Here is a 144179-nt window from a genome sequence, read left to right as displayed (position 1 = left end):
GAGCCTCGAACCCTCTCCAGCCTGACGCAGGGGCTATCGCGGGCACTCGGCGCGCCCACGGTGGCGTTGATCTCCGCCGAATCCTCGCCCCGCTGTGCCCCTCCCCGCTGGGGCCTGCGCGCGGCTCCGGCTCGGAGGCGGCACAGTTTCCATTCGGCCAAGGATCCCCTCCTGCCTCCCCTGCTTTCTGCCCGTTATCCCGCCTGCCCTTTTTCACTCTAAGCGATTTTCCTGGAAGCCAGGATAGGCCCCACCGTATTCACTGTGCAAAACCCCGCTTTTAAAGCCCAGCTGGGGGCCTTGGTCCCTCGTAGAAGACAGAGAAAGAGCGAGATTGAGAGCCCAGTGGGTGGCCCTCTTGCAAAGAGAAGGCTCCCCTTCGTTTGCATCTCTGCTCAAGTTTTTAAAAGTTATACTTAGGACCTGCTGTCTATTCCTTTACTGTGGGTCTGGAAAATATATATATTGGAGAAGCTGATCTGAAGGTAGTGGCTGCCCTGTCGACATGGGGCCACTCCCTCCTTAAACCTCCAGAGTGGGACGTTCTGCCCTGGCAACTTGGGTGTCTGCTAAGGCTCTAAATGTGAGGTCTGAGGGGCAGTCTACTTTTCCCCGCCTTCCTTCTGTAATCACTAAATCCGGGGCTCCAGAAGCCAAGTTCTCCCCCTCGGCCTGGCATAGGAGAGAAAGCTTCCACAGCTGAGGCCTGTCCCACCGGCCCAGCGGCCTCCCGGGTCCTGCCGCCAGTCCCCAACTCCAAGGCACTGGCAGCGGCTGCTCCAATTGACAGAAACTAGAGGAATCAAGGATTTGAACTTGTAAAACCAGTTAGAGCAACTCTTACAGTTTTCCCTGTCTGCCCACCTGTTAAAGAACACACATTCTTAAGTGGTTTGACTCCATAATTCAGGGATAAGGAGACATTCTTTATTCCGGTCTCTTCCTCCACTGTGGGATCACTGCTCTTAATACATGCCCTTCAGAGAAGTTCTCAGCAATCTAATTTCTGCTCATCCTGGTCTCAGACTTAATGAAACCCAACTATAATTTAGATTATTTCCCCAAAGTACATTGTCGTTTGTCTAACACAGCTAGGTAAAAATTAAAATTGGCAAATTGATGATTAATTAGTCCTTGTTTTTTTTCTCTTCCTAAAGTCTGCCCAACTAATAGAAATTGATTTTAGATGGCTCCAACTTTAGCATAATTGGCATTATTTATGCTTGTTCGCAAAGTCTTCTACAGCCCTGTCAAACCAGCTTCTTTGCATCTACTCAGCCTGGTCCCATTTCAGAGTTCCTTAGAACTGTTCTCATAGAACCCACCCTCCCCAGTTCCTTTATTTTCTCCCCCTGCCCACCATGGATCAATCACAGAGACAATTGATTTTCCTGTGTCCTGTTTGAATCAGAAAGTGCTGACATCTTGAGGGGTGGACGAAATATGAGTGAGCACGAAATCCCACAAAATATGAAGCAGCTAGGCCAGTCTCCAGGTTTAACAATTACAGTTGTGTGTGCATATACATATGTATGTGTAAGTATATACTTTTGTTTATCCACCCGAACTTGCATAAGATTGACAGTGGTAAGAAATTTTAATGTAATGTAGGAACACAAGCTGAATGAGAAATCATCTTAATACTCTGGATAAATGAAGAGGAGACCCCAGACCTAAATGTCTAGGAGTAAATAACTAATCATGAAATCCAAAACTCTTCTGAGCTAGAGTCCTTTGCCTGCCAGAAAATAATCATTTTTCTCTCTTATTGGAAATAAGATCCTAAATTCCTTTGACTGAAAGGAAGTTACGAGACAAGATGCAATTTTCTCTTTCTTTTCTGACAACTCTGTCATCCAAAGGATCACAGCCATGTCAGGGTGTCTGTCTTGGAAAGAAAAAAAAAAAAAAAAAAAGGAGAGAGAGAGTGAGCTAGTGAGCGAAATGCTGCAGCCCGTGGCCATCTTTGCATCAAAATTTTCCAGACCTCTATTTTTGATTGTGATCCCACTGATCTGAGTTTGAAATGCAAGCACAGTGAAGCCCCTAAGCCTTCAATCGTGTGAAATTTTCAAAAGATCTCTAGAAGCAATCTCAGGCTGCCTGACCCCTGACAGGCGCCGATCTCTTTATTCCTCTCTCTGCCAGCACTTCATTTGTTGGAATATCTTTCAGATTTGCACCTCCAGATGACAAACCTGAGTGTTTATTATGTGTACATGAATCGGAAATCTTCAAGCCCGCACAAAAGCACCATCTTAAACATAACATTTAATTTCCCAGCCTAAGTGCCTGCTTCTTTATTTGCTTTTCAATAGCTTAAATATTTTTTCCAGGTCTCCCCATATGTCACTTTGATATTTAGATGATTCTCCCTTTTAATCATCATTTCCCCCTTGAAAAAATCCCCTGTTGCCTGCCTCTGCCGGGCTCACACTGCAACGTCACTGCGCGGCGGGCAGCGAGGCCGCCGAGCTGGACGCAGAGCCGATCCGGGTGCGGGGGGTTCCTCTCCAGGCAGGGTGGGGGCCCGTGGTATTACAGAGAAACGCTTGCTTTTTAGCCAGCGGCTAGGGCTGGGTCGGGACCGGTGACCACCCTCCCATCTCATTCCACCTCTCCTCCTTCAAGCCCTTTTTAATTCCTTCTATTATGAAAGAAAGAAAGAAAGAAAAGAAAGAGAGAAAGAGAGAAAGAGAGAAAGAAAGAAAGAAAGAAAGAAAGAAAGAAAGAGAGAGAGAGAGAAAGAAAGAAAGAAAGAAAGAAAAAGAAAGAAAGAAAGAAAGAAAGAAAGAAAGAAAGAAAGAAAGAAAGAAAGAAAGAAAGAAAGAAAGAAAGAAAGAAAGAAAGAAAGAAAGAAAGAAAAGAAAAACCCTCAGGTGGCTTGGAAAGGTGCTGCTTTAGCTGCTGGAAGTCGGCCCCCGAGCTGACGACCCTGAGCTTGGACGCTGCGTTTAGACATCTTACCCAAATCAGCCGGGCACCCCTTCCTGCCCCGGCATCCCCTGCCACCAGCCTTTCTGTGGGCCCCTAAATCCTGGGGGCTTGAGGGCACTAGAGGCAAAGGGAATGTGGGGGAGGGCTTCTTGGGAGAGAACTGGTTTATTAAAATGCCTTCTGTCAAATAATTCTGCGGAAAAGATTTGGGGGTGGGGACTTAGCCCACCCCTCCCCCAATTTCAGCCCCAGACTGAGCTTTAGATCCTAGCCAGTCGCCCAGGTGGACTCAGCTGAGACAGAGACGCACACCACCCTGCATGAGCAGGAGGTGAATCGCCACCCACAAACCCAGTCCCAGGTCGGGGAGGTGGTGGGCTGAAGCCTGAACGACCCTCCCGCTGTGTTTGGATGGGCCGTGTTGCTATGATTAACTTATTAAATCCCCTCGTAATTATTTTAATTTGACTCGAAAAAATACTTTGGGCGGCGTTGCGATGTGTTTGTATTTATCCATCCCCCCCATAAAACCTGTGTTAAAACAAATGTTACTTTTCTCTCTCTGTACATAGACCCTCCCTTTTTGAAATAGACCGCAGGGACTGCCATTAGATCGAATGGCAAGCCTTTATGGTAAGTGTTTTGCATAATTACATACCAAAGCCAGAACAGTCACCTCCACATTTTATGGGTCACAAACCATCAACAATTGCCACATTATTGTCCACGAAACCTTAGTCCCTTCATTGATGGAGGGACTCCACTGCTAATCTAGAACGGGAAAGGATGGAAATTTCTTCTAATAAGAACCTGAGATTATGTCCCCACTGACAACGTGTTTACATATAGTTATAAAGTTCAGAGGACCGACGGGGAGAGGAGAAGAAATCGGACTAGGCCTGATTAAGAGCGGCACATTGGTCTAATATAGATAGAGCATCAAAAGGAGTGGCTGAATGCCTCTCCCCTTTTCAGATCCGACCCCTTCCTACCTTTGTCATGCAGTAATTAAGATATTCTTATTTAGACAGACAGCTTCTCTAGTAACTGAATAATATTAGCTCTTTTGATGTCAAACTTTTGACAGTTATCACACCAGCACTGGGCAATTTAGCACAAATGCCCTCCTTTAAAAAAAAAAAAGAAAACCCCCATCGGCTTTGAAGAAATCTAATAAGTGTGATCCTTATCACCAAATGATCTAAATCGCCGCCGACTGGCTGCCCAGCTATAAATTACATTTGGTGTTACATAATGAAGCCGAATTTGGGTTTTAGCTCATTGAAGCAGTATTGGTGGGAACTGGGGGGGGGGGGGCAAAATTCCTGCGTCCCCATTCCCGACCCCCAGAGCCTCTGTCCACTGAGGAAGGAAAACTTCACAAAATCTGTGGGGTCCGGGCAGGGATAGAGGATCCAGCCGAGGTACGGGCAGGTGCAGGCGCAGACCTCAGAGCCCTCGTCCCAGCTCCGGAGAGCCGGGCAGCACTAGGCATCTACTCCCAGGATGACACTTCGCCGTGGCTTTCAGAGCTTGGTCGCCAAATTTGGGATTTGCCAGATGGCAGGATTATCTTCGCGCCTGTTATATTATGTGTGTGTGTGTCGGGGTGGGGGAGAGGATGGAGAGCGAAGGCAGGGAAGTCCAGAGACCGCTCTGGTTCCTTTAAAATACACACACGTTCCCTCTTTGCCCACTCGGGCTATCGCCGCCTGGCCCCTTACTGATGGTCTTGGCATCTCCCAGCCGCCCGGCGGCAGGCAGCAGGCAGAGACCCCGCCACCCCTGCCCGCATCTCCAGACCCGGGCCCCGTTGCCCAGATGCGAGGAGCTGGAGCGGGGGGGGGGGATGAGAGGGCTTCTCTCTGAGGAGAAATAGAGGGGCAGCAGAGTTGGAAGTGAAGGGGGTAGAAAGGGCAGGTTGAGAGGGCTGAGACTGTGATGGTGACACCTGGAAAGCATTGTCCTTGCGAGCGACACCTGTCAATCTCCGCTCTGGGGTCCCGGGGCCGGGGGCGGGGAGGCCGCGCGTCTCCGCGGTGATGTCATCGCAGAGTCCCTTCCCGGCGGAGGGCGGGGAGGACTGGTGGTGGGGGGTAGCGGGGGGACCAGAGCCAGGCGGACCGGGAGAAGGGTAGTGGAGGAAAAGAGAGAAAATAAACAGTAATTGCTCTCACTCGCTGCGTCCTCTGCTCTGGATTTACATGGAAATCAATAATCCAACTTTACTGTTATTTCTAATCTTGAATGACCCGTCTAGCCTTTTCATTGGGCGAGGAAGAACAGGTTTACAACATCCTATCCCACACCATCCTCCATCCCTGGGAGAACCCCGTTATTCCAAAAGCCTTGAGGTGACTGACCCTCCTTGAGGAAACATTCGGGGATGAGTTGTGAAAGTCCTGCGATATTGCAGGGGGTGAGGGGAGAGTTAATTAACGCGGGGCTGGCTCAGCGAGGGGTAGAGGGGGAGTCGGCGTGGGTGGGCGGGCCGGGTCGAACATCGAGGTGCGCTCAGTGCTGGGGGCTGGTGATCTGGAGGCCCAGCTTGGAGGCCTTGGCTGGGGGTGGGGGGCGGAGGGAGTGACCTGCGGTGGCCTCCGCGGGGGCTGCTGACGTGTCCCAAGGACTCTCCTGTTGGTCCCCGGGAAATTCTGATCTCCCACCTACTGAGCTCCCACCCCACCCCACCGAGCGCTACTGGACTCTCCCTCTTCCTATTCTTTTCGGCCTGAGCTAATTAGCAGCCTGCCAGCAGCCTGATTTATGGAAACGCTCGGGCGGGCGGAGAAGCGCTGCTCGCCGCGTCCGGCTGCCTCGGGGCGGAGTGGAGGAGGAGTCTCTACCTGCCCCCTCCGACGAGTTTCCCTCCGCCCGGCCGGAAACTGGAAGTCGCCGTCCCCGCTCTCCACCCTCCACCCCGGCGGGTCCGGACGTGCCCTGTGCCCCTCATGCCCCAGCCTGGGACACTGGGAACCCTGGCGCCAGCGGGGCGGGCGGAGGGTGGTGGCCGCGCAGCCGACGGCGGGGTCCCAGCCGCCGGGTTCGAGCCCGGCTGACCCGGAGGGCGGGCTGGGCGCGGGAAGTGCGGGAGCCCTGTGCGCCCGGGTGGGGCGCCTCCTTCCCCGAGTCGCGGTCTGTAGAGAAGGGAAATCGACCTGAAGGGGGAGAGGACGCTGCACGAGGTCGGCAGCAGGCCCCCAGGCCGCGAGGTGGCGTCGCAGGCCACGATGGGCCGAGTGGAGCCACCAGCCCAACTTGCCCCCACGTCGCTAGTGACTGTCCCTGGGGAGGGTGTGGTCCTCTTCGCTCTCTCTCCCAATCACTTTCTCCTGGGTCTCATCCTCAGTCCTCTGAGTCACAGCCTCCAGCCTAGAGTCAGAATTCAGAGCAGGGCTAAGGCGGGGGCAACAGAACGTCTCTAAGAGCCAAGTGGCCTGGCACTTGCCCCCAAACTCGGGCGCCGTCTCCTCACTTTCCTTGGGTTGCGCTCGGTGGTCCCAGGACAGAGCAAAAGAGAGGTACTCCCTCTCTTCTCAGTTGACCCAGAAGTGAGGATGGAGAGGGAAAGAGGTGGAGGACTCAGGGGATAAAGTGCATAGGACCTGTTGCTGGTGCTCCAGCAGAGCGGCGCCTCTTCCGGGAGGATATCGGATGCCCGACTTCTCCAAGAAGCAACGTCGGAGAGGGGCAAAGGAAAAGGGGGGAACCTCTATGCCCTCCTCATCTGGCAGAAGTGTTGGAGGAAAGAGACCCTAGCTAACCCAGAGGGCCAGAAGCTCCGGGCATGCTCCTTCAGACTTGGGGTGGGATGGGGACCTGGGGGTGAAGTCACTGGGAAGGGGACTGTCCCCCCAAGCCTGGCTTTGACTAAAATTGCAGTTGTGGGAAACTTAAGATCTCCAAGAAATTGTGTCCAGTTTATTTCAAAACACCCCACCAGTTCACCTTCCTTAGAAGCCATATCTGAACCCCTTGACTGGGGCAGGTGGAGAACTAAGATCGTTCTCCCCATCACAAGACCTCCGGATGCCTGTCTCGGTCCCTTTCTTTTCCGGGTTCCCTTGTAGATAAGGCCATTTGATGTCACTGAGAACCCGAAGCACCTCCCTCCCCTCCCCTCCCCACCCCACCCCCAGGATCCCTGGGCCCCTGGGAAATTTAGTTTCCTGCTCTTCTTCCTCACCTTCCTCCCTGCCTCTGCCGCCATTTCCAAAGGGTTAGTTAAGGCAGGCCAGGGGTTGGGGGTCAGGCAGGCCCCGGTCTTTCTCCGCTCGGCTGGAGGAAGTTGGCACCCTCAGCTGGGCGGGGAGCTGGGCTAAGCGCCCATCTATATCATGGCATTTACTGTGGGTGGCGGCCCCTCTGAACTTCCAGCTGTGCTGAGGGCTGGGGTCACCTGCCCAAGACACACTGCGGTGGCCCAAATCTGCCCAAGTCCGAGGGGAAGTGGACACCCACCTCTGCCAAAATGTCACGTTCAGGCAGCGCAAGTCCCAGGACCGCTCAGTCACCCAAGGGCCAAGCTCCAATCTCAGAGCCTTGCGGGGCCGCTGCTCCCAGGGCAATAGCAAGCAGATTCCAGGGTCTGCAGCCCGCACAGCGAATGCTGGCGGTTAGGCGCCCAAGTAATATTCTTAATTTGTCTTTTTCAAAGTTGATTTATAGCAATCGACAGGTTAAATCCTCATCTGACTTCATTACTTTTAAAAGCTGTCTATTTCACAACTGTCACTTTTCATCGCTTAACTCAAATAAATACTTGAAGAAATGAATTGGAAGAGACTTTTAGATTATGTTTATAATCCTTGGTCGCCACGTTAACATTCCTCATGACCTGACCCTCTGAGTTTCTGCAGACTCCTAATGCCGAAATTTCCTGCGTTTATACCAGGAAACTTCAAGGAAGGTGAGGTGGCCAAAAGTACGGACTAAAAGAAGAAGTGCAGCTGGTGACAAGTCAGCGACCGGGTGCAGCCTCAGGAAAGCTTCCCGGTGGCAGCCAGGGCCCAGGCCGGGCACCCAAAGCCACCGGGTAAGGGGGCAGCTCTCGGGGCAGGGCCCTCCAGTGGATCAAACTGTTGAAAAGAGGGCCCAGCCTAAATGGCTGCGCGTGTCGCCCAGGTCCCAGAGATCCAGGCACAGAGCTACGTAGGAGAAAGTTCATGCAGGATGGAAATGCTGTTCATGGTGACTATTTATTAGTATTATTATTTCTAGTATTTTTTCCAAACTGGTCGTAATGGGCCCAACAACCACAAGTTGAGAGTGACAGGGTGAAAAGCATTTCCTCCCAGTCGTCTTTGACTTAGAGCTTGTGAGATACCCACGGAAGGCAATTGTGTGAAAATGAAATCGCATGTATGGAAGTAGTTCAATAAATCAAAATAGTTTCTTCTTCAATTTCGCTGCCATTTGCCCAATTCTGGGTATTCCAGGGCTGGTGTTAATCTCTCTCTCTCTCTCTTCCTCTCTCTCACCCACCCACCCACAAGGTACCAGCTCTCAGAAGTAGGTTTTAAAAAGAATAAAGAAAGAAAAGAAAGAAAAACGGGGGGGGGGGGGACGAAAGGGAAAAATGTAAAGAACGAGAAGGAAAGGAAAGGAAAAAGAAAAACCTATCAAACTGGAAAACTACCTAGTTTGGGGACAAACCAATAACGAATGCATTAGATTTTCTTTCCTTTATTTTATATTAATTTTAAAAAAAGCGGGGGGAGAAAAAAAAGAAGCGAAGTCTCCCGAGCCCGGGGAGAAGGAGCTGGGCGACTCCTTCGGTGTGTTTGGGTTCGGCCTTCCACGACTGGACCAAGGCTGACCCCGCGCGCGGTCCCCGGGCTTTGCGGGCCCCGCACCCTTGCACCGGCCCCGCCCGGGTCCCACCGCGAATACGGACTTCAGAGATTCCCCGGAGCCAAGGCGCCCGGAATGTGCCCCGGCCTGGGTCCCGCCGCGTTCCCTGCCGCCGCCAGCTTCCCCGTCGTGGCCTCGGGCCTTCGCCCACCCCGAGGACAGGTCGGCCTAGCGGATCTGAGCGCTCCCCGACTTTTGACGCCGAGGCGAAAGGAAGCCGGCGTGAACGATGCTCGGTGGCCGCCGCCTCACTGCGGGAACGCGGCCACGCCGCTCGGCGCCGGACAGCCCGGCGCGCTGCCGTACCCTGGAGCGCCACCTCGCTGCGGAAACTGGAATTACGCGGACATGCCGCCCAGCCTCCTGCCTAACTTGACCGTCATCGGAGTTTTTCCTTCATCTAAACCTTAAGAGAAGCCGAAACGCGCAGGCCTTCTTCCCACCAATTAAAACCCGTGATCTGTGACCGACATATCCCGTAATGTCTGCACTGGGATAAAGGGCAAATAACAGGAGAAAGAGGAACAAATATATAGGTACAATATCTCCAAGTCTAAATTGTGATGCTGCTTTCATAGAAAAGATAAAATAAATGAGCGATGTCCTCTCGGAGGCCACGGGTTGCCACGGGTTGGGGCCGCCGTGTGTTTCGGGCCACTCAGCTGTGGCCAATGCAGATATCTCCCATGAGGCGGGTGCTTATGAAGTCATCCCTTCCCAATTACGAGTTCCACCGAAATCCACTCATTCTGATCAGACGGACATCAGGGGGGCTGCGCCATGCCAGTCGCCAGCCTACTGGGACTTGTTCCCTGCAGCCCTTGGCTCTGCTGACAAAATAACCACAAAATGCAGCCCCTAACTTGTACACCTGTGGGCCAGTGAAAACAGGAACGGCAAGAGTTACAAATCACACAGCATTTCTCTCTAAGGTGCAAGTTTGACCCTATTTTATCCAGTTGGTAACTTAGGAGTTTTGCCCTACTCTTAAGCCCACAAGACTAAAAATATACAGAAAATTTAACGCATATGTGAATTTGTTCAATTTGTTTTCAAAGTGCACTGTCCCAGAGATAGGGTTATAGTAAAATATTTTCACACACAAAAAAGATTTTTCCTGTTAAAAAGAGTGTATACCTTATGTTGATAAAATTTGTGTGTTTTCTTTGTTTTCAGGCAGGTACAGAAACTTTTTCTAATTTAGTTTTGACGCAAGTTTGTTTTTGTTTAAAGGAACTCGGTGGATCCCATATGGAATGATTGCTGAACTGGGAACTATGGTGTGGGGGGGTGGGGGAGTGTGCACGTGGTGGTGTGTAAGCCCCTGCATTTCCCTGCCTAAGCAAATCCAACATAGAGACCATTTCTCTGAAACTCTGCCCTCCCTAAGTTGGCAGGGTGAGTTCCCAAAGGGCCAGCAGGCAAAGGAGGCAGTACTCCTCACTGAAGATTAGGAGGCTCTCAGAGAGCCCTTGCTCAGAAATTATAGGGCTGCGTCAGGAAAATAGACAGGTTGGCTTGCTGGGTGGTTTGTCCCTTCTTCATCAGGCAAGGAAACATTCCTGAGATACAATACAGGAAAGAGGCCCCAATTTCTTAGCAGGATTTGAATAAGGATTCCTCACCCCAGACAGTTGAGAAGGGGTGGCCCAGACCCTGGGAGTCCTGGGGCTTTCTCGCCCAAAGGGATGCTGTGCTGGGGGAGAAGGGAGTTGCTTAGATATCCTGGGAACTAAGAGGCAATTCCTGAGAGGGTCCAGGGGTCCACTGAGGGACAGCCATGGGGACCAGGGACAAAACCAGAGAAGAGGAAAGCAGAGAAAATAATATGCTTGAATCGATGTGTCTCTAGTTTCGAGCAGTCTAAATTGGAAAGGTTTTTCTTCTCTCTCTCTTTCTCCCTCCCTCCTTCTCTTCCCTCCTTTCATTTCTCTCTCCTCCACCCCCTCCACTTCTCGCATTAAGATTTTCTGGGGTTTTTTCCACTGAATAATGCCTAGAGATGAAAAATGATTTTTATTGCTATTACACTTCCTACCGCAAGATGCAGTGCAAGGCGACAGAGTTTGTATTACAACTATGTCACAATGTTTCACTGATGCAAAACATGTAGCCAGAGGGTGTTGCTAATGACTCCTGGATTAGAGCAAGATTGAGACTGGGAGAAGGAGAAAGAGAGAGAGAGAACAAGAGAGAGAGGAAAGGAGAAGAGAGAGGAATTTCATTAGAAGAAGGGGGGGTCACCGTATAATCAAGTCTAATAATCTAATCAGAATATTTTCAGATTTCAAGGTTCTTTCCATGCTTGAGAGTATGAGCTAGGGAGAGAGCAGTAACCTTTTAAACACCACAAAGGTTGCTTTTTTTTTTTTTTTTTTTGCATGTTAATAACTATTCATTATGTTTACAGTCAGTTAAGTGAAGAACTCTCCTTTCGGAAAGAATCTAACTTCGGAAAACGCTTCATATCAGATTAAAGGCTTTTCCAGGAGCCGCCCCGTTTGGAGGGAGGTGGGGACCCGGTAATCACCCCGGGGTGTGCGGAGCGCCACGCGGCCTGCAGAGGGTCACCGCCCCCGCCCGCGGTCGTGCACACACTTGCACACCTGCCTGGGAACGCCTGCTGGGGCTCAGGGTACCCGCCGGGGCCGCCCAGGCCCAGCTTGGGCCCGGGGGTCGGCCTCCGCTTGGTCTTGGCGAAAAGGTCCCTCCGGGCTCCGAACTCCCCGGCGCCCTCCCGCGGGACCAGCTCTATTTAGGGAAGCGGGAGGTTTCGCGGTTCCTACCGTGGCCCGGGCCGGTCCCACCGCCCTGCAGTCTGCTTCTGCCCCCCGGGGCACAGCGAGAAGGGCATCCCCTCAGGGCCGCGGCCCTTTGAACCCGGGAGCCCTGGGCTCCCGGCCCGCCGCGCGGAGCTCGCTCGGGGCCCGGCTGCGGCGCGGAGTGTGGGTGGCGGGTGGGGTGGAAGGGGAGTGGGGGAGGCGGAGGGGGGAGGGGGAGGGGGCGGAGGCGGGAGCCGGGCGTTAAGCCTGGAAGCTTGGCTGTTTACCCAAACGATTTTCCTTTCAGGCCCGAGACACCAATGAGATAAGATCAAGCTCCCCTCTTCGCTGTGTGCGTGTGCGTGTGCGTGCGTGCGTGCGTGTGTGTGTGTGTGTGTGTGTCTCGTCTCCTCCAAGCGGGGCTTTGTGAATGGGGGCTCCGGGACGCCGGCTGGGAGGGATCAGAGGCCGACCCGGGCGCCAGCGCCTCCTCTCGGGGGCTGGGAGAAGCCAGGTGGAGGGCGCGGGGTCTGAGCGCACGGAAGGGCGCCCCAGACGCACAGTGGTCCCGATCGAGGGAAGCGAGCGACAGGGACACGGGCCGCGGAGAGCTAAGGGCTGCATCCCCAAAAGCCGAGCCGGGAGACGCCTGGTCCTGTGTGGGAGGGGGAGGGGGGAGAGAATAATATGAATCACATCCTCCTTCCAGTCCCTTAATTTCCGATCCTTCCAAAGCTTAAATCAGCTCCTTGGGCCACTGATTTCTTCCCGACTCCCTAGCTCGAGATCTATTAGCTGTAAATTAGGCCAAGGTTTTGGTGATTACAGTACAACGCAGGCCGCGTAACACGCGCCGCTGGGCCTGCGCCTGGGTCCCTCCTCGCTCCGACACACAATTAGAAAGCAAGAGGGGATGGATGGTCTGTATTGACAAGACATTTGTCCTTTTCAAAGGGGTCCACATCCAAGAATATCTATCAGCCTAAGGGGAGTGGGGAGGAGGGCAGGGACGATGATGGGGGCAAAGTCCCAGCCCCAGCGCTGCAGGTGATCGCCGTCCTGGGCGTGGCTCCTGCTGAGGATTCAGGGGCTGTCCGGGACCGAAACGTCGTTTGCAAAACAATAACGACAATATTCGGAGTATTACTGATAATAAGAAGAATCTAGAAGGCGGGGTGATATTTATTTGAGGTCTTAAGATAAATTCCGGCCTCAAGGTGTCCTATGTATATTTAGTGGCCTGTCTCTGACAACTTATTCCCCTCGGCCTAGGCCGATTAAAGGCTTACCCAAGAACTTGTTTCTGGAAGAAAAAGGTGTCATCCCGATGCTTCTGACCCAGCTACTATTGCTCCCCCTGTCTCGGCCTGCCCTTGCTCCTCCCAAACCCCACACTGAAGTGTCTTTTCTTTTTTCTTGTTTGCTTTTAAAAAACAAACCACCACCCCCTTTCCCAGGAAGTTCTTATTTAACAGACATTCCCTTCCCTTGGCGCTGACCGGGGCAGGGCGCATTAGAAACCTGCTAACACTTGCTTCAGGCCTCCGTGTCTTCCATTCACAGTGGTCCAGGCCTGAACAAACACGCTGGGGGAGGAAGGGCAGGGGCCTCGGGTTTTCTCCCCGTATGTTAGGGGTGGAGGGCTGTGCCTTTGGGGCTTAGAGGGGGCAGAAGCAGCTGGTGGACACCTAGGCACGTGTTGGGGGCTTGGGGACCGCAGCTATGCGGTGGTTGATCTGGGATCAACGTGTAGGAGAGAGGAGATGCTCACGGAGGAAACCGGACGAGCCTCATAATAATGAGAACCACAGCTAACATTTATTGAGTGCTTACTATGTACCAGACATCGTGTCCATCCCCCCAGGGAGGCCTACCCTTGGCCGAGGATACACCATCGTGGCCAAGGGTAGGCCTCAGAGCAGGGAAGCCGGGAGGGAGCAGGCAGGTAGCCAGTTAGGTGGGATCCCATGGCTGAGGATAGAGGTTTCTGCCCCGCAATCCGTTTTCTGCCCGGTGAGAAGGGGGCACTGCGGGCTGCCAGGAGCCGGGTCATGGCATCCTCCCTCCCTGTCTGTGGTCCTCTTCCCATATCCGGCCTGCCCCGCGTGGCCACGCACGGTGTGGGCCCCAAATCTCTGGCCGGGGAAAAGGAATACCAACAGTTTCAGTAATGTGCTCATTTGTTCCCGCTGGAACTCTGGAGGCAAGTCGACTGGGCCGTGAGGACGGCGAAGGCCAGGCGAGGGTGAGGGCGAGTGCTGGGCGCGCCGAGACCAGGCCCACAGCCAAGCCCGAGGCCCCGTGTTCCGCGCTTCCTCCTCCCGCCCAGGCCCAGGGCGCGGCGGCGCTGCTCCAGGCGAGGTGCGCCTCCCTCGCGGGGCCGGGGACACTGCACCGGCTCCGGGGCCTCCGCAGCCCTCGCGGCCCGGTGCGGGCCCCAGGGCAGGAACGGGGCGCAGGCCGTGCCTCCCCCTGGCCGCGCTCGGGCTGCTCTCCACGCCCCACGCCGCACTGGTGCTCCAGCCTCCGCTCCGAGGCCTCTCCGGGAACCGGACTTTGGCGCCATGCATGGCCTCTCCCTCCCATCCCCCTAAAACAGGGGCTGAGACTCGCCGATGACCCCGTGCCGTGCCCCGCGAGGGTGGAAAAAAGCAGGCGCTGCTCTCTGTCTGGAGACAAAAGGCCTCTGCGCTCAGGCTCCTCCGGGCTCAGCCGCTGCGCGTTTCGCACCCGCCTCCACCTATGCAGAGCATCCGGGAGCAGGTGGAAGTGTCGTGGTAGGGGAGGCTCGTAGTAGAGAGCCTTGATTGATCCCAGAAATTGAACACCTCCGAGTCCAAGGGCATAGCCACGACCCGGGTATCTGCCCTAGCCCGCTCCACCAGCCCCCATCCAGCCATTCTCCTATAAAGGGGCTCCCTCGTCGCTGTTTTTTTGCTTCTGGTCTCATTGCAAATCACCTGGCAGCTCGGAAATGCTCGCTCCTGATATCGACCTGCAGAGGTTCTTTCTTTCCCTAAAAACGACTCTGGCTTTCCTTCTTCTACTACGCGCCCGAAGGAGAATTCACTGGTTTTCACATTAAGAAAAAAAAAAAAAAAAAACACTTAAAACTCTCCCTGGGTGAGAGAAGTGGTGGGCCGCGCGGAGTTTCCTGTCTCCGCACGCTCACTCCCCGCCGCACCTGGAAAGCTAGTCCTGCGAAGAAGAAATAGCCTTATCCTGCAGTCTATCATTTCGGTATTACAAATAACAACCGTGGAGCGAGAAATACCCCCGGCCTAAGAATATTGACAGATGATGGTAGCGATATTCACAATCGATTCTTTAATAGGCAGACGTCATAAATCATGTTCAATTCCTTGACAGCACAGTACTTCACTTAATAATATAATTAAGATTAAAACTCCAGAGGTATTGGAGGCAGCAGGTATTGATAGCTTCAAAAATCGCATTCTGGATATGATGGTTCAAGGGAAAAAGACCTTTGGAAAATATAACCCCCCTTTCCCAAAGGTGGGGTTTTCAGAGTGCTCCTGTCCCGGGAGCCCTTTTGACCTTTTCTGCCCCCCACTCCCAACATACACCTTTTTTCCCCATCAGTAATTCCCATCTCTGATTAGGTGAGCTAGGAGTAGACCAGCTCTTTCTTAGAAATGGTATGGAGGAGAATAAGGAGAAATAGGTCTTAGCTTGGGTGAATGTCCCGGGTTTAGGCATCCTTTAAACATCCATTCCTTCAGCCTTGAATCTGGGGGGAAAAAAATGTTTAGGAGACCTAGGAAATGAAGTTTTTTGGTTCTTTCAATACAATTAATTTCCCCAACAATGTTTTCAAAATTACATATAATCATTGAACATACGCAGGTACCCCATCCACTCAATTTCTGCAGTTTAACTACCCATGAGCCTTTCCAGCACTGCTTTGCAGGCAGAATCATGGACCTCAGGATGAAAACCAACACTTCACTTGAAAAGTAAAACCAGAGGGACAGGGTCCTGTGCAGGGGTGATGATCTGCTCAGTGCTTCATGAGTAGAGCTGATTGTAAGTGTGGCTAAAATTATTTCAAAGAACGGAATATTAATCAAATCAATCAGAGCTGACAAATGAGAAATATTTGAAAGTCAGGGATAATTTACAACTTTGTTATTAGTTAAGAATCGCCTGCCTTGTAACAGTAATTAATAACACTTAGAGAGGAACGATTTGGAAATCCCCCTCCCATGATTTTTATTTTCCTCTGTCTCTTGAGGAAGGAAAGAAAGGAAGCAAATGAGTGATCAGTAGAAACAGGAAAAACACTGAGTCGTTTGTGGGGAGAACAAAACTGGAAAATATAAAAGAAAGGAAAAAAATTAGCCTCATGGGAGGCCATCAGGAAATAAAGAAAATATAGGAGGAGGGGTAGTAAATCAGAAAATGAATTCTGTAACCATACCCCATGAGCAGGCTGGCTAAAGGTTGAATTTCAAATGGCCCAGAAACCCCATCAAAATGAACAGTGCTGCTAAAAAATCTTGAAAGTAGCTCAGCTCTGAATCAAGGCAGAGCTCAGGGCATTGTCTGTTTTGTTGTTGTTAACAATGTATTTCTTTATAGCCCAGGAGCAGACGTGTGCAGGCTCTTTCCCAAATTCCATCCCTGGAGACCGGACTGGCTTTCATGTTTCTGGTGTTAACTCTCCTCTTGGTCACAGACAATCCCCTCCCCCCAGCCTTACATTGATTATTAGATTGTCTCAGCCCCACCTAAACAACACACCAAAATAATGACGTTGAAAAACTATAAATCATTTCAGCGTCTGAGCTTGGAAAACCACTTCAGTCAACAGGCTTGCTGTGAAAAGGTAAAGAAATCCCCAACCTTCTGCTCACTGAGGAAAAGCTGCTACTTCCTCGAACTTCTATTTGTTAGATGGGGGAATTTTTTAGATTAGTTAAAAAAGGATGGAGGGGAAAAAATAACTTTGGCAAACTTTATCTGGTCTTTATTATAAGCCCCAGTCTTGTATCATTGAGCTCAGGCTGGGTCTACACAACGTAGCTAGAGATTGAGATGTATTGGTCTCTAAATGAGAAGATTCATTTGATATAAGAGGTTAACTCAAAGTTCCTATACTGTGACTAGCTTCGGCAAACGCCTCTGTCAAGTCAGCACAAAAGCAGTTTAAAAAAATCTTAAAAACACACACAGATATAGACACACAAACACACTCGCCCCCACTTAAGCTGCAAATGCAATTCTCTTTTCTTTGTTGTTTCTTCTGTCATTAGAAACCTCCAGCTTCACTTTAGGTGGCTGGGATGGTTGGCTCCCCCCACGCACATGCAGCTGAACTTGGCCATTTTGTATCTTTTGCTTTTACTAGCAGTGAATGAAAGGATAAGGGGTGGGGGGGGGAGAGAAAGTAAAAGAGGAGAAGTGAACTAATTCAAATAAAGCAGAATACTTTGTAAATGAAGTGCATGGAGGAGAGAGAGAGAGAGAGAGAGAGAGGTGGATGGAGGAAAGAGGCTCTAGAATAAAAATAGACAAACTGAAAATTGATGAAATGGGTTTTCAGTGATTAGAGTCTATGAACCCAGTAGGAACCTGGCAGAATGTAAGGTTGTGAAGAAGGGTCCAGGAGAGAGACAGAATATACCAGGGACTTTGAGAGGGGAGCAGGGAGGTGACACAGCAAGGACCTGAGATCCTGGGCTAGAAGCAAACTATGGACATGCTAATGAGGGAAAATTAACCTTCGGGTTGGGTCTGTGACATGGGCCCTCCGCTGAATGCCTGACCCAGGGGCTGCAAGCCGCTTCACTCTGCACCAGCGAAATGAGATAATCGCCCTGAAACTCACCAGCCTTGGTGCACACAGGCTCTGAAACACTGTTGTGGAAAGTGCAGAGTAGCTAGCAGCTCTTCCAAAGAAAAGGAAAACAGATGAGAAGCAACCAGAACCACAACCAGGCACAGAGAGCAAACCCATAGACCCTGGTGCGTTTGCTTAACTCCCAAGCCCCTCCAGGCTGGCACATTAAAGAAAGGAGCAGGGCCTGCAAAATAAAAAATATCTTCATCTCTCTTGCTCCAGTCTGTCACCAAATGCCCCGGATAACTGGGCGTTGGTGAAGCAACACAAGGGATAAATGGATTTTATCTCCAGGAACGTGGTCACTGGGCCAGGGGATTATTGCTTAGGCAAAGAAAATATATGGGCGTGGGGGGATAAAGAACAGAGAGAGGTTGAAGAGGACAGACACAAAAACAAACAAGCAAAAAAGAAATTTGAAGGGAAATTTTTAAAGTGGAGTGGCTATGGTTACACATCACAGACACTGAGACATTAAAACACACACACACACACACACACACACACACACACACAGATTTTATTAAACAAACAAGCCAACAACCAAACGCACATCAAAAACACATTGGCCCCTGCTGTCATAGGGAAAGGGGATTTGAAATGATTGTGGGGTTCTGGTAGGGACCCTTCTGGCCTTTGTTGCAGTTCTCTCCCGTGCTCGCTCTCTCTCTCTCTCTCTCTCTCTCTCTCTCTCTCAGGGTTTTCCAGAAACCCTGAAGTCCCGGATGGAGAAGGGGCCTCCCAGAAGCTGCACAGGGAGGACTCCCTGTTGGAGGCGAAGGGGTCATGTTTCCAAGTAGAGACATCAACAAACCACAATCTTAGTGACAGTGACAGCGCAAAATTATGTTTAATGTTGCAAGGGGGAAAGGGGAAATATAAAATTAGCAGAGAAAATGTTTCCCAGACCTTCCTTACAATTAGGGCCACAGCATAGGGATGGGCACAAGACGGGGTGGAAACTCGAGGCCCAGACCCTGCAAGGCCACAGCACTGGTGGAGGCAAAGTTCCTCCCCACCCGGGAGTCCTCATTCCCTGGGAGGAAAAGGAAGGCTTCTGGAGAGAGGCTAATGACATTCCACCCAATCACTTCACTCGGTTCAGAACCTTTCTTTTGGAGAAGAGAGGAGGTTCTGGATGTTCTAACCTGGTGGAGATGACAGTTCAATGACTGGCCTGTTCAGTCCCAAAGCCACAGGGTATTAAAATCAGTGATGAAGCTGGTGAAAGGGCAACCCAGCCTGGAAAATGGAGAAGAAAATGGGGGGACAGATATGAGACCTCAGACCCCTCCCCCTCATTTTGAAAACCTGGGTGTCTATAGGGAGAAGATGCTGAGGGGAAGTAAGAATTATCTAATCAATTAGCAAGCCCCTGTTTGGAACTTGCTAGCAGCCCTGCCTCAGCGGCCCGGTACAGGCAAGCTGGACCCCACCGCTTTCTTGTGATGCTCTGTCTCCATAGGCGCCCCCACCCCCATCAGCCCCTGCTCGGGCCAAGGACAGGCAGACTGCCACCAGGCAGTCAAGGGGATTGGCCCAGAGAGAGTCAGGGAGGTGGGAACGGTGACATTTTCAAGGAGGAAGCAGTTTCTGTTCAATGCAGATTATTTCCTAAACTGCTTATTGAAAGAGACAGAGATGAGAGAAAGCGGGGGTGGGGGGGTGGGGGTGGAGAATGAATCCCCGATTCTCGTCCTGTTGTGGTTATAAAGAATTTAATTTTGCCTTTGTCTGGAAACCACTGTATTATTGTGGTTATTAAACAAACTGGCTTCCCTTCTTACTGTCAGGCAAGGAGAGGAGGGATGAGAGAGAGGGTGAATGGAAAATTCACTTTCAAATAATACAAATTAAAAGTAAATGTATTTTTAAAAACTAAATCGGGCTGATAAAGTCAGGAGATGAGAGAAATGGGGGAAAAACATAGAAAATAGTCTGATTTTTTAAAAGAATAATCTGTGCAGAATTATCAGGAAAAACAACCCGGGGTGGAAAAAAGCCACTGCCATTTCTTATGTGGTAGCTCCACGACCTTAGGAAAAATGGGGAAGCAGCTCTACATTGGGGTTGTAGTTTCACACTTTGATTTTAGCAACAAGTATCAAAAGATCTAAACTAATTGACTGTCGAGTTCCTTGGCCCTTCTCCAAAGAGCAATATAGATTTAATTGTATGTTGTTTAAAACTCCATTTCTCGAACAGTGTGAAACATGTAATAAAAGTCATAAACCGTATCGGAGATTTCCCCACCCCCTCCCACACACAAGCATAAATACCCAAATGACACTTGAAGATCTTAGCTAATACTTTTAATGGGTTTTTTAAAAAAAGAAAGGCATCTGAGAGGGGTAGCCACATAATAAAATCGGAACTGTTAATCCATTCTAACTCATTCAAAAAGAACCTGCGGTTGCGGGTGGGATGTTTTGCAGAGAAGGGGTCGGGGCGAGGAGACCCCACGTCAGACCTCTGATTCGTTCAAACTTGGTCCAACTAAACTACACTCCCCTAAAGCAAAGCAAGTTGTGGCCTTCCAGAAGACGGAGCTGAAAGTTGCAACCGAACTGCCTGGCCCGAGCCCTCCTCTCGCTCACCCAGGCTGGGAAGCCAGTTGGCGGCTGTGACTCTCCGCAGGCCTCGGCCCGGCTTCCCCGAGGGAGACAGCAGGGCTGGAGGCGGGTAGGAGCGCTCCAAAGCGGCGTGGCCAAGTCCCCCCCTCGGCCCCTCCCTGGTAGCCTCCCCCCACATTGTCCACTGTTATCCCCGACCCCCAGCGGCTGTTCGGGTCTAAAAGCAGCCCCGGCGCTCCCCTTCGCGGCCCGGGGCATCTCTGAGAAGGGAAGAGTCCCAGCCACGCCTGTGATGTGGTGCCGGATCAGCCGCAGCCGCCAAGTTCGCGGCCGCCATCAAGCCGGCGGCTGCGCGCGTTGCTGGTCGTGCCCTGCCGTGGCCACGCGGGCCGACTGCAGGCGGAGATCTGTAAAAAATCCACGTGAGCCACCCCTCCTCCTGCCGCCCGCGGCCCCTGACACCGCTGCATTGAAGCCGGCCCGGAGGTCCCCGAGGTCTCCGAGTGTGACAGTACTCAGCATAGCGGGTAGATGGCACAATTTTCTAACATTTAGAGAGAGGAACCCACGCTGGGAGCAATAAGTCCATTTAAAAGCCCTTTATTTAAAAGGAACAAAGATAACTGACAAGCGAAGTACAGAGACATCTCAATGAAATTTCCAAAGAAGAAAGAAATCAGAGGCCAAAGCAAATGCGAACTGGGCTTGACGGAACAGGCCAGCACTTTCCTCCCCCTCGCAAAGAAAGATAAAAGACAAAAAGAAAGAAGTGGTGGTCACCGGGGTTTGTGCGCGTTAATAATCACAGTCCAAACCAAATTCTATAAAATCCACAGCCACAGAAACTTTAAAATGGCCGGTGGGCCCTGCCAGGGCAGGTGGGAGAGAGGCCAGATCTGTTTAGGGGAAGAGACTTGGAAGTTTTGTCCTCTGCCTTGGGGGCTACACCCTAACCTTGGAAAATAGCCGCCTCTAGTTTGGTTTGGCCGGGTCCGGGGAGCCTGGAGAATGTGGGCACTAGAGGCACCCACTCTGGACACACTTAGGGCCCTCGGAGGGCCTGGGGGCCGAGGCCTCTGTCCTCGAGCCATCTCGCCTAGAATGCTGCCCAGGGATGGGCTGGGGGCCCAGCGAGGATCTCACAACCTAAGATTTGGTCAAAGCCTGAGTGCTCAAGAGCCCACTCTCAGGAACAACTGCTACCCCCTAAAAACCAACAGGAGCGCGAAGGCGCCCACTGATGTGAGTCGGCAACACCAAGACAGCCCACGCTTCGTCATGTGCTCTAATATTGCTATCACCCACTGCCCACATCTAAACCTTCAAGCCAGGTCCCCCACTCGCCAAAAGATGAGACCCGCAGGCCGAGAGGAGGCAGAGGAGGGGGCGAGAGGCCAGGAGAGGGGCGGTGCCCCTCTGGTCCTCGGGCCGTCGCTGGCCCCGGGGCAACCCTGGCCCACCAGGCAGGGGCCGGAAGGGGTGAGGTGGGTAACGCCTGCAGGGGGTCAAATGGTTGTATTTGGGTGGGTGCTCAACGACATATTTGCTGAGTAAACCTCCCTTGCTGGGCTGAAGGCGAATCCCCGTTGATAAATCCATCATTACCGTTCGGATTCAGGGAGGCAGCCGCGCCACTAAATTCATCTTACATTTGTAGCGCTTTAATAGACATTTATTAAATGCTTTTAGAGAGAGGCATGGGGCGCGTGATTACATCCTAGTTATAGACAGAACATAAAGACCTACGTTAACACCCATTTGCAGGAAGGAAGGAAGAGGTGGGGAGGGGGCTAGTAAGGCAGAGGGATGGAGCTAGGAGAGATGGGGCGGGCGGGGACACAGAGCCTGGGCGTTATTAGCCAGGGCTGCCTGGTGGGGAGCAAGGCGGCAGCCGCGGGAAGTCTCCGACTGCTGCGGAGCGGAGAAGTCCTGGCTCGCCTCGCAGTTCCCTGGGCTTCCCCTTTCCCTGCACCCCACCCCCCTTCCGCGTGGGGGGCTCGTATTCTCTGCCACAGCACAAGGGATATTCGTGCTGCCTCCGCTGACCCTGTTCGGTCCCCACCCCCCAGCTCCTCCTTTACTTTATTTCAGGCCTCTCCAACTGAGACTCTTTGGAGCAAACTAGGGAGAGAGGGAAGGGAAGCCCCCGCACTTCAGGACCCCGCGAGCTCCTTTAAAGCATCCTCTCCCCCACCCACCCCCCAAACCAGTTAACCAGAGAGCTGAGCCAGGGCTCCCTCAACACAAAGCAGACAGACGCTTTGGCCTCAGGGTGGGATAGTCCCGCTCGCTCCAAGGGTTCTTTGGCCCGACACGCTCTGCTTGTGGATCCCTCCTCCGCCCGGCGCCAGGAGGGAGCCAAGCCACCTTTGCACCTCCGACCATCATCCTGCCTGGGGACCTGCCCTAGGCTAGCCCCGCGCCCCTCGACCTCAACCTCAGGGAGCTGGGCCTGCGGGAATGTCTGGGCCTACAAAGGGCCTAACCCCTTCCTGAGCGCCCCAGGGCCTCACCTAAAGGCCCAGTCTCCGGGCTCCGTCAGTTCTGCGCAGGCCCTCGCTCCCCGGGGACGCAGCCACCAACCCCGGCCGGGGACAGCCTGAGTCAGGACTCCGAGCCCTCTCTGGCTCCTGGTAAGGAACACTTCCGCTATCTCAAAGTTGCCATAAGAAAATAAATACAAGTGACACTGTGCTGGGCCAAAGCTCATTAGTTCGTTGTCCAGGCCTAATAAAGAAACAGGCGCAAATTATAGAGTTCAGCTTCAACACACGCTCTGTCACCCGATATCAGCGGACGGCGAACCTGATTCCAATTGCTCCGAACTTGCTGCGTAGTTCGCCCCCCACCCCCTCCTCGCGAGCAGGAGGTTGGGTGGAAAAATATAGTTCCAAAGGGGGTAATGATCAAGCTTTTCCTCTCGGAAGCCTGTGCCACCTCATTTCCCATCAGTAATCCCAATAAAATTAACGTCGTGGCTGCAATTGAAAAGAGGAGGGCCCGCGACACTCCTGAAATAACACCCTCTCCCCCAGCAAAAGGTAAAAAGCAAAACGGCCCTTTGTTCAGCTAATTAACGAAGGCCCAACTCCGAAAGCAGATGTGTTTGCTTAGCTAATCACAAGCATGTTTCTTTCAAGGAACGTCATTTAGAGGGGGCTGCTCCGGGGGATGGGAAAGGGGGACACAGCACCCCCCCTCACCAGGCCCTCTCTGCCTCAGGGGTCTCTCACCCCAGACTAAGATCCACAGGCTAAATCCGGGTAGCCCATCTCTTACACCTCTCTCTCCCTTGGTCCTACCCCAGAGGCCCACATGGCACCTAGGCGCTTGCTCGAATGCCAAGCCTGCAAGACGCAAGGGGGGGGGGATGAAAAGTTTTAATGACACAGATGCCATATTAAATGAGGCAGTTTTACAATTCACTTTGAATAAGACGCTTATTACAAGTGTGTTATCAGAAGGACGATAAGATTTATAACTCCAAGAGTCAGCTTTTCTCCTTAATGACAATGGATGTTAAGGAGAGGAAATCTGTTCTCTATTAGAAGAGATGAGAGTCGCTTCCCTGTTTTCGGGCATTTACAGATGCGTCCAAGAGGGCAGATACCAAGTCCCTTTGTGTCTCCTTATGAAAAATTCTCTTTCCCCTTTGGCTATGAAACCGGGTCCCCTGGCTGGGTTACCACCTCGCTCAGTTTTTGAGCGTGAGTTTGAGAGAGGAAAAAAAGAGAGAGAGAGAGGGGAAGGGAGATAGAAGTGGGGATGGAAATGGACGGGGTGGGGGCCGTTCTCAGCCCTCCAGTTCACGCAGTAAAACTATTTCCACGTCTTTCTTTGCCTTACAAAAGATAGCTTTCCCCTAAACCAACAGAGTAAGCAAACTTTAAAAAACTGGGGTCCTATTACAAACCAACGCCCAGCACTAACTGCTTTAAAATTACTGCATAATTAGATTTAGTTGAATTTCACCATTAATTAGGCAGCCGCACTGCAGGGAGCCTTTGAAATCTGAGAAAATGGGAAAAATCATCTGAAGCACGTTTTTTAAACCTAACTTCAATAAATCTTGACGCGGCCCAGAATTCAGAGTACCTCACTCCCCTCCCAGGCGGCTGAGGGTAAGGGTCTCCAGGCCTGGGCTGGAGTTGCAGTTGGACGTAAGGGGCGATTCCCCCGTCGACTGAAGGCTCATCACGGGCCAAGACACTGTCTCTCCAGAGGCTCTCAGAAGACCCTCTCTGGGCGGCCAGGTCTGTCCCACGGCCGACCTCGCCTCCTCTCAAACCTATTAGATAAAGGGGATCCCCCGCTGTGAAGTGCTCCTGTCAGGGGCGCCGTCCACGCCGGCTCACACATTTCTAGCGCCTGCGACCGCCCGCCCGGAACCCGCCCTCGGCCCCTGCGCACCCCCAAGTCAGCCCTCCGCCCAGAAAGCCAGCTTTCCTCTAAGTTTGCCATGCAAGCAGCAAGTTGTGCCCACGTCCGGCGGGGATCGCAGCCCGGTCCCCACCCCCCAGCTCGGAGGAGGCCCCGGCACAACCCCCCGGCGCAGCCCCTGCATTAATGAGCGCGAGAACTGACCGAGGTCTGTTAATACTGGCCTCTCCCCCTCCCCCTATACCATTCAAACATTTAAGATCACGGTTGAGGATACAGACTTTTTCTCATTTGGTTCTTGTTGGGAGGGGAGGCCTGAAATAAACTCTCCGGATTATAAGGGGGAGGGGGCGAACAGAGAAGGGGATACTGTGTCACCAATATGTTCCCTAGTAATTCTGCTGCTTTAATTACAGAATAATCGAGGACTGCACTCACTCGCCAGAGAGTTTAAAAGAGGGTTTTCTGCCTGCAGATGGAATGGCCTTTAGCCGCCCCCCCCCTTTTTTTTCTTTTTGGTAACCAATGTGTTTTCTATTACCCGGCCCTGCCGTGCCTGGCAGCCCGGCGCTCGCGGTGCAATGGGAGACGCCATGTTGGCTCAGCTCATAGGACCAAGTCAAAAGCGAGCTTCGAGGCAGAGTTTCACACGCTCGAGCTCCCCCTGACCGCCCCCCGCCCGTCGCCGCTTAATGCACATCCCAGGAGTGCAGCTCCGCGCGCCCGGCACCCCGGACTTTCCGGGGGCGCGGGCGGAATTCCGCCGCACGTAAGTGGGGGGCGGGGGCTGGGGGGGCAGGCACTTCTCAGCAGCTGCTGCCAACTCCAGGCTCCCGTCCCCGCAGCCGGCCGGATGCTAACCCAGCGGTCTCCGCGGAACCAGCCCCGGACGTCGCCCGCTAACTTTGAGCCCCAGTCCCTGGCGGCCCAGAGAGAACTCTTGGTGAAAGGCCGAGGCAGGACGACCGCGAGCCGAGCGAACAGGCTAGAATTCACCGTCCCCCACCCCAGCTTAGTCTTCCCCCCAGGTTTGTTTGAAAGTGTCGAGAAGCAGCGACCGACCCTCTCCCTCTCTCTCTCTCTCTCTCTCCCCCTCTCCCTCCTCAGACTATTGTTGCATCTCGCCTCTAACTGGGTTCTCTCACTCCCCCGAGCACCAACAGGAGGAGGGGGAGCGGGGTTGGGAAAAGAAATAAAGCGAGCTCAGATCAGATGGAGGAAAAAAAAAAAAAACCAGCAAGGAAAAAGAGACACTTAAAGGGAAAGAGTCGCCATGTTTAGCAGCTTTTTAAAAGATCTCGTCAATTTCACACAGAACGCACTCGCTGGGTCCCAGCCCTCGTCTTTTGTCCAATTCAGTCGCAGCAAAGATCTTTTGTTCTAACTCAGCGTGAAAAGAAAAACTTTCTTTAAATGCAATAAACTTAAACCAAACTCAAGACTCTAAACAGATCCTCCTCCGGCCACTCTAAACATATACAAGGGGTTTTGTTTTAACCGTTTGAAAAATTTTGGGTCCTGTTTTTCTGCCTCGCAGACCCCAAGCTCACTGCTGAAACTTAGAGAGAGTGAGAGAGAGATTTCCAACGTCTAGAACACATGCTTAAAGCATAATAAAACAGGGACTGTCTTTTGCTTTGAAAATCATAAATTATAATTTAATGCCAATAATAATTTACAACAAATGGCTGTTTACAATAAACTAACACAAAACAAACAAGGAAAAGGGCCTGTGTTTTACTTATTAGAGAAACTTCACACACTCACATGGATAGCACTTGCAAGAGGAGAAAAAAAACAACAACCTACAAAACCTCGATCTAGAGGTCAGCGATGTTCTGCCATAAGAACATACTTATATTTATGTATGTATATATCTACAGAAAGAAGCTGAGGGTCAGATGGAGAACTCCGCTCAAATGCACAAATCAGACAGATTTTTCTGGTCTACATGTATTGACTGGAACTGAGTATCAAAGTTTAATACACTTTACAAAATGATCCCTTTTCTTTCACATCCCCTTACCCACCACCCCCTTTTAAAATCAAACCACGGCACGGGATAGTGGTGGGGCTGCTGCAAAGCCTCAATAGGAACAAAAATTGCAAAAGCTCCCACACACCGAGCTTCCTCCGAACCAGGAAAAGAGAAAGAGGAAAAGACTCCAAAACAAGATACTTCCAAATCCGCACACCCTGTAAAGTTTCCTTCTTTCTTTCTCTTCCTTTTCTTAATTTGGCTTTTAAGGACAAAGGATCCCAAGAGCAGTACAGGCTGCATCTACACAATCTGAAATGTCAAAATGTCGACGTGTTTTTATGTACAGAACTCCAATGGAAAAGATTCCCTTGACCTGTGGTCATGCTCTCACAGAATGAACGTACGGGGGGAGGGGGGAGGAAGGCCAACTGCAAGTTATCATATATACATTAAAAATAAACCCTTCAGCCGCTCTAAGCTATACCACTGAATTTGAAATCCTCTCAACAACCACACTAGATGAGAACCACAGAATATTTTTAAAAATCACACCTACTTAAGGAAAAACTCATTGCAAACAACTGCCTTCTATTTACAAGGCTGTGATAGCCTGCTTGAACGGTCTTCTGCGTAACTGTCAGAAATGTACAAAACAGTATTTTTTTCCTGATCATAAAATAGATACTGATCTCAAGATTTCTAATACTTTTCACAATACCTTCCCTAAGCAGGCACTTAAGTGTGACAAATATAAGGGCCTTTTTTTTTCCTGGAAAATCCATTTTTAATTAAAAGAAGGATTAGGTGAATAGGGGTGGTTTACTATATCAGTATGGCACTTCCTAAACCATAGATAAACCATTAACTTCAGCTCCCCCCACACACACACCCAAATTAAACAGGCAAATACACTAGTCTACCTTTGAACAAACTGGCTGAGGGGAGTAAACAAATAGAGCCCCCGGCCCAGCTCAGTGAGAGCTCACAGGGGCTTCTCGAAGGAAAGACAGTGAGTGGGGACAGCCAAACAGGTTTCAGATATCAAATAATATTTTAATTTCTGAATACTTTCAATTTTCCTTGGAATATAACACACAAAGACTCGACCAAACAGTTCAGTTATTATAACTTTTACAGTATACAGAAATGTTGCACTTAAAAAAAAACCTTCAGTTTTTTTAAAACACAAACTGTAAACTCTAAGATACTGAATCAATCACGTTACCTATAAGTGCCAACAGTGTTATTTTGTCATGCTGATTTCAATGGTATTTTTTAAAAAGGGAAAATATCAACAATTATAATACAAAGGGTTTGCAAATATACAAACAGATATAGGATTTTCATAACAATTCAAGAAGTAAGCGGGACCCAATTCAAATTACAAAAGTTCACTTTTTATTCAAAACCTCAGCATGTGTCTTGGACACATTCCTTGGCTGCCAATAAATTCCACAGTTCATTCTCTTTCTTAAAATATTTTTTAAAAGCTAGGTTTGTCATGGTATCTTTTTTTGGGGGGGTGGGGAGGGTAGGGGAAGTTAAGTGTTGTATGTGGTTCCTCCAGTTCTCAAATTAGAGTGCTCAACTTCACCTAAAATTTTTGGTCACCACTTGTAAGTGCGTTTCCATCATCTTTGAGTTGCCTTTTAAAGTTTTATGTCTTCCTATGATATTTTCATGGACTGAGTTTTAATTCTTGCAGAACATATATTTTAAGGATACACAGTTTTTAAGAAGCCAAGATTATATCAAAACTTATTATAGAACCACAGAATAAACTGGTTTGGAACCAGAAAAGTACAAAAAAGAACAGCTAGAGGTACATAGACACAGGACAATTAATAATTTGGAAAAAAAAAGACTTACTTTCTCCATTCTGCTAATTTTTCTCCCAATCTCCTTAAATGCACTTTTAGCAATATTTTTCCAAAATTTACCAAAAAAAGAAAAAGACTAATTTCCTTTTTATACAAAAATGATAAGTAGCAAGTTGTTCTGAACGACACAGGAGTTTGTTTTTTTTAATGCATTCTGTAAAAGTTCATTTGACAGTCTTTTTTTTTTTGGAAATTCACAGTCCATTAAATTCTTCCCCTCTCTTCTTTTAGCAAACTTGTAACATCCTTTTATATCCTTTCTTAATAGAAGGAATTTAAGCAAACAAACCAGTCTTTTGCCTTTTCTTTCTCTCTGTTTCACTCCCCCTTCTTATCTTGATTTATTTATTTATTGAATTGCCATATACGGCCAGTTAAAACTGCTGCCGGACAGTAACATATCCCGGATGAGGGTTTCGATGGGGGTTTTACCTACCAAACGGACGAAAAACAATTGCTCTATGACTGAGGAGGAGACCGTGCGGAGGGAAGGGAGACGAAGCAAAAGCTTTCCGAATCGCGTTGGTTGGTTGGGGTACTGGCTCCTAACGTATTCTTCCAAAGCACACTGGGACTTTTCCTGCAAGCTTTCCACATGGGCTACATCAGAGAGACCACAGGCATCTGAAAGAAAGTTTAAAAAAAGAAGAAGAAGACGACGAAGAATTCAGTCATCAGATTAAGAGGTCTGAAATGGGTCACATGAGGTGTGTGTACAGTGCTCTGTCAAACTGCCCCAACCGGAGTTGGAGCAAATGCCTACATACTGAAAACTGGGATGGAGGGGGTTGGGGGGGTGGGGACCGCAAGAGATGGTCCTGGGGTATTTGCTTTAAAATAAAAACACAGCTCAATGCGTTGCAGGCTTTCCCTGTCCGAGTCCTCAGGCTTGGTCACTGGGAGGCCCAAGCGAAGTGCATTGGGTAAATCTGGCCCAGGTCAGTAAACAGACAGACAAACAGATGAAACCAAAACTGCCAGTGCTCTGCCCCCTCCTCCTCTGTAAATAATAGTTTGGCTTATAATTATACAGTGTGTGGGGGGGCAACAACCTGGCCCAGCCCTGGGTAATGGCGCCCACGACCCAGCCTCAGATTCTCCCCAAAGAGGGCGACTCATTTTTCTCCAGTCTTTGAAACTGATTTAAGTGGCCCTTTAAAACTGATCTTGTCAGTTTAGCCTATTGAAGGGCAGCCATGCAAACTGTGATCTCTCTGTTCATTTGAGCTGTTTCTTTTCCCTCCTTTTCTTCTCTCTCCCTTTTTCTCCTACTACCAGCCCCCCCTTATTTATTTATTTTTTTTTACACCCAGGTCCCTGCAAGAAGAGACCCCTCCCCGTTATCTTCAGGAAAACACTTTTCTTTTTCGGATACGTGAAAATACAATAAGTGCCTTTGAAATGAGAGGCTTCTCAGTGAAGGCAGTGCAGGTTGTGACCTGACCTTTGGGGGCTCCCCAGGCAAGACGAGGGCTAACACATGCATACTGTGAATTCTTAAAGCAGATATTCAAAAAGAGCTGCCACCACGTCCACCCCAAGAAACAGAACACACATACAATCTCCTCATGTGTGGATCTAGGACTTTGCATGTATACAGAATGCATTGGTGTCTGTGATCAGGAATTAAAAGATCTGTTTGCATAGGACTCCTTCTTACAGCGGACTGTCTCAGAATCAGATAACAGGAACCTTTATCTCTTTGTGAGGTGGTTTGCATTCTCCACACAGGCCTCTACATTTTGCAAATAGTAATAAATTAAACTGTTACGACAGTATCAGACATTTCTTTCCTTGGAAGACCAAGGGTAAGTCTAAGAGCTAACAAGGATATCAAGAAATGAACTACCACCCAGATGGTCTGGGAACTTGGGCTGGGTTAGGGTTTTGGGAAGGGGTGAAGGTGGCTATAGGCTAGGGGAAGATCCTGCCTGTACCTCTGCATCAGGCAAATGTTCTAGTTATGACAGGTCCCCCGAGAAAAATAATCCAGATCCAAGCCTCTGCATACAGCTCTTCCTTGCCCAGACACTGTCCTTTAATCGATTACCTAAGGACTTTCAAAGGCAGAATTTGGGGTGGCAGTGGAGGCGGTGGATTTTATGTGAAGAGCAGCAATATGTAAAAGACAGTGGGTTAAGGACTCAGAACCTGCAATAGATTCAGCTAATGACTTGGGCCCCCAGAATTCCTTGGAACAGTAAGGAAGAGACTGTGGATCTTTTTGTCTGCCACAGGAATTCCACAGCTCTCCTCGTGTCCTGATTACAAGCTGCAAAACCTGCAGTGGGTGACTAGGTTCCAAGCCCTACCCAGGTCCAGATGTTTGTTATCCTGAACTGGGAACCCCTTCCCCTCTCAGCCGTGACAAAGGGATCAGCTGACAACTTAGAACAGGAATGTGGAAGGGGTGATTTCCACCCACCTGGGCTCTGCTGAACTCAGCCTGGAGGCAGCCAAAAGGCTCAGGTGTGGCCCAAAGTGGTAAGCCAGACACCTTCAACAATCGTTTGGCCTCAAGAGTTAATTAATATTAGGTCTATTACTCACACAGGTTAAACTACCTGCAAACTAATTAGATTTCATAATGCAGTCAATGATGGTTTTATATCTCAAGCAATACTCATACCCAGCCCAAGTTGGCATACACTTTGGGTTATTTGAAAATTGCCTTAACTGTTTGCCTGGGCAGGGGAAGCGAGAGGCCAGAGTCTTCAACCCCCTACAGGCATTCTGAAGAGTTATGATGGCCCCTTTCTTCCTCTTGCCCCTTTCTGACAGCTCTTTCCCCTCTCCTGGCAGTCTGCATTGTTTTAATAAAAATATGATTTTGAAAATTGCTGCCCTCAGGTTGGATGTGCCTGGAGCTCCAACTCCTACTGAATTAGCAGGCAAACTTTTCCCCTGCAGGGGCAAACTTTCCCCTGCAGGGATGATACCAAGACTGCTCCAGTGCCTAGGGGCATCTTCTAGAGGTTCAGCCAGGGTGACAGAGACAGCCATGGGGTAGAGGAGATTCCACAGGCTCAGCTGGCCCAGAGGGCCTGAGCTAAGGGAAGGAGCAGAAGCATGCATCCTAGTCTGGTGGGAGGGGAACAGGCCTGAGAGGCTTCCCCATGGCCTATTTTGAGAGTCTGTGTCTGAAGCATCCTTCTTGCAACCCAGCCTTCCTCTCCTCTCCCCTCTCCCCAGGACAGGCCTGGTGGGGCCCCAACAGCTATGCAAAGTTCCCATTCCAAGTTGCACAGACAGTTTGGCTTTTTAAGGGGGAGGCTGGGCTAGTTCTGGGGGCTCCGAAGAGTTTAGGCCCTAACTCTGAGCTAGGAGCGCATGGGCATGAGAGGGCAGGGCTCCTTCCTACCTGAGGTGAACAGGACTATGGCCTTGAGGCAGCTGTACTCGGCGGAGTCGACGTGCAGCGCTTTGAGCTTCTCCACTTGCTCTTGGAAGATCCGTATGTGGTCCATAAAGGCGACCACCCGGTCGGCGGACATGGGCGAGGCGTGTAGGCCGGCGGCGGCCAGTAGCGGGGCGACGTGGAGGGGCATGGAGCACTGTGCCGCGTTCAGCACGAACAGCTCGCTCCAGGTGAGGCGAAGCAGGGCCACCTGGTCGGTGATCTGCAGGTCAGGGAAGAAGGGGATGTTCCGGGCCCACTCGACGGCGCTGAAGAGCATCCGCGCGGCCAGTTCGCAAATGTTCTCGATGCCCATGATGTTGTTGGGCTGCATGCACTGGCTGCCGAAGCGCGACGTGGGATAGGGTTCGGCGCGCAGCAGCAGAGAAATATATCCGGACAGGTACGAGTGGCAGTTGAGGGGGTCCCCGTTGGTCAGCGCAAACTGCCCGTGGGTCGGCTGGGTGGGCGGCATCCTGCCCCTCTGCACCGCTGCAGGGAGGAAAGGAGACACTCCGCAGTTAATGACCAGCTTCGTTCCCCTGCTCCCCCGTCAGGGTTTGCCCCAGCCCGACCCCCACCTGACCCAGACCCCGCGGGGCGCAGGAACAGGCAGGCCTGCCCCTCTCACCAGCGCGCTAGGGCCACAGACCTGGGAGTCGCCGGGAGCCCGGCTGCACTCCTCTCAAATCACCACCCAGGCAAGCTCTGGCGGCCAGGGCGGCACACTGGCCTCGGAGGCCCACTCCGGGCTGGGCGGCCGAGGACCCAGAATTGGCCGCTTTGCCTCGCGGTCCCCGGCACGATGGGAGGGATGGAGCATTCTGGGGGCATCTTTCTTCCTTACTGCTAAACGGCTGATATTTTTTATTGATTGGAGGAGAGGGAGCGGGAGGGGCGAGGCTGGGGGGAGGGTGAGACGCTTTTGCAAAAGACATCAAGCTGCACCCCGGACGGCCTGTGGCCACCCCGGAACCGCTTTCCCCCAACCCCGCAACCCCAGCCCCGCGGGCCACCCCCGGTGAGAGACAAGCTGAGAACCGAGGTCTGGCGGCATCCTAATCGGTGTGCTCGGAGGAAGAGAGACGGAGGGAGAGGGCGGAGAGACAGGCCGGCCGAGGCGAGAGGAAGCCGGGGAGAGGCGGGGAGCGGGCGGCCGGCGCAGCCCGGGGAGAGCCGGGGAGGGCCGGGGAAAGCCGGCCAGGCTCGGGCACGAGCTGTTATCTGACGCCGGACGGGGAGAGTCGCTCTCGCAGAAACACAAAGAAACCGCGGCGTTCGCTCGCCCCAACCCGGAGCCCGCGCCCGGCGCAGAGCGCGCCATTGGCCGAGCACGGCTTGCGGCGCTCGGCGAATTTCATATCACAAAGACCCAACTCGCTCAGAGCGAAAGCAGCCGCCCAGGGCCCCTCGCCCACCCTTCCCCTAACTCCCTATCGCGCTCTCCTCCTTTCAAAAGTGAAAGGAAAAAAGAAAACAGAGTTTTTTTTTTTTTTTCAGCCGAATGTTAATCCACTGAGGGTCACATGAGTGCTGCCCGGGCGGCAGCGTTAATACGGCGAAGTGCGTAAAATTGCCATTTGTAATTTGAACCTCCTGTACAAAAGTACAATCTCAGGTTGTTGGGGTTTTTTTTTGGTTTTTTTTTTTTGAGCGGGTGGGGGCTGGGGAGAGGGGTGGGGAGGAGGGACATGTGTTGAACATGCAGGAAAAACAAGGAGAGAGAAAAAAACTAAGAGGAAAGAGAAGTAAACCAGGCTTTAAAACAACAACAACAAACAACACCCCATCACTTGCAGAAAGGCGAACTCGAATGAACTGGCAGTCAATGCAAAGAAAATTAAAAGAGCCCGAAGAGAGAGTAGAAGAGGAAATCAGTCGGCCAAAGCATGCGGATTTGGGGATCTGGGTTCCAATGCAGAACTTGCTTCTAGTATAAAACCCCTTTCAGCTGCAATACGAAGAGAAGAGCTTGGGGCTTCCGTGTCCTTACCCAGAGCAGGCTAGCCAAACGCACCCAGGGCCCCGGGACCCCAGGCGAGGGGGGTAGAAATGAGAGGCCAATACCTTCCCGTCTCATGCCCACTTTGAGGCACTTTTTGAGGCGGCAGTACTGGCACTGGTTGCGGTGGTGCTGGTCGATGGGACAGTTCCGGTTGGCGCGGCACGTGTAGCTCAGGTTCCTCCGCACGCTGCGCTTGAAGAAGCTCTTGCAGCCCTCGCACGTGAACTGGCCGTAGTGCTTGCCGCTCGACTTGTCCCCGCACACCACGCACTCGATGTGCTGCTGCTGCTGCTGCTTGTCACCTCCCGGACCGCCAGGGCCGCCCTGGCCGCCGGCCGCCGTCTGGGCCGGCGTGCTGGCCGGGCCCCCTTGGCCGGGCGTCTGTGGCGTGTGCGGGGCGCCGGGCGGCGGGCCGGGCACAGGCGGCGCCTGCGAGGCCTGGCTGCCCTGAGAGCCGGGCACCTCGTCCTGGGGGTCGCGCCACGTGCTGACTACCATTGCCATATCTATGGGGGCCGCGTCCGGACTTCCTGCTCCCCTGGCTGCTGGCGGCGGCGGCTCCCGGGTCTCGGGCTCCGGCGCGCCGCCTTTTGTGTGTGCAAGGGTGCGAGAGGGCGCCCCGGGTGGCTCGGGGTCTGGTTGGTTGAGGTTGGTTAGTTTTTCCTTTTTTGTTTCTGCTTTGCAAAGTTTTGTCGATTGCTTGTCTGGCCCGGTGTGTTTGTTTTGTTTGTTTCTCTCGGCTCAGCTTTGTTGCTTTCGGGGGCTTTCCGCCAGGAGGGGAGGGGATGGGGCCGGGGGAGAGCAAGTGGGAGCAGAACGTGGAGAGAGAGGGAGGGGAGGGAGAGCTGCAAGTCGATTGTCTGGCTTCAAGACAGAAGTAAGAGGCAAAAAAAAAAAAAAAAAAAAAAATCTCTCCAAAGATCTCCCTCGCTCTCACTCTCTCCCTCCCTCTCTCGTTCACTCTCTCGCTCTCAGAGCTGGTGTGCAGCCGAGGAGTTGGAGGAGGAGGAGGAAGAGGAGGAGGAGGAGGAGGTGGAGGAGGAGAGGCGACTGTCCGGGGGCCAAGTCCAGGGCAGCCCACAGTCAGCCATTCAGGAAAGCCATCGAAATCAGGAGGACTAGGAGAGCAGAGGCGCCGGTCTCGGGCGCACCCAGAGAGCCAGGCAGGCCGGGGCGGAGGCCGGCGGCCCACGGAGTGGCCGGAGCGCTGCCCGGGTCCGGGGGAATCAGCATGAAAGTGGTCCGCGTCGGGCGCTGCGCGGCGTCGTCCTGGCGCTGGGCCGCCGCCGCCGCCTGCCACAGGCGCCCGGCGCGCGCCTCGCTTGCTCCGGCCGCCGCCGCCCGCTTTCGCCGGATAGAGGCCGCTCGCCGCTCCCTGCGGGCCGCCTGGGCCGCCGCCGCCGCTGGAGCCGCCGCCGCCGCCGCCGAAGCCGCCGGGTCGGGCCCGGAGCCGCCGAGTCTAGCGCCGCCGCCGCCGCTGAAGCCGCTGCTGCCGCCGCCGGAGCCGCTGCTGCTGCTGCTGCCGCCGCCGCCGCCTCACACACATAGGGAAAGAGTCAACTCGCCGGCGGCGGGGGAGAAATGATAAAAGAGAGAGAGGAGGGCAGATCACCACCTAGAAGCACATCCTTCGTGCGCAGAGGGGGGAGGAAAAGACGGAGAGAAAGAATGAAAGAGGGGAAAAAAGGCAGCACGGCACCCGGAGAAAGAAGACAACTCGGGGAGAGGAGGAGGAGGAGAAGAAAACACACGCGCGCGCACGCACACACACACCGCGGAGAGAAAAGAACAGAGAATCAAAGTGATCAAATATGCTAAAAAGGGGGGCGCGGGAGGGAATGCGATTTATAGGCGCCGGGGCTGGCAGAAGTGGCTTCTCCGCGATCAGCTCACTGAGCTCTCTATATAGTGAACTTTGACACGACTGCTGCAACTTAGCGCACGTTGCCATGGCGACGGCGCGCCTTATAAGGCAGCAGCCGGGGTTGGCCTGGCCAGGCGCGCGCGCACCGCCCCCTCGCAGTCATTGGCCGGAGCGCGGCGGCCCCGCCATGGCGGCCGCGGGCTCAGCCCGGTCCTAGCGCGAGCAGTGTCGCGGCCCTGGCGCGGGGGGCGAAGGGGGGCGGGGAGGGGGCGGCTGTGCCGCCGCCACTGCCAAGCGGGGGATGGGCCCACACTGGCCCTGGGCGCGCGGCCACGGCTCTGTCCGCACCCCGCACCCGAGGTTTCCGCTCCAGAGGGGAGAGGACCGCGGCGCGCACACACAACGCCTCTTAAAGGCTCCGCGAGAGGCTTTGGGTGGAATCGAGGACTTCGACTCTCGCAACTTGGCGATGCCACCAAATCCGTTGTTCGCGCACCACCCGGGACTCCCAGCGCATCTTTATGACCACAGTACCAGAGAAAGAGAAAAGTTCCCCGGTTTCTTTGCAGAGGGGTAGTGGGTGAGGATGGGAAGGTGCCTCGAGCCGAGCTTGCAGGCATTTTCCAAACGAAACATTTGGTCAAATCCGGGTGATGGTAGACCCTTCCCTTAGTCTACTCTGATCACTTGCTTGGTTTGGTGGCTATTTTTTTTCTTCCATCCTTCCTTCCTTCCTTTCTTCCTTTCTTTCTTTCTTTTTCTTTCTTTCTTTCTTTTTCTTTCTTTTCTTCCTTCCTTCCTTTCTTTCTTTTCTTCCTTCCTTCCTTCCTTTCTTTCTTTCTCTCTCTCTCTTTCGTTTTTTTAGAGAAAAGGAGCCGTCAGTGGCTGTGTTTTCCTTGTAGGGTTAACATTTCACAGGAATGTGGCCTGACATTTTAATTGCTCAAATAAAGCATCTCGGATGCTGAGAAGCAGAAATAGACTTCATCTCATTGTCATGATGCAATTAAAATCAATTTTCTTCAACTTTATCCTCTCTCGTTAGTTTCAGCTAACTCCCAAGCCCACGTCCTGCCACACACCCAGTCGTGGTGAGAGGTGAAAAGACCTTTCTGCCCGCTGATGGACAAGCGGAGGCAGCCTCCCAGCGTCCCCTGTGCATACCCTCTGTACACATATGTAAGCGCACATATATCAGATGCGCATTTGTCAATGTACACAGACAAAGGCTTCAGCGACTATGCTTCTAGGTAATAGAACAGTTGAGTACGACTTCATTGTTCCTCAAGTTCCTTTTAAGCATTCATACAGTCATTAAAACACACCCAGAGATTCTGCCCCAAATTGGGAATAATAACAAGTACAACTCACAGGAATCACGCACAAGCCATATTCTTCCTCAGGAGATTCACTGCAATGAGAACAACTTCATCTCCTGTGCCATTCTGCTCAATGTGCTAAAATCATCAAGCCAGTTATGTCTCTGGATTCCAGGGCTTTTGGTTTTAAACATCAAACATCTAGAATTGTCCCTCAGAACACACTGTATTCCAAATCAGTAACCTGTCTGTTGGATTTTGACCAGTTAGTGGATTATGATTATTCAAAATTTATAGAACAAAACTGTGACTCCATCATACACTCTTTGCACCAAGAAAAAACTGTAGACTGGTAATGCAACCAGGTTTATGAACAAGATATTTTACACAAAACATGTTGAGCTTCAGGAAACATGAACACAAAGAGTAAATTAATGACCATAGGAAAGCATCCTTGATAGTTTAAAAAATCGGAGTGATGAAGGATTAAAAAATAATAAACCATACATATAACTGACATGTATAGATTGCACTTTGCACTCAATACCCTTTACACACATGGGGAGAATACGAGGTAGGAACTAAATGAAGATGTAGGCAGATAGGCACTAGTTTATAGGGAAGGAAAGATTCTCCTTATGCTTCATTCTTGAAACCTCCTTAGCCCTCACCCTTCCTCCGCTGAAATCACATATTTCACTAAGGCTGCAGGTGCTGGGATTATTTGGAAGTTGTTAAAAAAAAAAAAAAAAGAACTATAGTGGACACTGAGCTATCATAAACCTGGTGTGTAATGAGATTGCCATAGAGCAAAGCCAGGCAGAAAATTTCAGGTTGATTAGAGACACAATATAACTTTCTCCTAAAGAGGACGAGAAGGATGGAAAAGAAATCATTTCGGAGAAGGCTGTGCTTTTTTTTTTTTTTTTACTCTTTTTCTTTTCAACCTCTATGATTTGAGGAATTTCCTAATGCTACAAATGTCAGTAGATTAGGGGCAAACTCAGCAGAGATGTGGTAGGGCTGGGGTTGAGATAGAAAATCTAATGGGCATCCCCATCTCAATTTAATAGAAGATATAACTGATTATAAGGAAATCCTAAACTCGCCTCTTGGGTGCAGACACTTCCATGGCAAGATCACCTTTTACAAACATGCAGTCGGAAATTTTTGAGGAAGAAGAGCTTCTCCAGGACACTTTGAGATTTTTGGTATTTGAAGTACGCTCTGATGGCTTCAGATTTAAAATGAAGGATTTCCCAACCATCTCCTACAGCTCTGGATCCTGATAGGCATACAACCACAGGGCTGCCAATAAGTCAGAGGTGTTTTACTCTGTATTTTAGGACTCATTCAGTTATGGGGGTGCTATTAAAAAGCCAAAAAACAAAAACAACAAAAAAATGACCATTTCAATTGTAGTTAATTTATTGTATAGAAGAAGAGAGAAGACTGCAGACTGAGAAGAAAAACAGGGAGAAAATATTTTAAAATGTCTTCTTCTGAGATGCTCATATTCCTTGATTAAAACAGCTCTAAGGCTAAAAGATAAATATCAATATGTTGTTACTGTTTTTTTTTTTTTTAAGAAAATCCAGCCCAGTCTTTTATTGTAGATGTAAATTTATTTTAATGAGAAGAATGGCAAGCTTTAATTTGGCCGGAGAAAGTTGAAAAAACATTTGTTTTACTGTAGGGGGAAAAAAAGCCACCCAGGAATATGATTTTCTTCCAGAAAGTGGCTGTAATTCTCCACAAATTAAATCATAATATGAATACAGACCTCAGCAAATGTCGAGATTAACTCTGAACTCAGTAGAAACCAGTTCTGTCCACCAGGATTCATTGAATTCCTCCTTCCCCTCAATCTAGTCCGTGTGTGTTTTTCTCTTCCACCACACTGGAGCTCCATGAATAGAGAAAGGGGCTTCCATTGTGTCTCTCTGAACTTCCAAGTCAATGCAATTTTTAACCACTGGCTTGTGGTACTTTGAAAATCACCAGGGGCTGTCAGAGTTGGGTCCTCTGAAAAATTTACAGTGCTAAATCAGAGCATATGCTGGGAGGGAAAAAATTGCTTAAGATTGGAGCAAGTACAGTATCTGTCTGCCCCCTAGTGTAAGAGTCCTCGCTGCCTAAAACGCAACTTTAAAAGAAAAGAGCTCTTAAAGGGAAACGACTTTGAGCTCACGTAGGCATAGCAGAATGAAACTTCTGTACATTTTAATCTGAATAATTCTTCAGGGTTTAAAATTAATTGGCTCTGGCTTGGTTGGACCGGACTCCGATCTCGCCACCTCTGCGTTTCCTGAGTCACTGCCGGAGAGGTGATGATTTTTTTTTTTTTTTTTTTTCTGAACTGGGTTTATGCGCGTCCCCCTCACCCCCTCCTCTCTTTTTTCTTTCTCTGTCTCTGTCGTCTCTCTCGCTGGCTTTTTAAAAATGAGGAACCGTTCCTTGAACGTTCTGGACAGAGCACAGAATTGCTTAAGTCAGCCCGACACGGTTGTAATAGACAGCAAAAAGGTAAACGTTTGCCTGAAATCCGCACGCCAGCTCCACTACCCCGCCCGATGGTGAGTACCCTTCTCGTTGCGATTCTCCTAGCTTAACCGAGCGCTCTGCTCCCCGAGCCGCGGGCGAGGGCGCCGGGCAGAGCTTTTCTCCCTCCCTGCCTGGCTGGATGTCAGTTGCACAAGGTTGCAAAATACAGCGCAGAGGCAGATCGAACAGTAAATTCTGACGCTTAGTGCGAGCCTAGCAGCTCCTTTGCTAGAAAACCGAGTCGTCTATTGCTTGGAAAAACACGCTTATAGGACTGGTTTTTAGTTTGCTCTAGCGAAGGAAATGAGTTTGAGGAGATGGGAGGCACCGCAGTCTTTACGCTTCGGTTTAATCATATTTTGGCAGCTTCGCAATTGTATTTTCCCCTTCTCCCCGCCCCCCACCACCTCTCCTACCGCACACATGTAATAAAATATGGCAAGGCATTGAATTGACTGTCCCCCCTTCCCCGAACACCTTAAACCACAGTCCTAGGCATTTCATACACGTTAGCAATCCGATTTTTTGAAAATCCCCAAGTCATCCCCAACCCCACACAGCACAAGGAGGAAAGTGAGAAAGGAGAGAGAGAGAGAAAAAAAAATACTGTAAGTAAACATACCAAAACCATATTTGCCTTGTTCAAGGTCCCAAACCGCTTGCATCTTCCTTCTAAACTGGAATAACTCTCCTTTAGTTTGGCGGGTGAAATAAATGCTTTGTTGGCCCCCTGAAAAGATGTGTCTTTGATAATTAAAGAGAATCTCCTCCTCGGTGTTTATCTAAGCGATTGTGCAAACTGATAAAAAGTAGGCACTAGCCTGCAGGGAAAAAGAGGAAAGGTGAAGGGAGAGATCTTCCACCTCAGGGAAGTGCTTCCCCATGTATTAGGCGCTCTCAGCCTTGGAAAGCCCTGCACAGTAACTTTAGAGAGACGAGGTTTCAGGGAGCTTTGTACATAGCTGCTGAGGAATGCAAGCCTCGCCTTTAAGAAAAAAAACCCCAAACCGTAGGTAGGAGATGTCTGGAGTGATCCTTGTCTCTCATCTCATTCCTTAGAAGGAAGAGTGCGTTGTTACACCTTGTTTGGGGCTGGAAAGACGAGACTTTAAAAACACCCGTCCAATTGAAAAAAATCTCCCAACTTAATGAGTTTAGTCGGAGGCTGGAGCTAACGGCTCAGCCTCAGCAGAAAACCGCCAACAACTATAGGCGATATTGCAGAGCAAAGACGACCCAAGGCACAGCCAAATTCCACTGTTTGGGGTCGAGAGGGATGGAGGCTAATCCTAAAGCAAGTTGGAAAAAAACAGAGGTGGGAGAGGAGGGGAAAAAAGCAGCAGCCTCGCAGACTGGCAGACAGGCTCCCCTCACCCTAGATCAAAGATAGAACTTGAAACAGGAGGGCAACATCTTTCCTAGGAATCCGTTGAAATCCTCATTTTCTACTTTTAACTCACCCCCCCCCCAAGTGATTTTTCCTTCTCCCCTGCAGATTCATGTCCCCCCTTCCCAGTTCCCCTTCTAGAACTTTCCTGAAGAGGAAACCTATTTCTTTGGGGGGAGGGGTTTCCCCACTTTCTGTCTTCAGATAATGCATGCTTAATTCACCCCCTCTCTACATCCACCTCCCAAAATGAATAAAGGAAGCAGGAATACAGTAACTAGCAAAATTTGAGAATAAACTATGCTTCCCCTCGCAGTTTAATACCGTTTTAACTAATGGAATTTTTTTGTTTTGTTTTAAGAGAAGAATAATGGGGAAACACGGATCTTTTATTTTAGGAAACTGTTATGGTAAGATGTATGTCAGACTTGACAAATGGAACTAACCCTCTTCGGCTGCTTCTTGTCCTTGTCTTAAACAGGAATTAAGTTAAACACAGTGCTGAATGTTAATTACATGTTTACTGGCTAATGAAAATTACAAATAGTTTTGCCACCTCAAACAATGATGAAAACTCTGAAGACACTGTAATTATATACTTTGAGGGAAATAACTCAGAATATTGATCATAAGAAGTGTAAATCTTTTTTTAACTATTCATTAATACCATAAATATGGGCTACAGAAGTTTTTCCTTGTGGTTTGTCTCATCAGTTATACGAGTGGATGGATGGTGAGGCTTCTCTGGGGAGGTGATGAACTCATTCTCTTATAGAAGGAGGCCACTTGTGTAACTGGGGATGCCCCCCTCCCTTTCACCCCCGCCCCCTTTAACCCCAGCAGAAGGTCGAGGGATAGTTGAACAGGGGGGCCGGGCTCAGGGCAGGTGAAGGTGATCACAGCCCAGCCTGTTTCCTCCCCTCCCCTCGTCCTCCTCTCTCCTCCTCTCCCTCCTCCCTTTCCTGCCAGGTCTGATCGATGACTGCCTTCCCCAGCCAGGGCGCCTGTCGGATAACCTGGTGTTTGGGTTCCTAATGGAGGACAACTCACCGCTACCTAGCGATGCAGCCCTGACAACCCAAGTTCCCTGCTTTAGAGGTGGCTAGGGCAGTTCATTGCAAAAGAAGAAGAAAAAAAAAGTTGAGTGAGGTATTACTGGGTAAGGTGGCTCAGGCGGCTGAACCAGAACTGGTTTCCCTGGGTTTGGGAGTAGAGAAATATTTTGCTGTTTCGTTTTAACTCTGGCCTGGGTTGTAGCTTTGCACTCTGCAGTGTGGCAGCCACTTCGATCTTGGGGGTCAAAGGTGAGGGCTGCACTAACCCTAAAAGCCTGGTCCGGCCTGGCCAGAAGGCCGAGCCCGCAGAGGAGTGGGGGCTTGTCAGCCACGCCGCCTGACGCTTTGGAGAGGGTGCCAGTGAAACCCGCATGGGGGGGGGCACAGAACCGAGAGCGGGTTTTAAGTGCAATATTGAAGGTTTTTAAAAAGTGCCCTAGGCTTGTGGGACTGGAGTCCTCTTTTTCCCTGAGAATTCCCAAGGCTCTGGTCTTTGTCTTAGAAGGAATGGAGTTTCTGAATGGTGTGAAAGGGACAGAGAGGGTCGCTTCAAATCGATTTTACTTGTCCTTTCTGTCTTTTCGGATCAACGCCCTTCAATGGGCACAGAGGTGCTCTTTCAACCAAAAACTTGTGCTACATTTTCTGCCTGTATTGGTGCTAAATACAATAAGCACTGGGCAGATTTTTTTCTTTGCTTTCCAAAGCAAGAAAGCACCCTAATTAAATTGTTTTATATGGACAGTCAAGACGGACCAATTAAGTATGCATTAGTATAAAGATATAGTCTGCAGATAAAGTGGTTTAGAAAATCACGTGTGCGACAAAGGAGAGGGTGCTAGCGCTGGGGAGGGGTGCGTGAACCAGCGATGTGGCTCACCTCCCTCCCTGGACCCGGGGGGAATTGCAGAAGCCTCGGCCTCAGGTGAGAGGGGATCAGGGCCGCTAACAGGTGGGCAACAGTGTTGGAGTTTTTCAGGCCCGTGCCCCCGACTGCAGAGCGGTGGAGCCCAGGGGGTTAGTATCTTTCACATCTTCCTCCTCTGACAAGGCAGCGGCCCGAGGTGGTGGGTCTGTAGGAGGGGGCGAGAGCGTGTCATGCCTTACTCCAGGTCGGCCCATTGCCTGGTGTCTAGATTCAGGGCGCGGCCCTGAAATAAGGAAGGAGTGTGCGCCTCGGGGAGGCCAGTGGGGATGAGGACACTCTCACTGCCGCGGCCGCAACCCTCTGGCAGCCAAGATCAGGGTAGGAGGCCCCCTTCCAACTCCTCCAAGCTAAGCGCTTTTTCCGCTTCTAAGGAAACGGGAGCGTCTCTGCGAGGAAAGTAAAGTTCCCGCCCGACGCCATCCGGCCCGAGGGGCGTCGAGGACCAGCCACAGAAGTGGGGAAAAGACTGAGGGTCGGAGAAAAGGTAGCGAGGACAGTGGCTCCCCGTCCGGGCCACCGCAGCTCTCGGCTTCTCCACAACCCCTCCACCCTCTGAGATGTGGGCGGGCAGAGTGCATTTCGCCCCGAAGGCGACGACTCCCAGGGCAGGGGACTGGGCCTCCCCGCGTCAAGGCGTAGGCTTGTGCTAGGTGGTCCCCGGGCCTCGGGGGCGCGAGCGCAGCGCGCTGCCGCAGGAAGGGCGCGCAGGGCGCACTGGGCGCCCTTGGTTGGGGTGAGGAGGGGGGAGTAGGGCGAGAATTAGAGCCTGGGGAGGCAGCTGAATGTCAAAAGTGAAAAGGTTGAAAAGCCAATTTTCCCGGCGCGCTTTCGCCCCCCTTTGCTGGTTGCAGAGGCCGTAAATCAGCGGCCAGCGGCGAGGGCGGGAGGAGCCCCCTCGGCGGGCTCGGCGCGGCCCCGCCCTGACCGTGCGCACCTCCCGGTGGGCCCCGAATCGATCAGAAGCCTAGCTGAGGATGTCACCGCACTAAATATTTACTGATCACACACAAATAGCCGGGGCTCGAACGATTTTCCTCAGTGAGGAGAGCGCAGAGAGAAGGGTAAATCATTTTATTAGTGTGGATAAAGCCCAGAGCACACTCCGGGCTGGAGTGTTTTAAGATGTGTCTTCAACTGGATGAAAAGAGTTAGGGAAATCGATACGGAGTGATTAGAAGCCCCCGGGGTGACGAAGGGGGCCGGGGCTTTCAGGGATTTGGCGAGGCTGAGAGGGGGGAGCGAGCCTCGAGGGGGGCGACCCGACCACCGCCAGAGAGCATCCGGGGGCAAGCCTGTGTCCCTCCCTCCTCGACGGGAGACGCGAGGGCGCAGCCAGCGGCAGGGAGTCCGCCGCATCCCGGCGCGGCTGGGCTGGCGCTGGGTGAGAGCTGCGCGGGCCGCCGCGGGGCAGAGCGCTTGGGCGCCACGGGGCTCTACGTCGCGAGTGCCAGTGGTCAGGTGGCCACGGAAGGGGATCGCAGGCCCGGCGTGGAGATGCTGGCAGGTTCCCGCACAGCGCGGGCTCTCCAGGCAGCTTCCCGGAGTAACGACGTGGCCCAAACGGGTTGCATTTTCCCCCGGCGCGCCACGCAGCATCCCCGAACTTTCTCCCGGATGCACCTCTGCCCCCTCGTCTCCCCTAGTGTTCCAGAGAGGACGCAGCGGCCCAGCCCAGCCCAGCGGGCTGCCTCTCCATCCCACCCACCCAGTGTCAAGGGCGGCCGCCGGGTGGCGGAACCCGCTGCGGACCGCAGGGCAAGTGGATTCCAGGTTCGGGGCTCCTAGGCAGGTGGGAGGAAGTCTGAGGGGGAGCAGGAAGGCAGAGGCAGGGTGACACACACCAACGACGCCCCCTGGATGTCCCCGTCCTCTCCAGGGCGGGAAATCAGCTTTTGGGGGTCTCAAGCGACAGTCCAGCGAGGGAAATGGTTCTGTGGCCCCAAGGCTGGGTGCAGAAGCCTAAAGTGCGAGGGCGCAAAGGCTTGCGGGGCTCGCTGAAGTTAGCAAGGCTTTGGGTGGAGTTTGCTAGGAATGAGAAGAAAACCTTCTCCCCAAACTCAAGCAGCAAAGTCCTGACGCGAAAATGGCTTTTCACTTCTGGAAGCGGGAGGCATCGGTCGCTGCTGTGAACAAACCTTGAGGTTCGAAACAGCTGCAAATAATCAAGAAGGCACTAATTTCGGGGGGAAAAGGGGAGACCGAAGGTGAGGAAAGGGAAGAATTTTTTTCGTTTCTTCTTCCCTTTCTCGCTCTTAACCTTTTCCTAAAAATCTGCCCTTGCTGAAGAAACCGATAGCTTGCTGGCTTTATTATTTATTTATTTATTTATTTATTTATTTATTTATTTATTTATTTTCCCTCTCCCCAAATTGCTCGATTTCCTTGGCAGATTGAGGAATTCAGTTCAGGCTGCCCTACTTGGCTCCTCGGTGCAACAGGAAATATAACTGCAGATCTAATTAACCGTTTTTCAGAAGGGAGAATTTTTTTTTTTTTTTTAAGTATGAATCCCAGTGGCTTGGAGTGATGTGTTCAGGTGTGAGGCGATTGGTGCCTCGAATTCATTCCTCGGTAATCCTCTAATTCCTGCGATGGAAGCTCGAGAGCATCGCTGACCTGGAGGCTGTCAGAAGCCGGGTCTCCATTAACCCTTCTTGGTCTCGGCCAGAGCGAAGGTTAACTACACTAATGTACCAAAGGGGCTGTAGCAAAAAAGGAAGGAAGGGTGAAAGGGAAGAAGGGGGAGAGAGGGGAGGTAAATTCACTCTAGTTGCAAGGATTTTAGAGCTCTGTCTTTCACTGGTCCTCCCACACCCCCACCCTTCCTACGAAAGCGGGTTTCCATTCTGAGAGACAACAGTTTCATCCATCAAGGCAGCTCACTCCACGGAGATGGACTTTAGGGAATAAGAAAACACAATGTAGTGAAATATTTTCTTCTATTTAACTGACCACCCAGTTCACTTGAAAAATAATTCTAACATATATGCAACAATTAATTATTGTGGGAGAGGTTTTTAAAAAAATACAAATCCTAATATACGTTTTACCTTCTTTCATTTAAGTAAAAGCTAATTTAGAATCTTGTCAGTAGCCAAATTATAGCCATGAAATCTAGATGAGATTAGGAAAATCCATTCTGCTGTTTTCACACCTGGTGGCATTTTTAATGAGTAGTTATATAATAGTTATGTGAATGAAGGTATATGCACATGGGTGTGTATATATTCTTATGGTGGTAGAAGTTCCATGATAGATTAAAGGTTTATATACTCAAGCACTAGACAGAGGCTGTCACTCATGTGTACATGCTGAGGGTCTGGCAGAAAACAGTGCAAAAAAGAGTTTTGAATGAGTTCCTTGGAATCTCTATTGTTGAAATACAAGCTGAAGCAACTTAGTAATGGTAAAGCTGTTGTGCCTTGCAGAATCATGGAAAGATACTTCAAGGTAAAAACGTCAGTTTTCAGTTTGGTAGCTTTGGCAGGGCATTTAAACAAGAGGTGAACATCTTTTGCCTAATACATTTATTTTAAAATTCAACAATATGCTACTCTGTTTATTTTACTTTTCAATGAATTGAAGAATTAAAAGAGAATAGGCTCTAGCTATAGATGCTAGCATAAGGGATTTGTTGCCCATTTAACTAAGTCTGATGTGGGCTGTATATGCTTTTAATATTATATTGCAAGGCAACTCCAGCTGAGAAAGTTTTAAAGATATCTAAAGCCATGTGGACATCAGTTCTTATTTAGAAGTGGACAGGGTGAGGAAAGGTTGTCTGATTCTGTATTTTTTTCTCTTAGGAGACTGGTAATGAAACCTTTAAAATGACAGTTCATTTTTGGTATGTCAAAAAAGGCATTAATCAAATGGTATCAAGTGCCAGTCATTTAAATGTGTAGGTGTTAGTAAGGCAAATATCCAGGTAAATTTATGTTGTTAATTAGCTGCATCAGTGTACTTAAAGAAAATACAAACAGAACAACAAAGGAAATTTATCTTGCTTAATTTTCTTTAGCCACAAACTCAAGGTGAATTTCAGAAGGAGAAAACAAGGGCTAATTTCCATTCTGTTGGTTTTTAGAAAAACCCCAGTTTCAATATAAAGCATATAATTAGAGAAGTAAGTAAATGGACAAAGACAGATATACTGCCATAATAGAAAAACATAATGTATGAATTTAGAAAACATAATTAATTAACTATCAACTGCACTTCTCTTCTTAAATGGATGGTTTCTTGAAATGTTGAACATACACATTAAAAATAAAGGACTTCTGTGCAAAAGTGAGAGGAGGCTAACATAATATTCAGTTTTTTTGACCATAGGAAGTATCAACTTGAGGCTTTACAAAGTGTAATGTTTAAATAAAATTTACACTGATCTTTTTTATTTTGAATACAGGACACAGAAAGGTACCTTTCCTATCCCTACATTACAATTTATAATAAATTAATCAACCTTATCAAAGGGAGTACAATGTGCTTGACTGAGGTAAATTGACTGAGATGATATCACTTAAAATAGTTTAAAACAAAAGTGAAAATGTAGAAGGAAGAAAATATTGACTTTAGTGATAAATGTCACATTGGGTATATATTGACAGGACCACATTACATCGCATGTCAGGGAGAAGTTAAAAATTTAGGCAACCCTATTTCTTGCAGAATGCATGTTAATAATGGATTTACTGACTCCAAAAGTTATGGTGGAATTTTTTATTTTGCATATACTTTGTTGCCATATTGCCATCCAAATAGAAAGAAGTGAAATTTAAGCGAGGGGGGATGGGGTTTAAAAAATATTAAACAATGTTTTTCTTTATAGTCTTCAATAATTATGCTTAGTTACTCATTGACTTTTTTCATATGATTTTGATTAATTTAATAGCTTTTAAAATCATATACTATTGTGCTGAAGTCATTGTTTATACATTGAAAACAAATTCAAAGGCATCAGATCTTTCTCAGAAAGTGCAATTGAATGTTCAGTTAATGAAGAGCTACTATTTAAATTTCCCAGGTTCCATTAAAAACAAACACACTTACAAACACCTGAATCTATTCTTTCCGAACAACTCTTAAAATTGCAACTGGCATGGCTGTGGATGAATATTTTATATACGAGCCTTTTGTTCTCTTCTTGTTTAGCAGGGAAATGCCTCTAATTTGTCTTTTATGCTTAAATACTTTTAAAAAAAGTGTTAGTCCATATGCAAGAATTACTCATCCCCTTTAAAAAAAAAGTGAATAAAATTCTAATTATAGAGAAAAGGTGTGATGTTTACTCTGAAGTTTCAGGAACATGTAAAGTTTTAATAAACTAGAAGAAACTCTATCCTAGATAAATTTAAATAGGGCAGCTATTGGGTATGGTTTATATTCGTGTGCTTCTGCCTTCTTGCCTTTGGCACTAAGGTATCTGGGTTTTTGTCTTCACGTACTGTCTATTGTTAGCAGATTTTGAGATTAAAAAATATTTTCAAATTGTCTTGCCTTTATAGCTCAATGCATTATTAAATTGGAAAATAATATTCACTTCTGTGTTCAAATTTCTATGTTCAGACAATAGTAAAGAGGTGAGTTTCTGCACTACCCCCCAAAAAAACCCTAATAACAAAAAATAAAACATCACTACATATACAAGCTAAAGAGGAAAACAAAATCAAAAACAAAAACCTTAGGCTTCAGTGTGTTGGAAATACAGAATCATTGTTTTTACAATGGAGCTCTTTACAAGGCTTTTTTCATCTTATCTACCAAGATGGGACACTTCAGTTTTGTATGATTTTTGAATTTTGAGCAAGTTTTAACAACATATCACAGGCTTTTTGAAGTGAAGAAAATTTGAAAAATAAGCCTCCAGAATTAAAAAGAACACAGATAAGTGACAGGGCATGATGGCTTGCCTCCGTTTTTAGGGATGTTACAGAAGTTTTACTTTAAAAATTACAATAACATGCTTTTTCATTGGGTGCAAAACAAGATAATTATAGGAGAAAAAAGAAGAAAAGACTCCCTCCCACTCTCCGCCACCAAAAAACAAAACAACAACAAAACCCCAAAGAAACCCCAATCCTAACCCCCACCCTTACCACTTATAAGGAAAGTTTCTGTGTAACTGTGGGTCCTGCAGTGGTTAGACTCTAGTCCATAGCCTGGCAGCCTCAAGAAGGAGGCAGATTCTCTGAGCTCAACTGCAGATGACCTACCACTTTGAGGTAAAGTTTGGAAAGCAACTGTTGAAAGTTAACCTCTCCTTTCCAAAGAAGGTTTTCAGAGGCACGACAGTGAAAGCTGATATAACCAATTTTATTATTTTCTAAGGCATCGCTAACTTTTATGATCCCCCACCCTTTCCTTTACTATCCATCTTTGTGCCTCCAGGGCTAGTGAAAGAGCAGGGCAGATTCTAGATTGCTTTCAGAGTTTGCCTTCTCTGATGATGGATTACCACGTCAATTTAAACGGCATAGGATTAATTTGTTTCAATGATTTCTCTTTAGGCTGAATGCCAGCCGTTTTTCTATCTCTTCCCTTGCTCTTCAGAACAACAACCAAAAAAAACCCAAAAAAACAAAACAAAAAAACCCTTCTTTCCATATTCTAAGTTAGGAGACAATAATAGAAATAGACAAGTTAGGTGTAATGTTGCAACACAGTTATGGGTCTGAGTGTTTTTATCTCTAAGAGGCTGAAACATACAGTCAGTCACATTAAAATGAAATTGGATTCAACATTTATTCAATAAATACTTGTCTTGTAGATAATACAGTGCCAAGTGCTTTTGACATATAAGGACTTAATTTGTCTTGGGTAACAAGTTATTAATATGGCACATTTAAACTTGCCACCTACAATAAGGTTTTTGAGATCTGTAAAAAACTCAGATGATTATTGTGAAAAATAGTTTGTGTGAAGGCGGGAGATCTTTCTGAGAATGAATATCTTTATTACATATATATATATACACATATACACACACATACATATGCATATATACATACACACATACTAGTAACACACATACATGTCAGATCACGTGCAAACAAAAAAGTTCAGTAAAGTTAAAAATATCCATTCATGATGCAGGTAGATCTAACCTTTCTAAACTAAGAATGCGTAAGCCAGTTTTCTCTTTTGAATGATTTCTAAAGTGAACAAGAAAAATGCTGTTCAAATCCACCTTGCAAGACCAAATCCATTATGAGGATGAAATGGCACAAAAAAAGCACTTAGGTGCAATCCAAAATCAAACACCCCCTCCAGATTTTTCACCTAGACTAACCTTGCAGCCAGATAGAGCATGTTGCTCGTAGATAAAGGCAATTTAAGTGAAATAAGCTATCCCTAAAGTGCTTATTGTATTTCTTTCTTAACTGGAGGTCCTCCAGCAGATGCAAAGAACAGGAGAGGGATTTTATCCTATAGACTGACTATGTTGAGTACATGTGGCTGTTTTGAACACTTGGCTGCTGTTTCATTTTTTTTTTCGGTTTTCCTAATTGCTTCTCCTTTTCCCGGCATTCCCCTGCACTGAAATTAAGCATCATAGTTCAATATAACAAATTGCATTCCGAATATGAACACAATGGAATTTCTAGCCTTCCTCTTTTCCTCAGGCCTCTCAATGCTGTATTTGAGCAGGTTCTACTTTCTAAGGACATATGCAATCTGAGGCCAGTGACTGCCAGAACAGGAATCTATGCAATTTTAATTTGTAAAAAAGTTGTTAGTTGTTAACCTTGGGGGAGATTGTGCATCTCTGAGAAACCAAATCTTTGAGAGCTCTCCCTGGGAAATGATGTTACACATGAGCAGAAAATCTAGGCAAGAAAGGCTAATTGAATGAGGAGAGAGAATTAGGTTAAAAAATAGAGTACAATCTAGTATCACATTTTCACGAGTGTAACTTGAAATGAAGGTGTCTTCAAGTCGCCAGTGATGCCAGAATGTTTAGATGCTGGCCACAGATGGGAACACCTATTGAAATGTGTCTGAAGAAGATTAATAGGGCTTGTCACTGTTGGGAAAGCACTGCTTTGCTGTAAATTTCTACCAGCACAAGATGAATTACCGATGAATGCTCACTTATCAACCCCATCACTATCGTTCGACACTAAATCAAATTGAGAAGTTATCTGCAATCAGAAAATTTCTTTTTAAAATAGACATACACCTTTAGGCCCCAACTCTTTACTAATCCTACTCAGAAAACAATTCCCGTCCCATGATGCTTCTTTAGCTTAAAAAAAGTTGTATCTCAATAATGTATATATTTTTAAGTTCACGTGCAATGGACAGCTGGTCAATGGCAAAGTCTGACAGTATTTTAACAAGGTATGAAGACTTCTTGGAAGCTGTCATTGAATATTTCATAAAGTGTGTTTTCTTTACTTTGAGATATTTCTTTCTCTAATTACTTGGAAGGCAAAGAAGAGAGTGCTGTTTTCCTGTTCTAAACCCTGCTCCTGCAACCTAATCATCTTCTAATTCCCTGGTAAGATAAAATTATGAGAGAATTGCAAGTTTAGGTAGAGAGCAGTAGAATAGGATTAAATGGATAACAGTGATAACTGAGGAAACGCATTTATTCTTTTATGATTACATGGTGTTGCATGTATCTCATTTCTAAGGAGATTTATTTGAGAAACAAATCAGTGGCGTTATCTCTTTTATCATCTGTTAACCAGCTCTAAGCATCCAGAGGCTTTCTGACCTAGGAATAATAATGTTTTAATAAAACCATCAACCCTTGTATTTTTATAGGACTCTACCTATTTATGAAAGTTATTTGCACATGCATAACTCATTTGGTTTTTACTAAAATCCTGCAAGGTTGATATTTTAAATTCCCATTTTGCTGACGAGTAAACTGAGGCTCAAAGACTTATCTGAGGCCATGGAACTAATAGGAGCACAGTCAGAATTCATACCTAGGTTTCCTAGGATCCTTTCAGGGTTTTTCTCTATGTAAATGAAGAAGAAAAGGGTGGTGATACTAACAGCAGCCAACATTGACTATATACCAGAACTATGGTAAACATACACATGTATTTTATTTAATCTCTTACACAACTCTGAGGTAGATGTTGGTGTTATTTTCCATTATCCAAGAGAAAAATAAAAAGCAAACCAAGGCTTATGGAGGTTAGGGACTTGCCTGAAACTCACATTGCTAGTAAGTTGGTGACATGTTATTCAAATCCAGGAAGTCTACATTCAAAGCCACTTCCCTATCCTATGTTCCCGTTTCCAATTGCAAGGAGTCTTCAACTGCACTGAGTGGTCACAAGAAACCCACTTATTTGTGGAATATAAAAATCCCTCAGACTCTGAGGCAGTGTGTCATAGCAGAATAGATCCTGGTTTGGAAATAGACCTGGATTTAAATTCTAGCTTTACCAGTTACTAAGTATGTGACCTTCACTTCTTTGGCCTTTATTTTCTTCATCTCTAAAATGGGTGGTTGGGTCAAATGAAACTATGGGCATTGCTTTTGGGTGCTTCCTTTTGTCATGGTCTCTAAGAGAGAAGAAGTAAGGAACAGAAAAGTGACAGCCATGTCTGAGGAGGCAAGCAGGGACAAGTGACAAATGAGGTACTTTGAGAAGTTGTGACTGCCATCTCTCAGAGACTGGCATTGGGGACACAGCATTGGACAAAGTCTCTTTTCTTCCTCTCTGCTTTCAGAGAACACGGAATGCTTAAGGACAAGGATAATGCTTTACAAAACCATAGAATTTAAAACTTACAAGGAGAACTTTACCTCCCTTATTTCCCAGATAAAAGCAAGAAGAAAAACCTGAGGTCTGGAGAGGTTGGGTGACTTCTGTAAGTTCTCCCAGCTGATTGGTGACAGGGTTGAAATTAGACCCCTTTTCTCTTGGGCCCCAAACCAGGAATCCACCCTCCCTCCCCCAATATCTTCCAAACTATGCTCCTTATTCATCAAAAAAAAAAAAAAAAAAAAATTTTAGATGATCTCGTCGTGTCCCTATTATAACTATTTTGCTGCTCTAATTATTTTGATATGATAATTTGTGTGGGTTATTATTGGTTGTAATATGAAATCTTCCTAAATCTCTCCCACAATAATTTTTCATAAAATCTGTTAAGCTAACCAGCCGAAGAGTTTAAGCTGCAATGAAGAATCACACAATAATAAAAATATTCTGTAATCTCCATTAGGTCACTGTAATATTCCAATCTGTATTTATTACAACCCTCCTCTTATGCTTACATAACCAAAATTGCTAGATTTATATTCTCTAATGGTTCCCCAATGGGAAAAACCTGTGTTTTTTATCTTCCTTTTCCTGTCCCAAATCACCCTTCCACATACATTGGCTGCTTTGGGAAACCCCGTCTGGGTTTAATCAGAAGTTGCAAGACAAAATGTGCATTATTAAGAAATATAAATATTTTCAGAAGCAATCAAAGGGATGAAAGATTGATTCAGCATGTAGATTGGACCTAATTCGAAGCAGCTTTTTTCTAGTGAAGGCTACCGAGATACAGAGGCAGGAGTTATTGTGGCCACCAGTAGGAAATGCCCACTCATTAGAATGTCAGGATTTCTCTTGCTAGGTATGTTGAAATACTTTTTTCAAGGTGTATTCTCTACTCTCTGGGCTGAAACACCTTTCTTGCCACCCTTAGGGACTTGGAGTAGTTACCTTTGAGAAATTTAGACTAATTCCTTCTTCTCTTTAGAGTTTAGATCAGCGAGTATCTCCATTTTCACAACTCGGAAGTTGGCTCAGCATTAACTTCATAAGAACATTTTGGCCTGGAGGCATCAGTATTACAATTTCTTTCTTGGCTTTATAAAAGGTATCACATTATCTACCTGGTCAATCTCTATTGGCTTTCAAAAGAGAGACATGGAAAAACCTAATAAGCTTCATTAAGATACCTGCTTTAAAAACAACAGGCTGCCTCATTTAGCATGTTGCTTTGAAATGTCTCAGCAGAGCTGGGTGGTCATTGCTTGAATACAGGTATTGCTAATTTGGGATCTTTGTCAGTCTGGTAGCTCTAGAAAAAAAAAAAAAACGTCTAATGTGTAGGTGGAATTTTAATACATAAGGGATCAAACCCTGATTGTTGTATTTTGTTTCTGTTTTCTTTCTTTCTTTCCTTTAATCCCACTTTTTGTCCACATGGCTATGTGTGAGAGATGGCTTGATTTTCTTGATATGGTTCACCCATCCACAGATGGAATTCGAAAGAGGACTGAAAATGTCTTTAAAATCAACACAACTCAGGGAGTTTGAGTGAACCAGTTTTTCTTTGTTGTAGGGTATAGTGTTATTGGCTGTAGGTTTTTTGATATACATTCTAAATTAGGCCTGCAAAGGCATGCTTCATCTTTAATTCATCACTCTCAGCTGAAAGAGATTAGCAATGTCTAGCACGCACCCCTCGTATGGTGCTGACCTCATCAAGTATGGCCTGAAATTAATTAGCCTCATTCATTCCAAATGGAAAAGGATAATGGAGCAGCATCTTAGAGATGACCATCACAAATTGTATGCAGCATATTTAAAAGGCTCCTATTTTAAAACCATGTAGATTAAAATTCTTTCCTGGGTTTACAATATGCCAGAGTTTTCAAGGACCCAGAGGGAAGCCTGGGCAGGTTTCGGACGTATATGTTTGTGTGTGCGCATGCGTATGCCAGTGTACGTGCATGCCCAGTTGTTTGTTGTATGAGTGTTAGAACCTGTGTATGGATGTGTCCATATTTAGCTGACTTGCTGTCTAGGGTGATACCTGGAATACGTGACCGACAAAAATATGTTTCATGCTGATTTAAATGATCCGGTAATAGAATACGTTAAGAGTATTTTTCTTCTTTTTTGGTTGCCATGAATACCATGAAGCGGGCACGCTAGCACAAACTTGCTGCTATTTTCCAGTTAGACGCTATTCATCCTCTAATTTAGAAGCCGAAAGCCTCTTAAAGAAATGCTCGGTGTTTCTATTTGGAGTTACTTTTGAAACTTTCTATATCTTTTCTCGGTCCTTACTGTTTCATCATATTTCAAAACATGATTGAGGACTAACTTGGATTACAGAATCACTTAAATTTACCACCTTTCTAAGATTAGCTGATTTTTTCCCTTTTGGGAATTGACTAAGGAAGGCCAAAAAAAAATTTTTTTAACATCTTTATTGGAGTATAATTGGTTTACAGTGTTGTGTTAGTTTTTGTGTTATAACAAAGTGAATCAGTTATACATATACATACATCCCCGTATCTCTTCCCTCTTGCATCTCCCTCCCTCCACCCTCCCTATCCCACCCCTCTAGGTGGTCACAAAGCACCGAGCTGATTTCCCTGTGCTATGTGGCTGCTTCCCACTAGCTATCTATTTTACATTTGGTAGCGTATATATGTCCGAAGGCCAAATTTTTGAATATAAAAATTGCTTTCTTTTCTAGCCAAAATAATCTTGACTGGGGTTCTTTGGTATTCTCAAAGATGTTGTAAAGTTTATTTTTATTACCAGTCATTTGGGGACTACAGATTAGAAGAAAAAACGTGTGACATTTTTTGTGTGTGTTTTCAGGTTTTAATTTTTTAAATAATATAAAGTGTGGTTAATTTATGAAAAAGTATCAGTAGTATTTGGGAGAAATTTTATCTAATGCACATTTCTTAAGAGAATTTTGTTTTTTTTAAATCCCAGAGTAACTTTGTCTAGTTCCATTAAAAAAAGTAGGTATTCAAAGTAATGTAACTGCAAAGCTTCTAGTTAACTATTGGAGTGAAAAATGCACTTCTAGGCAAATAATCTTTTTAATCTCATTGATATATTAGTCTCAATATATAAGTTATTTAAGATTATTTTGCCTTATAATAAAACAGAAACTGTAAGCATGTTGCCCATATCTCTGCAAATGTAGGACTTGGAAATTTCCCTAAACTCACTTTTGCTTAATCTTCTCATCCCAAAGGCCTCTTTATTTAATGGGCATATATCATTTATATGTCCAAGATCATCAGTCACAAACTGTGAACCTACCATTTTGACATAAAAGATCTATCCTTAAATCTCCTCAAACCTCTAGCATATAATTTGAGGAAATTAGCTAAAGTCTGGGCTTCTGACTTCTGGGGGGAAGAAATGTAAAAATGGAGAAAGCTTATATTATACAAATTTGATTTTAAAGTCATGGTTTACCTGAGCCAGGGATTAAAAATTGATGCAGCTGCAGATCTTTAAATGTTGACAGAAATAGATAATCTTGTTAATTAATGTCTGGTCAACTTGGAATTTTGTGGCTAATAAACACAGTATGAAGTAAAGGAGAATATTTGCAAAAATAACATGACTCATTAAAGCATATATTACCAAAACTGTATTTTCCTCATAGTTGTATATTATTGAGACAAAGAAATGTATATGCTCTAAAATATTGCAATTTGCTGAAATATTGAACAGTATGTCTCAATTTTTATTTAAAAATGTTTTTTATCAACTGAGGTGAAAATGGCAGGAAAACCATAAATATAAGGATTAAGGCTGCATGAAATTTGAGTTCATTCAAATGACAAACCCAAAGTAAAACTCAGATGAACTTACCAAATTTCATTTGGTATCCACCTGAAACTGTAAATCCTCTTTTCGGCATTTGAGAGTAAAAAGGAGGTTCACCTAAAATTCAAACCAGATTTTCCTAAAGCTAACCCAGATTCACTCACTTTGGGGTAAACTACAGTTGTGTTTTGGGTTCATAATAAAACTTTCATCCCACTTTAGCTAATGATGAAGAGATGATGGGCTGGGGAAGAGAGCTAGATGTTTTGGGAATTGCTGTTTTGTCCTATTTTATTTCGTATTTCCTGTAACATTCTGAAGTCGGGAAGAACAGTATATGAAGCCCATTTTCAATGATATATGTGGAAATGTGACCACATATGAGAGACCAGAGGGGAAACTGACAGTTAAATACACATACAATTTTTGAAAAAAGGAGAATCTAAATGAAATGTCCGTAACCAACATTTCTTGAGTGCTTACTGTAACCAGGCACAATTTTAAGTACTCTGCATGTATTAACTCAACTTAGTTGACCATAACAGTACCAAACAAACACAATTATCTCCATTTTGCAGATAAGAAAGACTAGGCACAGGGAAATTACATAACTTGCCCAAGGTTACACTGCTCCTAAAAGGGATTTGAACGCCAGGATGCCTGGTTCTGGAATCTCTGTACTTAAGCACAATGCTATACTGCCTCCCTAGAGAAAATATAATTGCAATGTTGTTTGGAAAACAAACTGCTACAGACTATACATAGGAGAAGTATTTTCCCATTTTTAACTGCTGAGAACAGAAGTAAATATAATGGCAGAAACCAAGGTCGAGAAAGCTCATTCTTGTCTAATCTTCTTAACCCAGAAGTAGGAAGGGAGTCGAAGTCCCAAATCTCCCTGAAGTCTTTGCTGAGTGTCTACTTGGAATGCTACATATGTAGAATACCTTAATGCCAAAGAGATAGAGATAAATGGACTGGAATTCAAAGAAAAAAAGTACAAAAATGACAGGGTGAGAGATTGACTTGGGAGGAAAGATCAGAAGAACTAAATAAGGGAAACTTGGAGAAGCAATAGTTAATATAGAACTCAATAGCACTCTAGAAATATTTAGAAGGAAAATGAAGGCCTACAAATGTCACCAGGGAGATTGGAAATAGGTAAAGAGGAAGGTCTAAGAGAAAAACAAATTAAGGGAACTCAGATTTTGTCATTTTCTTGTAAGACCAGTAATGAAAGCTATATTTTCTTGGAATACTGAAGCCTAAATCAGAGATTTCACAGGAAAACAAAAATGTGTTCCCTGCCTTGTGTAGGTTGAAGCAGAAAGATAGGCATATATATATTATATATATATATAAATATATATATAATATATACTATTACATATATTACTATATGATAGTAATATATATACTATACAATTATTAATATATATATACTATTATGATGTAAAGTATTTTTTAAGCCATATGGCTTTAAAATTACTTTACCTCATAATAGTATGTGGAATGCCCCCATAACCTTTATATTCACTTTCTCATTTAATTCTCATGATGAGTTTGTGAAGTTTATATTATTAGCTCCATTTTGTAGATATGAAAACCGAGGCTCAGGGAGGTTGTGTTACCTGCCCAGGGTCATGCAGCCTGTGGTCCCCCTGCATCGTCCCAAGCCTCGTCTCCTCCCAGAACACCATACACTGTCTTCTCTCCCACAGCATCCCCAGGACTTCTCCCAGAAGATGATGTCACAGAACAACTGGTTTTAGGCCAAATTTACTGCGGTGCATCACACTTAAGGCATGTACTGATAAGAACACGTTCTGCTGGAATGGGACATAACCTGGCTTCTGATAACTGGGGGCACCCTCTAGGAGGTGGCCTGTCTGCTCAACTTTTGCAGAAGCTATGTATATTAAGTAAACACTCTGAAGTTGGCTTGGATGGGGGAGCAAACGATAGATGGATGAACATTCAAACATGGACTGGAACTCTCCAAGCGGGCCCCCAGTCTCCTGTGTTTACAGGCCCCCAAATGAAATCACATGGCTGTTTATAGGAGTCTTAGTGCTGATGAAAAGACTGAGTTAATGCACCAAACTTTTCTCTGCCAAAGGAGAAAAGTTCCAGGTTCTTTAAAAAGTATGTAAAGCATCTGATCTGAAAAGTGGCAACAGCATTTGGGACCAATTACCCAGATTAAGAGGCAACAATGCTCTGTTTACACTTTGTAGCCAAGAGCCCTTTGGCTCTGGCCCACAAACTGGAGATTGTAAATTACAGAAATTTCAGCCTAACATTGCCTTCTCTTTTGACCTGTGTGTCTGAGGGTAGAGAAAAGCAGCTAGAAAAACCCTGTTGTTACTTGCCTTAAAATGTCAATGAATGGGGAACTGAATGTTGTCTTCCAGGTAAGATGTTTAACACAGATCCTCTGCAAGGAAAGCATGCATTTTCTCACTCAGGGAAGGGGCTAATTGACTGTGGATGCTGTGTCAGGATGTGGTTTTTCAGTTTGCCACTCCTCAAAAATGATTTTTGCAAAAGAAGTTAAAAGTAAAGGCTCTCTGACATCTTTTGCTTAATTACCATTGCATTCCACTTTAACTCCATTTTCCAATATGCTGTGGATTAATCAGTAACAAATGGGAGTTAGTGGCATCATTACCATGAGGACTGTACTGCTGAGAATGGAGAGACACAGATTATGGTAAATACAGCCATGTGGGCAAAAAAGAGGCATCATTTGGCCAAAACTTGGAGGCCAATACAGGTCAGAATCATTTGGGAATGAGATTTCGTTTTCTCCCTTTACTAAGGAGGCCAGCCCCCACTTTATATAATCCTGATAATTCCAGAAGTTTGGGGAAAATATTCGTCTTTCTTTCAACATAATCCTGATGTTAAGGGCTTGACCTTGCCGGGGGAAAAGGAACCACAGAGGTCAGAAGGCAAGAAGAATGGGAGGCATATCTATTCCTGAAGCACAGACCTGCCAAACCCAGTGGTGTGGAAAAGACGAGTCATTATTTTACCAATGGCCGTAATGCACGTGTTCAGAGGTTTAGAATTTAACCACTTTCAATACCACATTTAGACCATCAAACTGGATGTATCCAGAGGCAGGGACTGAGCTCTTTTTAAAGTTCTATAGGTTGGATAGTCATTTAGATGAAAACGTGATTGGCATTGTGATTGTGGAGTATTATGGAAATCTTAGGATCGGAAAACATTTTCTTTTGTTTTGGAAAACATTTTTTACCCCGTAATCCAGGGTCCACTTCATGGAGGGCTGTCTTCTGAGGCAACTCATATCTGAGGGCATTCCGGTCCCCTTGGATGTCAACATATTTTTTTGATAAAAACTGATCAACAACCAAATTTATTCAATTTTGGATTCTTCTGACCCTGGTCTATCTCAATAATTTACCATTTTTGGCAGTGTCAGAGCTTCCTGACATTTACAATTAACTCACAAATTAACTTAGAAATGATAGTAAGCTCTCAGCTAAATGATATAGTGGCCACTGGGGACCAGACCAATTTTCTAGAATAAGGTTAGGGCTAAGTTGCTCTGTAACAACGCTAAGGTTGGTTGTGTAGAAGTAGCTATTCAAGTGTGAGCAGGAATCTATGTGTGAGGGGGAGATGTTATCTGCCTCTCACTCTGCTGGTTACTAAGCCCTCTGATATTTCTTCATCTATATAACAGGGATAACCGGTTTCTAAAACATTGTGGAATTCAAGGCTCCATAATGGAATCAAGAAGTCATGAACGGCTCCCTTGGAAGGAAGCTTGGAGGACACTGGTCCAACTTCCCACTGAAGCCAGAGGTCTGGAAATGGGCAGATGGTCAGGCAGACACCGATTCAGCATTTTCAAGAGTTGTAAATTGAAGGCAGGTAATGTAAATATGTGAAGGTCTGGGTGAAGGTTGCCAGTTAGCCCTGGCCAGCCACCTAAGACAGATGGGAGGGATAGGGTTCCCTTTCCCCCAGGCTACCACTATTGGGAGCTTTTTTTTAGAAAGTTTTGTTCCTTCTGTGGGAACCAGAACGGTGTCCCTGGAGCATCTTTCTACAGAGGTGGAGTCTGTCCTCAGAAGCAACAGAGTTGAAACACCTCATCCCTACATCATATGGCAGACTTTCAAAACCTTGAAGGTAACTTTCATTCTCCCCCACCCCTTCAAGCCACTGCTTTTGTTTTATTGGCTAAGTTCCCCAGTGCCCCATATGACACGGACGCAGAAGTTTTGTCTTCCTGAGTTGGCCTTAGTTTGCCAGAGTCTCTTAAGAAGAATCCAGAAAAAAAATAAAATATTCAGAAGTCTCGTGACCAGTGCTATCTATCAGGTCACGTGACTTTAATCAGAGCCCTGGTCAGGGAGGAGCCCCCATACTGTGGAGTCAGACTTCAGTCATCTACGGCTTGTATGGGGGATTTATTGCATTTAAGAACGTCTCATGTTTATCCCCATTAAACTGCATTTTGTTTTGGCTTTTGGTGGCTTTTAGAGTCTATCTCTCTCATCTTTTGTTCCTTTACAAATTGCATTAGCATGTCTCTTACAGTTTTGCCCAATCATTGATCTGAATATTGCAGAAGCCAGGATTTCTGGGGTTTCTAGGCTCTTTGATGTCACTAGTAGTTACGCTGAAAATAGTTAAAGCTTTATTTCTTTAATTAGCTCCTAAGCAACCATTAATAGTAAGGTTTCTGGAAACTAGATTTGCCTGGATTTAAATCCTGGGTCTGCTGACATACCAGGTGTGTGGCCTTGGGCCTGCTGATTTAGTACCTCAGTTTCCTCATCTGTAAAATGGGGGAGAATAATATAACTATACCTATGGTTGTTTTGATGATTAAATGAGTTAATATATGTAAAGCACTTAGACGAGTGACAGATACATAGCATACACTATTTATTATACAATGAAAATAAATCAAGACAGGGTCCCTAAGGACAAGGACAATCTCTCGTTTGTATCTGTGTCTCCAGAGACTAGCACTGTGCCTGGAATATATTTAGGGCTAGTAAATTGAGTATATGGATGAGGGAGTTTCCATAGTGTTCTAGACACTAGATGCAGACAGATAATATAATCAATGCTATGATTTCCAATGCTAACAGATTTTCAATACTATTATAAAAACGAAGTTGTCCACATTCAATCTCAGGTCATCATCGGGGTGGTTATTTTGCCCCCAATTTTTCTAGGAACGATCATCATTGTCACCAGTGTCTTTATTGATGCTAATCTGTTATGTCTCAGTTTAGCTTGGAAGACCAGAAAAATCACACTACGAAGTTTAGTCTCAGCTCAGAAAAAGAGCAAGGATACAGCTTAGTTTGCCTGCCCCAGTCTGAGAGGTGACACTGTCTATTTTTAGCATGAAAAGTCTCTTAACCCAAGAATGCTAGCGTTCCTTAGTCAGATCTTCATGTTTAAACTTTTGTAGATTCCCCAGCCATCGTCAGACTCATTCAAAAAGACATGATAAATAATTTAAATGTTTTAAACATCATCCACAGCGTGGAAGTTTCCACATCTGTGTACCTTTCCATTAACACCCCAAATGAAGCGCTGACATCAGGGTAGGTCTTGATTTAAGTGCATAGCAACATAATGCCCCCCTTGGTTCAGTTTCTGTATGTGAAATCTTTCCGAGATATCTTTTACATGGAATTCCCTTTGAACTTCCGTCCAGGCTAATTCAAACACGTTCCGTATTTTCCTCCTTCTATTAATACAGTGGAGCTCAAGGAAGAAAATTCACCCGTGTTTCCTCCTTTGTATATGTTCCATAGGTACCCCTGCAGCAATTACCTACTAGAAGCGGAGGAAGAGGCGGTCTGTGAGCGCAGGGGCCACCGGTAGGTAATAGGATCCGTGGTTGTTGTGGGTGTAAAGTACTAACACTTTTTTTTCTGTACGCGAGCCTCTCACTGTTGTGGCCTCTCCCGTTGCGGAGCACAGTCTCCGGACGCGCAGGCTCAGCGGCCATGGCTCACGGGCCCAGCCGCTCCGCTGCATGTGGGATCTTCCGGGACCGGGGCACGTGTCCCCCGCGTCGGCAGGCGGACTCTCAACCACTGCGCCACCAGGGCAGCCCTGCTGACACTTTTGACAGCCACCATCCTAAAGGGGTGTAGCAAGTCATTGGAAATTTGTACACAGACTGCCCCATCCATTACGCATCACCCGTATCATACCCATAATCTACCAAGGCAGAGATGCTATTACACTCAGTGGGCCAAGGCCTGCCCGAGTTTATATACACACAACTCCCACTGACTCTGTGCTACCGATGTACTTCAGTGCGAGTTGTCAGCAGCATAAATTTAGCTCAGTACAGTCACAACCACAGCAGGCGCAGCCAGAGATGTGGCTGTGTGTTAAAAAGGCTGAGGAAGAACAAAAAAGCTGTCCGTTTTCACAAGAAATCTTACCCCTAGAGCATGAAGAACTGTAGCCTGCCACCTGCCACACCACCCTCATCCCACAGCCTGCGGATCCCAGCCTGGGACTTGGAAGCAGCCGAAACAGAGAGATCAGGAAAAAAAAAAAAAAAAAAAAAAAAAGGCCTATTACAGGGCATAAAACTGTGCTCTGCATCCAACCTGATTATGTGAGGGAAAAATTCCCCATACATAGATGATCCTCAGAACATTTATTTATCAAAATTTCGAGGAACATCTTGGAACCAGTGACCCTCTTTAAATAGAGAATATTTAAAATAGGTACAACAAAGGTACATAGATGCCCACCTCTTGAAAGCCACTAGTCTGAGTCAGACGGTGTCATGGGTGTTATATTTTATTTTTAGTCCTTTCATAACGTTTTTGCCATGTTATCTAATGTAATTCTTTGGGAGGTCTTTCTTGGCTTTTCAGACAACCCCAAGTCATACCTTATAAGTGATCAGGTGTCATTGACCTCAAGCCCAGCCTGCAATAAACTCCAGGGTTTAATCTGTATTCTGAGCCCTTGCCACTGCAGACAATGAAGTCTATTCATAATCAGTGAAAGTGCCATAGTTTGGCGAGCCAGGGCCTGGGTGCCAATCCATGCTTCATATCACCCTAATTGTGTGTCTTAGACATGTTGCTTAACATCTCTAAGCCCCAATTTTCTCATCTGTATCCTGAGGTTAACAAGTTCTTCTTCACTGTGATGCTGTGCAGACAATACCAGAAAAGATGTGTGAAACACTTAGCACAACATAAAAGCTCCATCGAATGGATGGATGCACATGTCATACTGTATGGTACATAGTAGGCACTCAAGAAAAGCTTCCTCCTCCTTCTTTTTCCTCTCTTCTTACCCAAGACAGCCTAACAAGTTACTGCTCATGCAAACCTAGGTCTATTAAGAAAAATATGGCGTTTAAAGAAAATAAATATTATCCCATGTGTGACAAATGGCCACACATGTGACAGAGCACATTTAAAGCTATTCTCATCCTTTGATAGTTGTTACAGAACAGATAAGAATAATCCATTCAAAAGGAAAATCAAAAACTAAAGAGTAAGCAAGGAACCAAATTAGACATTTAGTCAAGTCTGATTAATGGCTACTTCCAATGGTGATTTGAACTGAGTTCAGGATCCCTGCCTGTCTGACTGTTAATGTACAGTGGTGAGGGGTGACCATATTAAGAAGCGGAATGCATCGTTCATTCAAAGTTCACATAGATTGTCTTAGTTTGTGAAAGACCAAACTCAGGTGCAATTCTGGTAATGCAACAAAACTAGTATGTTTCATGATAATAAGTTTAGGTATAGAAAACTATCTTTCTTCTGGATAAATTTAGCTTCATTGCCATTTCTTCATTTTTTTTTTCAGTTTTTTCAATATGAGGACCCTAGTTTATAGTAGAATTAATCATGTTAATCATGTGTTAAAAAATTATATCACTCTAAAAGACTTCCAGTCATTCTAAAAAGGGTAGTCTAGGTCACATTTAAAAAAGAAGGCGTTCTTGAACAGGAAAAAGTGCAATAGGTAAATTTGAAAAGTATGAGTAATTAAGTAAAGATTCAAACATTTCTTTTTATATGTTTTCTGATATAAATATGTTGCTCTATCATTGTTAAGTAACTCCCATTGGCACATTTAACTCTGAACGCTCTGATGGGAGATGCAATATTATGTTATTAGAAGAAAATAGCAACTGAAGTTTAATAAATTTGGAAAGAGTACATGCAAATTTGTGTGTGTGTAGGAATTGACTTTTTTCAGTTGACAAAGGAATCTTGTCTGGTTTGAAATTGCAGTTAGAAAATGTTGAAAGTAAAAACAAAAATTGAATTTGTACCAAATTCAGGGGCTTTGAAGAGCTGATGTGTAAAAATTTGGTAGTGGTGATGACCATGCAGCCACTTCTATTTGTGTAATTAAATCAGAAAAAATACAACAAGATTTACTCTAAATATAAGCTAAGGTCATAAATCAAGCTCTAAAAAAGAAAATAAAATGGGTGTACATACATCCAAATATACATGATAAATTCTTTAAATTCTTTTTGTCTCATCAAAGATAATAGAAAAAATAATAATAAAATTAAGCTGACTTCTGCCTTCCAGCTCTCTTCCTTTTGTGTAGAGCTGATCGTAGTAGTGGCCTCTTAAATCTGGCTAATTCTGTGGTCAGTGAATATTGTTTAACAAAAATTCTTTTTCAAAAACAGGGTCCTTCCCCTGCTCATCCACATTTGCCTCAATTTGACTTATCCCCCCACCTCCCAGGCATGTCAGATCAGAGAATCATATCAACCCACGTCAAATCGATTTAGGACACGAAATCTTTCCTCAAAAATGAAATTGCCTATGAAAACTTAACAGGACCAACAAATACATCAGAAAAGTGTTACGGTAAAAGTGCCAGAAGTCGAGCTAAAATGAAGGCCAAATCTTTGAGATCAGGGAGAAGGGGAAAAGGGTCAGACAGAAAGAGATGTGAAAGGAAAAGCAGGGCAGGAGGAGAGACAAGAAGGAGAGAAGGGACCCAAATTAGAACAAGAGGCAATGTTTATTAATAACCTTGCTGACCCACGGGCCCCTGACCCAAAATACATTAAGTGTTGTTGGGACACTGCTCTGTCAGTCACAGGAGGAGCATGTAAAATGGTGTTGGAAGCTGCAAACTTTCCGAGAACTGACAAAAAAGAGCAAAAAAAGGCCAGGATAAGGTAAAGGCATAGACTCACGGGGTTGAGAAGTTCCCTTTATACTCCCGCAGCATTCTCTCTGGACAGCCTACCTCACAGTTCCACGCTTCCAGCCAGCTAGGATTTAAAACACACATGAAACTATGTTTTTCTTGATTGCAAAAATAATACACGTTCATCACAGAACATTTGGAAATTATGGAAAAGCACAAAGAAGTCAATACAAATTGCTAGTCCCACCGCTTGTATATAATCATTGTCAACGTGTTGATATGCATTTTCTCATCTTTTTCCTCTCCTTTTTTACACGCATATATTTGTACGTTGAAAAGGTAAGACTGACACCTTGCTGTCATCCACTATTTTGGAATCCGGTTTTCCCATCTGACAAGTCCTTATATATATTTGCTCATGTTGTTAAAACTATTATAAAACATGATTTTTATGTTGGCATCATATTTCCTTATTTGAAGGTATCATAATTCATTTGACCTCTAGTTAGATATTCATGTAACTTTTTGCCTTTTTAAAACGTTTGTGTGCATCTCTGTTCCCTCTGGAAATTACTGTGAGTGAAATTCCTGGGTCAAAGTCTTTTTGGGGCTAAAATTTGCAGAGTTGCCCTCCAAAGTATTTATGCCAGTTTATATTCCCACCTGCAGTGAGTGAGAATACAGAATTCACAAACCATCATTAATTCTTTCCAAACTAAGATAAGAAACTTAGAACCTACTGTGATTCGTATTTCCTTGATTGTGATTCTAGCTTCTTCATGTTTCTTGGCTGTCTTGTGTGTATGTTATTTGTCTGTTATTCTAATTTCTATTTATTTAAAATTGTAGAAGTTCTATTCAATTTTTCAATTGTATTAGTTCTTTGCATATAAAGTTGTAAAAGTTCTTTGCCTATTAAATTTGTTAACCCTTTCACTATTGCCCATTGCAAGCATTTCTTCATTTTGTCACTTAAGTTTTAATTGTGAATGGATTTTTAATGTATATGTTTATGAATTTAAATACATAGTTATTTTCATTTAGTCTTTCTTCCTCTACTTTTATGTTTAGAAAGGCACATCCCAGGGTCAGAGAAATGTTAACCTATATTTTCCACTAGTGCTTTTGTGGCTCTTTTTAAAGGATTTAAATCTGTCACATATTTGGTCTGTGTGGTAAGAATCTATTTCCTCACTGATCTAAATGTTGTATGCTATTGGGCTTATTTCTGTATTTTAAAGTTTTATTCATTATCTTTCTGTCTTCATCACTTTTTTTGCCAAAACCCTCCATTTTTATTATCACAATTTAAGAATATGCTTTCATATCCAGTAATGCAAAGTTTTTTTTTTTTCTCATTACAATTAGTTTTCTGGGTTATGCCTCCTTATTTGTTATCCCATAAGAACTCATCAAGTTCAAAATGTAAGAAAAGACAATTGATACATTACTGTGTGAGGATTTGAGGTCTTTAATACTGAGTTTTCTCATTTAGAAGTAAAGCATGCCTTCTAATTTATTTTTTCACATGAACTCCTATTAAATTTGTAGTTTCTTCATGTATTTTTCAATGTGCATGGTGTCAAATTTATTCATTGCTATTGTGAATACAGTTTCCCTATTAAATCTTATAATTGTTTTCTGAGGAAAGTGATTTTTATTTTGTATTTTTGCTTTTTTATTTTGTATTTTCCCACTTTACTGGTTTCTTATTCAAAGAGTTTGCCAGTGGATTCTTTTGAGCCATCTAATTAAATCTTATCATCTGTAGAAAATGATAATTTTGTCCCTTTCCTTCAAATTATATAATTTCTTCATTTTTTCCCTGTCTTATTACCAAAGAGTAAACTTCCACATTATTTAAAATATTCTTTATTCGGAATGACTCCAATATTTTACTACCACGTGTGGTGGCCTGAAAACAATGTATTTTTGCAGGGCTGCAGCTTTTAGAATGTGTTCAAAGCCTCAAATTTCAATCTCCCTTGTGAACCTTCTGTTCACTGGTTCCCTTGTATACCTTCCAGCCCCTCTCTGCCCAGTATTGAACAAGTCATCCCCTTTTAATACACGAGTAGTCTATCTCCATACAGACAACCCCATCTCTTACCTACCGATGCTTCTTTTCTAGTTGAAACACCCACATTTCACTGTGGTAAAGCTCACCTTCAGTTCTGAGACCAACACATTTAAACCACTATTGTTTTACTTAGTGTATCCCACGAAACCACCGGGCTATTTTCTGCCAAATTAAAAGTTAGAGTCTTGTGTAAGATTTTTTTTTTTTAGTTTGCATTTTAAGAAAATGCTAAACTATTTTTCTCACATAGAAATTATCATTTCATTTGAATTTGCTGACTTTTTGCCAGTGAAAAGTAAAAATAACCTGGGATTTTGCATATGCCATGCAAAAAAGGATTGGCTCCATGGGTTCAGCTGGTTAGAACAATATGTGAAGACGGAGTAAGGAAAAGAGTTAACAACAACAGTTAGGGATCCTGCCGGGGTTACCTATGGGAAGGAAGAAGGGTGAGTGTCTACAAGGTGGGAAATGGAACTAGTCTCTGGATCACACTGACCCTTCATTTCTTCAACTCTGATTGTGGATCATTACCTGCCTTGCAAGCAAAATACAGGAATGAGAGACAACATGTGTAAGGCATATTGGAGGACACTTGGCAACTAGCAGGCACTCACAAAGACGAACTGTTAGCTTCCGGCTAGGTTTGAAGGTAGGGATATGGGCCATGTTATAGGTAACAAAATGGAAAGAAGAGACCCTTCTCTACTATAAATTTCTGCATAGAGTTAACCCCGAGCACGCTCAAGGATTTTAGGATTTAGCCAACAGGCAGTGCTGTACCTGGGGCAGGTGCGTGTGTGTGTGTGTGTGTGCAGTTCTAAACTACACATCCCCATGAACACCTCCCAAGGAGATAGAAACTCTTACTCCTCTGTGTGGCGTGGCCTTTGCTGTGAATGCCAAGTATCATTGGAACCGACTTTTCATCCTACCGTGACGGACCATGAGCTCCAAATGTTTAGATTTCCTCTTCTGCTGAAGGAGACCGGAAGGGCTCCTCATTTTGATATTACAGTAAATAGTCCTTGTGGCCATGTGCCTGGCATTTAAGAACTTCCTTGTCAGCACGTCTTCATTTTTCCAATTTGTTAGCCTGGATAACACGCTTATTAGTATCAAACTTAAGTCTTACCAAGGCAGAGTGAAAATTTCCTTCTATCTTTCCCAAAATGAAGCTAGAGATCTAATTTTTTTTTTTTAACGTGGTGGGAGGTTTCTGTATTATTATTGTTTAAAATCAATTTCCTTTACTCCATATTCTTTTCCTGTTGTTTATTTTATCTGTCCTTCTCTCCCAGAGGGGCAGCATTAAGGCCCCCATTTGGTTTTTATTAGTGTAATCTGTTAATAGCTGTTCTATAATGCTTTACTTATTGTGTTAATTTTCTGTACTTATGTCCAGAGGCAGCTTCCTGGAAGATCATATTAAAAAAAATAGAAGATCTAACTTACTTCTTTAATGGGTCCAGCAGCCATTTATAGTTTCAGCTAAGATTACTGAATACTACTGATTTACAAGGTCATTGAAAATATATATAAACTGCAGCTACTATTTTAAATATATCTATGGGAAGCCTAAAAAGCCCATTAGTCTGGTAAAGGTACAAACACTAACCCCAGGGTCTCAGTGGACATTGGCTTATCACTCCACTTCTCTGGGTTTGTCTTGAATATGCCAGAGCTATGGGTACGTGCTGTTCTGTGTACTGTCCAGTTTTCACGTTTAAGCCCAGAGCTTGGCAGAACCCAAGAGCCCCTAGCTGGGAATGGAGGCTCTATTCATGACCTGCCCCTCTTTACTGAGATGTCCCCAATCTCTGCCCCTTGGGACCCATGTGTACTGTGCCAGTCACTGCATGCTAAACTCTGGGTCCCAGGAACCATTGTCCAATTGTTGGGGATTTTGATGGAATGTACCTTACATGAACTCTAGTATTCATGGGACTAGTTCTCAAATTAAAAAGGAGCTTCAAAGCAGAGCACTTGACAAACTAACTTACCTGAAGGATAACAAAGGAGATATCTGGGATCCATGTGATAGGTTGGGCCCCCAAGTTAGGTTGCATTCGGAATTAGATGGATGCACGGAAGTGAAGAGAACATGGCTCAGTGATCAGCATCATGGGTTCTAAACCTGCCTCTGGTGTGAATTAGCTCTTAAGGTTTTTAGGGGCCTCAGTTTCCTCCTCTGTAAAACAAAAGTTGGGAAGAAAGTTCTAAGGTTCCTCCTTTTACAATCTAGGCAGTGTTCAGTCAATGATCCCTCTGTGCATCAATTCAGGGGGGACAAATCATCAGCAGGTGATTGAATCAGGATTAGGCTGCTTCCCATTCATTGTTGAGTCTCTGGCGATGGGCAGGCTCTTGGCGCAAAACAGGAGTCCATCTGTGCTTTTATCATACACTAGTTTTTATTGTGAAGCCTAAGTAAAATTCTGTTTGAGACGAGGTTTGTACAGTACCATGGCCGTGAGTGGCAGTGGGGAGAGCGCTAGACGGAAGTCACTGTGGCCAGCTGTGTGACCCGAGGCAAGTCACCTCCCTTCTCTCAGTCTCTTCTCCTTCATCTGTCAAATACTGGGTTTGGCAATGAATCAGCACAGTAGCTTCAACTGAGAAAGTCAGTGACCTTGTAAGAACTGCCTGCTGTGTTAAGCAAATGAGAAGCGCCAAATGTCCCCCAACATCCAGTACCCACAGCAGTCAGAGCATGTTACCCATGATTCAATGCTCCCTGAGAAGCCATACCTGAGCTTGCTATGGGGATGGGCTGGGAAAAAGAGGATGGGAAGGGGATCTATATGCAAAGGGTTGACTGGGAATTATACGCAAAGAAGGAAATGAGACCACCTGTAATTGCCTGTTTTTGAGCTGCAGACTGTATCAAATGCTGTTTTTAAATTGGTGCAATGCCTGGCTCTTAGCACTGCACCCCACCTGTTTTGTCTGTTTCTATACCATGCAAGTGATGGTGATGTTTGAGGACTTTCGTTTCAGGTCGTGCCATCAAAGAGGGCAATGAAAAGCGACCCAGCAAAGTCAAGGCATATTTAAAAGAAAGAGGGAAAAAGCCCATATACATTTCAATGGAAGTACTTTAAGGCACTTCAAGTAGGAGTCTGAGAAATAATTACAGAGTTTAAGAAGAAAGAATCTTAACTTTGATCTGATTTTCTTCTGTAAAGCAATTAGGTGCATCATTTTTCAAGTGCTAAACTGAAAATTCTAATGGCTGGACCCAAACGCTTTCATTTGTGCCTTGGGACTTCTATAATTCCCCCCCAAAACTTAAAAAAGTTATTAAGGTGATTTTCCAGAGGGATTAATACATAAAGCATTTGCTGATCAGCTCTCATAAAAACTACAGCAGCATAGAATAACTAGATTCAAATCATGCAAGAGTCTAGTTAATAGCACCAAACTAAGAAATCTGTAAAGTTGATTTGATGGAGATAAACTGTCAAGGTACAAATGGAATTTTCCCTTCCAATTGCTGTTGGGGGTTTTAATGGGAATGTGCGTGACGTGGACTTTAATATTCATGGGAGTAGTCCTGAAATTAAAAGAGAGCTTCAAAGCAGAACATAGGGACAAACTAACTTACCTGAAGGATAACAAAGGAGCTATGTACAAAAAGGAATGTGATAGACTGAGCCCCAATGTTAGGTTGCTTTTCCTCTTAAGATTTTAAACCCCAAGTCCTTCATGGTTCATATACATAAAAGCTAGACTGTCAATTCCTTGATGGCAGATACTAGGTGCTACTTTCTTTTTGCTTTCCCAGTGCCCAGCATGTAGTTCTTAGCACATAATATATTTCCATTAAATGTTTGTGAAATAGTGGAATAAAAATACTTCGTTAATTTAAAAAATGTGTGGCATATCTTCTCCCCAGTAACTAGATGGATTGACCACTTGTGCACCAACTAGGAAGTAGAGCAGAGGTGGCCTACAGGCTAAATTTGGCCAGTGCTTTTCTAACCTTTAGAAACTGAGAAACTTCAACTTCACACAACAGTATGGATTTCTGGATTCTTTTGAAAAATCTAAAGATGTGGGACCGTTTGGGCCACAGCTGGTGACAATTAGCTGGGGCCCAGGAGCAGCTGCCCCCATTATACAGTGTCCCTTCCAAGTTGCCACTATTCCCTAGCATATGACTCCAGGCCAATTTCACTGTTTTTATTTACCAGCCTGGTCCACGGGACAGGCTCTCAGATCAGGAGAGAATATCTGGTCTGCATTATATCAGTGCTAATTTTGAATTGAGTTAAAGATCTGAGTGCGAGCTTAACTGTTTTCTCCAGGTCCATGAAAAGAGAAGGCAAGATTCTAAGTACTAGGCTTCGAGGGGTCATCTTTAGTATGTACATTCCTATGACTCCTCTGTGCTCCAGGGAGAATAGAGCAGGCTTGGAGCTTGGAATAATCCAAATGATATTGAGTAGGAGCCCATCAGGGACTTGTTCAAGTTTGTCAGAGCATATTAAAATACCATACCCTCACATCATCAAAAAGGGTACAGCGGTCCATCTGTCTATACCTTTCTTTCTCATGTTACATTTGTACAGGAATTTTTCAAAATTAAGTCACCTACCATATTCTCTTATAGTGAATCAAAATGGGGAAAGAATGGAGAGCAAGCCAGAATAATGCACATTGGTGAAAGTCCAATAATTGAAATAATTATTGCTTAAGATACCATTGCTTTAATCAGCCCATCATAAATCAATGCTTTTCACAAATGAAGGTTTAAAATAAAGTGCTGTTAAATAAATCGGGCCTCTTAAAAGGCATGATGCAATCGGGAAGCTCTGGAAAATGGCTAAAAAAGTGGTTTCTGAATGGATCCACTGGTTCTAGCGTTTTATCTTCCACTTAATTAAAAAAAAAAATATATATATATTACCTGGTCCTTTCTTAGAAATTACATATTGGAGGTCTATAATGGCCAAGTCTTTAACCCATTAAAAAAATTTACTCCCAGGAACAGTTCATATTTGACGTTTAATTGCTTTTTCTTGTTGGAAAGGAAAATCTGTTTCTTTCCTTCCTTTCTTGATTGACTTTTCAAAACTCACCTTGTGAGCTATAAAAATGGAGAGGTGTAATTGATTTTCAAAAACTCAAGTGCACGCACACATATTCACATATGCGTGTGGGTGCGCTCATGTGTGTAGACATAAAAATCTTCCCGGGGACTTCCCTGGTGGCGCAGTGGTTGAGAGTCCGCCTGCCGATGCAGGGGACACGGGTTCGTGCCCCGGTCCGGGAAGATCCCACATGCCGCGGAGCGGCTGGGCCCGTGAGCCATGGCCGCTGAGCCCGTGCGTCTGGAGCCTGTGCTCCGCAACGGGAGAGGCCACAACAGTGAATCTCCGCTGTACTGGGAACTGGCGCTTTCCTCACATAACTCTGCAAGGCAGGTGTTACTATCTCCATTTAACAGAGTAGCAGCAAAGGCCCAGAGAGGTTCATTGCTTGATTAGGGTCACACAGGTAGTAGCGATAGGAGGCTGAGTCTTTATCCCTTCTACCCTGTTGCCTGCTTTTAGGTGTGCTTCACACCCACGTGTGCAGACATCCATGGAGCCAGGATAAAATGTCATGCCAATGGTCTCCATTTTGGAGTCACTAATCATTTTAGCCTATTTAACCAACACCAGATTCTGGAATTTAATAAATAATGCTACACCATCCATAAATGTCGAAAGAGCCCAACTGTGATTTGCGCCTTATGTGAATACTGCATTGTAACTGAGCCAGGAGAAGCCGTTGAACTAGCCTTCTAAGTGACAGCATCTTAAAAGAGATTTCTCATCGGACAGTTTGGTGTGGAGGGTGGTCAGATGCTTTCTTATTAGAACAATGCCCACATAGATTTCAAATGAAATTCTGGGGCTCCTCAAGATTTGTTTAAAGAGAAAGAGGGGGTCAGCAGGACATTAATGAAGAAAGGGAAGAAAAAGCTTCTACTTGGTCACCTCGAGTTAGAAAATTTCCATTTCAACATTGTCAATCCCTCACCTCTCACGTGTATAAATTCACTACCAAAGGCCAAAATATTCTCTTTCTTTTCTTTCCTTTTTTTTTCTCTCTTGCCACAAAACCAGCTCTTATTTAGGTCTCTTGCAAAGCAGCACAAACCAACTGTTCCTCCTCAGATTATCCCTTTCAGGGCTCAGGTGATATGCCTCCTTGGGTTATACCTTCCCTGTTTTGTGGTCTGATGTGTGCTGTGTCATTCTATAGTATTCCACTTTGCAAGAAAATATTTATGTATGAGTCTCATTAGGTCCCATTTCCTCTGGGAATGGTCCTGCGTGCAGTGTTTTCATGCCAGCGGCAGGCAGTGAATCGCTGGTCTTCATGGGACAACTGGACAGCTGGCAGGAAACCAGGAAACTTCTCCTTCCCTTCTGTGACTTCGCTCAGCCAGAAAACTACAAGGTGTGTGACTGTAGGATGAAAAGTTCCTGAGAGGTTGAATGTAACACTTTGAGAAAACACTTGGACGGAAACTTGCTGATGTTGAAGGAATGGAAATGTGTACCATTCAAAGAATGTTTTTTTCCTAGATCTGGAAACACAATGGCTTACGTATACAGAGTCTTTTCATTATTTTAATTTTTTTCTTTTTATTACTGGTAAATAGGAATTCCCATTATTCACCAAAGAGCAGCGAAACTGACACCCTGTATAGCTGAGATGAGGGTACGTTGGCAAAACCCTTTTGGAAACTCATTTGACCATGTGTATCAAGAGCCATGAGATTTTTTTATAACCCATGACCAATTAATTTTTACTTCTAGGAATCCATTCTCAGTACCAAAAAGGTTATGCTCGAAAATGTTCATCAAACTCTTGCTTATAATAGTTAGAACAGGAAATGGAAGTATAAAATATTTTCTTGATATTCATTGTTATGCAGCTGCTGTAATAATATTGAAATAGGATATGCACTCTTAATGATTACAAATACACAGGCAAAATATGCAGAATTATAATAATAGATAAAATTTATTCTCTGCTTAATATATAAAAGGCAATGTGTCAAATGCTTTATAGTCATGTCTCCTTTAATCTGCTCACCAGATTAAGCCAAATTTATTATATCTCCATTTTACAGATGAGGAAAGAGAGTCACAGGAATTGGTTTATCTAGAGTAACACTGCTAGGGTGAAATTTGAACCCCATCCTGGTTGATGACAGACCTTACACAACATGCAATTCCTCATGCTATGTGGTTAATTTTGAGTAAAAAAAACAATCATCAACCACAAAAGAAGAAAGAAAGAAAGAAAAAAGCACCCCAAACTAAAGGCAACCCAACACCAATAAACAAACATCTGACAAGCTCTATTCTTATGATAATCACATGAAAAAGTAAATAGGAAAGCTTAAACCAAGAGAAAACAGCCAAACTTGAAAAGACTCATCTTCCACCAGTTAATAAAATGACAGGTAGCTATCTGAAACAACACTTAAATGTTTAAGGTCTTTCCTCTGGATGGGAATTAGATCCTACATTTTTTTTTTTAACATCTTTGTTGGAGTATAATTGCTTTACAATGGTGTGTTAGTTTCTGCTGTATAACAAAGTGAATCAGCTATTCCTATACATATATCCCCATATCCCCTTGACATGTCTGATCTTTTACTAAGAGAATCTAAGTAATATTATTCTGCCAACTTAAAGAAGCAAATCTTAATGAGAGCAATTCTTGTATGCAGATGGAAAAGACTCTGTCCAGGGTGAATTGAAAATTTTCTGGTGGACTGTGTCCTAGACCAGTGGTTCTTAACTTACTTTGTGTGAGAACATATTTGAAAATACTAATGATAACTATGGTCTGTCTCTGTTTTTCTCATTTCTCATTTCTCAGTATCCATCTGGGATTGCTTCCTGGACCTCCGAGGATACCAAAATCCACAGATGCTCAAGTCCCTTGTATAAATGATGTAGTACAATTGGCCTTCCCTAGTGGCAGGTTCCGAATCCACAGATTCATCCAACTGCGGATCAAATTTTGGTTGGGTGAACATTCAGATGTGGAATCCGCAGTTAACAAGAGCCCATCGTATTAATATTTATACAACATTTTATTGCATATCTATCTACTTTTATTCTACTTTGAAATCTTTTGGGTTCATTGATGGTTTGAGGACTTAAATTAAAATTCCCTTTTATGTTTTGGCTTTCATAGTGTTCTTTGTCCCACAATTTGGGGGGATATTCTTTCCTAAATCGTTCAAACACTGATACAGTTTCCTCAGAGTCTTATCTACACTTGGATAACTAAGGTTTGTAAAGTAAGTTAGTGTAATGAATAATTTAGTTTTCATGTTTTCTTTAATATGTTCACATGTTATTATGGCCACTTGTATTCCGATGTGTGGCTAACAACTGCCTTTTTGGTTTTCCGTGTTAGGATGAAGAAAAAAAAGGAGGATATGCATCACTAAGAATCAAAGGAAGTGCCTGACTCTATAACAAAGAGAAAAGCTTCAAAATGTGAGTGGACTGCATTATGAACAGCTTTGCTTGCCACACCTGCAAAAATGTACTTTCATTAAACACATACTTGTTAAGTGCACATGCAGAAGGCATAGTGTTAGATGGACATGAAAGATGGATGGATGATGCCCTTATATAAGATTTTGCTAGGACTTTAGCATGCTGAGGTTTGGAATTGCACAGGTAGCCTCCTGGAACTATTGGCTATGCTGATAATAAGATTACAGCTAGAGTATGATTTCATTCTGTGAAATATTTTCATCATCAGGAAGAAGAAAATTATTTTTACCCCTTCTGCTGTTGAATAATTTTCAGGTACAAATCCCCCCAAATTTATGTGTCCTCTCTACCTTCTATTTAGGATTGTACAACACGAAGACAGAAATAACCATGTTAAGAGGTCATTGGTCTGACTTCTCCAGAAACTTCCCCTGGGCAGCGGTCTCTACCTCTGTTACAGAAGACTGCAAAAATACCAGCCATTGTGCATCTGGCCAATTATGCAATGTTCTATCACGGGGGGAAATTCCTTCCTCACTCCAGCTGGTGAGCAGTTATGCCCTGGAGCCCAGGACGGACATGCCTTGTAACTTTTTAACCTAGTTAGTGTAACTGCCAATATTATTCCTATTCATATAAATGTCTAATCCTTTCTTGAATCTTGCTAGACTATTTGCCTCAATAATATCCTGCGGCAGTGAATTCCACAGGTAGATTATATGCTGTTTTAAAAAGTATTTCCTTTTATTCATTTTAAATTTGTTACCTTTTAATGTCACAAGATGGCCCTTGTTCTTGCATTAAGTGGTACAGGGTACAGGCATTTCAAACTGAGCTTTAATTCTTCCAAGCACTTTCTCTGCCATTATTAAAACCTTATCTTCTTCATATATTTTCTATTTTGGCATGTGTAATCTTGATTAAATGGGATGATTGATGGAAAGAGTTTCATACTGCTTTGGACATATAGTAGGCACTGGAAAAAGCTCTCTGTGATTTTCACTGTTGTTTATTGGAGACATTTATTGAGCATCTATTATGGGCAAGAACTGTTCAAAGCATTGGAGAGACAGCTTTGAATAAGAGAAGGTCCTTGCTCTGAAAGACCTGGTTTCCTAGAGAGAAGACAAGCAGTAAAATAGTGGATAAAGATAGGACTTACAGGGCTTCCCTGGTGGCGCAGTGGTTGAGAGTCTGCCTGCCAATGCAGGGGACACGGGTTCGTGCCCCGGTCTGGGAAGATCCCACATGCCGCAGAGCGGCTGGGCCCGTGAGCCATGGCCACTGAGCCTGCGCGTCCGGAGCCTGTGCTCCGCAACGGGAGAGGCCACAACAGTGAGAGGCCCGCATACCGCAAAAAAAAAAAAAAAAAAAAGATAGGACTTACATTGTTTCAGGTGTCTTATGTATTATGGGAAAATTAGACAAGAGTCACTAGGAAAGGATGCCAGGGGCCACTTGAGGTGGCCTGGTCAACTGTCCCCCTGAAAAGGGGACAGTTGAGATTGACTATCAAGGAGTCATCTGTGTGACATAGATGCAAGGAGAACCCTTCACCCATGAAAGGTGAACTCCAGCTCCTAGAACAATGCCCAGAGCTAGCTGAAACGCAATCGTTGCTGCGTGAATGAATGAATCAAGTTTAAGAAGGGAAATCTTAGTTACGGAAATCATCAGTATGTTACTCACAGACCCAGGAGGAACATTTCTTGACTCCCTGGGTTTGGTAACTCCAAAGACTATTAGAGTAGAAGGAACAGGGGATTTACTTAGTTAGACTCAGTTTTCAAGACCTGCGCATGTCCCCAAATACCCAGCTATATGACCTTGGGCAAGTCAGCGAATTTCTCTCATCCAAAGTGTTCTCATTCATAAAAATGGGAGTAAAACTTCCTTCCTTCATGGAGTTTGGAGGACTGGAGGTAAAGTTCAGTGGCAGCCCTTTAGAAACAGCCAAACAGTTGTGAACATGTTGCTCATTCTTTCAGGAACCCGTCCTTCTCAGCACTCTGTTCTCTTTCCTTGCCTTTCACTCTTTTCCTTCTTCTGTTCCCTATGTGTATTCTTGCCTCTGCCTAAAGCTCATCCCTGGCATCCATGTACTTAGCTTTCTGCCCAAGAGGTGGCTTAAGAAAAGGGGGGTGGGTTACCATTCTGACATTTTTGTCTATTTCTTAAGGACTTTAAAGATAGAATAGGATGGAGGTGGTAGTTTTTGGAACAGTAGACTGGAAGTGTATTTCCAATAGTGATTATTTGTTTTCATTTTGTTTACTGCTTAATCTTCTAGGGTAAGGTTAACCAAACTTCTCTGTATAAAAACAGAGACCTTGCCTGAATTTCTGAGGACATATCTTCCCCCAGAAGTGGAGACTTTGGTTGAGGATGATCTGATTACCTGTCTGTAGCTTCCTTTTGTGTTCTAGCCTGATAGGCAGATACCATTTCCTCATGTTCCCTCTTGTTATACTTTTTAATTGCTCTTTCATTTACTCCTCCCCCCACCCCACCCCCACCCCTGCTTTAGGCAATTTGAAGTAGAAGCATGTGTAACTCTGCATAATAATATATTATAAAGGCATTTCAAGGAATAAATGATTAGAATTGTTTACATGCATGGTTCAGATTTACTGGCAAATTGCTCAGGCCTTTGTTTTATGATGTAGCTGCCAGCTAGGTTCCTTCTGGGTAAAACTCTGAAATAGGAGAAGTTTCCTTTTGGTATTCCTCACCAACACTTCCTTTGCCTTGTTCCTCTCCTTTCAACACCTCCTTTCCTTTCCCACCTCCAGGTAACTCCATGGAGCTGTCAGGCATTTTACACCTTAATGTGAAGACATATGGGTGCATGGGTCCCTGCCCTCACCCGGACTGGCCCCCAGGGAAAGTGAGGTGTGCAAAGGAATAAATCTTCAATGGTATAATTTTAGACCCAGTGGCAACTGGGAAGGTGGCTATTTTGGGCTGTGGGTTTTCTCCTTGACCTGAGATGATATTACTTTGCCTGCTGCTAGTGAGCTGGGCCAACCCTGCACGTGGTCCTTTTAGCAGCGTGTTTGGCGTTCCTGGGGGTTGCTTCTTCATTCCTCAGCTCCGTGCTCCTCCAGAATTCCATGAATTTGTGCAGGAGCATCACTCTGTCAATGTGCGCCCACCGAGGCTTGTCACAGGTGATCTCTCAAGGTAGGGGCGCAGGCTACTCCCAAGGGGCAGCACAGATGGTATGCACGCCCTTCCACATAGGGGGTGGGGGGATTTTCTGGTCTAGTTTTTGCCTATCCCTCAGCCTCCATGCTTTATCAGCTGCTTAGTGACCATTCAGTGCCTCACTCCCTCTTCGTGCAAGGTGAGCCGGGCCAGTCTCCAGGTTACAGGGTCTGAGCATCCCTCCTATGAGACCTTTGCAGCTGCCCTCAGCATCCTCACAACCATTTTGACCACCCGGCTTGCTGTCTTCCCACTCAGGCTCCAGATGCAGCTGCTGCCTGCGGACCCCCTGTACTGCCTGGGGAAGTGAGTCAGGACTCCTGCAGCGGATGGGTGGGGCAGCTGCAAGATGATCTGAAGGTGGCCCAAACAACAGTGCTTTCCAGATGTGGGTGAGGCTATAGCCAAGATCATCACTGGTAGAGTATCTTGTTCTTAATTTTTACAACCTAAAAAGAATACACAAGACTCAAAGGTCATTGGGGAAGGAGGAATAAAGTCAGTAAAGAACAGGAAAATGGGAAAGGTTTTGTTTTGTTTTGTTTTTAATAAAGAATTTGAGCTCTTTTACACCAAAAGAGAGAGAAAATAAAAGTGGCCTTTTATAGGTATGAAGAGAGCCCTGGCTCTCTCTCTCTCTCTCTTCTACAGGGAAAATTCTGGATTTGCAGAGAGAGAGAGAGAGAGAGAGATTGAGGATATAAGGAGAGCTTGACCAAGGAACAGAAAATAATGGAGAGTAAGACAAAAAGGGAGAAAAAGATCAAAAGACATTGTTGCCTTCCCTTATCTGCTGTTGAAGTAAATGTGATGTTTGTTGAGAACCAACCAGGCCTGCTCCAGTTATTTATTTCTGTGTGACAGATTCAGCCTGACACTTACATAAAAACACAACCAACATTTTATTATGATCCATCATGGTTCTGAGTGGTGGCTGGGCTCAGCTGGGTGGTTCTTAAGCAGCCTTTCACGAGAACGAGGTTTGATGGTGGCAGAGGCTAGAGCGACCTCTGAGGCTTCCTCACTCACATGTGTGATGGTTGATGCTGGTCCTTCCTTGCTGCATCCTCACCTGGGGCTATCAGCTGGAACGCCTGGTCATTCCATGTGGCCTGAGCTTCCTTATAGCATCTTTCTTGTGCTCCTTTCCTGGCCACTCAGGGCTCCAAAAATGAGCATCCCAAGAAAACAAAGCAAAAGCTAAAGCATCTGTTTTGTCCTAGCCCAGGCACACACATTATTGGTCCACCAGTCACTAAGCTCAGCTCAGATACAGAGGAGAGCAAATAGCCCCCTCCTCTGGATTTGAGGAGTGTTAGAAAACTTGTGGACACATCTTAAAACTGCTGATGTCCGATAACAATGTCAACTGTTCCCAACCCCCCAATCTCCAAGAACTTCCTGTCTAGTTGGCCTTATAAAAAATTGATGAAGTAAGTAGTGAAAAGTAATGAAATATCTATTCTTCAGCTGAGCAAGGTGATAGGGAAACTTGTACCAAGTGATATACAAGATGAACACATGCCTCCAGAGAGGCCACAGGCAGTGTGTGATTAGGAGGGCCCACGGCAGCTTATGATTTGGGGAGAATCAGAGGCAAATAAGATGGCAGTGGGTAACATTCCCTAACTCTGGACTGGGTGTCCTTGCTAGCTTTATTCAGGCCCAAATGTTTGTCCTCAATATCTCATTTTCCTGTTACTTGTCTTTTCTTCTTCTGCCCTACCTTGGTTCCACCACCATCCTTCTTTCAGCTCCTTTACTCTTCTATGTACTATACCTTCTATGGACCTAAAAAAATCTCTCCATTCCTTCATCTCTCTTGGCATCACTTTATCTTTCTGTGCATAGAAAATCTTACCTCTCACTCCCCTTCATCACCTATCTGCAACTCGAGTGCCACTTTTCAGACCAAAGCAATATCCCTGCTTTTCCTTGTCCCATTCCTCACTTGAGTGCTTGAAACACGTATTTTCATTTTGGTTTCCTCTTATGGTCACTGTCTCTTGCCTTCTATAACCATATCTTATATTCCGTGTAGCTCATGCCTTTCTTCTCTGCTCTGACTTGCCTTATCCTAGGAGCCATTCGCCCAGCACAGTGTCACAGGGCGCTGGAACTGGTGCACTCAATGCCTAGCATCTCCATCAATACAGCTTTGACAGTCTCAAGGCGAGGTCTTGCTCCACATCTGGCGACTTTCAGGTGGGGTCTGCTGTTCAGCTGCTAACCTTTCTTTGGTAAGAGTTTCCTATACCTTAGCAGCACTAAGGACACTCTTATTTTCTCTTTCTAGTCTCCAAATATCACCCACTCTAGACCTATATGGTTTGGCCTCTTTTCTCCCCTTAGTACAGAAATAATTTATATCCACTGTAGAAAACTTAGAACATATAGAGAAACAAACATAAGAAGACAAATGTTGTATGTTTTAACACTGCTAATACCTTGTTGTGAGTCTTTCCCATCTTTTTTCTCCATATTTATGGTTTTTAGTTACAAAAAATAGAATTACTACTTAGATGGGCAGCACTTTTCTGTAAACCATTTGCTGTTTTGTAGAATCAGCTGTTATAGAACTCTAGCCCCTGACCCCAGCTAAGTGGACCAGGGTGAAGCTCAGGCCTCAGCTGGGTTACAGTGAAGTGGGGTTACTGAAGAAGGTGGTTTGCAAGAGACAGGTAAAAGAGACACAGGGTGAGAAGCAGAGGAATGGATGGCAGGATGCTAGAGATACTCCTTGTATCTGGCACTAATCCTGCAGTGACTTTTGTGGGATAGCATTTCTTCTCAGTTCAAAGCGTTCTTTAGTGGTGGAGCAGTGTCTGAAGGGTTCTGATATTTTCCTCTAACAATGCCCGAGAAAGATGACACATTTTTTGGTAACCTGCTTTTTTCACTTCATAAGTTTTGTCTGTACCATCCTATATCCTCCCAGATTATAATTTTGGTGACTGCACAACGACCACAGTGGATGTCGAATATTTATGGGAGAAGTGGAAGGTCTGGCATTAAATGAGTACTGAGTTCAAATGCCTGTGCTGACACTTGTTTGCTATGTGATTTGGACCAATTATTTAAGCACTCTGTGTCTCAGAGTCCTCATCTGTAAGATGGATAGAACAATATGGTTAAGTGATATAATGAATCCAACATTCCCAGTACACAGTCTGCCTTATAAGTGTTCAGTAGGTTTCATCTATTGTTATTAATAATCATAAGTCCTCTATTACTGCTCATGTAATAGCCCCTATAGTTTTCAACATTATAAACAAAGCTGCAATGAACATACTTGTAGCCAAATATTTGTGCATGATTATTCCTTGAAATAAGTGCCTCATCAGATCAAAGATTGTGGGTATTCAAAAAGTTAAAAAAAAATGTATTGTTGCTTTCACTGAATCTTCTATGTTGTCCACATCCCAACCTTTAACATTTTCTTCTTCTTGTTCACAGTTTCAGAGACAACATGTCTCTTTCTGATCCAGCATTTGCTCTCTGGTCACCTTCCAACAAAATTAAGACAGTGTTATATCTGACACTTGAGTTGGGGCTCTGTCAGGAAGATTTAACTCATTCATTGAGTTATTCACTCACATGCCAGGTGCAGATTAAGTTTATACATAGACTATGTTTATAGACTAGGTTTATATTTTTAGGACTGACTCCAGTGTTGCTAACCGTGGAGTGGGCTTTGGAGCTTTGTAGGAAGAGTTCCAGACACTTCTGAAGAAGTCAGATATTGACCAAGGCTTATGATATCTATGAAATCTTTCCTCTTTAGAAAGGGGGACATTTGGAATAGGGACACCTTGATTCTTTGACCTGCCTGGAATGATCTCCTACCTGCAGACCCTACCCTGGCTTTCAGGCTCAGGAAATATCAATGTAAAATTCACTGAGATGCTTTTTTTGAGCCACCCACTGTGTTGGGCACTGGAAAGACAAAGAAAACTCAACGTTCTCCTTATCCTTATTGGAGAAGTAGGTGTGCTAACAATTATTGGACCAAGAATGGAGGGGTGCACCTGTAAGGAAATCCCTGAGTCAGGTGACCCAAGAGCCAAGGTCTGCACACAGCTAGCCGTTTGGTCCCCAGAGGGTTTTGTTTGGCTCAAAGTTATAGCATTAAAACTCTTTTTAGGTGTCAACAATTAACAACTGGAGGTGTCAGGTAAAAATGCAGATTTCTTTCTTACCTTGAAGAAATGGAAGTTTGGGCAATACCGTATGCTCATTTTATCATGGCCACAGTGAGGAGTGGCTGACCCTTTAGCCAGGGCATGGGTTCTCCTTTTTGCCACAGTCCCCACCACTCCCTACTGCATTACCTTGTCCTCCTTCACTTAGCTATGCTATCTGTGTGGGCCGTGAGTTTGCGACCATTGACTTAGTAAAGGGAGCACTTATTTTTTTCACAAGATATCAGGGAAGACACAGAGAGATCTGCTAGAGATGAGACCTACAGGGTCAGCAAGGATTTACCATGTAGATAGGTGGAAGGTGAAGCGTCCATGGCAGGCAGAATAGCATGTGCAAGGGTACAGGGGCTGGAGCCCAGAAGGCCTCCTTGGATGATGACAAGCAGACAAGGATGGTAGGAGAGTTGGGTGTTTGAGGGAAGGGATTGAAAGAAAGAATTGGAGAAGCAGGCAAGCACCAGCTCCTGAGCACCCTGGCACCCCAAAAGAAGGACATTAGATTTTGTCCTTTAAAAACTGGATCTGACGACTGATAGGGGAACAGCTAGCTAAAAGAGTCTCAACCAACAGTGCCCTGACTTCATGGTGGCATCTAGCAAAGCATATTCTGTGCAGACCTCATTAAATCCTGACACCAAGACCATGAGACTTGGACTTTGATTATCCTCACCCTACAGATGAAAAATGCAGGTCGAAGGAGGTTAGTTAAGTGAATTCCCCAAGTCACAACCAGTAAATGGCAAGGCAAGATGTGGACCCAGGCCTAACTAGAGAGCTTGTAATTTAACCAGCTTCCTTGACAGCACCAATGCTTCAGAACAACTACCCCAGCAGCAAAATCAGGGTTGTATTGGGAGTGGGTGGAGGGAGGCTGAGAGAGCAGAGCTGCTGGGAGACCACTGCAGTGGCCAGCAAGAGAACAGAAGGCCTTCACCAGGGCAACACTGGTGCATGCAGAGGAGGCTATGGGAGGCCCAGAGAAGGATGAGTCAGCGGGATCCTCCTTCATGGAACCTGCCAGCCATAGGCATTTTCTCTCCCTCCTTTGAATTCTCAGAACGCTCTGTGTCTCTTTCCCAGGACCTGCTTTGGCCACATCCCCATAACAGCTGTATGCATCTTATCACATCTTGTATATTTTAAGTTGCTAAAGGGCAGGAGGAATTATGCTTTATTTGCCTTAATAATTTTTTTTTTTGGATTGCTGAGTACAGGGCTTTCGTAAATTCCAAAATTATCTTTTTCAGATCGTTTCTCCTTATGTATGCATTTTAGAAGTTCATGGCAAGTTAAACACTTTTCCTTTAAAAATGTGAAAATAATTTCTTTCCATGATCTACTTTAAAATACACGAGGAAAAGGAAGACTGGGAAGTTGTTTAAAAGCAGCAAACCCTTTAAGAGTCAATGTCACATTTATTGCTATAAAATATTTTTCTCTCTCTGTTAGACATCTGGTTCCCATTATATACAGTATTGGGTACTTGAGTTCACCAGCCATTTTGCATACCAAGCAGTGTGTCTGTGAAATCCCCTCTGATATCCACCAGTACGTATGTGCAGTGTGCAATTCTTAACTTTACATTTACAGGCGGCGCTTCTATCACCAACTTCATTCTTACCTATGTGCTTTCGAGGTTATTTTGTTCATACTTAAGGACCAAATTGCCTGCAACTGAGAAATGAAGAACTTCAAAACCATGGAGCCTTTGCTTTATACTGTCGTATGGTCCAACTATCTCTAATCTAGCACTGAAGTCAGTGAAACAGCTAAATCTCAAGTCTGTATTTCCTTATAACGTTGACCCAGAAATGAGAAACACAATATGGAATGTTTGCTAATGAGTCATGAATTTCATGATAATTGCTTCCACATTCAGGAGAGCTCCCTTAAACCATCTAATCTTGACATATCCTGCAACAATCCCATGTGTTGTAAATGATTTTGTTTTATTTCTTAGGTTACTGTTAAGGGCTTATTTTATGGTTCATTTCATTTTCTTAAAGAAAACCACACACACGTTTACACACACACACGTGCACACACACACACACGTGCACACACACACACATCATAGGGGATTTTGTCTCAATCTGTACTTTTTGAAATAAAATAATTACAAAACCAAAGGAGCCCTTGTCATTTGGTTTGGAAGTAAAAATAAACACAGTTAGGAAGAAAGTTGAAATATGGTCTATTTTAGAGTTCTAATTCAGATCTCAGAATTAAAGCCAGGATAGAGCAATGCCGTGGCAAGTGGCAGTCTGTCTGTCCCTGTTCTCTCTGGACTTGAGAATCTCTAACTGACTGTATGGACACAACTAGCATTCAGTACAGTAATAATGGAAAATTAAATACGACTTTTAAAAAACTGCTCATATTATAAAGTGATCTATTAGCATTATACGACTTCAGCCCTTAAAGTGACTGATTCTAATTGCACGATTTGGCCTATGGCAAGCATTAAAGAGCTGCAGAATCTTGCGGGTATTTTATCTCTTTGGGGATATTTTAAAGTGAATTTTCTTTGGAATAAAGCTTTGTTCCTGCCATACAAAAGATTGTGTGGAAGAAATCTCTCAGTTCTGACAGAACCAGAGATAATTATAGTTTCTTCTTCTTTGATTCATGAATTAATAAGCCAAATATTAAAAACATTCTTGCATTTTCCCTCCCTTTCTTTTATTAAGTGAAACTCTGTCTTTACAGCTTGTGGCTGTTATCCTGAAGAAGTAAAGATGGATGCCCTTGTCTAATGAGCTCTTCTAGCCATCAGAGAGGCAGTCTTTTTCTGCACCTGGTTATCATACACAGTCCTTCTGCATCTTTTCTGAGAAAGACTATGGATTGCTAAGATGATGTCACAGTGCCATACCTGGAGCTGAACTTGATTTAAACAGGTTATCACAAAACCACAGGGACTTCTGAGCAGGTAGTCTTCTCAGATATACCTATTCAAGGTTTTCAGTTTTCAGAAAAAAAAGGATGAATATGGGGGAATGTCATTCATCTTTGAATTTAACTTTATGTTTATGATAGCTACAGGATTTTTCATAATTTTCATCGTATGGACTCCAGGAAGTTTATTAATCAAATAGTATTGGAAATTGAAGCTTTTCATGCTGAGGAAGTTCTTGTTGACCTTCCATGTTTAAGCAGTTTAAGATAAACTGCAATTTCTCCTTAATCTGCATACATATGCATTTCTTTTTGGTGGTTTTCAGATCCAATAGTAGAAAAATTGCCTACTATGCTTCAGACTTTTGATGTCATGACACACATTGTTATCCATGTAACCACCAGTGGACACTTGAACGTGTAATTTAAAAACTCCAGGAGCACCATTGGAGTGTACACACTAACCACATTTGTTTAAAACATCTTTTTTTAAAATTGACTTTTTTTTAAAAGGACGGTGCTAAGTAGAAGGAAGTTTAAAGGCTCTCTGGCTTCCTGTGAGTTTTTCACTAATAGTTCCCTGTAGCCTGTAATTGCTCTCTATCTTCCAAAACCTGGGCTCTGCAGAAGAGACAGAGATATTTGTTATTGACCTGACAGGATAAAAGGAAAATAGGAGAGAAGATCATAGCCATCGGCAGTTTGTTTATGAAAATACCATTTCGTGGATATACTTGAATCAGGCAAAAGTAATGCATCTTGTTCATCTCCCAGCATATTTTAAATGCCAGCCTGGCTGGATCAAAAGAACAGTGCCCAGAATTAGGGCATTACCTTTCCTGCATGATGGTGTGGTGTATGACAGCATCATTTAATCATTACATTTTTCTCAGCTATTCTAAAAATAGATATGAAAATTAAAAGTACAAATATAAAATATATAAAGATGTATAAGAGCAAAAAATTAAAATTTGTTTTTAAGCCATTATAATCTTTTATTTAAAAACTGTTTTAAACTCACAAGAAGTTGTACAAAGAATTCAGAGACATCCCCTGTTCCCTTCACTCAGTTTTCCCAAAGATAACATCTTACATAACCACAGTACCTTGTCAACATTAGGAAATTGATTCAGTACTGTTAACCCAGTTATAGACCTTATTTGGAGCTCAGCAGTTTCTACATACATTCTCTTTTTAGTTGTGTATTAATATGTAGAAATGCATTAACCATCAGTGTTAAGGGATCATCTTTCACCAATGAATATTGATGGTATGCAAGATTCTCAGATGATGTGGTTTTATACATCCTGTGGCTGCCTAAAGATAAGGTGGAGTCGTTGGCATTCATGAATATCCTTTATATTAATTACTTTGTCCATACATTACTTAACTAAACAATTAATCAATCCTATATCAAGTGCCAACTGGAGATACAGAGATGGTGACATTGCTCTCAAAGAACTCACAGAGGGAGATTGAAAATAAAAAATCCACAATGACAACACAGTGTTGCAGACCATAGTACAAATGAAACAAACCAACATTACTAGGCACCTACAAGTGTCTGGCAATGTACCAGGCATTAGCGATTAAGTGGTCACTAAGATGCATGCCTCTCCTGCGCTGTGAATCTTACTGCTGTGTGGAGGAGACAGGCCATTAAGAAGTACTGACAGCAGAGGGCTCTAACAGGGGGTTCAGAGTGGGTAGGTCCTGACCGGGTCAAAGGGTGCAGGACAGTGACTCAGGAGCATGTCATGTAGTCCAGTCAGCATTCCAAGATATTGAAACTGACTACTTGTGGGATCTTTGGACCAGCTGCTACTCCATTTCATTCAGAGCTTATGTATCATCTAGCTTTGCTGCAGCATTTGAGCAGATGTCTTGGTCTCACAAGAACAGTCATTGTTTCTTAGAACTGACTCAAAAGTCAGTCTTTGGTATCATACCTGCTATGCCAGATCCCCCCCATCAGCACTGGCGGGCCTGGTGCTGGGCTCACACAGGAAACAGTTTGGAGAGGGCTCTGTTTTCTAACAGTAAAGGGGAAAATGTTCCCTAGGGCATGGTTGGTAGCCAGTGCTAGAGAAACAAAACCATTGTATGTTTCTTTCTTAACAAATTGAGGTTCTTTACTCAAACTGTGACAACATTGTCACCAGAAAGCTCACTGCAGATATGATCAGGGGCCCCTCCTGGTTAGAAACCCTCAGTTGCTTCGCATTAGATTGAAGGTAGCATCTAAAATTCTTGCTGTGGTCTACAAGCCCCTACATGAACTACCTAACCTACCTATGTCCTCAGTTTCAACACATTATACTTTACTCCCAGTTCCTAGCGGTCCAGTCACACTGGCTTGTTTAATGGTCCTTTAACTTGCTAAGCTGTGTTCTACTCCTGGGCCTTTGCAAATTCTGCTTCCAGAAATGCTTTACCCCCATTCTCTAAACATTCATCTATAACCTCATTCTTCAGGCTTCTCTTGTAAGACTTTCTATATTGAAGCACTTGTCTGTATCAAGATCCCACTATGAGTCCCATTTTATCCTCACTTATACTCCCCATATGTATTATATAGTATGCAATCTTGTCTTCAATGGTGTGATTATATATGTGTCTCCCCCACTAAATTGTGAGTTCCATGAGGGTAGTGATGATGCCTATTTTTGCCATTATCTCCTCAAGACTCAAAAGTATTTATTGAATGAATTGTTGAATGGAGGGATGAATGACTAAATGAAATAATGACATATCCCCTCATTTCTCTTATAACTTTAGGTACTGTCTGTCACAAACTGGGATTTGGACATACTTTTACACTGTTTTGGGATCCTTTGTTTTAGGCTTATTTCTGGTGTCTTCTCTTTCTCCAGTTCAGGCAGAAATAGTTTTTCATAGGAAATCACGGCTGATGTGATTTTTATCTTAGATTTTTGCCTACTCCCATAGGCTTCTGCTTTGGATATTTTATTTGATAGAGTTGTCATTTCAAGGCCACTTCTACAAGTGGCATACCATGGGTCAGCTGCCTATCTCTCATCAAAGTGGTGGCCACTCCTTTGCAAAGAACAGCCCAGAGCTGCTTTGCTAATCTCAGGGCTCTGAATCATGAGCATGACACTTTAGTATGCTGGGGATCTGCAGCAGATAGGTCCCGCACACCCTCGAAAGAGTTTGTATTTTCTGGATTCTGGATCCAAATCCTGTCTTCACTGGCTTCAGGATGGGAGAGGCCATTACTGGGATGAAGGAGGCTCATTTGTGGAGATCAAATCAAGGAGGTATTTGGAACAGGGGTAGAGATACAAGTCAGGGACTATTTCTAAAGAGAAGTGATCTTTGAGCTGATTCTAGATTGATGGTCAGGGTTGAGTTAGTTCTATGGGAATGTGTGACAAGCGGTAAGAGTGGGGCAGAGGGTGTGTGCAAAGGTCTTGGAGAGATGTTTGGTGAAAAGACTCAACCGAATCTCTGGAAAATTTGGATATGAACACATATCTCTTAAAAAGAGTGGTCCTTGCCCTATACCTCAAATTTGAATTATCTAGATAATTGCTTCAATTTTGTGGCTGATATCTCTCCAGTCTAAGCATATGTTTGTAATCAAATATAGATTATTTATCTTAAATTTAGGTAGGGAGGTAACAATGCAGTGTGAATTCTATCCCTTTCTTAGTTGGTGTTTATAAAGGGGTGTGTGTGTATGTGTGTGTGTGTCTTTATACTCATTTGTCAGTCTTGCCCAGGTACAAATAAAGATTGAAAGGACTGTTTATGGTAAGAGCTGTATTCTGGAGAGTTACTGCTAATGGTGACTTTGCAGCTAGTAAAGAGGCAGCATGGCCTGACAGAAGGAGCTCAGATTTTGAGTTCAAGGCCTGGGGACAAGGATCAATTTTGCATTTACTGACTTGTGACTTTAGGCAAGTGACTTAACCTCTCTGAGCCTCAATTGTCTGCCCTCTAATTTTGGGGTGATAATAAAATTATTTGCCTCATTTATCTCATAGGGTTATTTATATGATATAATTTATATGAAAGAACTGCAAAAACCATGAAGCATGGTAAATGTGAGTCATCAATGTTATCGAAAAATGTACTCAAAAAAATGTGACAAGTTTCAGCAAGGAAGTGCTGTAAGTGTGGAGGATACCTTCCCAGACCTAATGTCATTTGAAAGTTTAGGATATCTCCAATACAGCAGCAATGTGGCAGCTAGACAGTCAACCATTTCAAAGAGCAATGAAAATGTACATTTATTATGTTGCAGGTTTATAATTTACACAGCAGTTTAATGTTGTAAAAGTTAAGGAGAAAGCCCCCAAATAAGGACTGGTAAGAACTTTTGATTTTTAGCAAGAAAAGTGTCAAGTAAATTTTCCTGAAATATTTCTGAGTAGCTCATTTTGTGGTACTATTGGAAATTACGTAACATTAGTATTGCTTTATAGGGTATAGTGATAAACTTTCCCAAAAGGTTTTATTTAACCAGGAACTGGGAGGAAATGCAAACCTATTTTATATGTAACAAAAGACTATCACAAACATTAATTTTAAAATATAGCAAATCTAAACATGCATGTTCAATTCAGCATTAAGAAACTAGTGAGATCCTTTTGCTAATAAAAGTGATTTTTTGAGAAAAGCAAATAGGGTTCACAGTAAAGAAGAGAGAGTTGGATTTATTCAGACTACACAAGCCCAGGAAGTGTCTGGTGGGTCATACAAACGGGTTACACATGAGTGGCAGGGAATTTTTGACCAAGCTAGATTTTTTTGTTTTCTTTTCTTTTTCCTTCTTTTCTATTTCTATCTTGCCAGTTGGGACACTTATTTCTTCCTTTACTCTTGAGACTCTCATGAATGAAACTAAAACAAATATTAAAATATTGCACATGGAGAGAAGAAATGGCTTTGGGAATGCACCAATATCAAGTGATTGCATTCATTGGCTCACTGGTCAAAACCTTAATCAGCTGGCTTGTGTAGGAAGCTGAAGAATATTTTCTTGACAACTTATGAGATCAGAGTTTTAGATCTTGAAAAGACAAGAATTTTGGGGGGGGAGGGGCTGCAATCCACTTAAAGATGGCTATATAATTTATACATTGTGTAGGGTTAGCTTCAACCACCCAAGAGTAGAGACTGAATTGGTGTTCCAGAACCAACTGGGGAGATAAAACACACATTATGGTCACTTGGAGTCTCACTGGACATAAGGTCGCCACAGAACACTTTGCCAAAGTGTGCCGGTGTCTTCACTGAGTCTGAATGCTGCCCAGGTATTATCACCTCATCCACCCTAGAGCTACCCAGCAGCTACATGGCTCTTCAATATCAGTGTCCTGCTCTCACCACTACCTGGGAAAATTTTCTCCTTTTTTAGTAGAGAGTCCTTTCCACGGAAGTCAACCTGCAGTTAGGGGTCGCTTACCTCAAGCCTCAGAATGCACACACTGCATCTTTAAGAAATAGTTTACTTCTGAATCAGTAAACGCACCAGACAAAGCAGCCATTACTTATGCATTCCTGCATACCCAGCAAGGTGAAAATAATAGAATAAACATCATATACTTCATTATGATATCGGTTTACACTTCCAGGGTACACAAAAAGAGGCCATTTCATCAAGCTAATTGCCTGAAAGTAAAAGAGAGAGAACTTTAGCTATTAGTCTATTATGGGGCTTTTTTCTTAATCACAAATAGGGGCCATGTGTCCCTGGGGGGATGTGTATTCTAATTTACAATTGAACTACAGATCAGAGCAATCAATCTTGGACAGCACTTTTACAGTGTAATTGCTGCAACATAACAAATAAGAAAAAAAAAAAAGGAAGAAGAAGAAGAAGGCCTGAGCTTCAGCTTGAGGTGGAGATATTTCCAGGCACTAGTTCAGGGTGGGAGGGAGAGAAGAAACACCTCAGACATGAATATGCAATGAGGGCTCATTAGCGGCCTAGTGTTGCCATGACGAATGGCATTATCCCCGGCCTGGTGCTGCCTAAACATGAATTTTATAACGACCCATTTATCATGACTTGTCATGGGCTTTGGTACTGTACTTTCTTCCAGCTCACACAACTTTCCCTATTCTGATGGTGGAAATCTTTCTTTTTATTATTACTGTTTCCTTTTGTATTGATTTCCGGCTCTTCACAGCAAGTGTTCACACAGAGCCACGTGCTGGTGAGTGATTGTGACTCCAGAAAGTTGAGGAGCTACAACCTGATTACTCATTCCATCTTCTCTATAGTCACATCATTGAGAAAAAAGTCAGACTCCACTTTTAAAGAAATTTCTTAATGTGGGAGCTTTTTTGTACTGTAGTGTTCCGACACTGCAGACTTCTTTTTAAACTTAAAATTAACCAGGTTTGTCTTCCGTCCGATTATTTTCTTCCCTTTTTTTGTACTTCAAGGAACTTTTCATATCTTAAAAGTAGAACTAAAAAGTTTTGGGGTTTTTCTTCCCCCAAATCTTGGAATCATGACAAAAAAGTCTAAGATGAAAATGCTTGAAAGGTTTTTAGTGCTTAGTGTTTTACAAATGCATGAGTTGATTTCTCACTTAGAAACACTCTTATCTTGTGGGAGGAAGGTTGGCCTGTTCGTTGATGACAATATCTCAGGATGTATGTTTTGCTAATAAGCACAAAACCATAAAATCCATCTCCCTTGATAGAAACCACGAGGTCTGTTTGAATATTTAGCAGCCACAAAATTGCTATATGCAAACTTTTGAGTCTTTGCCATCGGCCAGGAGGGTGCGTGAGTCCATCAAAGTGAAGTGCACCAGTGGGTCAAGAATATGGTTCTAGATTGGCAGAAGTGTCCTATTGTAATACAGACACAATCAATGGGACTTACGATTAGTCTATTTAGTTACCAAAGAGAGTATCCCTAAAATTATTTCTCCATTCAGCTAGATGAAGTGCAGGAAGGGCGTAGGTGCGCAAAGGAGTATAATCTGGTGTTGTTTTGCACACGCAGGAATTATAGCCATTCCTGTATACAATTTGTAAGCAGTAAATAGTTGACCAGATCTTTCTGAGTGTGGTTATCTCTATTGTGCCCCTGGATTCCATATGAACAGTAACAATACTTTTATCTATTAATACTTAAACATTAATCATACATTAAATAATTGTAAAATATTTTATAATTAATGAAGATTTGTATCTGCAAAGCCTTTTGCGGTTCCAAATTTCTTTCATTAGATCCCCAGGTTGACTGGGGACAGGATTATTATTCCCATTTTGAAGAAGAGAAAATTGAGGCTCAGAGCTTAAGCGATGAGCTCAAGGTCACACAGTTAAAATGGAAGTGCTGGGGCTCAATGTCAAGTCTTTCAATTCCTAGGTCAGATCTTCTACATACCCAAAGTCACCAGAGCAGAAATTGTTCCCAAAATGTCAAGTCATCTCTTTTGGAATTTAGTAAGTTGGGAAAGGAACCCATTGAAAAGGTGGCCATCATTTACACTCGAGAGCCTGTGATTCTCCTATACTATGTACTAGAATTGAAATTAGCACATGCATGTCAATTAAGTTGCCATTCCAGCCATTTAAGTCAAATTATCTTTCATCATTTAAAAATGCAGATAGGAAGTGTTTTGTAACAGAAAGACTTGAGCACCATTCTAGCTGGTGGTCTTGTGTTATGAGTCTGCTGGGCGTTATATTTTTTGCTTCTTTGTGTTTTCTCCCATGAATGAATTAAACAAAATTTTTAGAAAAAAATTTGGTGAAGAAAGGATTCAAATATTGGCAAACGATATTAAAGAACACTGTGATTATGACTGAACAGATTAAAACTGTGTCTGTATGACACCAAACATCTGGATGAAAATGGAAAAAAATAGTAAAAAAACCTTGATGTTTTGTTTACTTGACACCATACATCTGGATCTTTAAAAACATCTGGGCTTTTGACTCTTTTTCTCCCAGGTTTTATCTGGGTGTTTGATATCATGTACAGAAAGGTGAAAAATTAAAAAAAAATTAATATGGTCATTACTGAATTAGATAAAATTATTGTATTTAATTAATATTCAAATATTAACTAATTATTCTGTTTAACATAACATTTACTGACTACAATTCTCCAGCGGGCAAATAAATACAGAAAGAAAGATATAATTAGGTGATTTAAGAATAAAACTTGTCTTCAGGCATATTGAAATCTTGGTCATAGTTTACTGACAGCAATTTCCTTGGGCAGAAATCTTTTTAGGTGCTCAGACAACAATTTTCTCTCCTGGTGAGTAGTTTCCATGTTTTATGAGGATCTGTTAATTTACAATGTGTTTTGACAATAGTAAAATTTCATAAACACTTAATAACATATGAGATACATCTAGTAATAGACGTTTGCTTTGCCAAGTGATTATTCCAGCCTGATAAAATCAGTGTAAACCCACTCTCGTAAGTAGCCTTCTGATATGCCCGAGGCTGAACCCCAAAGAGGAATCAACTGAAACGAACTTCAAAGACTTCACTGCAATGAAATGCACCTTATGTGACTGACATTTTTTTGTGATCTCATCTAAAAAAAGTTATCATAATTATTGAACATTTCCTCTGTAGCTTATTCTCAATCCAATCAGTTATAATGAAAATAGTCTGCTTGCTTTTTAGATTCTCAAGTTTTCGAAATGATTAGTGCTTCCTTGAGATATCCCATTAATTGCCCACACAACCCAGATGAAAAGCCTGAAACCCAAGAGTATATAAAAAAACATAAGGTTGTTGCAATTTAAGTGCCTTCTAAAGATCTAATTTGATTTTTAAAAGCAATTCTGCAGATGTGAAAATTAAAGGCAGGCAGAAACAGATATGGTTTAATGAATGTGCAGGTTAAGAAACATTTAGAGGTTTCAGTAGCCTTCCTCTGAATTTTTTCTTTTCTTAAATTTAGCTGTTAGGTTGGAAAGATTGGTCCCACAACACAATAGAAACTGCTGAATTTTATGGGTTGCTATTTCCTTACCAAATTGCCCCATTTTTCTTGCCCAACCTATTTCTGAAGCAACGCGGTATTTCTGTGTGCAGACGTTCAATCCTAGTACCTGTCAATCAGATTTCAAGTTCTAATAAAGTTAAAGGGTCTCTTCACTTGATTTGTCTTAGTTGCTTCATCCGTGAGCCCATTCCCCCTCTCACCAGGAGCAAATTGTGCACTTATTCTCACTTAAAGAAAGAAAGAATGAAAGAAAAAAAAAATTAAAAAAAAACCCTTCTACTGGTTCTAATGACATCTTCAGTCATTAATGAGTTAATAAAAATCTCAAAGTCATCTGGGGCTAGATAAGGAGGAAGAAAGAAAAGTATTGTACTGTAATGACAGGCTCCCTGGCTGCCCTCTGAGATGTCATGAGTCAGTCATGTTAAGAATGTGTGCGTCCAATCATCTACTGATTTTTATCAGCAAGCCCTCCAGCGGGAACTGACAAGGGGCAGTTTGGGAGTCACAATGAATAAACAATGACTTTTTGGATTGTTGGGGGCTGTGTAATAGAGTGAGGGGTTTATATATACTAAAACATGATGACATTAGCAATCAATATACCAATTACTGTACAAGTTATTGGATGAGGCATTCACGGGTCTTCAGCCTCCTTGCACTTTGAAGAGGCCTTGAGCAGGGAAGAGACTCCCTATGCGCAGAGGCAGGCAGGGGTCCAAGACCTGAGGCCCCAGTCTAAAAGGCAAGCCCTGCTCCTCTGGCGGAGGTAGTCCAGACCTGGATGTTTTGAATGGCTTGGGGAGTTTATTAAAAATAGAGATTCCCGAGTCTCCTTCCTAGAGATGCCATCTCAGGAGTCTGGGATGGGGCTGCCACTTGGTGTTTATAACAAAGGCTCCAGGCAACTCTGATTAGGCAAGTTCAGGAGCAAATTCTCAGGCCCCTGCCTAATCCCACTGAAACAGAAACTCTGGAGGTGCGGCTCAAGATCTGTTTTTTTTAACACAGCCTCTAGGTGGTTCTGATGCTCCCTACTGTTTGAGAACCAAGGCTGTAGAGCAAAGACTCTTGCCAGGGGGTTGTCACCCAACGCTATCATTCATATCCTCTCAGGCACCTCATGGGTAATTTTCTACTCATACTAGTTAAGAGGCTGAAGTGTGCAAATGATTGACTTAAAAAATTAAATGAGGGTAGGTCCAAGCTTATCTCCATAATCACGTCACTCTCATTCACTTGCACACACCACTAGGTTTTCTTGCATGATATTGATGTCTGAGTGATTTTGATTACAGAAGGGGAAGGAGAAACTTGGCTTGTGTTTTATTATTTAAAATAGAGGACTTCCCTGGTGGTGCAGTGGTTAAGAATTTGCCTGCCAATGCAGGGGACAGGGGTTCAACCCTTGGTCTGGGAAGATCCCACATGCAGCGGAGCAACTAAGCCCGTGCGCCACAACTACTGAACCTGCTCTCTAGAGCCCGAGAGCCACAACTGCTGAAGTCTGTGTGCCTAGAGCCCATGCTCCGCAACAAGAGAAGCCACCGCAATGAGAAGCCCGCGCGCCGCAATGAAGAGTAGCCCCTGCTTGCTGCAACTAGAGAAAGCCTGCACGTGCAGCAACGAAGACCCAGCGCATCCAAAAATAAATAAATAAATTTATAAATAAAATAAAATAGAAAGGGTAAGTGGGTTTGTGAGTAATCTTACATAAAAAGGAATCTGTAGAAAAATCGAGGTATGTGAAGCATTTATTTACTAATAAATGCAACTGATATCCATCTGTGCATTCAACGCTCACAGGTGCTTGTGTAGATTAGTGAAATCTACTTACAAAAAGAAATATCTCTATATATGTGTATATATCTATATCTGTAGAACATGCAGCTACCCCAATTAGGACAGGAAAGTGTGCACGATTCAAGGCTGGTGTATTGCAAGGAGGAGGCCTTCTTGCAGTGAGGTTAGAGATTTCTCTTATTTTGGCAGCGTTTCTTACTAAAGGGGCAGTCCAGAGCTTACTAAACTTATGAAGGAGGTGGACTGGTCTGCCAGATGTGCAGTAAGTTTAAATCAGTGTTTCCCAGAGTATGTTTCAAAGAACAATTTCCAGGTTCTAAGTGTTAATACAAAAAAATTAAAAATGTCTGGGGTCAAGTGAGAAACGCTAGGTACACTGAACTAGCGGGATAGTTTGCAGCAGGGGCCTCTAACACATTTTTATGTGCTGTGATTCTCCAAGAGTGTTGTTGCCTAATGGATGTGATCAGCAAAACCCTTTTATAAAGGATAATCTTGTAGAATTAGTGTTTAGGGGAGTAACCTTTAGGAAACATGCATTCACATCTTCTAAGATGGCAAACACCTGTGGGTAGAAGCTAGTTATTCTCTGTGTTGTGTAATAAGGAATCTCTTTGTTATAATTTATTAAACCCTGTATGTCTGGTGTCCACATTAATTATGTGGTGGCTTGAAGCCAGCAAGCAGGTTTGTGTAGTCATCACCAAAGAGTTAAGTAAGCTGTCCAGCTGCTGATGGTCTGGTTAAATCATCCCTGAATTGTTGGCATATGTCCCAGAACAGGTACTCATTAAAAACAAAAACAAAAACAAAACAAACCTGGATTTTACTACTGAGATTACATTGTGTTTTCACAAATGAGGGATAATTCCATTACAGTTCCTTGCATGTACCCAGAAATGTTATACAAAAGCAGATGTGTACCTAGGCTGGTGTTGGAAAGTCCTCTGCCCTTCCCCCTCTCCCCCTGTCCCCCCAGGTCCCAATGACAGCATCGCCCTGTTTCCACTGTACTGGGGTCCAGATGGTGGCGCCTGTGGCAGCATCTTGGCTCCTACTCTGGCTATTCCTGAAGGTGACAGGAGGTTGGGGATGTGTACCACGAAGGTCAGGCCAGTAGGGATCTTAAGCACATCCTTGGTTATAAACATCTCCTCTTGAAGCTCTTGCCAGAGCTGGCCGTTAATGCCAAATGTTAATTCTTGCTGGAGACATGATGCCTTATAAATGTTATGAAAGAATATAATTTTTCCTGTAGAAGTGAAGGTACTTTTTATTTTCTTTATTTTTTAAAAATAAATTTATTTATTTTATTTATTTATTTTTGGCTGCATTGGATCTTCGTTGCTGTGCACGGACTTTCTCTAGTTGCAGTGAGTGGGGGCTACCCTTTGTTGCCGTGCGCGGGCTTCTCATTGTGGTGGCTTCTCTTGCTGCAGAGCACAGTCTCTAGGCACACGGGCTTCAGTAGCTGTGGCACACGGGCTCCAGTAGTTGTGGTTCATGGGCTCCAGAGCACAGGCTCACTAGTTGTGGTGCACGGACTTAGTTGCTCTGTGGCATGTGGAATCTTCACGAACCAGGCTTGAACCCATGTCCCCTGCATTGGCAGGCGGATTCTTAACCACTGCGCCACCAGGGAAACCCAAAGTGAAGGTACTTTTAAGGCCATGTTAAGCAAAGGATTAGTTTCCCAAGTCACATCTGTAAGTCACATGCTTGCCTATAAATCTCTTCTTTGCTAAAATCCCACCCCATCCCGCCATGGTGACACAAGAGTTGAAGGAATTCTCACGTGGAAGAAAGAAGAGAACTGACATTTGAAAGATGGGGAAAGATGAAAAATAAACAAACAAAAAACCTAAACATAAAACAATCCCATCACCCATGCTAACATTTGTCAGCTTTTCTTCATAGTCCTACAGGTCTATGCAAGACCCAGAACTAATTAGGATGTGTCTCTGAACTAAAAATAATAGAGCAGATTCAACTTTGGGAGGTCTAAAAGCCCTTTTTTCTCATCTCCTCTGTAAATATATCCTTGTTGACACAACGTGGGCTTCTCAGCTTTGGAGCTGAGGCGTTGGTGGGAGGGGCTTCACTTTCCACTCTTGGAGGAAAGAGCAGAAGTTCAGCAAAGTTAACCAAGGTCTACCCACCACTTGTCTGGTTTGTTATGGAGTTGAATATTTCTCCCCTCTCTATTCTTTGAAATGTTTTGAATTAAAATAGCTTACTCAAGGTCACTGAAGGCATATGGTCCTGCTCAAAACTTTAAACAAAACATTAGTTTTTACAACCTTTTGTAATTTGGTATTGTATACAACATGGTTATATGCAGAGTTTCTGTAATCTTTTCAGTGGGTGACAGAAATATGAGAAGCAAATTTATAAGCCATTTAGTGAAGCATTTAATCAATTTCATGCATAGGAAATAACTCCAATGGCTTTGCTTTATCAATCTTTCTCTCCAGGAGAACTCCAATCCACGTGATCTCCAAACACTGGCTGGGGATGGAGGTGGGGGAGTGGGGGATGATGGAGAGCAGGGACAGGGCTGGGGAGGGGTGAGAGTTTTCACAAACCTTGCGAAGCACTTCAAGTATCAGGGACTTCTGAAGTCTGCCTAACTGGGTTGCCAGCAACTCTGAGCCTTCTGGAGGCTGTTAATGTATTTCAGAAAGCAAGCACGGGTCTAATGTTTAGAGGAACTTTTCAAGGCCTTTTACTGCAAAGTTATTCATTAAACACCCTTTCTCCATAGTGACTCTCATGTGCTCAGCATGACAGACTGTTCAACTTTTAGGTTCAAAGAAATATTCAGTGGTGATTACTTTCAAACACATGAAAAATAAAACGACTTACATGAAAACTTACTTCTGAGAGATAAGGAGTCAAAGCAAGGTGACCAAAATAACTGAAAATCCACCAGAGTGGACTGTTAGATGTATTTAAGCATTTTTCAGAATATTTGAACTGTCTTTTAGGGTTCATGTTCTGATTCTCTTTTGGATTGCTTAAAAGATTAATCCAGCTCTTGGCTACGTAGTGGGTTAATATTTTCTTTTCTGTCATGTGCTAGAATCCCTCTTATAACACTTTACCCCAACACCATCAAGTTTTTAAGTGAAAAAGTCCTAAGGGATCAAAAGAAGATCTTGCGATAATCACTACCAGCTAAACTATATTAAAATTGCATCAGCTCTACCTCGTCCTCGAAAATTAGAACTGATAGAAAGGTACGATAGACATAGTTTCTAATTTGGAAGATAATTTGCTTCCACTTATTTCTAAACAAAGAAAAATATTTGAGTGAATAAATTCCAATCTAGATTATTTGGAGCTGATTTGAAATCAGTGCCACTGATGGATTTCATCTCAGGAGGATATAATGTTTCACGCTCCCTTTTAAATATGACATAAATGAGGATGTTCCTGTGTTGGTATTTCAGTAGCATGCCCTTGGATACTTATTTTGCCAAGTTATTTAAGCTGTGAGGGCTGCACCGTTATATTGAACAGAGTGGCTTTGGTAATCATACATAAAATTGGTAGCTCTAATGGAGATTGCCAGTGGAGGTTTGCTTGTCTGTCTGTCTATCATCTATTGCTATTCAACCACTAACCCCTGGATTAAAGCTCACTTGACTTAAAAAAAAATAAATTATTTTAGAGGAAAGATGTCTTTGGTATAAAACATGTGTCATATTCTAAATATCATTATGCACTTGATATTTTCACTCATCAGTGTCTTGGAGAGCTTATCTTGTTAGTGAACAGATACACATCATGCTTTCTGTTTCTAGATTGCCCATGTTATGGCTAGTAACATAGCCATATTATTCCTGTACAATCAATATACAGGAAGATTCTTTTCACCTTTTTGCTATTATAAACAGCACTGCAGCGAATATCCCTGTACATACTTCCTTATGTGCCAAAATATTTCTCATGTGCTCATATGCATAATACTCATTTGCTATGAGTATTTTTCTAGCATGGCTACTTAGAGTGAAATTGTTGGATACGCATATTTTATGTTTTAATAGTTACTGCCAAATTATTTACCAATTTTAATTTTCAGTGAGTCCTACCAGAATCTCTGATACAACTTTTCTCAACTCTACTTAAACCCACACGTCACTCAGTCACTCTCATTTTTTCTTTTCTTTTCTTTTTTTTTAACATCTTTATTACAGTATAATTGCTTTACAATGGTGTGTTAGTTTCTGCTTTATAACAAAGTAAATCATCTATACATATACATATATCCTCACATCTCCTCCCTCTTGCATTTTCTCATTTTTTCTTTTACTTTTTTTTTTTTTGGTGGGGGTGTGTACGTGGGCCTCTCACTGTTGTGGCCTCTCCCGTTGCGGAGCACAGGCTCCGGACGCGCAGGCTCAGTGGCCATGGCTCACGGGCCCAGCCGCTCCGCGGCATGTGGGGTCTTCCCAGACCGGGGCACGAACCCGTGTCCCGTGCATCGGCAGGCGGACTCTCAACCACTGAGCCACCAGGGGAAGCCCTCATTTTTTCTTTAACATTGCCTTTGCTTCTCCAAGAAGAAGGAGAACATCCATTGTGACTTTCTCACTGAATTTTCCTTCTTCCAGGGCAGGCGGGGCCAGGCAGCCTAATCACTTACCAGATGTTGAGAAATTGGGTGGCTCATGTCCACTGAGGTAGTCAGCCATTCAGAGATTGGGCAGCATTAGTCAAAAAAACAAACCAAACCACACCTATTGGTCCTTTTCAAATGTGGTCAGAAAGTCAATGACACATTTCCATTTCAATCACAACATTCGTGCCCAGGTGCAAACAATTGTTTCAGCCAGTTTGATACCTGAGGCCTATAGATTTTTACTATTTTAGAAGATGGCCTTGTAACAAAGTGGTGTTTGCTTAGGACTTTGGGCCTGTGAAGGAGATTGTCCTGAGAACATATTGCTAAGATCAACTTTCTTGTCCCCTTCACCCAATGATTTCTGTTCTTCTCTTACACACATGTCCTCCTCTCCCTTCTTACTCCTGCCTCTTCATCCAGACCCTTCTCACCAGCTTTTAACCATCTGTGGCTCCCTAGTTACTTAGCCTCGGCAGGCCCTTCTCTCTTCCATCCATTTCACCGAGCTAAACCTTTACAAAGCGCAATCTGGTTTTGATTTACTCCTGCTTAAAATACTTTCTTATTATCCAGACTCTTTCTCCTGTCATTCAAAGCCCTCCATGATTTATCCCCAAACCATCTTTTAAAACTTATTTTTTTCCTTCTCCTTTGCTGATCATCTACTTAGCAAAACAACAACAACAAAAAGTTGCTTCCCGCTGCATAGCACAGGGAGATCAGCTCGGTGCTTTGTGACTGCCTGGAGCGGGGGGATAGGGAGGGAGACGCAAGAGGGAAGAGATATGGGAACAAATGTATATGTATAACTGATTCACTTTGTTATAAAGCAGAAACTAATAACAACAAAAAAATCTAACTCTGTCATTTACTAGATGTGTAGCTGTAGAAAAATTAGTCACTTTGCTTCATTAATAAAATAAAGATAGTAATAACTAAAAAAAAAAAAAAATTTGCTTCCCTCAACTTTTCTGCCTCTCCACCCTTCTCATGGCCTGAAATGCCAGAGGAGCCCTTGTCCTCAAAGGTGGGCTACTCCTTGAGGCTTCTACTGTCATCCTCATGCTTCACCAAAATAAGTGTCACCATTACTGAGGGGCCAATGACAGGTAGTAGAACAGAAAAGGGAAAACAGAAGTCAGATGTTGGGCTGGTTCTCAGTGCAATGGCTGGATTGAGTGTAATCTAAATAAAGGTTAAACAGATTCTATGTGAGGGATAGTAATGTGTTTTCAGCTCTACAGTCTAAAACAGAAAGTGAGAATGTAATCAAATTACAGCTTTATTAAAATGTTAGGCTATAGCAAATCTCTAGTCGGCTCTACCCAAGTGCAGGCATCAATCAGGAAATGGCCTACTACGTAACCCATGAATTGTTTGTAACTCAGAAACTTTCAGTGCAATGAAGCTAACCCCATATGTATTAGTAACTAATATATTTTAGTCTATATTATTTATAGTAATTCATACATGAAAATGATACTTTTGGGTCTCAATAGAACATGTATATTCAGCTGATTTTTAAAGATAAGGATAAATTTTATATAATTTTCTTTATACTTTTCTGCCTGGTCCCTCTTGTGACTAATGATATATACTTATGGGTAGGCTAATGGAAGTTAACAAAGTAATCCTGGCTACTTTGGGCCAGTTTTTTTCTTTTCTTTAAGGATAATTGTTCAATATTGGGATTGAATCTCTAAAAATCTCTAAAATGAGCTTTTAGAATTTATTTCTCATAATGAAAAATTGGAAGCCAACTCGATGTCCAAGAGTAGTAGATTTATTCCATACACATAGCATATCAAGACTGCAGTAAAAGGCTATGAAGTCTATAGCAATATCGAAAAAAGTTTGTGATGTACTCTTAAGGAAAGTTAAAAAGCAAACCCATACATAAACTTAACTTTATATATATATGGACCATGAACTTGTCAGGATGGTAGACTTGCAAGTAATTTTATTTATTTAAAATTTCTTTTAATGTTACAGTAATGAGTTATACTAGCTCTACTGCCCCTAGCTGAGTAGTGAGAATTGGAGCAGAGGAAGATAATTCCTTCTTCTCTTATCCCAGGATGGAGGCTGGAGGGGTTCCCCAAGCCGGGAAGAGAACAATTGCAAACAAGTAGAAACTGCCCCAGTTGCTCTCGAGGAGCCTGGTTTAAACAAACACTTGTAAGAGAAACCTGAAGCTTCAGCACAGGGTAGAATTCATCATAGCTTCCCCAGCCACTGTAAACACACCCAGGTCTCTGCATCTTGATGGATTGATTATCTTATAAGGGGGCAAAGAAAACCAGCAGATGGGATTAGAAATGTGGGAAATGGGAGAATTACTGGGAATTTAGAGATGTACAAATGGTGATTTACTTTCCAAATATTTTAAAGGTGAATTTTGGAATGCTTGAAACACTTGATAGCCCGTGAATTAGATGTTGAATTTCAACAAAATTTAAGAGAAAATTTTAATTGAGTATTTTGTAATCCTTGATCAGAGGGTGATGTACATCGAGAACATTAGACTGGGAAGGAAATTGGAGATGGAAGCCTAGCTGGCTTGGAGTCCTCATGGGTTCGCTAAGAACAGTCTATGTCAAGTTGCCTGATTTTTTCTGATAGGATTAAGGTATAATAGGAGAGGGATGTTGTAGACCAGTGCTCTTCAGACTTGAATGTGGAGAGGAAATCACTTGGGGGAATCTCCAAAGTTTCTGATTCAGTAAGCATAAGTCTATTTTTTCCAAGATTCCCATGTAATTTTCTTGTTCAATCTCATAAAAATCAACAGCTTTAGACACTGCATCACCAGTCACAAGATCATTGGAGTTTTGATTACAACACAGATATATTTGCAACTAGTTGAATCTTTATTTAATCCTAGATGAAGTTAATTACTTCCACCTCTGTACAACTTCCATACCTTGCACATACTTCTATTATTGCATTTTCTATCTTTGTGTGCCTTAGCTTCTCCTACCCATGCCCTCCTCACCCACACACCCTCGCTGGACTTTGTATGCCTGGTTACTTGCTTTTGAACTGAATTAAACACTGACTTGCTCTGAGTTTCTGAGCTTCGGGCTCTCACTTGTCCATGGACATGATAATACCTTCTCTATCTCCTTTGGCGAGGATCAAATAAGAAGCCTGAAGGAGTGTCTAGAACCTGATGTAAACCGGTAAGCTTAGGTTCTAGGCTGTTCTCTGCTAAACCTGATGTGACCTCAGACAAGTCATCTGAAGTCTCTGACCCTCTCTCCCTTTTACCAAAAGGTTTTAAAAATATGAAATGCAGGGTTAGTGTGGGAGGGGTAAATTAAGAGTTTGCGTTTAACATATATACACTACTATATATAAAATAGGCAAACAACAAGGTCCTACTTTATTGCACAGGGAACTCTACTCAATCTCTTGTAATAAGCTATAAGGGAAAAGGACGTGAAAAAGAATATATATATATATGTATATATATATAACTGAATCACTTTGCTGTATACTTGAAACTAACACAACATTGTAAATTAACTATACTTCAATTAAAAAAATATGAAGTGCTAAATAAACTTGAGAGTTTCATTATTAATGATATGAAAATACATTACCGTTTAATTTTGCAAAATTAACACCCAAAATTAATTGAACAGCATTTATTAATATGTCAATAAATTTTACATGAATTCTCCCCACTGGTCATGTTTCTTATGAATGTCTGAGAGGGGTCCAATATATAAGCATTGCTCACTGGTAGATGATTTGCACCTGGTATATATGCTAAATTTCCATCCTGTGGCATGATTCTAGCTGGGAACCATAATTCTGCAGCCTTAGTTGCAGCTGAGGTATGTGGGAATTGCTCTTTTCCATGTTGCGCAAACCCCTTGTGAAAGCAGAGTGCCATCAGCACTGCCTATTCATCTCTCTCGAGAATTATAGTTTTTAACCCTCTTTGGCTTTGGCCAGAGAAAGAAGCCAATGAAAGAAGCATGTTGACTTTGCCTGCTGCCTCCAGGGCCACCTTATCCCACTGGGCTGTGAAATCAGCATTCCTGTGATGACTATCTCCTTTGTACCATTCTTTGCCTAAACATTCTTTTCAAAAGTGAATTTCAGAGAGAATAGATAAAGACAACTTTTTTCTTTTTCTTTTAGGGTTAATCTGCCTAACTGAAGACTTTTACTGAAGAAAGTTTAGCTAACAACATATAAGTATTCATGTCTCAAGGACCCAGAGAAAGGTGAGTTGGAAACAGTAACGGCCTGAGAGAGCTGGTGGGTTAAGAACATGGACTCTGACAACCTGGGCTCTTATTCTGTCTTGACTACCTTTTTGCTGAGTGACCTTAGGTAAGTTAGCTCAGCTGTCCGAGGATTAAAGGAGGCAATCAGTTCTGTTAGAATCTACACTGGTAGGAGCAGAAATCTTTGCTTTGTCCCTCAGATGTACTCCAAATGCCTAGAGAAGTTCCCTGCACGTAGTAGGTGCTCAGTTGATGTTTCTTGAATGAATAGCTTCCTCCCAGAGTGACAGAAAATGCCTAGGCTTTTCTCTAAGTTTCTTCAAAGTGTTTCTCCACATTCTCTGAAGGTGCTGCTTCACTGAAATGCTGTTACTGTTCTCCAACAGTTAACTGACCCCAGCATTTTGTTTATTAAGCCAGACAAAAACTAGCAACCCAGTTAAGAGTCTAAACACTCGGTGGACTTTCCCACCATCTGAAGTGTTTATGGACTTACTTGAACTAAAGTAGATGCAACAATTTGAAACTTCAACCAAGTTTAGTCTTTTTTTTTTTAATTTTACTGTTTACAAAACAAGATATTTTATGGATGTAATTTATGCATCGAATAGAAGAGGGTTATTCCCAATATTATCTTTATCTTCTAGACATAAATAACAAACAACTCCAGTAATCAAAATTTAATATAATTGTAATAGATTTTGACAGAGTTTATGTATTGTATGCAGTGCTAACAATGCTGACTTCCAAGGACAGAGGCCAGGATTTCTAGTTTGGCTTTGTTAAATGGAAAAAAAAATTTACTACTGTATTTGTAGTTTGTACTACATTCAAGAGATTAATTTTTATAAATAAAATTGTTTATACCGGCTTCTAATCAGAAAACTGAAATTATCTATGGCAATGTAACCACTAACAACTTATATACTATGAAAATATTTCAATAATTAATGTATGCTCCATCGAGAGTAATTGACAGGAGGTCATAAACGTAATGGGCCATCTGTGTTTGATTTGTACATGAAAATGCTTAAAGGGATAGGCAGGTAGTTCAAGCTTCTCTGACAAAAAAAGATTTGTTCCAGTTTCTCCAAGTAGCACAGCCATTTACTATAGGGTGTTTTTCTCTTTCCTTCTTTTTTCTTAAAGTCTTTTCCAGATTTCTACTTGAGCTCTGCATTTCTCACTGCTTCTCATTCTGATGCAACAATCTCTTTTAGAGTTTTGATGCGTATGTGGATCACAGCCATCCTCAGCAATCATACTTGGCTCTCCTAACCATTTCAATAGCAACTTAAAAGCCACACATGTGATTAAAAAAGTATCAGAGGCTCACTCCAATGCTATGACTTATCATTCATTCTGCTCACTCTGATCACTTTAAAAATTTATTTTGCAAATTTGTCTTCTTCTGTCAGTAAACAAACAACCCTTCTTATATCTGTTAAAGAGTAATAGGACCATTAGGAATCTCAGTAAGATTTCTGTAATTCACTCCTTTTGGAGTGGACCAGAATTGTCCTATTTCTGGAACTAAAATGGTCTTGGTGGACATCAGAAGAGGTTCTAGAATTTTCTGTGTAAGGAAACCAAAGAGCATTAATAATTGCCTAGAACATTGTCCTGAGATCCAGACCCAATTCACACAAAAACACATAGTCAACTGGAATTTACTAACCATTTATCATCTGCCAGATAATGTGCTAAACAATGATTACGTTGAACTAAACGAACAGGGTGGTGGGGTGGTGGTGGTGGGATGAATTGGGAGGTTGGGATTGACATATATACACTAATATGCATAAAATAGATAACTAATAAGAACCTGCTGTAGAGCACAGGGAACTCCACTTCTCTGTACAGTAGAAACTAACACAACATTGCAAAACAACTATACCCCAATTAAAAAATAAAAAGAAAAATACATATCATTTTAACCTTTTTAAAATAAAATAATAAATAAATAAATAAATAAATAAACCAACAAAGTCGCTACCCTCAGGAATCTCACATTCTAGTAAATGCAACTTTTTCCTTTGATATCTTATAGGCACCATAAACTCTATACCTAGAAAACTAAATGTGCTATCTCTCCTGACCACCCCACCCCTTTCTTTCTGTATTGCCTATTTTGGGAAAATGTACCACTATCTACCCAGTTACCCAAGGCAAGAACCTACAATTCTCCTAGATTCTTCCCTTCCTCTTTCTCCTTCACCAAAGCAATTCACAATTTCTGTCAATGCTAGCTCCTGACCACTGCTTGACTCTGCTTCTGTCTCACCATCCCTATAACAATACCCTCAATTCACTTCTTAATACTTTTCGTCTGAAACATCGCAACAGTCTCCAAAATTACATTCTTTCCATCTATATTTCATACTATTTCCAGAATGATATTTTAAACATTAAAATGCTAATACAATGATGTCATTTCCCTGTAAAAATCCTTGCGGTAAGAGCTTCAATTGTCTTGAAGACGAAACCCAAACTTCTTAACATGGCAGAAAGGAAAACTTCTGCTAACGTGCACTGGGCCTGATTCTACAGGACCTCTTCTTGCCATCTGTCCTGCTCTTTAGTCACACAGAAGTATATTCCCTGAGCATATCGTGATACCTCAGTGTCTTTGAACATGCAGTTTCCTCTCCCTGGAATCCTTGGAATTCTTTTTTTTTTTTAACAACTTTGTTGGAGAATAATTGCTTTACAATGTTGTGTTAGTTTCTGCTGTATAACAAAGTGAATCAACTATACATATACATATATCCCCATATCTCCTCCCTCTTGAGTCTCCCTCCCACCCTCCCTATCCCACCCCTCTAGGTGGTCACAAAGCACCCAGCTGATCACCCTGTGCTATGCGGCTGCTTCCCACTAGCTATCTATTTTACATTTGGTAGTATATATTATATAAGTCCATGCCACTCTCTCACTTCATCCCATCTTACCCTTCCCCCTCCCCGTGTCCTTAAGTCCATTCTGTACGTCTGTGTCTTTATTGCTGTCCTGCCCCTAGGTTCTTCAGAACCATTTTATTTACTTAGATTCCATATATATGTGTTAGCAAACAGTATTTGTTTTCTCTTTCTGACTTACTTCACTCTGTATGACAGACTCCAGGTCCATCCACCTCAATACAAATAACTCAATTTTGTTTCTTTTTATGGCTGAGTAATATTTCATTGTATATATGTGCCACATCTTCCTGACCCATTCATCTGTCAATGGACACTTAGGTTGCTTCCATGTCCTTGTTATTGTAAATAGAGCTGCAATGAACATTGTGGTACATGACTCTATTTGAATTATGGTTTTCTCAGGGTATATGCCCAGTAGTGGGATTGCTGGGTCGTATGGTACTTCTATTTGTAGTTTTTTAAGGAACCTCCATACTGTTCTCCATAGTGGCTGTATCAATATACATTCCCACCAACAGTGCAAGAATGTTCCTTTTCTCCACACCCTCTCCAGCATTTATTGTTCGTAGATTTTTTGATGATGGCCATTTTGACAAGTGTGAGGTTATACCTCATTGTAGTTTTGATTTGCATTTCTCTAATGATGAGTGATGTTGAGCATTCTTTCATGTCTTTGTTGGCAATCTGTATATCTTCTTGGGAGAAAGATGTCTATTTAGGTTGTCCACCCATTTTTGGATTGGATTGTCTGTTTTTTTGATATTGAGTTGCAATGAGCTGCTTGTAAATTTTGGAGGTTAATCCTTTGTTAGTTGCTTCATTTGCAAATATTCTCTCCCATTCTGAGGGTGGTCTTTTCATCTTGTTTATGGCTTCCTTTGCTGTGCAAAAGCTTTTAAGTTTCATTAGATCACATTTGTTTATTTTTGTTTTTATTTCTATTTCTCTAGCAGGTGGGTCAAAAAAGATCTTGCTGTGATTTATGTCATAGAGTGTTCTGCCTATGTTTTCCTCTAAGAATTTTATAGTATCTGGCTTTACATTTAGGTCTTTAATCCATTTTGAGTTTATTTTTGTGTATGGTGTTAGGGAGTGTTCTAACTTCATTCTTTTACATGTAGCTGTCTAGTTTTCCCAGCACCACTTATTAAAGAGGCTGTCTTTTCTCCATTGTATATTCTTGCCTCCTTTATCAAAAATAAGGTGACCATATGTGAGTGGGTTTATCTCTGAGCTTTCTATCCTGTTCCATTGATCAATATTTCTGTTTTTGTGCCAGTACCATACTGTTTGATTACAGTAGCTTTAGTAGTATAGTCTGAAGTCAGGGAAGCTGATTCCTCCAGCTCCGTTTTTCTTTCTCAAAATTGCTTTGGCTATTCGAGGTCTTTTGTGTTTCCATACAAATTGTGTTCTGGCTCTGTGAAAAATGCTGTTGGTAGTTTGATAGGGATTGCATCAAATCTGTAGATTACTTTGGGTAGTATAGTCATTTTCACAATGTTGATTCTTCCAATCGGAGAACATGGTATATCTCTCCATCTGCTTGTATCATCATTAATTTATTTCATCATTGTCTTATAGTTTTCTGCATACAGGTCTTTTGTCTCCTTAGGTAGGTTTATTCCTAGGTATTTTATTCTTTTTTTTGCAGTGGTAAATGGGAGTGTTTCCTTGATTTCTCTTTTAGATTTTTCATCATTAGTGTATAGGAATGCAAGAGATTTCTGTGCATTAATTTCATATCCTGCTACTCTACCAAATTCATTGATTAGCTCTAGTAGTTTTTTGGTAGCATCTTTAGGATTCTCTATGTATTGTATCATGTCATCTGCAAACAGTGACAACTTTACTTCTTCTTTTCTGATTTGGATTCCTTTTATTTCTTTTTCTTCTCTGATTGCTGTGGCTAAAACTTCCAGAACTATGTTGAATAATAGTGGTGAGAGTGGACAACCTTGTCTTGCTCCTGTTCTTAGTGGAAATGGTTTCAATTCTTCACCATTGGGAATGATATTGGCTGTGGGTTTGTCATATATGGGCTTTATTATGTTGAGGTAATTTCCCTCTATGCCTAGTTTCTTGAGGGTTTTTATCATAAATGTGTGTTGAATTTTGTTGAAAGCTTTTTCTGCATCAATTGAGATGATCATATGTTTTTTCTCCTTCAGTTTGTTAATATGGTGTATCACGTTGATTGATTTGCGTATATTGAGGAATCCTTGCGTTTCTGGAATAAACCCCACTTGATCATGGTGTATGATCCTTTTAATGTGCTGTTGGATTCTGTTTGCTAGTATTTTGTTGAGGATTTTTGCATCTATGTTCATCAGTGATATTGGCCTGGAGTTTTCGTTCTTTGTGACATCTTTGTCTGGTTTTGGTATCAGGGTGATGGTGGCCTCGTAGAATGAGATTGGGAGTGTTCCTCCCTCTGCTATATTTTGGAAGAGTTTGAGAAGGATAGGTGTTAGCTCTTCTCTAAATGTTTGATAGAATTCGACTGTGAAGCCATCTGGTCCTGGGCTTTTGTTTGTTGGGAGATTTTAAATCACAGTTTCAATTTCAGTGCATGTGATTGGTCTGTTCATATTTTCTATTTCTTCCTGATTCAATCTTGGCAGGTTGTGCCTTTCCAAGAATTTGTCCATTTCTTCCAGGTTTTCCATTTTATTGGCTTAGAGTTGCTTGTAGTAATCTCTCATGATCTTTTGTATTTCTGCAGTGTCAGTTGTTACTTCTCCTTTTTCATTTCTAATTCTATTGATTTGAGTCTTCTCCCTTTTTTTCTTGATGAGGCTGGCTAATTGTTTATCAATTTTGTTTATCTTCTCAAGAACCAGCTTTTAGTTTTATTGATCTTTGCTCTTGTTTCCTTCATTTCTTTTTCATTTATTTTGTATTTGATCTTTATGATTTCCTTCCTTTTGCTAACTGGGTTTTTTTTTTGTTCTTTTTTCTCTAATTGCTTTAGGTGCAAGGTTAGTTTGTTTTTTCGAAATGTTTCCTGTTTCTTAAGGTAGGATTTTATTGCTATAAAATTCCCTCTTAGAACTGCTTGTGCTGCATCCCATAGGTTTTGGGTCATTGTGTTTCATTGTCATTTGTTTCTAGGTATTTTTTGATTTCCTATTTGATTTCTTCAGTGATCTCTTGGTTATTTAGTAGTGTATTATTTAACCTCCATGTGTTTGTACTTTTTGCAGATTTTTTCCTGTAATTGATATCTAGTCTCATAGCATTGTGCTCAGAAAAGATACTTGATATGATTTTAGTTTTCTTATATTTACCAAGGCTTGATTTGTGACCCAAGATATGATCTATCCTGGAGAATGTTCCATGAGCACTTGAGAAGAAAGTGCATTCAGTTGTTTTTGGATGGAATGTCCTATAAATATCAGTTAAGTCCATCTTGTTTAATGTATCATTTAAAGCTTGTGTTTCCTTAATTGTTTTCATTTTGGATGATCTGTCCATTGGTGAAAGTCGGGTGTTAAAGTTCCCTACTACGATTGTGTTACTGTCAATTTCCCCTCTTATGGCTGTTAGCATTTGCCTTATGAATTGAGGTGCTCCTATGTTGGGTGCATAAATATTTACAATTGTTATATCTTCTTCTTGGATTGATCCCTTGATCATCATGTAGTGTCCTTCTTTGTCTCTTGTAATAATCTTTATTTTAAAGTCTATTTTGTCTGATATGAGAATTGTTACTCCAGCTTTCTTTTGATTTCCATTTGCATGGAATATATTTTTCCATCCCTCATTTTCAGTCTGTATGTGTCCCTAGGTCTGAAATGGGTCTCTTGTAGACAACATATATACAAGTCTTGTTTTTGTGTCCATTCAGCCAGTTTTTTCTGCATTTCCTCGATTTTCTGCATTTCCTCAGTTATCAGTGGCCTTTTTGTGGGAAAATTCCTGGTTCCCTCTATGGCACCATGGCTCAGATCTGTGTCCCTGCCTCAGGTGTCCACCAGTCCCTGTATGTGGCATATTTGTTGAATAGGAGGTGTTGAAGGACATTCACCATTTGCCCAGCATGAGAAGTCTGGTCCAAGACATGACAGTTTAAAGGCAGTTCTCATGAGTCATTGTCTTTAAGTGGGGTTGGCAACAATGTGGTTACTCTGTTTTTTCTTCCATCCTATTATTTATTTAGAACCTATTCTTCTCTTTTGGACATGATTTCTTTCATTTGGACATGATTCAATATTTCAGCAGGTAGACCCTATTCTTCTCTTTTCCAGGCTAATGTTTCTTAAATGTTTTTCATTTTAAAATACTTCTTCATATTCAGTTATGTCAGTTCTTATAATACTTATTTACAAATATATGCCTTTTAATAACCTTCACCTGTGCTTTTCATGTTTTCCAAAAGCCTCTGATAAAGGTACAAGAAACAAATTCATTTTGTTGTAACTTTTGTATATTTTTTCTATCCATAGTTTAATTTTTTAAGTTTACACTTAAAACTTCTTAAGTTATCACTTAAGTGATACGAAAAACGAGCCAAATATCTCAATGCTATCTATGTAAAAACCTATGCTTTTGACCCACCTCCTAGAGAAATGGAAATAAAAACAAAAATAAACAAATGGGATCTAATGAAACTTAAAAGCTTTTGCACAGCAAAGGAAGCCATAAACAAGATGAAAAGGCAACCCTCAGAATGGGAGAAAATATTTGCAAATGAAGCAACTAACAAAGGATTAATCTCCAAAATATACAATCAGCTCATGTAGCTCCATATCAAAAAAACAAACAACCCAATCCAAAAATGGGTACAAGACCTAAATAGACATTTCTTCCAAGAAGATATACAGATTGTCAACAAACATATGAAAGGATGTTCAACTTACTAATCTTTAGAGAAATGCAAATCAAAACCACAATGCAGTATCACCTCACACCAGTCAGAATGGCCATCATCAAAAAATCTACAAACAATAAATGCTGGAGAGGGTGTGGAGAAAAGGGAACACTCTTGCTCTGTTGGTGGGAATGTGAATTGGTTCAGCCACTATGGAGAACAGTATGGAGGTTCCTTAAAAAACTACAAATAAAACTACCATATGACCCAGCAATCCTACTACTGGGCATATACCCTGAGAAAACCAAAATTGAAAAAGAGTCATGTACCAAAATGTTCATTGCAGCTCTATTTACAATAGCCCGGAGATGGAAACAACCTAAGTGCCCATCATTGGATGAATGGATAAAGAAGATGTGGCACATATATGCAATGGAATGTTACTCAGCCATAAAAAGAAATGAAATTGAGTTATCTATAGTGAGGTTGATGGACCTAAAGACTGTCATACAGAGTGAAGTAAGTCAGAAAGAGAAAAACAAATACCGTATGCTAACACTTATATATGGAATCTAAAAAAAAAAAAATGGTTCTGAAGAATCTAAGGGCAGGACAGGAACCAAGACACAGACATAGAGAATGGACTTGAGGACATGGGGAGGGGGAATGGTAAGCTGGGACCAAGTGAGAGAGTGGCATGGACATATATACACTACCAAATGTAAAATAGCTAGTGGAAAGCAGCCGCATGGCACAGGGATATCGGCTCGGTGCTTTGTGACCACCTAGAGAGGAGGTTTAGGGACGGTGGGAGGGAGACGCAAGAGGGAGGGGATATGGGGATATATGTATACATATAGCTGATTCACTTTGTTATACAGCAGAAACTATCACAACATTGTAAAGCAATTATACTCCAAAAAGATGTTTAAAAAAACCCCAAAACCTATGCTTTCTCCATGTTTAGTATACAGCACTTATATGTGTAGCTAATTCTTATCATTACACTTTTAAAAAATTAAAAAAATAGAAATAGTCTAAGTATATTTTTATTGGTATTACATTGAATTCATAGATCATTGTAGAATAATTGTTTTACCATTTAGGTCTTTTATAGGTTTTACTATAAATTTCTGGGATTGTTTGTTTGGTTTTGTTTAATTATATCCGTTTTTTTTTTAATTAATTTTTATTGGCTATCCTAATTTTTGAAGAAAAGTTCATCATTTCCACTGTGGCATTCTACATAATGCCAACTGACCAAATAAAAAAAAATCACTACCACCCAATTATTAATGTATTTGACATTGTAAAGGTATAATATTTTTTTTAAGATAAATTTTAATTTTTTTCAGATACATTTTTGTTTCTCAAGAGGCGCAGCCCGTCTTTCTCTCCTGTAGAAGTGAAGGAAGCACCAGTTACCCTTCTGATTTTAATCAGAAAATATAAATGTAAAATATGAATTCGATAAAAATGTAAGCTTGGCTTTTACTATTTCCTGAACATGTGCTCATTATCTTTTAATAAATAAAGTGTACTTTAAGGGTGATAAGAAGAAGGAGAACTTTAAAAATTGTTAATGAATGTGGTTAACATATGTAGTGAAGCAAAGGCATAGTTTAAGATAAATCCCAGTAATACCAGGAAGAAAATACAGTCAGTGGTTAAGGAATCTGCGTTTGTGGTTGTTTTAAAGGTGGCTGAGTGTGCCGTACTCTGCAGAAGTGACTAGAAGGGGACAGAGGGCTGTGACATGGGTCACTTTTGTTTCTCTTTGTGCTCCAAGCTTAGAAGGTTGATTTTGCCTTCAACATATTGGAATAGTGGTTCTTGATTCATCCTAATGATTAGAAGAATTTTAATGTATTTTTCTGTATATCCAAACACTAAAAAAACAATATTAGACAGCTAGTCCTTGCCACCCAGATGTTCAGAGTTCAAAGCAAATAACAACATGACAGGCCAGAGGCAACTGAGCCATCTATCAAACAAATGCATGGCCTGATGAGACAGCAGATTAAAAGGCTTAACTGAGGCTAGTTTCAGCTGGTGGAGATAAGTGCCCAACTGTGTTTTCCACCAAAATGCAGTTTTTTCTATTGTTTTTGATACTATAAAAGCAATGTATACTCATTACAGAGAAAAATTAGAGTATACAAAGCAAAACTAAGAGCACCCCCAAAATGAATTTTCCCTTTCATCACAAATCAGCCATTGTGATTGCACTGCTATATATTCTTGTAAGTAAATAAAATTGCATCTTATTCTACATAATATGTTGTAACCAGCTTTTTCCATTTAATGTAGCATCAAATACATCCTTATCACTAGACTTATTTCCTTAGAATCATTTTTATGGCTTCAAGTTATTCCATTTCTGGATTTGCTAATGCATATTTAAACAATTTGCATTTATGACACGATCTGGTGGTTTCTAACTTTTCTCTATTTGAAGATATTGCTTTAAAATATGTAGAGTAAGATGTTGATTGGTGTAATCATCTCAAAGGTTTATGTGCTAGAATAAGAAACTATTGTTTGTCAAGAAAGCACATTACATGCTGCAAATCAGTTCATCACCTTAAAAAAATTAAAACATATGGAAAACTGAGAATAAGATATAAACATCAAGTTAGCTTGACTCTTTATTTTAAAAATTTGGATGTTATGTTTTATAAACAAACCAGTCCAGTGTTTGAGAGTGATGGTAAAAAAGTTTGGAAGGCGAGGTGGAGATTTTAAGGATATTAGGATAAGAGTGGGCTTTACGTATACATATATCCCCTTTTTTTGGATGTCCTTCTCATTTAAGTCACCACAAAGCCTTGAGTAGAGTTCCTTGTGCTATACAGTAAGTTCTTATTAGTTATCTATTTTATACATAGTATCAATAGTGTATATATAGCTGATTCACTTTGCTGTATGGTATAAACTAACACAATATTGTAAAGCAACTATACTCCAATTAAAAAAAAAAAGAAAGAGTGGGCTTTAAATGCAAACAGACAGCTGATTGAATTATAGCTTTCTGACTGGGTCTGGTCACAGACCTCTGTGTGTAGGTGAGAATACCTAACACTATACTTGGTACCCTGTAGGCCCAGGAGAGTTGATACTCATCTAAATGAGATGGAAGAACTAGGGTCTCAGAACATGCAGAAGAGGAATGTAGACAGTGGAGGGCAAGATGGTAAGAATGTGAAGGAAATACTCAAATGACTCTTTGCGCCTGAGAAGTGGGGAGAACTTGGTGATGGAATGAGGAGAGAGAAAATGCCACCAAGTCCCATACTGCAACAGAACAGAAAGATGTGATGATAATGAGGAGGACAGCAGCTAATATATGACATTTACAATAATAATGATAACAGCAGCTCATACTTACATAGTAGTCACTATATGCCAAACAACAAGGTCTGTAAGCACTTTAAGTACTTATACTTTAAGTATATTCACCCTTTAATTCTCACCGCACCCTATCTGACCTACCTCCTATACTTGTTGTAAGGATTTAATAGGTTAATATTTGTAAAGCACATAAAATAACTCTATTTAAATGTTTGTAAATAAAGTCCTCCTTTTACTGAGGCATAGAGAAATCAAACGTCTTGTCTGAGGCCACACAGCTAGTCAATGGCAGGAGTGGGATTAGAACCTGGCCATCTGGCACCAGAGCCCATTCTGCCTTGGAGAGATCTCTGGCCGTGCAAGACAGTGATGAGCTACAGCTGCTTCTGCCCTGACTTTACTTCACCCAGAAAAGAATGCAAAAGGGCTCTACCGGGCTTCCCTGGTGGCGCAGTGGTTGAGAGTCCGCCTGCTGATTCAGGGGACGCGGGTTCGTGCCCCAGTCCGGGAGGATCCCACATGCCGCGGAGTGGCTGGGCCCGCAAGCCATGGCCGCTGAGCCTGCGCGTCCGGAGCCTGTGCTCTGCAACGGGAGAGGCCACAGCAGTGGGAGGCCCGCGTACCGCAAAAAAAAAAAAAAAAAAAAAAGGCTCTACCTCTCTCCACACTAATGACCCTCCAAGCTGAAGTACTCATCAAAAATGGGCACTCACTGGACAGATGGTGGTTACATTACTGCTACCCCATCTTGCCTCCTCTTGTCCACTCCCATCCCTGCAGCCCTCTTTGGGGTGAACTTAGGCACTCTCTTGAGACGTTTGGTGTACCATTATTTAGCAAAGTGGAAATGAAATATAGAACCAGCTTGTAGAAATGTCACATTACAGGGAAAGGATTTAAAATTTCCTTACCTAATCAGTGTTTCCAAGATCACCGGGTCAAGACTGGGCTAAGGTCCTCCCTTTCTTGTCCTTTTCCCAGCGCCTTTTCCACTTCCCTGGCTTCTGCCTCTCAATTATTTCCCACCCCATCACCCTGTCCCTACTGCAACAATAATGGTAATAACAATAATACTGTGAGCTCATGGCTGTGGAGCTCTTATTATGTGTCAGGCATATTCATGCATTATTTAATCCTCATAGTAGCTTTGTGAGGATAGAACTTTTTTTTTTTTTAACCTGCTTTATATGTGAATAAATTGAGGTTTGGAAAAGGTAAATCACTTGATTGGTAAGTGGAAAAGTTGGAATTGGAGCCCAGCTCTATCTTGCTTAAATCTGATGCTTTCTTCTAATAGCATCACCCCCTGAGCATTCAGTTTTCCAGCATCACCTAATTCTTGGAGATAAATGGGTAGATGTGCATAGGCTTTGCTGAATTAGATACTCTAGCAAGTTTCATGCCTTCCATAATTTTTTTAAAAAAATCCTACACGTATTTAATGAGGTTCTACATGGGCAAAAAGCTGTGCTCAGTATTTCAGGAATACAAAGAATTATTTAAAGAGGAAGAGATTCTCATTGTATGAGATAATATATACATAAAAGATTATAATACAAATATGGCAACTATGGAGGTGTGATGCTTATTCAGCTATGAGAGTGTAGTTATAATACAGTAAAGTATATACTATATGAGACATTCAAGCAAACTTTGTACTCTTAAAAAATTATATCCTGAGCTTATCTTTATTGTTTAAAAAAATAAGGATTGAAAGTAATTTTAAAATACTCAAACTAAAAAGTAAAAGAAAAATTGGACTAAAGAAGGAGGTAGTTAATAAAGATGAAAACTAAAACTTATGACGTAGAAAAAAAACATGAAAAGGGGTAGGCAAAATCAAAATTAGGTACTTTGCAAGATTAATGAACTAGATACATCCCTGTAAAGCCTGGTTAGAGAGAAAGCAAAATAAATTCAGCATTGTAAAGGAAACATAAGCACAGATATGGAGAAAACTCACTGGTAGATATTATGTGCAACTCTATAGAAATAAATTTGGAAACCTGGAGTCCGGTTTTCCTAGTAAAAATACAAACTCTTCAAATGATCACTTAAAGAATCATGAACAGATCAATTATCATTGAGACTGGAAAGTAAAAGATCTATTACTATAAAAGGCACCAGACCTAGATGGTTTTACAGATGAATTCCTTACAGTCTTTAAAAATCAATTCCAGTGTTATAGAATATCTATTCAACCATAAAAAGGAAAGGTACTAAAATCATTTTGTGAAGATAACTTCTAAAGATAGTACAGAATTTGAAGACCAATTTCTACCAAGAATTATAAACAAAATATTAGCAAATCCAATCCATCACTGTATCAGAATCATATAACACCATTATTATCAGAATGCAAGAATGTATCTTAATCATTTCAATTGTAGGAAGGCTTCCAATCATTTATAGTGGATGTGATGGTGACCACTGAATTCTTAATGTGTAATTCTTTTTTTTTTTTTTTTTTTCGGTACGCGGGCCTCTCACTGTTGTGGCCTCTCCCGTTGCGGAGCACAGGCTCTGGACGCACAGGCTCAGCGGCCATGGCTCACGGGCCCAGCCGCTCCGCGGCATGTGGGATCTTCCCGGACTGGGGCACAAACCCGTGTCCCCTGCATCGGCAGGCGGACTCTCAATCACTGTGCCACCAGGGAGGCCCAATGTGTAATTCTTAAACCCTGATTCTTGAATAGCTTGGGGATCGTGAAGTAAGGGTGGTGGAAAGTGAACGTTAGGGGAAAAGGAAAAGAGTCATTTAGCTTTGAGCAAATGCATTAGTTATTTGTGCTTATTTATTTAATTTGTAGGATATGCAAGTTGAAGAGAGGTGTGATAAATAAGGAATGGACCTGTGAAGAATATCTATGATGTTCCAAACCCTCCCTAGGTACTCTGCATATAATGTCATTTAATAGTTTAATCAGGCCTGTCTTAATATGCAGAGCATACATGTGCACGCTCACGTCAATAAAATGCCTTCTAAAAACACTTATTAAGGAACACAAACCAACAAAGCATTTTTAAAAAGTTGGTTAGGCGAGGGGCTTATACATAGAGCATTATTATAGAAATTGGCCACAAGCACTTCAAATACTTTACTGACAGATGTCATTCATGAGGCAAGAGAGACAGTAATTTTAGCTGACATGTGAGTTCATAGACCCTGACATTCCTTTACAAGCTCATTAGGATGGTTTTGCTGGTTGTAGCCACAGAGACACTAATACTCATGCTGAAAAGAAATCTCTGCTCACCATGACTTTCTCAGGCAGTCTTAATAGGGTAAGTGTCCGCTGGTTGTAGCATCTCTGAATGGAGAAACTTATAACCTCACAACGTCAGGGCAGAAGTTTCTTTTCTATCCAGCACAGTTCTATCTGAAGCTCTATCTACCCTTGGGGTCCTGGGGAGGTGCATGGATCTCAACAGGAGGGAGATCTCTGGACATATTTTTGCCATGAAGCAGTCTCTCATTATGTCCCCTTAAGGATGTTTTCTGCTTCATGTGTCTCTGGCATAGCCTGGGAGCTGGTTTCTGTTTTCTGTTTCTCTTGAGAAAGGAGATTCTGTGCTACAGTTATCTGCCTTTGCAGACCTGGTGCCTTCCTATGGGGAGGGGAGGACTCTTTCTCTGAAGAGCAACAGAGTAGAGCTCTGGCTCAAAGATATTGCTAAGAAAATTTAAACAAAGTAAACTGTGGACACCTTAGACGCTAGACTTTGTAACTTAACAAGTTAGAGTAATAACTATTAGGTCAGTGACTGTAAGTCTATCCTATAAACAATGATTATGAGATTTAAACAGGGCTTTGCCTCCCAACAGCTATGTCGGCAGCAGGTTGGTGATAGCTGTGGAGCTACCCTGTCTTTCTGCTTCATCACTTAAAGTGACAGTACCCAGCCTTCCACTCTGCATCTATCATAAAGACACATTGATTTCCTTTCTGGAGAAACACATATTTCTTTTCTCCTGCTAAAAAGATAAATCTGACAGATTTTAATCAAATGTAGTTGTTCACAACTACAGAAATGCATTCAGTGCCACATATGAAAACAAAAATACACCAGCAACTAAAGAAAGAGTTTGGTGGCCAAGTTTATTTGTAGAAAACACTTGTATTAAAACACACACACACTCTCTCTCACTCTCTCTCTCTCTCTCTCTATCTATCTATCTCACAAGGAACTGAAGCCTAAAAGTTGGTTATTATTATTTCTATTTTTTTTTTTTTCAGTACGCGGGCCTCTCACTGTTGTGGCCTCTCCCATTGCCGAGGACAGGCTCCGGACGCGCAGGCTCAGCAGCCATGGCTCATGGGCCCAGCCGCTCCGCAGCATGTGGGATCTTCCCAGAACGGGGCACAAACCCGTGTCCCCTGCATTGGCAGGCAGACCCTCAACCGCTGCGCCACCAGGGAAGCCCCACAGAGCTGATTTTTAATGGTACTTTTCTAAATTTTTGAGTCTTTGTCATATTTTGTCTTTTCTTCTCAGTACAAATGTGACTGATCACATTTTCATTAGAATGGAGAGATTGGATGTCTCTTGTTCACACCTAGTGGCAATTTCCTGCCCAGATATCTTGGCATAATATATCTTATTTCAATGACTTTACAGAGGTAAAAAAAAAAAAAAGAATCCACATCATGAATGAAAGTGTGGAGATACAGTTTTAATTGACCATCAATCCAATCCTGCCTTAAATGGTCCATCTTTTCAATAAAGTTTTTTCTCTCTGTCTTCATAATTTTGAATATTATATTAAGATATGTGATTCAAGAATTGTACTTGGGGGGTGGGATGGGGAGGGTGGGAGAGAGGGAGACGCAACAGGGAAGACATATGGGAACATATGTTTATGTATGACTGATTCACTTTGTTATAAAGCAGAAACTAACACACCATTGTAAAGCAATTATACCCCAATAAAGATGTTAAAAAAAAAAAAGACTAAAAAAAAAAAAAAAAAAGAATTGTACTTGGAAAGAAAATCTCTGAAAGGAAAGTTCTTTTAATAATCCTACATAGTGACTCATAGTGTATATACATATACGATTTCATTGCATTTAAATGGGTAAAAGTAGAAAACTATTTCTCTTTTAAATGTGAGCTTTAAAATGTCCTTTTAGTGTGCATTCACTGTCATTTCTAAGCTTGCAAGAAATTAAAAACATTATTATCTATACGATAATGTGCCCTATAAGTGAATTGACCTGCAATGCAATATTGGGTTAATTTTGACAACTACTCTGGTATAAAAATGATCTCCAATTCTGATATTTGTTCCTGATGTGCCATTTAGAGATATTTTTTTCTTAAAAGCATAGGGTGATATGGGAAAGATGGAAGATGATGAGTGGCCAAATCCAAAGTTACCTTGCAAGAATAATATTAGAAGAGCATTTAAATTGTAAGAGGAATAAATTAACTTCTTAAAGTAGAAAGTAAAAAAAGGAAGCCAATCAAAGTGGGTGAATTCATTCACTTGAAAATCATGGTGTCCTCATTAAATGTCAGCCAAGAAATTTGTGGTTAAAGATATGTCCCAATTTCTATCGGGTGTCACTGGAAAGTTTAACCCAAAATGAAAGGCTCTCATTACACAGGAAATATGCAATTCTTTCCTGAAAGTATATTTGTGATGCTCCAAACTACAGCCACTAGAAGATATGAAGGCAAGCACAAAATATTACCCGGATCATGATTTATATATGCTGAACAAACAATAAACTCTCTACCCCCTTTTGCCCCTACAGAAAGTGCTACCAGCTAGCTATAACTCCAGCACAGTATTTCAAAGCAATATTTCTCGAAGTTTTTTCTTATTTACAAAAGAAGCAATTCATTTTGTAGGACATTTCAAACAGGCAAATGGCCAAAAACAATTTTGACCAAAGCGAGTGCAAAAGGTATTGCAAAACACAAAGCGAAAGAATATTTAGGAAAGATGGAAACAAAAAGGAAGATTATTCATCCTTCCATATGGCTTTTTAAAGCCATTTACAATTAAGTATCATTTATGGTAGTTTCTATAAAATTTCTTCCATTAAGCAGGCAGAAGACTGAGTAAGTTTGTGAATGCATCACAAAAGAAAGAGAAGAAATTCAGAATGACAATGGAATTTAGCTGATTGTTTGAGGAACTGCACGCGATAATGCCACTGTTAACCAGGAGAATGCAGAATGTGATCTCATTTGTCTTTCCAGAAAGGGGTTTCAAGAGTTTACAATGGAATATTACTCAACCATAAAAAGAAACAAAATTGAGTTATTTGTAATGAGGTGGATAGACCTAGAGTCTGTCATACAGAGTGAAGTAAGTCAGAAAGAGAAAGACAAATACCGTATGTTAGCACATATATATGGAATCTAAGAAAAAAAAATGTCATGAAGAACCTAGGGGTAAGACGGGAATAAAGACACAGACCTACTAGAGAATAGACTTGAGGATATGGGGAGGGGGATGGGTAAGCTGTGACAAAGCGAGAGAGAGGCATGGACATATATACACTACCAAACATAAAATAGATAGCTAGTGGGAAGCAGCCACATAGCACAGGGAGATCAGCTCGTTGCTTTGTGACCGCCTGGAGGGGTAGGATAGGGAGAGTGGGAGGGAGAGAGATGCAAAAGGGAAGAGATATGAGAACATATGTATATATATATAACTGATTCAGTTTGTTATAAAGCGGAAACTAACACACCATTGAAAAACAATTATACTCCAATAAAGATGTTAAAAAAAAAGAGTTTAACGAAAAATTAAAGTTGCTAATGATCCTGTGAAACATTAAACAATGAGTCCTACCACAATTATGCATCTGACTGAAAAGGTACAGTATATCAGAAGTTTTAGAGTCAGTGATTGTTTAGCTATCTGGTGTGCACGCAAATGCACTTCAAGAGAAAAGGAAAAATGTGGGGTTTTCTCAAAACATCTTTAGATAACTTTATACATCACACAATTTAGACCATGTGCCATGCCACCAATTCATGTACTTGTCCTCTTATGGAAATTGTAAGGAAGTTTATAGACATTTGTGGCTAAATGGGATTCTTGGAGGTATCATAGTCTATTCCACAGCTGCCAAGTCAAGTCTTTGTTACAGAATTCCAGCTAAATTGAAAGACATTTTATGTGTCAAATTATTCACAGATCTTCACACACAACCCCACTTCTCCAACATACTACCACTTGATGAGTCCCAATTTTCTGTCCTAAAGGTGAAATGTTCAAAGCCTCTCTACTGGGGCTAGCTTTCCATTTGTTTTGGAAATAATTCTTGGAACCCTCTCAAAATTCTCTGTAGCTCCCTAAAATTGGGATGTCAAACCATGGCATTTCCTTAAGAGGACACTCACTTTGGACATGGAAGGACCCAAGGCTGAGTCTCAGCTTGGCCCAATACTCGAGGTTTGACTCCAGCCAAGTTATTAACACTTTTAAGCCTTAACATTCTCATAAGGAAAAAAGGAATGACAATGCCTACCTCATAGAAATGACAGGCATTAAGGTAGCTCACGTATTGAAAACACTAGCATAGAAGAACTTACTAGATAATAGTGAGCTAAAGTCAGAAATGGAAAGAGCCTCTGCTCTGCATGAAGGCTTTTATCTCATTCAATGACACCTTTTCATTGTGTAACAAAGTATTTGTTGAGTACCAACTATGTATACTGTGCTATGTGTTAGGGATGTGGGAAGCAAAGCAGAGTCCCTGATCTCAAGAACACAGTCTAGTGGAAGAATGACAGAAACAGGTTATGATGGAAATGCAAGAGGAACCCAACCCAGACTACGGAGCGTTTGAACTGTGGCAAGTCCTTATTACGGTGTACTAAAACTGTAAAATATACACCAAATTTCAGACTTAGTCTTGGAAAAGAATATATAATACCTCATTAATTATTATATTGAATCCATATTGAAATGATGGCATTTTTTGGTATACTGAGTTAAATAAAACTACTATTAAAATTTAAAATAAAAGGAAAGCAGGAGAGACTTGTGGCTTTTACTTTCCTCTCTATCATTCCTATCCTGCTGTTTCTGCTAATTTTATCAACAATGCTGTAGACATGAACATTTGCTAGACTCTTGTGTTTGTTCCTCGTTTCTTCCTGACGTAGTCCCTGCTCATCTTGTTACAGACCACTCTGAATTTGGAACCTCAGAACTTCAAGAAATTAAATCTTCTCTGTAAAAGAGGGCCTTCTGAGGTGTTCCATTTAGTAAAGTACTACTTTGATGCAATAAAAAACACCCAGGAGGCAAGAAGTAGTGTCTCCTGCATCCGAAGCACCCAGCCTTCTCCAGGATTAGTCGCTTGGCTGTCTCACTATGCAGCTAGTAATTCAGAGATAATCATGTTACCAAGATGCCATTTGATCTGTATTTGGCATATCTCAAGTTTTCATCTTCATTAATAGAGCCATCAAAGTTTTATTGGCCCTGACTGGTATTGGACACACTAGTGATTCACCCACAGGGGGGGTTTGCAGTTTGCATGGAAAGACTCTGCTTGCCAGATGGCAGCTGTTAATCTGCCTGCATCAGGGGTGCGAGGCGGGGCTAAGCTTGCCTGGCCCCCAGCCAGTGGGGCTCTCCTGCACCTTTGATTACACAGTGCTGCAGGCCAGGCTGGGGAACCCAGGCCCCTGTGGCACGGTTAGCTCTCCCTGCAGGTTTGAAGGCCCCTGGGGGAATGGATGTCTGGTGAAAGGAACGGATACTTTTTCCTGGCCTGTTTCTGTGTCCTGCTGCCTCTAGTACAGGTCACTGAATCAAAAGGTCCCTGTGGAAGGCAGTGTGGTACAGTGGAAGGGAGCAAGCCTGGGAGTCAGAGAAACTTGGCTTTGAATCCTGACTCTGTAGCACTGAACCAGCTCTGTGGGGTTAGGCATATCACTTAACCTCTCTAAGCCTCAGATTCTCCCATTTACATGATATGAACCTGGTACTGTCACCGTGGTAGGTGTTGCATAGAGTAGTCAGGACAGAAGAGCCAGATGGAAACCATCCTTCAGTCCCACTCCCAGATGTAGAGCTCAGAGAAGCTGTCGTACAGGTCCCTGAGGGGGCTGGACCAGGATATTTATCAAAGTGTGGTTTGTGGTAGTGAGGACGGTGGCGACCTAGGGGTTCATCCTCGGGGGAATAGATAATGAGGCTTACCATGCAATACCATGCAAAACAGCTTGAAGTATCTAGATAAATCTTAAAAACTGTGCTGGGTGGACAAAAAAGAAAAAGAAACAGAACTAAGTCTGTGGACATAATTTGTAAAAGTTAAGAACATACATACACACAGCACAAGGACATACCACGTGTTTTATGAGGATACATGGAAATTCAAGGAGATCATCAAAGCTACTAGTGCTGTGGTGATGGGTTGGAGAGGAAAATGGGGAAGGGAAATGGGATAAAAGGCAATAAACAATGAGGGAAGGGCTTGGTACAAATTTATAATGATAGTGTGTTATCAGTAGAGGAGTATGACTTATTTGGCGTTCTGCCTCTGGATCTAAAAGAAAAAGGAGAGATCAAGAAAAGAGTCAAGGTGTTACTGACCAGAGTCCTTGGCCTCCTTAATCAATAGAAACTGATCAGAGGCCAGACAACGAATTCAGGCAAGGCTTTGTTGGAGTCCTTGCTGCAGCAGGGGGCAGCAAGAACAGGTAACAGGTTTCTTTGCTAGCTTGCTCCCTGAGGGGGGGGCAGGAGAGCTGGTCCCTTATATGAGGTGAGGGTGAGGGCGGGTCCAGGGGTTGGGCCAGAGGGCTGGCTTAGGTGTTTTGCTCCCCCCTTTGGTGGTGGTGTGTGCAGGGGGCATGTGCAGTACCCTGCTTTTTTTTCCTGGCTCTTCAGAAGTGGCAGTTGGGCTTTTTGGTCTCTTTGTATCTTGTTGTCCAGAATTTGCCCCAACTGCACATGCACACAGTTATTTTTAGTCCCTTATAGTTTCTTTGTATTTTGTTGCTTGAGGAGACATTTGTCCAGGTGCAAGCACTGCAGCAGAGGGTCCCAGGTCCCAGCCTGTCTCAAAGGGAAGGGAGAGTGTCTAATAAGAGTAGTGCTGTGGGGGATTTAGGATCAGGGCATGAGGATGGGCACCTATGTGGCTGTGGAATGGCTCTCCATTTCTCTCTTCACTTCCCCCCACCCCCTTGGGTGAGAAGAAGTCTTAGGAAAAATGCAAGACTAGAATGTAGCAGAGCAGCGTGAGATACTCATTTGCCCTTATCCGAGCTCTCAATCTCCACAGACCCTTGTCGCCTGAAGGCACTTCCCTGAGTTTCCCCAATTCTCATGGTGGACCCAATTTTTGTGACTTGGTCACTGTAGAGCTTCAAGAAGGTGTGGTGCCCATTCCTGTTAAACCAGTTGGGAATTTCCTGGATCCTTAACCCTTTGGCCCTGCACATCAGTGTAGCTGCCCTTCCAATCAATGAGACCTTTGTGTGCAATAGGGCAGAAGGATATGACTGTGTGAGAAAGGATCACAGGGAAACTCCCATCATGTTCATAGAGTCTGAGACAAAAAGATTATAAACGTGTAACAGGGCACACTCTCTAGTGTCCTTTTGTTAATTTACGAATTGGAAGACGAATGTGGATTTCTTGGAATGGTATAATTGTCACCGAGGTACGGATCATAATTATCACCAAGTATAATGAAGCAGGGAAAGAAACAATTTCCCTCCTGAACGGCAACATCCATATAAGCCTTGCCCTCTTCAAAGCTCTGTGTCCATTTCCTTTAAATATAATAAATAAGACAGCACAAATACAGAATGTAATCTAACAAGAGGATGGAATAACCTATCATTCACTTCCTTTCTTGGAAGCTAAGTTTTTGAGATAATATTGAAACTAAAAATCAGCAAGATATCTCCGGACTAAGAAAGGCTACTCTTGTGTCACGCTTCAGTTTATCACCAACTTCTTCTTGTCTTATTCTTTCTCCTCCTTTCCTCTGTTCCTCTTCCTCCTTCTTGGTTGGCCAATCAGATGCCTTATCTCTCTGAAGGCAGTGGTCAGTTCCAGGATGGGTGTATGATGCAGGCTATGCCAACTCAAGGCTTCCTTGGGACTTTAGTTGGTGATATAAAGAGAAAAGTGCTGACATCTCTAGAGCAGCCATATATAATCCAATAACTGCTGGTGAAGAGAAGCTGACTGAGAAGGAAGCCAAGGAAGAGAAAGGCAGAGTAGAGCCGGAGCAGCAGTGAGATGGACAAGACATGCCCAAGTGCTAGCATCCAGCCATGCTGGGAACCAGAGCTTTCTAGACTCTTCACTTACATGAGCAAATCAGTTCCTCTTTTGCTTTTAGCTGGTTTGAGTTGACTTTTTGTCATTTGCAAACCAAAGATTTCTGAATAACGTGCCAGGCAAGTAAGGCAAATACTGCCAAGCTGGGAAACACATGTTTATCAAACATTTAGTACATGCTTACCTTATGTTAGAAAGAGCCTTTGCAGAACAAAATCACATGACTCATTTGAATCATTGTGAAATCAAGAGAACACACCTATGTGTTAGTTCAAGGATACTTGACACATCTCTGGGAATCTGAATAAGTTTGCATGTATGTGTACATGTGTATGTGTCCTTTTTCTTCAGTAACTAAAAAGTAATATGACCATATGTGGGGTTACCTGGATCACATAACATAACTAGACCTAATCCATGAATTCTTTACCAACACTTGTATTTGCATGAGGGCGTGAAGAACTACTTTAATGTCATAGGCTGATGAGCTGTGTGACCTAAGGCAATTTTCTTAACTTCTCTGAGCTTTTAGTATTCCTCTGTAAAATGGAGATAATGATAGTCTAACATTAACCAATTGTTGTGAGTAATAAATAAGCAAATACATGGAAAGTGCTTAGCATAGTTGCTGCCATATAATAAAAATCACTCAATCGGTGATAGCTATTATTATTATTGTTACCATCACCATCATCATCATGAAGGAAGCTTTACAGGTAGTTTGAATAATTTGCATGCTTGTAGTGCTTTATTTATCATTTACAAAGTACTTTCACATGCCTCATCCAATGTGATATCGTGAGTCTACAGGGCGTCACAATATCCATTTCACTTTTTGGCTTCTTGCAAGTTGATAAGAGCAGTTTTTTAGAAGATTTCCATATTTGGCAAGATCCACTGATTCTATTGTAGTATCACATATAGTGACTGAGAAATTCATTTGTTTTGGCAGAAGAGTTAAAAAAAAAAAAGGAAAACATTTTTACCACAAATGTGGCCTGGTCCAATACCTTTCATCAAAATCGGAATTTTTAACTGCATAATAAGACCTTGGTTACAGCTGTTACACTTGTGAACAGACCTAATCAGCGGATGTGAAATACTGTATTACTTTGACAAGTGTCTTTCTTTATCCTTTCCTTACTATGTCATGGCTACCAAAAAGAAAGGTCTAAAGCAAACTCATTTTTTATGTCATTGGTCACTTAAACTATTCTCAAAGTTGGAGCTCCTGGAAGAGGAGCTTGTGTTTCATGTTACCAACGTAAGCAGATTGTTGAATTTGACACAGGTAAAGGTTTTCTTTGTTTAGGGAATTTTTTCACAAAGGCATGCTTTCAGAAATGCTAAAATATGAATCCATGAATCCATGGTAAATACTTTTTTTTTCTTTTGCACAGGAACATACTTCTGAATTAACAACTGGGTAAAGATCCTCAATTGTATCATTTAAGGGAATGGCACTTTTTTTTTTTGCGGTAGGCGGGCCTCTCACTGTTGTGGCCTCTCCCGTTGCAGAGCACAGGCTCCGGATGCGCAGGCTCAGCGGCCATGGCTCACGGGCCCAGCCGCTCCGTGGCATGTGGGATCTTCCCGGACCGGGGCATGAACCCACGTCCCCTGCATCAGCAGGCGGACTCTCAACCACTGCGCCACCAGTGAAGCCTGGAATGTCACATTTTTGACCTTATACAAAGAATAAGAAAAGGCCTTGATTTACTAACTTAGCAAAGTTTGCTAGTAATTCCATCTTTTTATTTTGAATCTGGATATTGTTTTATCTAATTCAGGGAAAACACAGCTTCCTTATTAACTGCTAAGGGGACAATGATGATGTGAAAGGGAAGATTCATACAAATTTACAAGTGTAAATTTTAACAGTCTCTTGCATAAAAAAACCCAAACAAACCAACAAGCTTATAAAACAAAACTTTCTATTTAGATTTAGATTATTTAGATTATTTCCCCTTTGTCAGAGCTCCTACAAGAAGCTGGAAGAAATACTGAGTTCTGGATTTTTCTCCTTTGTTTAAGTTACTCATGTAGTTCTGTTTCTAAGTGACTTCTGACATTGCAACAGTAAAAAAAATTCAAGAAGTGCTCTTTTCTTTGTATCATTGATTTACTGATCTATTCTGTACCTAGATTCTTAGAGTAGCTTATCAAGAGAACTTAATTCTATATTATCAATATTAATTGTACATCACAAAGTAAGCACCAAATTCTAGACTTAGATATTGACACAAAATTATGTATGCCAATCATTATAAGAAGATGAACCATAATATTTAGGTTTTATGAAAACTGAATGTATTTTAAAAGACAGGGAGCTGGATTCTCCTAATTATGTATGCCAGTCATTATAAGAAGATGAACCATAATATTTAAGTTTTATGAAAACTGAATGTATTTTAAAAGACAGGGAGCTGGATTCTCCTAATTCTTAAGCAGTTTCTTACTAGTAAATTAGACACCCTTAGAAGCTATATTAATCTAGATGTCCATCGACAGATGAATGGATAAAGAAGATATAGTGTATTTATACAATGGAATATTACTCAGCCATAAAAATAATGAAATAATGCCATTTGCAGCAACATGGATGGATCTAGACATTATCATACTAAGTGAAATAAGCCAGACAAAGACAAATATCATGTGATATCACTTATGTATGGTTATTTAAAAAATGATACAAATGAACTTATATACAAAACAGAAATAGACACAGACATAGAAAGCAAACTTATGGTTACCAAAGGAGAAAGGGGTGGGGAAAGGGATAAATCAGGAGTTTAGGATTAACATACACACACTACTATATATAAAATAGATAACCAGCAAGGACCTACTGTATACCACAGGGAACTATACTCAATATTTTGTAAACAAGGGAAAAGAAACTGAAAAAAATAGATATATATGTATATATGTATAACTGAATCACTTTACTGTACACCTGAAACTAACACAATATTGCAAGTTAACTATACTTCTATAAAAAATAAATATTAAAAAGATATGCAGCAGAATTATTTGGTAATACATAGAAGAGGTGTATTAGTGTTGGAGGTGGAGAGTCTATATTAGAGAAAGAACCACAGGGACACGCTTCATGTTATCAATGAACATTTTAGGTAACTTTCTGCTAAGTATTCCAGACTTAACAAATACTGCTCATAGGTTTCAGGTGGGGAATGCATGTTCAACTCAATATTCCATACAGGAAGGGAAATTGGATGTTCCTGAGTCTCAATTAACTGGCACCTAGGAAGTCAAATTAACATTAATAGTTCTTGAGGGCCTTGCCTGGCCACCAGCAGGACCCCGTGTGCATGCCTGGTCCCTTCCATAGCTCCATCTGGGCTCTGCTGGGCTCAGCCGTTATCCGTGGCTGGGAGTCAGAGCTGCTGCAGGGTCTGAGGTAGGCTGTGGGAGGTTCCTCGATCTGTGTCACACTTCATCACTTCAGCTTGGAGGCAACACATCTTGGACCTGAGTCTCACAATGGCTTTCGTCAAATCAGCCCCTTTAGCCTCATCCTGCATTGTCTTGATAGAAGGTAAGACTGAGTTTCTGGCACTGCCTGGGAAATACACAGCATCCTGCTCCATCTACCTGGCCTCCAGTGTTATCATGGATGCCTGTGCTCCAAAGTTCTTCGTTTTCAGTTCAGACTCCCAACCAATGTTGGACATGAACTCATGCAAATAAAGAGTTCAAATAAATGGGGTAGCAAGATAGGGAGTTTGTGGTCCCATGAGTTTCAATACTTATTTTGCTACTGTTAGTATATTTCATTTTTTAATTAAAATTATTCGATTTATTTAAACCAACCCCCCCCATTCATTCATTTCTCTTACCCCCCACCCCGTGCCTCTGGCAACCACTAATCTCTTCTCTGTATCTGTGAGCTTGTTGCTGTTCTTTTTGTTGTTTAGATTCCACATATAAGAGAGATCATAACAGTTTTTGTCTTTCTCTGTCTGACTTATTTCACTTAGCATAATACCTTCAAAGTCCATCCATGTTGTCATAAATGGCAATATATCTATAGAGAGAGTTTGTTTCCATATTTTGGCTATTGTAAACAATGCTGCAATGAATATGGAGGTTCATCAATCTATTTGAGTTAGTGTTTTCAGTTTCTTTGGAAAAAATCCCAGAAGTGAGATTGCTGGATCACAGGGTAGTTCTAGTTATATATATATATATTTTTTGCGGTATGCAGGGCTCTCACTGTTGTGGCCTCTCCCGTTGCGGAGCACAGGCTCCGGACGCGCAGGCTCAGCGGCCATGGCTCACGGGCCCAGCCGCTCCGCGGCATGTGGGATCCTCCCAGACCAGGGCGCGAACCCGTGTCCCCTGCATCGGCAGGCGGACTCTCAACAACTGCGCCACCAGGGAAACCTTATTTATAATTTTTTTGAGGAGCCTCCATACTATTTTCTATAGTGGCTCCACCAATTTACATTCCCACCAACAGTGCACAAGGATTCCCTTTTCTCCTCATCCTTGCCAACACTTTTTATTTCTTGTCTTTTTGATGATAGCCATTCTAACAGGTGTGAGGTGACATGTCATTGTGGTTTTGATTTGCATTTCCCTGATGATAAATGATGGTGAGCATCTTTTCACGTACCTGTTGGCCATCTGTATGTCTTCTTTGGAAACTCTGTTCAGATCTTCTGCCCATTTTTAAATCAAATTGTTGGGGTTTTTTTTGCTCTTAACTTGTATTTGTTCTTTATATATTTTGAATGTATTTTTCATTTTAATGATCATTTTAGAAGATGACTTGATCATAGAGTGAGTATTCAAAGATAAATAGCCCCAGAAACTTTATAAAAAAGCTCTTTTTGTGATTTTGTGGTTATGCCTGTATGGGACTCTTAAGAAATGTACTATTAATAGATGATGATTGTAGGTACACAGACCATCACAGAAAGTGAATAGGAATTTAAAGAAATCTGTGAAAGATCAAAATAACAAGCTTGCCATGATGATTTTTCGGGGTGGTTCAGATATTGAAGAGATGTGCAGTTTTCAGTAGTCAGTGACTTCTGCATGGTATTTGCATAGAGAGAACTTTAAAAAGGTTACATTTCTTTTCTACTTTCATATTTACTTTGTGTTAAGGTTATAGGATCTTGTTGGCAGTGTTGCTGATACTATTTTGGTAAACTCCAACTCTGTACATGTAGTAGGATGGAAAATTTGAGCTACAGCAACAATAAATATATTTTATGTCCCTGTAACATTCAAGCTGTAGTATGTTTGAGATACAGTACAAGTTGTTTTTTGCTTCGAACTCTGAAGGAAGAGAGAAACTTTTGTTTATAAATTTTAGAGATTTCTGTCTCTGCACTTAACACAAAGTCAAATGTAGATATAATCCACTTTAAGCACTTTTGGCAATCAAATATGCCTGTTTTTTGATAAGGGAAAAAAATAAACTTTTCATCAGTACAAATCCTCTGCTCTGTGTATGACCTCTGTCGGTCAAGCTGTGATCTTGTGGACTTATGGAATACTGATGCTGTAAAGGAAGTAAGAGGCAGATATGTAATTGGACACATCTTCCTATTCCATTTTAGTTATGTCTGATTCTGAGTTGACTTATATAGAATTTCACATAAAGGGCCCTGTTTATATATTCTTTATTCCTCTCTCCTAAAAGTGTACAATTTTATATACTTATTTGACTGAAATGGTCTAAGGGTATTCAAAATCAATCAAACAAAGATTATTTAATTTGTGCTTCAGTGTGTTCTATAATGGATTCCTTTACAGAGATATTTGATAAAATAACAACTGTCTGTGTGTGTATAAATTTTTTTTTAACTCACTGTGCTCGCATGTGTGTACTAGACTGTAAGTGCCTTGAAGAGCAGGGCTGTGTGGTTTTTTTCATTTTGTTAACCCTGTAACACCTAGTGGAAGGCTTTCAAGAAAGAAACACCAGCTTATAATTGTATAGACCTTATCTTCCTGAAGACATCTGTCCGTAGTGCTTTAAACCATCTAGTGAGGTGGATTGGGCAAGTCTTAGAATCCTTTGTTTCACAGATGATTAAGTCTCAGAGAGAGAGCAAGTGATCTTTGATTCCCTCCATGTCTAACTGCATCCATTTTTTTGTGTCCCCCATCTGGACATTTTGAGTGGAAGGAGCCTTACCATGAAAGGCAGTGGGAAAAGTGTTGCTGACAAATTTTATATTTGAGTTCAGGTGTCAGGCAGTTGATAGAAGCTTTCCTACAAAGACACAGGACTTCTTCCTCACCTCTGTCACGTCACTTCCAGGACTAGAGGGAGTATCCAACTACATTTAAGATAGCCATGAGCAAAACCTCAGTGTGATTGGCAATGGAAATGCACTGGATGCATGGATGGCAGTGGAAATGCATCTCTGCCTAAAAGTGGTCTCCAGTGTGTAGCCATTTTTCCTTAAGCTTCAGGTTCAGCCCTTGAGTTGCTGGACCATCTTTACCTTTTACCTGGTCTCATTCACTATAGACTGAGTTATCTCTCAGATAGACAGGAATTTGTACTGAGAATGAGTCAGTCACAATAAGCATGGCTTATTGGGCACATGCCACCTTGTATCTTTGGGTTACAAACATTTATCTAACAAATGTTCTTATCTCTCAGAGTCTCAGTGAGGAGGCTTAACATTTAGCTAAGTCCTGCACATAATTCTGGGATGGACAATGTAGCAATTTGGCTTGAACTTTGGCATTGTGCTACATGCCGATATGTTTCTATCCAATTCCACAAACAATATATTGAGTACCTACTACATGCCAGGTGACTGTGTTGATGCTGGGAATAGTGTGGAAAATGACATATACACAGTTCTTGCCTTAATGAAACATATAACCTAGTAAGGGCAGATGAGAAGAAAGGAATGGCAGTTGGATTAGTGTGATGAAAGAAGAGTCCCATAAGATGAGAACAACTTTGTCAGAGGGCTAAGTAGGTTGGAACTTTCTGGTTATCTCAGATCTCAGATTGCCTTAACTTCTTCATGTCCTAACAGGTATAGACTCTGTTCTTAGTAGAGGTGAAATATTTTGAAAGTTCTATGACCTATTGAGACTGTAGTTTCATCATCTGTGAACACATAGGAATTAAACTGGATGGTTTTAAAAGTCTTTTTGGTGAAACATTGAAGTCTTTCTTCTAAGACTGAGAATAAGACAAGGGTGCCCACTTTTACCACTTCTATTCAACATAGTTCTAGAAGTCCTAACCAGAGCAGTTAGGCAAGAAAATAAATAAGTTAACTAAACTGGAAAGAAAAAAGTAAAACTGTTTCTGTACTGAAAACTCTTAGAACTAATAAATGTATTCAGTAAAGTTCCAGGATAAAAAATTAACATACATAAATCAGTTGTGTTTTTATATATTAACAACAACAAAATATCTGAAGAAGAAATAAAGAAAAAAATCCCATTTATAATAGCATCAAAAACAATAGGAATAAATGTATTCAAGGAGGTGAAAAATCTGTACACAGAAAACTGTAAGATTTGGATGAAAAAATTGAAGAAGTCACAAATAAATGGAAAGATATCTCTTATTCATAGATTGGAAGAAATAATATTGTTAAAATGCCCATAGTATCCAAAGCCATCTATAGATTCAATGCAGATATCAAAATTCCAATAGTACTTTTCACAGAAATAGAAAAATCCTAAAATTCATATGGAGCCACAAAAGACTGAATAGCCAAAGCAATTTTGAGAAAGAACAAAGCGGGAGGCATCACATTTACTTATTTCAAATTATATTACAAAGCTATAGAAATCAAAACAATATGGTTCTAATATAAAAATGAGCACATAGACTAATGGAACAGAATCCAGAGCCCAGAAATAAACCTTTGCATATATGGTCAACTAATATTTGACAAAGGAACCAAGAATATTCAACAGGGAAAGGCTAATCTCTTCAATAAATTGTGCTGGGAAAACTGGATAATCATGTGCAAAAGAATAAAATTAGAACCCTATCTCACACCACCCACAAAAATTAACTCAGAATAACTCAAAATGGATTAAATATTTAAACATAAGACCAAAAGCCATAACACTTAAAAGAAAACATAGGGATAAGTCTTCTTGACACTGGCCTTGGCAATAAATTTTTGGAAAAGACATTAAAAGTACAAATAACAAAGGCAAAATTAAACATGTGGGGCTACATCAAACTAAAAAGCTTCTGCACAGTAAAATAAACAATCAACAAAATGAAAATTGAATGACAGAAAATATTTGCAAACCATATATCTGATAAGGAGTTAATATCAAAAATATTTAAGAAACTCTTGCAACTCAACAGCAAAAAAACCCAAACAATATAATTAAGAAATGGTCAGAATACCTAAATATATATTTTCCTATAGAAAACATAAAAATGGCCAACAGGTACATGAAAAGGTGTTCAACATCACTAATAATCAAGAAAATGCAAATCGAAAACCATGATGAGATATCACCTCACACTTGTTAGGATGGCTATTAACAAAAGGACAAGCGATAGCAAATGTTGGTGAGGATGTGAAGAAAAGGGAACACTTTTGCACTGTTGATGGAAATGTGAATTGGTGCAACCACTATGGAAAAGAGTATGGAGGCTCTTCAAAAAATAAAAAATAGAACTCCTCTATGATTTAGCAATTCCACTTCTGGGTATTTATCCAAAGGAAATGAAATCAGGATATTGAGGAGGTGTCTGCACTCCCATGTTCCTTGCAGCATTATCCACAATAGCCAAGATACGGAAGCAACGAGGTGTCCATCAATGGATGAACAGATAAAGAAGATGTGAGATATATTATACATATAATATTCCCCAATAGAATATTATTCAGCTACGAGAAATAAGGAAATCCTGCCATTTGCAACACTATGGATAAACCTTGAGAACTATGCTAAGTGAAATGTCAGACAGAGAATGACAAATACTGTAAGGATCCCACTTATATGTGGAACCTAAAAAAGTCAAACTCATAGAAACAAAGAGTAGAATGCTGGTGCCAGGGGCTGAGGGCTTGGAGAAATGGGGAGATGTTAGTCAAAGGATACAAACTTCCAGTTATAAGATGAATAATTTCCAAGGATCTAATGTATGGCATGGTTATTATAGCTAACAATACTGCATTATATACTTGAAAATTGCTAGGAGAGTAGATCTTAAATGATCTTACCATGCACACATATGTTTTGCTGTATACATGTGTATCAAATCATCACCAGTACACTTTAAACTTGCACAGTGTTATAGCTCAATCATATCTCAATAAAATTAGAAAAAGCAAAAAACTTTTTAACCCGAATTTTTTTTTTTTTGTATTATTGTAATAGCTAACATTGATCAAAGGTTGAATATGTTACCAAGCACTGGACAGGAGGCTCTTACAGGCCTCGTTTCATTTAATAGTAAGTAATTTTTGTGGATCTGCTGTGTAAATTTGTCTATAACTAACACCAAGAATAGTGTGTTGGGACTTCCCTGGTGGCGCAGTGGTTAAGAATCTGCCTGCTAATGCAGAGGACACGAGTTTGATCCCTGGTCCAGGAAGATCCCACATGCCACCGAGCAACTAAGCCTGCAAGCCACAACTGAAGCCTGCATGCTTTAGGGTCCATGTGCCACAACTACTGAGCCCGTGTGCTGCAATTACTGAAGCCCACGTGCCTAGAGCCCGTGCTCCACAGCAAGAGAAGCCACGGCAATGAGAAGCCCATGCACCCAACAAAGAGTAGCCGCCACTCACTGCAACTGGAGAAAGCCCACGCACAGCAATGAAGACCCAACGTGGCCAAAAAAAAAATAGTGTGGTGGGTGTTAGATAACCATCAGGAGAGCAGATAGATGGTCCTGCCCAGATATCTTCCTGGATTTAGATTTTTTTTTTTTTTTTTGGTATGCGGGCCTCTGACTGTTGTGGCCTCTCCCATTGCGGAGCACAGGCTCCGGACGCGCAGGCTCAGCGGCCATGGCTCACGGGCCCAGCCGCTCCGCGGCATGTGGGATCTTCCCGGACTGGGGCACGAACCCGTGTCCCCTGCATTGGCAGGCAGACACTGCGCCACCAGGGAAGCCCTGGATTTAGATATTTGATATCCTTTTGGGAGGAATTTGCATCACCTATACCTATAAACATCTATGTTCAATTTATATAATATTTGTATGTAAACTTTTGTTCATGTAAAAGCCAATCCATTTGATTCCTCATATAATTAAAAAAAAAACTATCAAGACAAAAAAGCAGTTTTCAAAGCAAAACAGGTTCCTTTCATCTGTTATAGCTGCTTATTTAAAAGGGGAATTACATTTAAAATGCTTCATAGCTACTCATCTCCATCAAGTATCTTCTTCTGCACAGTTAAGTCGTTTTGGAATTACTTTGTGCTGCTTTCAAATGTTCTTGGGTTTATTTGATGCCTGACTTATTAGGCATTCTTGGTTTTCAGCTACCTGCCAGGGATTAGTGCACATTCCTTTCTATAATGTGAGAGCTGGAAAATGAGCAATGCACTTGCAATAGACTAAAAAGCACATGCTAGGAGAAAGAGGTGGGATGTTTAATGTCCCACTAACCTGGCAAGTTAGTTAAGTAACCATGATGATGATGCTATGACGATAATAATGATGATGAAGATGGTGGCAGTGCTGGTGGTGTTAGTGACAAATGTGTATTGGGGGGTCTCAGAAAGTTAGAAAAGTGGTTTGCATAACTATTCATTTAATCCTCACCACAACCAAGTGAACTCGGTGTTCACATATCCATTTATAGAGAATGAAACTGAGCATCAGTCTCCATGTCCCCCTGTTCTCGATCACACCGTCAGGAACTGGACAAGCTGAGATTTGAACCCAAGTCAATCTAATTCCAGATCTTGGGCTTTTAGCTTCTACATGGCACTAATTTAATACCTTTGTGCCAAGATTCCTTTCTAAGGGACAAGGTAAGTTAGTTCTACTATTTTTAGTTCTCTTATGATTTAAATGGAGCTATCATCATTTGAACATTATCAATAAATAAATTGTAAATTCTCCGAAAGTGTCATAGAGTTGGACAAAGTAATGTTATATAAGTGTCACAAATGCTTAGCAGGTTAAGAGTCAGTCTGTGTGGGGTTGGCCTGGCCAGGACCTGGTCCCACACTGCCAGCTGTGTGATCTGGTGTGATCTTACCCTCATTCAGCCTCAGTTTCCTCTCACCTCAATGGAATGCTGGAACCATTGGAGATCATAAATTACAAATCTGTACAGTGCCTGGCAAGGAAAGTGCAACTTTACCACTACTCAAAAATGGTAGTAAGGTTCTATCATAGTAATGACCATTTCACTTTCCTGCTTACAAACCACTGGTTCCAATCAAACTTTTGGGATAAAATTCTAACTCCTTAACTCAGCCTAAAATAGCCCTGCTTGATCTGATCCCCGCCCACATTGTCAGTCCTGTTTTTTAGCCACTCTCCCTCTCACTGGGTTTTTGAGTGCTTGGATGATTTAAACATTACCTTTCAACCCCAGGACCTTTGAACATGCTGTGCCCTGTGGCTTTCTATGAACTCACAACTCGATCTTGTCTTTGAGGTCTCAGCTTAAATGTCACTTCCCCAGGGAGTCTTCCCGGAACTCCAGAAAACGTCAGTCCCCCTCTTATATATTCCCAGAGTCCTTTATTATTTGGGATACTCCTCACAGTGGTAATTAAGTACTTAACTCATCATTACTTGTTTAATGTCTGTCTCTTCACTAGGATGTAACCTCCAGGGGCCATGTCCATGCTCTAGCTCTAGTTCCTGGCACAGGGCTCCATTCATAGCTGGTGTCTGATGAGTGTTTATGAAATGAATGAATAAAAGAATCAATGAGTTGATGAACAAAGGATTGGTTTATTTAAAAGATTCCTCTTGTCATTTCCCAACCTGTTTTGCTTAAAAGAAGACCATGGGCTGTGAGCCATGGAGACTTTTACCAGTCACAGATTTTTACCCAAAGTTGTGTCCTTTCACCCCTGACGAGAACAAGACTTCCTGAGGGACCATTTGTTACCTGTGGCACGGGAGGCAGCGTTGGGTACCAAATGAGCTGCATCCACTCTGACCAGAGTGATACACCGGATGATAAAAAGATACCACCTCCCTGAAACAGATGCTTCATTTTCTGATGGAAGTGGAGAAGCTGAAGCCTGCAGGTGTGGGCTGGGCTGACGCAGGCTCTGTGGAGGATCATTAGAGCCTCCTTAGGACTTACTCTGTGTTTAATCAGCCACAGGCAGAAGAAATGGCTTCATTTCAGCTCGATGAGAGCCAGATCACAAAAGGAAGATAGATGGCCAATACGGTTCATCACTTCAAGCATATTGTCTTAATTTGAAGGAAGAGCCTGGTACCCGTGCTAATCAAGGAGGAAAGTACAATATAGCTAGCATGGAGGGTCAGCCAGTTTAGCTCTCACTGCACCCCTTAAAGAAAAGCTCTCATTTGTTTCCTTAACTAATATTTTAAGGAAAGTGAGAACCATAAAACACATGACTCAATCACTTAAGAAGTTCCCCGGCTTGGAATTCAAGATGTTTAAGGAAGGACTTTTTATACCCGAAATGTCTAAACCTCTCCCTGTGAAGAAGTATTGCAACCAATGAAGGAAGTGCCTAAGGAAGGACAATCCATTTTCTGGCTGCTTTACATACCTGGTCATATTTGGGGAATACCTACAAACAGAGACGATGTCCTATCTATTGTGTGGTTACCTGCTGGTCGCTTGGAGGCTCTTGTTGTTGGGGGCTTGGTCCTCTGCTCACTCTGGGGAGGCATGCGAAATGAGATTCAGCTCCGCTCAACTGCAGTCTGCTTCTCGATTGCCTAAAAATGCCAGAAAAGGGATTTGAAGCTTGTGGGGGAGCCACAACACAGATCTGAACTCAGCGTCCTTGTCAAACCCCTCTTATGTGAAGTCAGAGCAGATAATGAGTAGTTCGGGTACTTACAAACAAGTGGACGTTTTAGAATCATTTGGTGTGTGTCACATCCGTGTTTTCCTGAGATCCCCGGAGCCTCAGCACAAAACGCTTTTATAGCCCTCCCCACCCCAATGACTATTTTCCAGATGTTCTGAAACAACATCAAGTGACCCAGTTTACCCCTGAGAGGTTTATAAAGGTGCATTTATGGAGAGACCGGCTGAGGGGAGCTGAGATATTCGCTCAGCAGCTTAGTCCTAGATAATCTCCCACGAACGTGGTATGGAATCGTACTTTACCTAAGGCACACCGAGGATGGTCTTTAGAAAACGATATGCTAAACACTCCTAAAGTGAAGAAGAAACTTAAGAAGCTTAACAGTGGATGTAGAAATATTATCATCAGCTATCAGGGCAATAGTATCCAGTCATTCCCCACCTACAGGCACAGATTCAGGCTTAAGCAGATGAAGACAACATGGGAGAAGCGTGTGGTCTTAGAGTGTTTAAATAGCAGCCAGTCAAGGGGAAGGACTTTGTTAACATAAAACCTGAACACGTGTCTTTTGCTTTTTGTGCTGAATATAATGAATTACAGAATCACAATTGCAGAAATGAAAATAGCATACCAAGGTGAGGAGGGAAAAATTAGGAGTTTGGGATTAACAGATACTCACTACTATATATAAAATAGATAAATGACAAGGACCTACTCTAGAGCACAGGAAACTACATTCAATATCTTGTAATAACCTACAATGGAAAAGCATCTGAAAAAATAATATTTTATATATATATATGAATCACTTTGCTGGACACCTGAAACTAACACAACGTTGTAAATCAACTATACTTCAATAAAAAAAATAGCATACCAAGAGGCATGCTGAGGCTTTGTACAGACCTTTATGGGGAAGTAATAACATTGAAACAAGAGAAGGCATCATTTGCAGATAGGAAATTGTTTCGTTCTCTGCACATGGGCAGCATATGCCGGAGCAGTCCCCGGGATCAGAACCCAACTCTTTGCCCACATGATAGAGGTGAGCCAGTTTCTCAAGGAGAAACAGTATATTGCCTTATACTCAGTCTTATTAAAAAAGCCACCAATTCCCTCCTAACATGGACCTCAGACAATATGTCAAAATCTGGCATGAAGGTGGGATATTTCTTCCACAGTACATCTGCTACATGTAGATGACATTCAGTGGAATCGATCTCCCCGACTACCCAAAGTAAGCAACATGCTAAAGCCTTGATATGAAAAGTACTTAATGTTCTATAGTGTGTCAATCTCCCAGTGGCTGCTAGTGCAAAATGAACAACCTTCCTGGCACGACATCCATGATCACTGGCACTGAACTCAGGGCATTCATCCTGTGGAGGTCCTTTACACATGAAAGGGAAAGGAAGCACGTGTGAGAGGCTCCTAGTCTCTGAAGATCTCAGAATGCCTGCTGGTGGCCCTGATGTTTAGCAACCATTTACACCGGAGGCTGTTAGGCTACAACACATCACAAACTCAGGAATGACAGTCCTTTCCCAGAATTCAGAAGGCTGGGAATCTTGGCCAACGTTGACATGTTTGTCTGACTCCAACTCTGGTAAAGAAGTAGAACTCCACCTTTCGTGAAGACATGGATGCCCACTTGAGATGAGATGACTACTTGTTGCTTTGCAGACATGTGGTCTGGAACATTAAAGACTGATCCTTTTGAGACAACTGTCACTGCTGGTGCTGTTTTGATTCCTGCAAATGACCTACCCATAGTTAGAAGCATGACTTACATTACCTTTATCTTAACAGCCTGAACGGTCAATGTTGTTATTGATCATCAAGTTAGCCACTTCCTCTCATTTAAAATCCACTGACAGTTTTGGGTGGTTTGAGTTTAGTGGGTTGGGCAAGGGGAAATAGACAATTTCCTCTGCCTCTTGTAGAGTTAATCTCTCATCCACATACTGCTTAAGCATCTCTTGCGACAGAGGTCTTTATTCCTAGTTTAGCAGCATAATTGTAAGGAACAAGTTTCCTCTTTACAATGCTGCAACTCAAAGTCCAAATGATAGATGATTTCCCAGTCCTGAAGAAGACACTTAAGCACTTATATTTCTTTCAACAATTTATTCCTGTTTGAACAAGACAGTCTACTTCTCATGTAGGCATGCAGCAAGCAGGTTATGTGTGTGCAAACAAAAATGTCTGGCATTCATTCAAGTGTTGGGTGAGAAGAAGGACTTAGAAAGAATGTTGCTAACTAGAAATAGAGTTTTTTGAGTGTCCACCATTCAATATTTGGGGGCCTCTCTCCTGTCTGCATGAATTTTCTCTGTTCTTAAACATCCTGTTTAGGTCTGCTGAGAGAACAAAATTTCTTACCATGGATCTTTGGATATTTTCTTGGTTCTCTCTGGTGGCCTCAATAAAGGAAACTTCTTCATCTTCACATTCTTTATTATGTATCAACCCTCCCCCTCCCCCCACCCTGTCTACCCACCAAACAGCTACTTGGGCTGCTCAGATAGTCAGGCTGGCCCAGAATCTAAATCTAGAAAGTACCCACAGCTTCATCCAGCTGGATAAGTCTTTCTTTCCCCTTAAGTAGAAATATTTGTTTCAAGTAACATGTTTTGTTAGGTGTGCTAATATCACTTCCGTTGCAATTATCGCCACAAGGAAACATTTGTAGATATCTTTGAAAAGGAGTCCTCCTTTTTTACCCCAACAAAAATACAGCTAAATTAGCATATGTCTTTCTAAAGTCCTTTTCCCTTTATAAAAGTCATCCCTTTCCTTCCTTCCTGATCTGCTGGAAGAGGTACATATGCCCACGTTCTC

The 144179-nt window shown here is 42.8% G+C and overlaps 1 protein-coding gene and 2 long non-coding RNA genes across 6 annotated transcripts; 2 read left to right on the top strand and 1 right to left on the bottom strand.

The window, feature by feature from the left end:
* Positions 1-26037: 26037 nt before the first annotated feature.
* On the bottom strand, positions 26038-40443 carry NR2F2 (nuclear receptor subfamily 2 group F member 2). 3 transcript variants are annotated; one of them, XM_030873168.3, is made up of 3 exons: positions 39981-40443; positions 31591-32118; positions 26038-28853 (listed from the first exon to the last, which is right to left on the bottom strand). In XM_030873168.3, the coding sequence occupies exons 1-3, from the start codon at positions 40021-40023 to the stop codon at positions 28579-28581; spliced, it is 846 nt and encodes a 281-aa protein (XP_030729028.1). In that variant the 5' UTR covers positions 40024-40443; the 3' UTR covers positions 26038-28578. The 3 variants fall into 3 exon arrangements, with proteins under 3 accessions (XP_030729028.1, XP_030729026.1, XP_030729027.1); XM_030873166.3 differs by lacking the exon at positions 39981-40443 and adding an exon at positions 33694-34505; XM_030873167.3 differs by lacking the exon at positions 39981-40443 and adding an exon at positions 32279-32397.
* On the top strand, positions 39059-66778 carry LOC132596829 (uncharacterized). Its single transcript, XR_009562885.2, has 4 exons — positions 39059-39390; positions 59997-60187; positions 62098-62163; positions 65792-66778. It is a non-coding gene; the product is annotated as an uncharacterized lncRNA (long non-coding RNA).
* Positions 66779-72816: 6038 nt separating this feature from the next.
* Positions 72817-115517, top strand: LOC115861925 (uncharacterized). Of its 2 annotated transcripts, XR_011377233.1 has the most exons (6): positions 72817-75840; positions 75969-76051; positions 76416-76600; positions 79520-79680; positions 105906-105991; positions 115084-115517. It is a non-coding gene; the product is annotated as an uncharacterized lncRNA (long non-coding RNA). The 2 variants fall into 2 exon arrangements; XR_009562886.1 differs by having other exon boundaries at positions 72817-76051.
* The last annotated feature ends 28662 nt before the right edge of the window (positions 115518-144179 follow it).

The sequence above is a fragment of the Globicephala melas genome, chromosome 2 (assembly GCF_963455315.2).
Source record: "Globicephala melas chromosome 2, mGloMel1.2, whole genome shotgun sequence".
Classification (NCBI taxonomy): Eukaryota; Metazoa; Chordata; class Mammalia; order Artiodactyla; family Delphinidae; genus Globicephala; species Globicephala melas.
Note: the sequence above shows the minus strand (reverse complement) of the source record. Positions and strands in the feature narration are given on the sequence as shown.

What these genes read in the sequence shown, in the direction of transcription:
- NR2F2 (XM_030873166.3), bottom strand. Translation starts at nt 34,135, where the DNA reads ATGGCAATGGTAGTCAGCACGTGGCGCGACCCCCAGGACGAGGTGCCC. An exon ending in AGTGGGCATGAGACGGGAAG is followed by an intron (nt 32,119 to 33,693) that starts GTATTGGCCTCT and finishes TCCTCCCTGCAG; the next exon opens with CGGTGCAGAGGGGCAGGATG. An exon ending in CATAGTCCTGTTCACCTCAG is followed by an intron (nt 28,854 to 31,590) that starts GTAGGAAGGAGC and finishes ACTTTCTTTCAG; the next exon opens with ATGCCTGTGGTCTCTCTGAT.